Source organism: Oryx dammah, unplaced genomic scaffold (assembly GCF_014754425.2).
Source record: "Oryx dammah isolate SB20612 unplaced genomic scaffold, SCBI_Odam_1.1 HiC_scaffold_25, whole genome shotgun sequence".
NCBI lineage: Eukaryota > Metazoa > Chordata > Mammalia > Artiodactyla > Bovidae > Oryx > Oryx dammah.
Genome location: NW_024070209.1, coordinates 20,923,800 through 21,067,978, shown reverse-complemented (window position 1 = coordinate 21,067,978; position 144,179 = coordinate 20,923,800). Strand labels below are relative to the sequence as shown.

Genomic DNA, 144,179 nt, shown 5'->3' with positions numbered 1-144,179 from the left:
CTGTTTAAAGTTTCAAAATCCTTTCATGTTTAAGATTTTTAACTTGCTTTTACAGTACTCCTTTTTCTGCCATTTTTCTCATTTCTCTTCTTTCTGGAATGCTAGTTACAATGTGTGTAGAACTACTTTATGTTGTCCTGTACATCTCTGAGATTATTCATCTTTCTTAAAACACTTTTTTGTTGTTCTTCAAAGTGGTAATTTCTATTGCTCTGTCAATAGAATTATTAGTTATTATACTTACTCTAGAATTTCCGTTTGGATTTTGTTTTATAGTTTCCAGAGGCTCCCTATCTGAGCACTCAAGAAGACCATGTTTTCCTTTAATTCTTTGAATATGGTCACATAAACTACTTTGAAGTCTTTCCTAAACCCAACACCTGGGCCACATGGAGCCAGTTTCTAACTAAGTGGGTTTTTCCCTCAAATATGGGTCACATTTTCCCAGAATTTTTGCTGGCTAACGTCTCTGGATTTCGTTGTGTTGAGGACTGTTGGGGTTCCCTTTGTGGATCTGTCTTCTGCTTTGTTTTGGATTGTTGGGTTTTTACTCTAGTGGGCAGTTCACTTTTCTGATTTGTGTGTGTGCCTGCTCAGTCGTGTCCGACTCTACAGCCCCATGGATGGTAGCCCGCTAGGCTCCATTGTCCATGGAATTTTCCTGTCAAGAATACTGGAGTGGGTTGCCATTTCCTACTCCATGGATATTCCCGACCCAGGGATTGAATCCGCATCTCCTTCATTGATAGGTGGGTTCTTTACCACTGTGCCACCTAGGACTCAACTCAAATTTGTCTCTTCTGTGTTGTGTAGCAGCTGATATCTCTGTTCACTTTTTAGGATTTCCATATGCTGCTCTTTTAGCCTAATTCTTTCCCGTCTGCCCTACATGTGAATGGCTTGACAGACTAAATGTTTGGGCAGAGATGATGTTGAGATTTGGGGGTACAGTCTCTGGTTCCCTTACACCTAGAGATTCCCCCTTAATTTCCATGCACTCTACCAGACTCAGGCTCTGTTTCCTAACACCTTAAACGAGTAAAACTTTAGCTTTCTGATGTCTGAGCTATGTACATTTGAGGAGTAAACTCAGTTTAAGAAAAGCAGAACTTTATCCATTATAGCACTGTCTTTCAAAAGTAGATTCTCTCTCATCTCTGCCACATTACTTCACTGGAGTCTTTTCATGCATTCAGAGTTTAGCAGTCAGCCAGATGTTTGAGTAGAATTCTCAGATTTTGTGTCTCAACCTTCTGTAGTTCATTCACTTCCAGATTTCCCCCTTCATTTCCTCTTATATTCTGCTAACTTTCATCTCTAGCCTGTAACTCTTCCTTTCATTCTTCCTCACTGTCCTCATGGGAGGTTGGGGGAAAACCCTAATCCCACAACTGTACACTTTCTAGTTGTAACTTTTTAAGAGCAATAGTACTTCTGGCTTATGGTCTCTTTTAGAATAAAAGAATGTTTTCCAGTGTCTATAAATATTTTTAATTTTTTGTTTAGATAATTGTTATCTGCAGATGGTTCTCAAGACTACTGCACCACCATTACTGGAAGTTCTTGCATTTTTATAGCTCTGCTTCAGTATCTGTTGTGGCTTTGTTATCTGTGACAATAGGAGGGGATACAGTGAAGGGCTACAACTCAGATTCCACAGGTAGGCAAGAGAGCCGCTAACATTAGAAAATGTATTCTACTAAATTTAAAGATAAAAATAGCTAAATCTTGTTTAAAATACAATTTGAATATTGGGCATGTTTAAAAATCAGTTGCATTGGTTATTTGGGGGGCTTCCCTGGTAGCTTAGCTGGTAAGGAATCCGCCTGCAATGTAGGAAACCCCAGTTTGATTCCTGGGTCAGAAAGTTCCCCTGGAAAAGGGATAGGCTACCCACTCCAGTATTCTTGGGCTTCCCTCGTGGCTCAGATGGTAAACAATCCACTTGCAATGTGGGAGACCTGGGTTCGATCCCTGAGTTGGGAAGATCCCCTGGAAGAGGGCATGGCAACCCACTCCAGTATTCTGGCCTGGAGAATCCCCATGGACAGAGGAGCCTGGCAGGCTACAGTCCATGGGGTCACAAAGAATTGGACACAACTGAGCAACTAAGCATAAGCACAGTTCTTAAATCATCCTTTTTCCTCACCTAGATAACATGCTTGAGCTTAAAATATTCCCATACAAAAACATTACACAAATTTTATCTGATTAGTAGGAATTCTAAAAAATTTTTTAAGTTACCTAGGATTACTTCCAGAGAAGGCAGTGGCAACCCACTCCAATACTGTTGCCTGGAAAATCCCATGGATGGAGGAGCCTGGAAGGCTGCAGTCCGTGGGGTCTGCTAGGAGTCGGACACGACTGAACGACTTCACTTTCACTTTCCACTTTCATCCATTGGAGAAGGAAATGGCAACCCACTCCAGTATTCTTGCCTGGGGGATCCCAGGGACGGGGGAGCCTGGTGGGCTGCCATCTATGGGGTCACACAGAGTCGGACACGACTGAAGTGACTTAGCAGCAGGAGGATTACTTCAGTCTGAAAGCGTAGTACTTGGAAACAGCTATCCTTGTTTTTCTTTTTTTGCTGTTGTATTATGACTTCTTCATCAAATAAACACTGTATTCAGTTTTATCCCACTTTTTTAGCAGGAAATTCACCAAATTCTCTCCTTTTCTTTAAGCTAAAAATAAAAATAAATTTGGCCTTATTACAAAAAATTGGTTTTAAGTCACAATGAAAGGAGCTTGGTAACAGTATTCACCAGCATTTTGGCCTTTCAGTTATATTTCAGTTTCTTTCTTTTTCTTTTTTTAAGTTGTAAGATCTTTTCTTTCATTAAGTGCTTTGCTGTTTTAAAAAGTTTTCAGAATTTCTAATACTATAATATTTAACTGGTAATTATTTTACTAATAGATAATAATACTTTTATCATTATCTGTCTCTATCATTCTTTTGTTCAGAAGTACTTACAAACTTTTTCATAGAAAGTTTTAATTCTTATTATATACTTAATGTTTGTATTAATTGTCATTTTCCATTTTTCTGGACAGCAAAGAAAAACAAAAGGGGATGAATAAAACCAATTTAGCAAAATCTTAAGAACTGCTGTAGATATTTTAATGAATCCATTTACTATTTTTTTGGAACCAATGCATACAGATGTATAGTCACTTTCATTTTTAAATTTTTTAATTAAAATTATTTTTTTACATTTTAAGGTTCTTTTAATTATATTTTATTTTTTATTTTAAAATTAATTTTATTGGAGTGTAATTGCTTTTCAGTGTTGTGTTAGTATCTGCTGTACAGCAAAGTAAATCAGCTATACATATGCTCATATCCCCTCTTTTTTAGATTCCCTTCTCATTTAGGTTACCACAGAGCATTAAGCAGAGTTGCCAGTTACTTTTTTAAAACCATAAAATCTTGCCATGTCTCTCTTTGATAATTGTGTGTTTCAGACTGTAAACTGAACTTACCATCAGTCTGATGGCTAAGGCCATTTAAAACCCATTTTAATAGGTATATGGGCTTCCTGGTGGCTCAGACGGTAAAGAATCTGCCTGCAGTGGGGGAGATTGGGATTCGATCCCTCAGTTGGGAAAATTCCCTGGAGAAGGGAATGGCTACACACTCTAGTATTCTTGCCTGGAGAATTCCATGGACAGAGGAGCCTGGCTGGCTACAGGCTGTGGGGTCACAAAAAGTCAGACATGACTAAGTGACTAACACTTTCACTTTAATAGATATACAGAAAATTGAAGAGCATATAGTTAGCTAAAAGTATTAAATTATTACTTTTTAAAGAAACACCTTTATTGAGGTACAATTAACAAGCTGTACTGTTCATTACAATATGCTTTTTTATTTTTCCAGATTATTTCCTTTCCCAAGCACCTGTAGGGGAGGACAGTTTTTTCCTCAACCCTTTTAGAGTCTCTGGCTGGGTTTGAAAAGGAAACTGACAAAAAGTTAACAGGAGAAAAGCATACAGGTTTATTTAATGTAAGTTTTACATGACACAGGAACCTTACATATTGAGTATTTTAAATTGAAGGAACTTGAGAAAATAGAACCAGGAAGGTCACTGACCTTCTCTTTCCCTTATGCTATTTTCTCAAACTTCTTCAACTTTTAAAGTATTCAGTTATACCAAGGTGCCAGATTGGGGAATAGTATGTCCTGAACCCTGTCACACCCTCCCCCTCCCCCACTCCCATCTCATCATTTACTCATGAAGTTTACCTAGAAAAAGCAGTGACCACTTCCCTGTCAGATAATAAATGTATCAATCCAAAGGTTACTTTTAGTAGCATGAAGAAGATCAGGAATTTATGGGCACCACTGAAGTGACTTAGCAGCAGCAGCAGCATGCTGATTTCAGTAAGATTAAAGAGATTAAATGAAGAGCGGGGTACGAAAGAGGAAATGGGGCAGTGTAGGCTGTTTATTGTCCACCCATCTTTTGAACAGCTGTGCTTATTTATTGTGTAAGCAGATCAAATTCACTTTCTTGAAAACTCATCTTTCCCAGCAAAACCACTCTTTCTGTGTTCATTCACTCAGTGAAGTGGTCCCACTCTCCATTTGGTTACTCAGAACAGAGACCTGGAAGTCCTCAACTCTTCTCTGTCATTTTCCACATTACATCCACGTGGGTGTGTGTGTGTTAGTTGCTCAGTCGTATCCAGCTCTTTGCGACCCCATGGACTATAGCCCATCAGGCTTCTCTCTCCATAGGGTTTTCCAAGCAAGAATACTGGGGTGGGTTGCCATTGCCGCCTCCAAGGGATATTCAAGATCCAGGGATTGAACTGGTGTCTCCTGTGTCTCCTGCATTGCAAGCAGATTCTTTACTCGCTGGGCCATCAGAAAAGCCCCCTACTGACCAAATAAGTCCTTTTCATTCTTGAAAAGGATCTTTTGATTTCATCTTCTGTTCATTTCTTCTCAGTACTCTGAGAGCCGTGATCATCTCAACTGGGTTATCACAAATCTCCATTTAGTCTCATCCCCACCCCATCCCCCAATTTGGTGTTGACTGGGTAACCAAACCGAAGTCATCTTTCTAAAATGCAGATTTGATAGCATTGTGAAGTGAAGTCGCTCAGTCGTGTCCGACTCTTTGCGACCCCATGACTGTAGCCTACTAGGCTCCTCCGTCTGTGGGATTTTCGAGGCAAGAATGCTGGAGTGGGTTGGCATTTGCTTAAAATCCTTAATGGCTCCCCATTGACCCGGGTTAATGTTCAAGTTCCTAATAAGGATTACAAGTCATGGCTTGGTTATTGTTGACTTCTCCAGCATCTTGACCCATCACTTCTGTCCACCCCTAACCCCTTCCCACTCACCAAGTTCTACTCTTCAGCCTCATTTCTCTCAACGTTGGCCCTAAATAACTCTTTGAATTAACAAGCTATTTCCTCTGCCTGATACATTTTTTTGTACCTCTGTTGCCCCATGGCTAAACCATTTTTATCCTTCAAACCTTATAGTCATTTCTTTCTGGCAGACTTCTTTGCTATATTCTTCTGTCCCTTTATTAGGTTAGAGATTCTTGCTGTATATTTCCAGAGTGCCCTATGTTTCCCCATTATATCATTTTGTTATTCATTTGTCTTCTCTTTAACACTCTAAGCTCTAACAGCAGTGACCAGATTTTGCTTGCTCACTCTCATATTTTTATTACTTATGAATGATAGGGGCTTCCCTGGTAGCTCAGCTGGTAAAGAATCCTCCTGCAGTGCAGGAGACCCTGGTTCGATTCCTGGGTAGGGAAGATCACCTGGAGAAGGGAAAGGCTGCCCACTGCAGTCTTCCTGCCTGGAGAATCTCCGAGAGGAGCCCGGCAGGCTACAGTCCATGGGGTCGAAAAGAGTCAGACACAACTGAGTGACTTTCACTTTCTTTCATGAATGATAGATGGTTAATTAAATATTTGTTAAATTAATTCTGATTAGAACTTTACTGGAAGTCTTCTGTAGACTGCCCTTTTGAGTCTTTTTCCAGTCAGCTACTGTTAATATTCTAAATAGTTTCTAAAAATGTACAAAAGACCGTTTAATTATCTTAATAAGACTTGTGACTTTCCTCAACAACTTTGAACATTTTGCTTTTATTTCCTAATAGTGAACTATGTCATAGTTTATATTTTAAGATTTCCTTTTTGTATATCCAACCATTGACTAATTTAATAAAGATACTATTTCATTTAAATTACAATTGAAGAATTATACTATTTTATTGTTATACTATTTATTTCATGTAATATATACCATATTGAAAATGGTCATCATCTCACTTGTCTGGGGGGAAAATGAGGGTTAAGTAAAAAAGAAGATCAAATTTTGTTAATATCATGAAAATCATATATTGGTTGAAATTTTATGTATTGTAGAATTATCTGCGTATATGAAATTACGCAGCAATTAACTTGGGGGGAAAGGAAGGAATTTCCTGTTAACGAAATTTACTTCATCATTCCCATCTTTGCTTTTGTTCTCACATTTTGTGATGAAATCTTACACGTATATATAATATTTAAGACAAAGATAAATCTTTATTTTCCAAATCTTAATTATATTAGTATGTATTTTTAAAAAACTATAAATGTACAGTTGGTTTATAATAGTATGTAAGTTTCAGGTGTACAGCACAACAATTTAGTTATACTACAGTGTTTATTCCTTGATGATATATTTTGTCATCCTTATGCATTGCAATTTACCATTTGAATGGAATAAGTTTTATTTGATTAATATTTTTTAAACAGGTATTTACAGTCTTTTCCATTCTCTGGATAGTATATTGAAAAAGACTGAGAGTTAAGACTCCTGGGTTCTGGTCCTGCCTCTCTCCACCATCAAGTAATTGGCAGTTCCTTCAGTTTATATTATTTCGTGTTGGAGAAAACTAGTTTCTAGAAATAAAAGCATATAGATTCAAGTTTGTTTTTTTAAAAGAGAAGGCATTGATTGTGAATTGGACAATTTGTTTGTGAGTTGGACTCATAAAATTGTGTCAGGGTCAACACTTCACTTTTTTTATGTATACACCAATTGTTAATTTTATTCATCTACTGAATACTATTGTGAATTATCTTTTTCCAGTGTATAGCCTCTTAGTTCAGTTCAGTTCAGTTCAGTTGCTCAGTTGTGTCCGACTCTTTGCGACCCCACGGACTGCAGCACGCCAGGCTTCCCTGTCCATTCCCCACTCCCGGAGTTCACTCAAACTCAAGTCCATAGAGTTGGTGATGCCATCCAACCATCTCATTCTCTGTCACCCCCTTCTCCCACCTTCAATCTTTTCCAGCATCAGGGTCTTTTCCAATGAGTCAGTTCTTCACATCAGGTGGCCAGAGTATTAGAGTTTCAGCTTTAGCATCAGTCCTTCCAATGAATATTCAGGACTGATTTCCTTTAGGATTGACTGGTTTGATCTTGCAGTCCAAGAGACTCTCAAGAGCCATCTCCAGGACCACAGTTCAAAAGCATCAGTTCTTCAGTGTTCAGTTTCTCAGGGTTTCCTTTGGGCACGCAATATGCCATGTTGACTACTGCTCCTTCTACTTATTTCTGAAGGATTCCTCTCCACCCCAAATCACTGGTGAAAGTGACTCCTTTCTTTTGAAAATGTAAATTTAATCATCTCTGTAGATCATTATGAGTTACCATTGTGCTTTAGAATATGATTCTCTGGATAAGGTTAAGTGTATTTTCATATATGGCAATATATCATCAGGATATGCAATTTTTAGTGAACAGCATTTGTAAAATTAAATTGTTGCTGAAGAGCATGGATATCACTTTGGTAACAAGAAGATGCTGCTTTGTCAAGTTTCATTTACATACTAATTGCCCTTGCTTTATTTCTGTAGCAACAATAAGCTACCCCTTTGGTGATAGTTAACTTGAATTATTCTTCACCAATGCCCAGTTTAAATCAGCTATGTTAAGTAAAAGAAGCAAAGAATGCTTATAAGAAAAGTCATTTATTACATTGAAATTTGTTTTAGATGCTTGACTAATGCTATAAATGTATAAATGCTGTAAAGGTAAATATTACATTTTAAAATTATTTCATCAGTAAAGTTTCATGTTTTTTCAAAGACTTTGCATTTGTGCTTTTAAAATACATTTAAAACATTCTTGATATACCAGTATATTCTGTATGTGAAATACTGTGCTGTGCTTAGTAGCTCAGTCATGTCTGACTCTTTGCAACCCGATGGACTATAGCCTGTCAGGCTCCTCTGTCCATGGGATTCTCCAGGCAAGAATACTTGAGTAGACCGCCATGCCTTCCTCCAGAGGATCTTCCTAACGAGGGATCAAACGCAGGTCTCCTGCATTGCAGGCAGATGCTTTACCATCCGAGCCACCAGAAAAGCCCCGTGAAGTGCTATAGTTAATGGTAGATAACATGACTCAGAAATTTAAAACATTTTTTAGAATAGAAAATCAAATGCATGTCTAAATGGATCTATTACTTTGAAAGTTCTTTTTATGTGTGTTAGAATTGTGTGTCTTATATGACTTCCGATATTTTTGCCTGAATTAATGATATTAAAAAATCAAAGGATAGAATATAAAGGACTCTAATATTCTGTTGTGTGCTAAGTTGCTTCAGTAGTGTCTCACTGCGGCCCTGTGGGCTGTAGCCCACCAGACTCCTCTGTCCATGGGCTTCTCCAGGCAAGAATTCTGGAACGGGTTGCCATTTTCTTCTCCAGGGGATCTTCCCAACCCAGGGATTGAACCCAGGTCTCCCGCATTGCAGGCAGATTCTTTACCAGCTGAGTCAAAAGGGAAGCCCAATAGAGATGGAAGATACTTTGAAATATTACCCAGAATCCAGCTTTCAGCCTACCCTTCAGTAAAAACCTAGTTATCTTCATGAAAACTTGGCCATTGGCTTTCTTTAATATAGATATAGCTGACCATAGTGAAGAGGAACACTATGAATAAAAAGTATTTGCATTTTTTAATTTATCTATTTTTAAGTCTCTTATCCTTTAAAAACTGTCTCCTCTGCAGCCCTTTTTATGTTGGAAATTTTGTGACTAGATTTTTGTTTTATTTAACACAAATGAGACTAAATTTCCAGAAAGGGTGGATTATGCCTCAGTGAATTTTAAATAATGGATATAAGAAATTTGAATAATAAGACCTAATGTTTTATATTTGTTACTTCTAAAATATTTGAGCAGTAAGATATTTTAAGTAAATTATTTTTATAAAAATGGTTTGGAGCATTGAATATGTTTACTTTTCATAGGTCATTAGTAGACACACACACACGTGTGTGTGTAACCTTTATCAGTTGAAACAAAAAGGAATGTATTATTAATCTTTAAGAAACGCCTCTGGAACATAAGGCTCTCAAAGTGTTGAGTTGGCAAAAATGTTTGGGTTTTTCTGTAACATCTTACAAACCCAAATGAACTTTTTGGCCAACCCAATGATAAAGGATAATAAAGCTCATTGAAAAGTAAGCCTTTGTAAATTACTTTGAATTTTTTATGGTTTTATTTCTCAAGTCTTTTTCACTTATGATAGAGACTAAGTGTTCTCAAATGTTGCATGAAAACTCTGTTAATATATGTTATTTCTTAACTTCTCCTCTTTGGTAGCCACAGATTTATAAGGTTACTGAATTATTGTCACTTATACCTCAGTTAATTGCTTGCTTGAATTATCACCACCTTGTCATATTGATTATCAGTAATTATTAATGACTCAATCTCTGTTAAGTACAGCCTTTCTCTCTGGCACATGTAGTATCTTTAGCTAGTATTTGAAAATGTGCTTGAGTTCCACTAACATACATTCCTAGTTTTACTCAAAATCTTCACATGTGAATACTGACAAAGTTCTTCATGATACTAATGTTAATTCTGTAAATTATAAAGGAAAGCAGTTTACAACAATGTTGTACATTACTGTTTTGCAAAGCACTTTGATTTTTTTTCAGAGTGCTTTGACTTTTAATAGCAACCCCATAAAATAAGCAAAGTAGGCATTTTATAACCTCATTTGACAGGAAAAGTGGGACTCAATGAAATAACTTGCCCCAAGTCCACACAGAAAGTAAGAGTCAAATTTTGATCTTAGGCCTTGTATCTTCAACTGCCTTTATACTATATTGCATCCTTCTCTGTATATTTAAGCATCTTTCTTAAGCATTCCATTGCTGAGAACAGTAATGTGGCAATCAGAAATCTAAGACCAAATTATACAACTTAAAAAAAAAATTCTCACCTATGTGTCTACTGCTGTTCCAAGACCTGTGATAGTTAAAAATATAATTTATATTCCTCATTTCTTTTCAGTAATATTTGTCTGAAAAAATGCACATTGCTGCCTGTCAGAAGGTGTGACATCTTTTAACACTGTTTCTACTTTACTTTTTCTGCTGGCACATGTAGTATCTTTAGCCAGTAATTGAAAGTGTGCTTGAGTTCCACTAACATATATTTTACTAGTTTTACTCAAAATCTAGGAAAACTAGGTTCCATATTCATATGGATAGTAATACATATTAGAAGAAAGAGACTTTTAAAAAGAATAATATATTTTATGACACAATAAAATTTTAATTGCAGCAGTTATCTTTATCAATAAAATGGGTTTTATTTTTATCCACAACTGTTCTGTTAATTCAGATTTGTCTTTTTTTAACTTTGCAGCAGTTAGAAGAAAAGAGTGAGGATCAAGAAGACAAAGAATGTTTGAAACAAGCAATAACAGCTTTGCTTAATGTTCAGAGTGGTATGGAAAAAATATGTTCTAAAAGTCTTGCAAAACGAAGACTGAGGTGAATATTTTCACTTTTTTAAAAATAATCCTCCTTTTCACCCTCAATACTGTGGTATAAATTCAGGGATCCCTGGTCCCTCCTCAAGTAAACAATGAAGAAAATACTTTTAGTGACAAGCTTGGTCTTTCAGAGGAAGTGACATCAAAGCCAAGAGAATTTGTTATTGTTTGAAAAACCTTTCATATTTGTGCATTTTCCTTGCATACTCCCAGACAAGACCTCCTGAGAGTCAACTGGTAAGCTAAAGGAGAGATAGAGCAAATGTATTGGGTAGATTTATGTCAACAACATTGTTCTGTCAGAGTAAAATTAGTATTGGCCTTTATTTTGGGGATTATGTAACTCGAGGCATTAATTCAGATAATACGCTTCCAGTTTGCTAATTATAGTAAGTGCATGGTTTTTAGCTTTAGGTATTGTCTACTTAAGCATTGCTAGATAAATTTTTTAATCTCTTACTTTTTTTTTCACTGTATGGGGCTACTTTGTAATACTTGTCATTCTAAATATTTAGTAGCCATGGTAGAAATAATCATTCTGTAGCTAAATATATAGGGTAGATTTTTGTCAATAGTCAGTTGTTCTTTTTAGAGCACTAAAAAAATGTCTCTAATGTGTTGCTTTAGTTTCCAAAATTGTGCAACTTTGTAACACTAATATATTTGGAGAATCAGTGAAAACCTTCACAGTGCAACTTTTAAAAATATACTTTAGCACTGTTGTTTATATTCATGAATTATAGATTCCCTGTCATCTTTGTACTAACAGTGTTTTTTTCCTTTATCCCAGTGAATCTGCATGTCGGTTTTATAGTCAGCAAATGAAGGGGAAACAACTAGCAATCAAGAAAATGAACGAGATTCAGAAGAATATTGATGGTTGGGAGGGAAAAGACATTGGACAGTGTTGCAATGAGTTTATAATGGAAGGAACTCTTACACGTGTAGGAGCCAAACATGAGAGACACATATTTCTCTTTGATGGCTTAATGATTTGCTGTAAATCAAATCATGGGCAGCCAAGACTACCTGGTGCTAGCAATGCAGAATATCGTCTTAAAGAAAAGTTTTTTATGAGAAAGGTACAAATTAATGACAAAGATGACACCAGTGAGTACAAGCATGCTTTTGAAATAATTTTAAAAGATGAAAATAGTGTTATATTTTCTGCCAAGTCAGCTGAAGAGAAGAACAATTGGATGGCAGCATTGATATCTTTACAGTACCGGAGCACCCTGGAAAGAATGCTCGATGTGACGATGCTGCAGGAAGAAAAGGAGGAGCAGATGAGGCTCCCTAGTGCTGACGTGTATAGATTTGCAGAGCCTGACTCTGAGGAAAACATCATATTTGAAGAAAACGTGCAGCCCAAAGCTGGAATTCCAATTATCAAGGCAGGAACCGTTATTAAACTTATAGAGAGGCTCACATACCACATGTATGCAGGTAAGAAGTATGAACTTGCCTGTCACTTTTACTCTCCTCCTTCAGGCTGATATTTCTTTGCTGCACAGGTCATTGTGCCTAAAATAGAAAGCAAACTGACAACAAAAGACCTCCGCATTATCAGAGTTCATTTTCCTTTGACTAAAAATACTGCCACTTTATAATTCTATGAAGTTCTATAATTTTTCTGCCACATTTACATATGTTATTTTTAACTTTACAATCAGAGTTATAAATAAAGTTACTGGGCTAAATTTACCCAGTTAGCCAGTGGCAAAAATAAGACTGAGACTAGTGATAAATCAGTCATCATTAGGATCTAAAAATTGTTTTACTCCTTTATGTCTTTTTTTCTCTTTCATTACTGGGATTATAAAATAAGTAAAAATTCTAATATGTTATGTATCCATTACCAAAACTGTACCAGTAGTACAAATATACACAGCATTGCTTTTTCTTAATTTCCATTCCTAAAATTTATTAAATTTAGCAATCCTGGGGTCTTTTAATTTTCAGGATTTTTTTACAACTGATATTATTTAGAAAACAATGTACCTTATTATGGCAATTTTTAGAGGTAAATATAGGGGTTTGGAGGTTTCCTAGAGTATTGAGACATGTTTGTCTCTAAGTGGGCTGAATCAAATATAATGTTTGGGAGGTAAGGAACAAATGTAATGGTCGATTCTTTAATTTTATTTCTTCTAATAAGGTAACAGATGATACTCTGGTTTTCTTCAGCTTCCCTACATAGTAGGAATTTTGAGGATTATAAAATACTGTGGAAAGAGCACTATAGATTCACACCCTCACTCTATCACAGTTCCTTAAGGTTTCAGAAGTAGCATAGTTTTCATCTCAAAAATCAACATCACAACAGCTATCTTAGAATATTGTTGGAAAGAATAAATGAAATACTGTAGGTGAAAGCTCTTTATAAACTTATATTCAAAGAGGGCTTTTATTACAAAGATATATAAAATCAAACATAACTCTTACAAGTGCTGGTCTTAAAATAGTTGAATGTATAAGTTAACCTCCATCTCCAGACTTTTTGCTTAAATATATTTCTATCTCTAGGATACGTGTGTTTCTGGGGAAATTTCTCCAGCTTTTAAAGTTCTTCAAATGGGCTCTTAGTTCTCTCTTGAAACTATTCTGGGACCAGTTCAATTAAACTTTTAAGAATATCCGTTAACTGTAATCCACTGTAATAAAGATGAATGGTATTCAACACTGTTAATCTGTTTAATTTATTAAATATCTGGTCAGAACTACTCATATGGCCTGGAAACTATCAGGGCCACCTTGCAAAAAAGTAAAATTATAATTTTGTTTCTGTGATCTCAAAACATGTTATAAATATGATCTCTCTCATTATCTCCACATGTCTGGGATAAATAAGCCCATGTTTTGTTTTTAGTTTTTATTTGGCCTCAATTTGGTAGTTCTTTTCTAATATTTTCTGTTGTAAAATAATAGTGGTTTTTTTTCCCCCATAGGTAATTTTAAAAGCAGTTTAGGCTCTTTAAGCATATGCCATTTGGTAGTAAGCAGGCAGTAACTGAAACATGTTGACTATAACAAAAAAAGACTCTGGGATTTTTACTCTGATTTTATTAATTAATCAATTTTACTATTGATTTTTCACTTAAAAACTTATGTAGTCAATGTATTCATTTTGCTGACAAAAAAATAAAAAATTCAGGTATAGAAAATTGAAATAAGCTGCCTAGGATTTTGCATGAAAAATACATTATTCTGTCATCTTTTTTACTTGTGAAACTAATTTTGATAGGTGCAATTTCAGTAGTAAATATGACCCATCTATTTAGCTGATCACCATCAACTTCTTTAAGATCTAGAATACAGCTTAAAAACTATTTTATTCAATTACCAGAAATTTATGGTTGCAAAACAGTTATTTCTTTGGTCCTTCTTAAGGGATTTTTAAGGATATGAAAGTTCAAATTGTTCTTCTTGCCACATTATTCTGATTTTTGTATCTTAGAAGATTCACAGAAATTTTTAGCCTAAACATTCTAAAGTATTCATCATTTTATTTTAAATACCTTTGTTTTGGGTTCTTAGGCTATTGAGAGTGTAATTAATCCTTAGCTTCTTATCTGTGTTTGTGAGACAGAAGCTCTACTCTTCTTTCTTCTGTAGAGTAGTACAAGTGGCAGGTGCTAAAGAAGATTTACTAGTGTTTCCTATCAAGTCAAGTGGTATTTGATTTAGAAAATATTTTCAAATTTCAAATTTTTTAATATAATTGTTTTCCTTAAAGCGCTACTGTTAGTGATAAAAATATTCTTTACTGCTTGCTTTATTTCACAGAACTAACATGATTATTAATAAGTAGTTATAATGCTACAATTAAATATTTCTTTTCTAGAGACCTATTCTTCTATTTATTTTTTGAATGAGGATACTTTAAAACAAACAAAACTTAACAAGCATAGCTGATAGTTTTTCTTTAGTCTTGGCAATCTTCTTAATAAACATAGTGCTCACCAAATCTATAGACATAGTACATTTGCTATGGTGTTTTATTAGTTATTTTTGATAGTCACCCTCATTTATATTAATCTTTAGCTTTTGAATAGAATAACTTAAATAACTTTACTTCTAATTAATATGCACTCAGCTTTCTAGATTTATAGAACTTCGTAAAGTTAAGTGTATCCAAATTTAAATTGACAAGATCTTTTTACTTTTTTAAAATGTTAAAGTTTTTTAAAAATTCCTTTCATTAATTTTCTTGAGGAATAAAAAACCAGTGTTGTGTTTAAAGTATTATAGCTAAGTTGTTTTTGACATTTTTCTTTTCTATTTTATTTTGAAGATTAATAGAATATTTTAACTTATGTCATAAATATATTACTAGTGTAACTAAAATCACAAGCAGCTTTCATGAACTGTGATTTACCATATATACCATATAAACATTCAAGCAGCTATTTTTTAAGACCTTTTCCAGCTTAATTGGACTCTGAGTCCTCACACAGTAATAATGGATTAACCATTTGTTTTAAGAACTGTTGGTCTGCTCTATTTAATTTTGGTTTGGTAGTTTGATAGGTACTTTTTATCCAAACATACAGTGTAAGTTGTGGCTTGCACTGAAACAAAAGCTAAAAGTTAGATTGCATATTTTTATTATGTTGTATAGAATTGTAATAAAAGACATTGGCTGTAATACATGAGAAAAATCCAGTGACTAATAAGCACTACTTACAGACATTTTTTAGATTATAGCTTGGTCAGACATTGTCGTCAAAAAACAGAAAAGTTGTTTAACCTTCCTTAATTCAGACTTCACTGTGGCCTCAGTCAACTGGATCACTCAGGTGTTTTATACTAATTTATAAAACAGAGCTATAGATCTCAAATGCTCAGTCGTTCACTTTATAGACCCAAACCCAAGGCCTTGAAGGTTATGTGACTTGCCAGAAATCATATCAGTTAACTGCAGGAAAGAGTATGAGAAATCAGGTTTCTTGACTCTTTAAATATAGAGTTTATTTTCTGCCATGTTACACTGACTCATACAAGGTGAATTTTTTTTCATTTTTAGATTATAGTATAATTTTTATTATGTGTATTGAACAGTAAAAATAGAATTACTTGCTTGGTTTGAATTACCAGGAATATAAATGGCTCTTCACCTCTGGGCAAACACGGGTTTACTATGAAGATATAGTCAGAGTACAGTTTTTTTCTTATTGAAATAGGTAATAAATTCTAAGTATGGATAACTTCTATTTTAATGCATAGGTTTTAGTTTATAGTTAGATGTTGGTCATTATAATTTTAGTTTTTAACAAAATCCAATCTCTTGGTGTTACTTGCTGTGTAAATTTAGGTGAATTGGAAAGTGCTTAATTGTTGTTCAAAAGATTACAACAGAGTCTTATGTAGAATTTAATATATGGTGCTGCAGATCCAGTGTTTCTGGGCATAGCAGTAATTTGCTAACTACATCAGAACTTCAGAATTCATCCGAAATGGTGTGGGGGGCAATTGTCTTGTTAGATGTATCATTCTGGATCTGGCAAGGATATGAAGAGACCTTTATTTACAGTAAGAAAACACAAAGCAATGTGCATAAAAAGGAGGAGATGAAAGTAGGAATTTCAGTTCTATTCAAGAATTACAGGAAATAATTTAGTATAAATTCATTATTGAGACTTTGAAACAACATGTGTAAAGAAACGTTTGGAGATGGTGTGTCTGGTTTTGATAGTCTTTTTTAGAGAAATGAGATGACTTTGAGGTAGGGGGTCTCTATTAGATCTGACATTATATAAAAAGAACTTTTCAGTTTAAAGTGTGGGAAAAAGGGGTTTCCCATGCATGGTGAACTTCGGTTTTAAAGAAAATGGTATTAAAAAAACTTAAGCCAGTTCATATTTTTCTTTAAAATATTTACTGCTATTTTAGGCCCTCATATAGAAAATTTGCAAAAAAAAAAAAACTGCATTAGATTTCTTTGAAGTTTGTGTTCTCTATAAGCTCTGTTTGGGTGTTTTAGCTCTTAAAAAAAACTTTTGAACAATTTTTGATCTATAGGGCAGTGCTGTACTATTTTTAAACTCTGATTTTTTTTTTAAGTGTTTGTGCGTCAGCATAGCGTCTGTTTCCTTTTTTAAGGAATTCAAGAGTGATTGTTTATAAATCCTTGTTGAGGAGCTTATTGTTTCTTGTGGCATTTTAAATGGCTATATTAAAGGGAGAATTATCACATGAACAGACATCCTGATTAACAGTGTTTCACTATGGTGGTTGGGGGAGGGGTGTTTACATAAATAACTCTATGTAACAGATATTTCATAAATGAATTGACCTTGCCAATAAAAATGTATTGACCTTGCCAATAAAAATGTGTTGGAAAAAAAGGATTAAGTTTTTCACCTCAAATGTAATATGCTGTATTCTGAACATTATAGTAATTATATTCTGATTTCCTAAGATTTTCAAGAAATGTACAATAAAATATTATGAAAGAATACCTTTAGAGTGAGAGAGACAGGCAGCTAAAGACTAGCAGAAAATAGGAGATATCTTATTTGAAATAACCTGGACCTAGACAAGGGACACGATGGTAAACTTGGAAGATAATTTGTACATACAGAGAGGTTGGGTAGACAGAGGGAAGGGAAGCAGAGCAGGATAGAAATCTTAGCGGAGGGCTTTGAGAGTCAAGTAGAAAAGAGTGTTAGCTAAAATGAAGAAAAACCACAGAGGACATTTCTACCATTGCTCATGTTGAAATACACTAGGATTTATGTTTGAGAAAGAAGTTTGTGGAATTAAATCCACTAGCAAGAAACAAAAAGAGGAGAATATCAAAATAGTTGATTTTCATTTTCTCCACAAATATTTGTGCTTATGTGTCAAAACCGAATCAGCATAGCATGGCTTATGTATTTTTAATGCATTTGCCTTCCATCTGTCTCTGAAATATCACTTTGTAATATAGGGAGATAGCTGTTGCTCTGCAACCATGAGGCAGTGCAAAACTTCGCTTCCACCATTGTCTGATAAATGTTAAGTAGGTACTTTGTTTGTCTACAAGATTACGTAACCTGTCCTTATCGATGGCTGTTTTTTAAGTATCTAATTATCTTGGGCTTTCCTATCATCAGTAAGATAAAGGTCTCCAGTGGTTAGTGTAGCATTATATGTGTTACTATCACTGAAACAGGGAAATCAACAGAAATAAAAACAGCATCTGGAATGTGATACTTTGTGTTAAAATTTCAAGTATAGATGTTATGTCCTTCCTTAATATAAGTTTTTCATTCATTAGCAGTTTTCTATGGCTTTCGACTAAAAATAGAGCCGGAATTAATTCAAGCCTGGGAATATATGCAGCCTTTAAGATGTTTTTTGAAAGTATTTAAAGTTTTGCCAGATTTTCTTGGTTTATTTTTAGCGTCTGCTGGTTTTTCCTTTTGGCAAGTCTGCTCTAATTTCTAATCAGGCTAAAAACAACTTAAACTTGAGTCACTTCAGAAGTTAATACAACAGTGATGCTTGTGGGAGTGTTTATTTCACCGCCAGCTCGAAAAACTCCTCTTCTGAGTACAGTGTACAGGAAGGTACAGCTGCTCCTTCCTAAAATCTGGAAGAAGGCTTAACAAGAATTACAGAATCACAATTAGACTGCTAATTTTTCAATGACTTCAGTGCCTTTAACCAAGATTAGCAGTTTACAGCTTTATTCTGAATTAATAATTTATGTAAATTTCTATAGTGACTATATAACTTGTGGATTCACTCGTAGATCTCACAGCTTTGGAAACCTTAACAAAATCCTTTAATACAGGGAGGTTACGTGATATGGGAGAAGAAAGCAATAAATCAGAAAACACAGCATCCAGATTCCAATTCCATTTCTGTCACTCCACTGTGTGACTTTAGATAATTCGCAGTTACTTCTCTCCTATGTAGAAAGGGACAGACAGCAGCAACCCTGCTCACTTAACAGAAATGATATGGAATGAATGGTGTGAATGCTCTTTGAATTCATTACGTAACAGACACCAGGAATTGATGTGGTCCCTTTTGACTGATGCGGCAGTGGGACACACCATGCCTGTCCCAGCATTTTCATTAGTTAGTAAAGTACTGAAATGGCCAGAAGCTTTGGTATAAGCTGAAAAGGCTGTTTTAAAATAGTTTACCTTTAAAATTAGCCAACTTTGTTAAAATATACTTTAATTTACTTAGAGCTTCCTTTTTTTGTTTTTCAACTTAAAAGTAGCTTTGATATCCCACAAATTTTTAGCCTGACCTTAGGTGGAATTTGAGAAAAAATGGACCTGGATATTGATTTTAGACTTTTAGACTAAACTTTTGTTTTAAAAAAGGGAGAAAGTGAAAGTGAAATCGCTCAGTCGTGTCCGACTCTTTGCGACCCCATGGACTTTATAGCCTACCAAGCTCCTCTCTCCATGGGATTCTCCAGGCAAGAGTACTGGAGTGGGTTGCCCTAAAGGGAGAGGTCACCCTTAATTTTGACTGCTCAGGGATATTTGGAGCACTCTGTACTAAGGTCTGGCTCAGTATCTCTACAGTGGCCACTACTTTTGCTTCCTAAATATATGATGTTTTGAGTAGCCTCACCTTACATATAGATTTGCAGAACAGGAAGAAGATTCTTGGAAGGGAGGATTGTGATGAAACCGATATAAATCTCTGTTTTAAAATCTTGTACAGCCTTCTGTTTTAAAATCTTTTCTTCTGGTTGAGACATTAGTCTTTAACGTTTGAGGAACTCTGTAACTGAAGACAAACAATAAAATACCAACAGAGAGGAAATTACTAAAGGATTGTATCTGTTGAAATTACTTTTATCAGTAACCCACACTAGCCTCAGAAGGTATGAAGCTAAAGGAGAAGAGGGGATTTAAAATGAATATATTTTATTATGTAAGTTTTTCTTTAACTTAAAGTATTATATAATCTTAAATTCAAGGTTGTCTGATATTTAAATTAGTTCATTAGTTCCACATATACCAGTATATTGGAAATAGAGTTTTATGATAAATCCATGAATTTTATTTTGGGAGGTGGGAAATTAGTTATTTTACTTTCAAGCTAAATTTAGGGTGATTCTTAATCAGACAAAAATCAGACTAAATAGAGGTTTTCCATGCAAATAAATTCTGATTCTTGCTACATTCTATGCTAATAAAAGACATAGTATTTCTTATAAAGAACCCATAGTATGTAGTCTAACAAAAATTAATTTAGTTGCTACTCTTAATAAATTTATCATTAAATTAGAGCTTACCATTCCATACTGATGTGAAATAGGAAAAGGATACTCCCAATAAAAAACGCACTCCTTAAAGACTCTCAACACCTAAACGTGGGCCTTGATGAAATTCGAGTTACAATGACTTGTGAGTGGCTTTTTCCCCGTTATGAGAAGCTGTCCCCCAGCCACCTGGTCTCTTGTGCTGGCGACAGCAGCCTTTCTCCATAGGTTGGGAGAATACTGTCAGAGATTGGAATAGGCACGTCACACAGTCAGCTGCCTACTTTACGGTGAATGAGATGAGAAGCAGGTCCTTTCATGGACGTATGAATGAAAAGCAAGTCCTTTTCGTGGAAGCAGTTGAAGACTCATGCTCTTGTGGTGAAACTCTGATTGTGTCTGTGTGTATGCTCACTCAGTCTTGTCCAACCTTTATCCACCAGGAAAGCCCCCTCTTGTGTCTATTTGCAGTGCAAGTAATTAAAAGTTGTAAACAGAGCCAAATCAACATATTCTCATACATTTAATAGTTTTAATAACTTACAGGTGTTTATTTATAAGCATCTTTTAGTGGTTTTAATTAAGACCTCTAGCAAACTAAACAATTTAGAAACTGAATCTAACGTAATCAACGACATTATAAGATCTAATCTCCAGTTGAATGCTCTGTTGACATGATTTAAAGAAATCTAGATAACTAATCCTAGATAAATTAGTCTGGATGGCAGGAAAAAGTAATGGGTTATTGCTGTGGCCTTTGTGTTTTTGAGAGAGAGAGAGACCACCTGATGATGCTCTGAGATCCAGGTGGCACGTAGAAACTTGCTTCTGTGCTCTGCCTTTCTCCCTTTGCATTTCTGCGGTCAGTAATGAGCTTTAATATCAGCTAGTCAGAGTGTGCAGAGGTCAAGAAACAAGTTGATGTAAAATTTTAGTGTCGACGATATTTCCACTAATTTAGGAAGAATCTAAAGCTAGCAACTGATTACAAAGTCCAAAGCACCCTGTGTGGTCAGAACACTTTGGGACTTTAAAAGTTGACTACTTGATCTCTTTTGGAAATGTGAATAATAGTTTTAATCATTCTTCATGAAAGATTGTAATAAGGCATTTTTCCTTTTTCTTCATAGATCCCAATTTTGTTCGGACATTCCTTACGACATATAGATCCTTTTGTAAACCTCAAGAACTACTGAGTCTTATAATAGAAAGGTCTGTCATTTAAATGTTTAAGTTCTTTGTTCTTTTTTTTGATGAGATTGAGCTGAGATATAGAAATATTTTGAATGAGCTTTACATTTTAGTGCAAGAATACTTTAAGAAGAAAATACCTTGGAAGACCATTTGTTTTATATTACTATGTTAGCTTTGATTATTTAAATATAAAAATAGGCATATTTTTACATGGAAACTCAGTATGTGAAATTTCAAATTGATAGAATTAACCAGGTTAAAGAACTATAAAAATGTAGAATTTAGGCTCTGGAAATTGAATTTTTAATGATTTAAATGTTCTAAATAGAATTTTTTTAATATACCACATGTTGAGGAGAATGGAATGAACAAGCACTATAATCAAGAGAAGTGTTTCTAACAAAAGAGCACTCAACTTTTTAAAACTTACCATTAAAAAAGTTTATGTTGGATTACTTAGAGTAATTACACAAGCCCAAAATTAATATCATTCCCTTAACTTTATAATCATACCTATTTTTTAGACATTGCATATATTCTTTATTCCTTATTACATTTCTAGTTAGTTTTATTTATCTTGGCAAGTATTCATTTCTTTTTTAAAAATTAGTCTTTACACTATAGATACCTCACTTGTTTTCACTGTTGTGTATATCCTTGGTAATTTTTACAGTACTTTCTTAATTGTGCTGCCTAGTGAAAAGATTTGTAGTTTTGTGTTGGCATAATTTGATATAATTGATCTTTTCATTTGTTTGTTCTGTTTTATGTTAGGTTTGAAATTCCAGAGCCTGAGCCAACAGAAGCTGATCGCATTGCTATAGAGAATGGAGATCAACCCTTGAGTGCAGAACTAAAAAGATTTAGAAAAGAATATATACAGCCTGTACAGCTGCGGTAAGCATTAAAATAAATAAGTAAATAAGTCTTTGTTGAACTTTTGTTTCATAGTTAAAGTAAATAAGATCTTTCCTAAGCAAGGAGGAAGTAACATGTAAAATGAGTGAAGTAAAGAGAAATTATCAGAAATTACTGTATAAGTGTTAATTAAAATAGAATTTTGAAGGTGGTAAGCCACTTAGAAGATTAAAATTGACCCTGGAACACCCTGGGGGTTAGGGACACTGACCCTCAGCCGAGTAGAAAATCCAGTTTTACAATCAGCCCTAAATCCACAGACTGAACCACCTGCCTAGGGTGTAGTACTGTGGTATAGATTTAGTGGGGGGAAAAAAGTTATAAATGGAGCCATGCAGTTCAAACCCTGTTATTCAAGGGTCATCTGCATTCAGTTTGTTGAGTCACTGTGTCTTCATTCACGCCTCTCCTTGTGGTAAATGTCTATGCCTGAGTCCCATGTAATTCAGTGCTGCTTCTGTGTGACTGCCAGAGTATTGAATGTATGTCGGCACTGGGTAGAGCACCACTTCTATGACTTTGAAAGAGATGCAGACCTTCTGCAGCGAATGGAGGAATTTATTGGAACCGTAAGAGGTATGTTCCTTTTTTAAGTGCCTTAGTTTTATATGTGATAAAAGGGTGGTGACTGTCAGCTAACATCACTACTCACTGTAGTTTAGAGGTATTTATAATAATGCCAGCATAACCAACTGGAAAAGTTAAAATTTTTTCATCCAATCTTTTTGACCTACAAATTGTTTAATAATGATCCTGTTGATCCAGTGAATTTTCATTTAGCAAATCAACTTACTGATTATTTTGGAATTGGATAGAAAGAAACTCAATTTCTGCTGTTTTTACACATCTGAAAGGATGTGTACCAGAGGACAATTAGGAACTGTTGTAGTAACACCACAATGGAGGTTGACTGGGAAACAGGTAAACAGTGCGTAATATATCAGAGAATCAGCAGAGTATATTGAACTGAGACCTGAGGAACAAGAGTTCTCTTCTGAACACTGCCACTTGTTAGATAAATGACTGGGTGAAATAATTTTGATTCTTCAGACTTCAGTAACACGACGAGCTAGAACTGATGATCCCCAGGTCCCCTTTTAGTTCTAAAGCTGTCCTTGACAAACTTGTTTCTATTTCCACTGTACACTTTAAATGAGAATCAAAAAATAAAGGATTAAATAATAGTACTTTCATGCCTAGTACAAAACAAAGCTGCATGAAAAACACACAAAAGGAAGGAATCAGTCCTATGGCACTGTTTGATTTATAAAATGCAGTTTGTTAGGTTAATGGCTAATGTCGTATGGTCTATCATTATAAATCTTATTTGTGTAAGATAGCGTTTTTGGAGAGGATTATAAAATAATATTTTGAACTAAAGTTTAGAACAATAGAAATGAAAAATTTCTGCAAATAAATTACTTTCTCATTTTATTTAAAAAGGATGTGGAAGAATATATACCAAACTATTAACAAATGGTTAGCCACATGAAGAAAAATGAGACTGGGATAGGAAACCGGGAAATGGTAAAGGGGAACTTCATTTTTAAATTTTGGTTATATGAACTTTTTATAACAAAGATATATTCAGGTATCATTTATATGATTTTAAACTTTTTAAATAAAATATTGAGTAAAATATTTAAACATTAACTTTTCATATAATGTTATTTCAGGTAAAGCAATGAAAAAATGGGTTGAATCCATCACTAAAATAATCCAAAGGAAAAAAATTGCAAGAGACAACGGACCAGGTCATAATATTACATTTCAGAGTTCACCTCCTACCGTTGAGTGGCACATAAGCAGACCTGGGCACATTGAGACTTTTGACCTGCTCACCTTACACCCAATAGAAATTGCTCGACAACTCACTTTACTTGAATCAGATCTATATCGGTATGTAATTTGATGTTCAAGCTGAAAAATCCTTTTAAATAAGTTAACTTTCAAAATGAAATCTGATTTCTGGCTTGTAAGATTATTATAAGACATAATGAGATCGTACACCAAGTGTCTTGTAATAAGGCCTTTTGTATAGAAGACGCCTCTTCTTTTACTCCTTGATCGCCTTTGCCCTATCTGGGCTTATAACTTCTCTTTATGCAGTCACCCCTAGTCAGTGAATCTACTAAGTTCATTTGCTGTCTATCCTCTCGGGCAACTTTAATCTTCTTATGTGACTGACTCCTCTGCTGCTTAGTTTCCTCAAGAGGAAACGGAGTTAACGATGGCACCTACTCCTAGAGCTGTTGTGCAAGGTTTAGAATAGTCCGTATATTTATAGCGTTTAGCTATGAATACACTGCCCCACACAGAGTAAGGGCTCGGTGAGTTAGATAGCACCATTGTCATTATGAACTTAAGTCATGGCCATTTAACCTTTTTTAGTTTTTATACATTGAGACAGCTGCTAATCTCAAAAAACATGCCTGTTCCTAGTTTTAAATTTAGACTTTTTAGATTTCAAGCTGTTTATTTTTTAAATAACTAAATGGAAAAGGAAACTAAATGTATAGCTTTCCCATCAAAGATCATCACTATTCCCAAAATCAGTGTTAGAACCTTTTGTTTTTCTTTCCCAAGACTCTTCCTAAGAGAGTTTTTCCCCTTCCTTGAAGTGGAGGTGGGGGGTGAGATTTATGAATTGCGGCAATTACTATACCCTCAATTATTATATCATTATTTAAAAGAATTATCCCAAACTACTTTCTTACCCTCATTTGTTAGATAATATTTATAAGTGCTGGGAAAGACACTGTGAAGAAATCCCACCCATGCCCAAAGCAAAATACTGCTCTAAAGCAATAAAAAGAGTACACAGGTACATGCATACAAAATTTTTTTAAATCAATTGAAAAAATGCAAAATTATAATGCTTTTGTTTTACCTTGTTTTCATAAACCTTTTATCTCACTTACTTGATAAAACAGTATACTAGAGGGAAAAGTATCACGTAGAATTATGTCTTGATGATTTTAGAGCTGTACAGCCATCAGAATTGGTTGGAAGTGTGTGGACAAAAGAAGACAAAGAAATTAATTCTCCTAATCTCCTGAAAATGATCCGGCATACCACTAATCTCACTCTGTGGTTTGAGAAGTAAGTCTTACCGGTCTTCTTAATTTCGCAACAGTCAGTTATGTTATAAACTTCACTGCAGCTCTCTTTCCGTGTCTCATGTGTTTGCTGCTGTTCCTCTGCTCTGCCTTTCTTTGACAGTTAGTGAATAGTTTTCTAAAACAGCATTTCAAGTGCTTTTGTTGTTGTTGTTGTTAATGATTGCCTTTTAGGTTTGCCACATTCATCATAACAGAATTAGTTTCAGATTATACCCGAAACCAGTGAAACATAACAAAGTTACTCCTCTGTAGCTCTATTCACTACCCCCTTTTGTGGTATTGTAACATGCATTACCTATAATTAACCATGCAGATCTAGCAGTGCATTGTTACAATTGTTCTTTTTACTACCACTTGGTATTATTTTCTTGGCCCTTCCCAGCTTCGCTCTCTTATTGGCAATGTATTTCACATACGTTACATTTCTGTGTGTTATAGACCCAACAATACATTACATACATATAATTTTATGCAGTTGCTTTTTAAAATCAGTTTAAAAAAACAATGAGGAAAAAATAGGCATTTACAGTGTTTTTTATAATTAAATAATTACCTTTACCACTGTTCTTTGTGTGAATTCACACTGCTATCTGGGGTCACTTGTTTTTAGCTTGAAGGACTTAAGTTAGCACTTCTTATATGGTGGGTCTGTTAGGAACAATTCTCTTTGTTTTTGTTTATATGGGAAAAATCTTTACTTTGTCTTCATTTTTGAAAAACAATACCTCTATAAGTTTAACTGTTTATTTCTTCTGCCAGTTCAAACTGACTATTGAGTCCCTCTAGTAAAATTTTTATTTTAATTATCATATTTTTCAAATCCAGAGTTTCTGTTTGGTTTCTTCTACAATTCCTGTGTTTTTTTAGGACACTCCTGTTGATGCACACTGTCATCAGCACCCCACCCCACCACTTTGCTTTTTAAATCATACTTCCCTTTAGTTCTGTGAATAAATTCAGAATGACTACTTTGAAATCTTTTTTGTTGTTGTTGTTAAGTCTGACCTGTCAGATCTTACAGGCAGTTTACCATTCCCTGTTTTTTCTCCCCCAGTGAATCTTGACATTTTAGATGTCAAAGGAGATGGGAGCCCTGTGTTTTGGGCTGTCTAATTGTGTCCCCCAACCCCCCCCACCCCGGCCTCTGCAAGGTTCTCTGAGGAAGCAGATTCTTGCCTCTCTTACTGAATTGTAAATTTCCTGAATAGATGTTTCTTTACTTGCTGTTTACTCTTAGGGCCATTTCTAGAGACTGCCTAGAACTTACATAATTTTCACCAGTGTCCCTGAGGAGTAAGGAAGCATAACTTCTTGTCATATCAGAAGTCCGGAATCTCAATACAGTTTTTTAATTGGAACTGGAAATAAGGGTTTTATGTATTGGCCATATTTTTTATGATCTTGACCTACATTTTATAAGGGTGATGTGAAATTTGCACAGATCATGTAGGCATTATCAGAACAGGACACCAGTGACATAAGGGAATGACTGGAGCTTTAGTGTGGATAAAGACCAGAAAGCAATTCCTAAAGAGAAATAACTCCTCTGAAAGTTAGGACTTCCTTTTATTTATATTATTACTTCTTAGCCTCTAAAAAGTAAAACTTTGGAGTTTGCCCTCTAAGTGTTGCTTCCTGATTTCTTCTTTATCAACTCAAATAACTATACTTCAATTACAGAGGCTCTTTTCCATCATAATAGTTAAAAGTTATGTCTGTAAAGAGGAAACATAACTCATAAGACCTACAGACAATTTCCATCTCTCCTATTTTTAATAGATTGCTAAGAAGGCAGCCATTTCTTTTTCTTTTCTCTTTGTTTTTTTAATTGTGGAAAGATTTTTTTCAGTGTATAAATACAATATTGTTATCTATAGGCATAATGTTGTACAGCAGATCTCTAGAACTTCTTTATCTTGTGTAAATAAGTGCTAATCAGCATGAAAATTTATACATTGATAAGCAACTCCCCATTTTCCTGGTCCCCCTGGGAACCATCATTTTATTCTTTGCTTCTATAAGTTTTTTTTTTTAGATACCTCATATACGTAGAATCATGCAATAGTTGTCCTTCTGCCACTCGCTTATTTCACGTAGCATAATGTCCTCGGTGTTCATTTTTGGGTTTCCTTTTTAAGACTGAATGATACTCCATTGTACATCTATTTCTTGTTTTGTATTTGGCTACTGTGAACAGTGTTGGGATGAATATGGGAGTGCTAATATCTCTTTGACTTATTGATTGCAGTAGTTTTGGATAAATGCCTAGAAGCAGGGTTGCTGATCATAGGAAAGTTCTATTTTTGAATTTTTTTTGTTGTTGAAGAACTGCCATACTGTTTTCAATAGCAACTACATCATTTTGCATTCTCACCGTTAACATTGTATAAGGGTTCCAGTTTCTGCCTTTTCAGTGGAAGAGGTTCTTGTTCACTTGCCACAGTAGTTTTTGGCCATAGACGTGCATTAGAATTGAAATCGCTTCTCAATAAATCACCCCAGACTTACCTGGTGTTTACAAAAGCTCCACAGGTGATCTCATTTTGTATACCTAGTTAATATCAACTAAAATTGTTTTTTAAAAGATGTAAATATATTATACTTGTATCATACCTTTTAAAATGTCCAGATAACTAGTTAGCCAATAGATGATATATTTATAGACATCTAGCTAATGTTTTAATGCATAAACATATTTAATTTGATAATGCAAGTTTATTTTGATAATTTTGCAGTGTTTTTTTTTTTCATAGTGTTAGATCAGCCTCATCAGAGAATAGTGTAATCTGCAACTTTACATTTTTGTTAATATTTAATATTGGTTTATATTTATTTTTTCCATATGTGTATTTTATTTTTTCTTAGATTGATTTGTTTAATATTACATTATTGAAAACCTCTGGAGAAGGGAATGGCTACTCACTCCAGTATTCTTGCCTGGAGAACTCCATGGACAGAGGAGCCCAGCAGGCTGTAGTATATGGGGTTGCAAAAAGTCAGACAGGACAGAACAGCCATTGAAAACCAAGTTTAAAATATTATTTTCTTCACTGATAAGTGAGTAGTAGATAAAAAATTCTCTCAAATATTAGAAATAGAGAATAAATGCTCACTGAGGAATTCTTTTTTTGAGCATAGCTTCTTTTTACTTGGATATATACACTTTCCAAGGATTCTTGGTATTTAAATATTAAGAGCTTTTGTTTTCTTTGACTTCTTTATTCTTTCTGATTTTAAAAATTTTATGCTTAATTGTAAAAGTCACTTTTTAACATTATAGTGCTAATCTCAAGAGCTGTTCTTAGAAATGTAGCTAATTATGCCTACATATCAAAGAAATTGAGCATTAATCACTAAAATCTTACGATTAGATGAAGAATAAGAGTCAGAGAATTACAAAATTTGAGAATAAATTTCCCTAGAACACACCCACATCCTGAAGACCAGCATCCTTTCAACAAAATGATAGACTGTGCCCGTACTTACTCCTGTCTGACTCTTTGCGGCCCCGTGGACTGTAGCCCACCAGGCTCCTCTGTCCATGGGATTTTCCTAGCAAGAATACTGTCGTGAGTTGCTATTTCCTACTCCAGGGGATCTTCCCCATTCAGGGATCAAACCCGGGTCTCCCACATCTCCTGTGTTGGGAGGCAGATTCTTTACCTGCTGAGCCACCTAGGAGAACTCCAATGCTGAGAGCAAACACACCAAATATAGTAGGAAAAATGATTGACCGATTTGGTCTGGAAAACAAGAAGAGCACCATGCCTGACTGAAAGCTTTTCTGTCTCTTCTATTCACCCGCTATTTACCTGCCACCCTGAATACATACTCTCTATTGTTACACTATAGCTGCCCTCCAGTCCATTTTATTTGGTAAATTCTTTAAATCATACCTTTGTTGGGAAAACTACAATATTTTAATTCACTTTTTGTCTTTGATTCCCAGATGTATTGTAGAAACTGAAAACTTAGAAGAAAGAGTAGCTGTGGTGAGTCGAATAATTGAGATTCTACAAGTGTTCCAAGAGCTCAACAACTTCAATGGTGTCCTTGAGGTTGTCAGTGCTATGAACTCATCCCCTGTTTACAGACTAGACCACACGTTCGAGGTAGGTTTGCATAGGTGTTTTTTTAAATGAACTTTCATTCCCCATTCTAAGGGTCAGGATTTTAACAATTATGATCTTTAATTTTTGAGAGACGTATCTATCTTTTCAATAACAGCCAAAATGATGTAATTATATAAATTTTTTATTGAATTGGTGTGCTCCTTTTAAATTAGGCCACCTCATTAAAATACATTCACAGGTCCTAGCCTAAGTTAGAAGAAAAAGATTTCAGCATCTGATTTGTAATATAATGTATAATAAAATGCTCAGATAATTGAGGAATGGCAAGATAAACCAGATTTCTCTCACATACACACACATTTTCTTTAAGATTTTACTAGAGTCTATGAAGATAGTCTCTTTGAAGCAGTGTTATCATTCTTAGAGTCAAACTGATACTGTTGTGTTTGAGCTTTTTTACTGTAAGCCTGGCATTTTGGGGCAAAATCTGTGATTCCTTTTCTAAATTTATATTCCCTAAATTTTTTTTTTTTCTTGTAGCAAATACCAAGTCGCCAAAAGAAAATTTTAGAAGAAGCTCATGAACTAAGTGAAGATCACTATAAGAAATATTTGGCAAAACTCAGGTCTATTAATCCACCATGTGTGCCTTTCTTTGGTGAGCATTTCTTCTTAAATTTTTATCATGTTTCTAAGACAGTTTTTCATTAAGTGACTGAGTATACACATGTCTAATATACCAGCTGAAAATACTTAACAAATATTTAGCACCTGAATCCCCTTAGAATTTTTCTCTATGAGGACTTTAAGATCAACCAAATATGTACATTCTACTTTTTACTTCCATAATGGGCAACCATTCAGTATTGTATAATGCTTACTTCGGTTTTAATATTCATAAAGTTGCTCAGTCGTGGCCAACTCTTTGCGACCCCATGGCCTGTAGCCTACCAGGCTTCTCAGTCCATGGGATTTTCCAGGCAAGAATACTGGAGTGGGTTACCATTTCCTTCTCCAGGAGATCTTCCCGACCCAGGGATTGAACCCGAGTCTCCTGAATTGTAGGCAGACGCTTTACCGTCTGAGCCACCAGGGAAGTCTTTAATATTCATAGAAATCTTTTTTCTTGACTTTTACCCATATGTATAACCATGCTTCTTACCTACAGTTTTTTTTCACATGGCTAACCATCACGTGCCTTAGGGCCCACACGTTCTACACATCAAAATTTTACCTGCTCTTTTCCCCTCCCTCTCTTCTGCACAAGAGCAAAGTAGTGCCTTTTCTTTCTGTTAAGACTGAAATCTACCAACCATCTAAGTCTTCTCTCTTCTGATAGGTTTCTCTGTCTTATTCCATCATTTATTTCCTGTATTTTGTATCTTCAGTATCTCTTTCACACTGGTTTCTTTTCTGTGCTGGGATGTATGCTCTGGTGATTCTTCCTCTAAATACTTACAAAAATTATGACCTCAATTACATATGTGGTGTTTAATCTTTTTAATATATGGTATATTTTCTTCTAGCCTTTCCCTTATCTCTATTTGTATATTTCCTATATAGTTTTAAGTTATACTGCATGTAACATTGTTATGTCCTGGTATTTTTTCAGTTAACATCTTTGTCCAGGCTTTCTAATAACCATTTTTGTATTTGCTTTTAATCTTTGTCCTATACATACTGTATATAGTTGTAATTGTGTGACATGTATACATGGTTTTCTTTTTTCACTTACCATGTCCCAAATGTATGGTGTTTTATTAGTCTTCATAGTTACCATCTCTCATGGCTACATGACGTTCTTTAAAGTTGTTATGACAGTTTATTTAACCATTACCCTGACGCGGCCGCGTGTGCTGTGTCTATCTTTTTTGCTTTCCTAAATAATGTTATAATGAATATCTTCCAATTTATGCCTATTTTATGGATTTGAGAATATTTTCTGGAGCTGTAAAGCCAATCTAGCTAGATAATTTATATCTAGCTGGATATTTCTTGAACTAGATATTTTTACCAATCTGCCTTTTGGTTTTTATTCTTTGAAGTACAGTATTTTTTAAATTCTATAATCTGTTCATTTTCCCCATTATGATTTCTATTGTTTCTAACCTTAGAAGTTCTTCCAGTTTAGAAATTTAATATTCAGTCATATTTTCTCCTAGCTTTATGACTTGACCTATAAAATTATATTTAACTGTTTAATCAAGTTAAAATCTCTTTTAGATATCATGAAATACTCAAATTTATTTCTCCACCAATTCTTTGTTGACCCTAGTTTATTGAATAAGTTTTCATTATTCCCATTTACATATTGTACCCCCTTCTTTAAAAAAAAATTCCCCATTAAATTCTCTTTATATTATTTTAATTTTATTGAAGTAGAGCTGATTTACAGTGCCATGTTAGTTTCAGGTATACAGCAAAGTGATTCAGTTATATACATACACATATATTCATTCTTTTCTAGATCCTTTTCTCACATAGGTTTTCACAGAATATTAAGTAGAGTTCCCTGTGCTATACAGTAGGTCCTTGTTGCTTATCTATCATATATAGTAATGTGTACATGTTCATCCCAAGCTCTTGATTTATCCCTCCCTCCAGCATTTCCCCTTTGATAACCCATAAGTTTGTTTTCAATATCTGTATGTCTGTTTCTTTTTTGTCAATAAGTTCATTTGTATCTTTTTAAAAATTAGGTTCCACATATGAATGATATCATATGATACTTGTTATTCTCTGTCCGACTTACTTCACTTAGTACGATAATCTCTAGGTCCATCCCATTAACTTCTTATCCTTGTGCCCCAGTCTTAATGACTGGCACTTTATAATCAATGATTCTCAGCCAGGGCAGTTTTTGCCCTCCAGGGAACATTTAGCAGTGTCTAGAGACATTTTTTTTCATTGTTCAATATAGACAGGAATATTGCTAACATTCTTCAGTGCACAGGACAGCCCTCCAAAACAAAGAAATAGCCAGTTTAAAAGGTCAGTAGTACCAAGGATAAGAAATCCTGCTTTAGGGAATTCCTTGGCAAACCAGTGGTTAGGGTTGGAGCTCTCACTGCCAGGGCCCCAGGGTTCAATCCCTGGTGGAAGGACTAAGATCTCAGAAGCCAAAGTAGCAGGGCCAAAAAACCCCCAAAATTCTGCTTTATATTTAAAATATTGTCATATATGATAAAGTTGGCTTGTCTTTGTTTCTTCTTCAGTATTTTCTTTGCCAATTTTGTCTCTTTATTTTTTCAAATGAACTTGGGAATGAGGGGGTGATTCCCCAAAATACAGGTGGAATGATCTATCAATTAATTTGGAAAGGATGTACATATATAATATTTAGTTTTTTCCTTAGGTATTTTTATTGTGAATGATATTTATTTTTTAATAGTCAATTTCCCTTAATTCCAGGAATTATTCATTTCAGGGGATTTTCTAAATATTTAATCATATCTAGAATAATAATAGTGGCTCTTCTTTTGATCTTATTTCTGTGTTAAGCCTTATAGCATTAATAACTTTCCAAACAAAGGTTAAATGATAATAAAAATAAGGAGTTCTGTTTTAATCTCCATTTCAGCAGGGATAGGTGTAATTTTGCTGTTTGCTTGATTCGATGCTGTTTACTGTGTTTAGAAAATTCTCTTTATAGTTTTCTACTGTGTTTTTATTGGCAATATACATTTACTGTTTTAAGTAATTTTCTATCTGAGAGCAAATGATTTTTCTTGTTTAACAAATTAAAATTACAAGTTTGCTAATACTGAAACTTTCTGTTTACTAACCTGTTAAATATACAAATGAATTCTATGCATTATCATTTTATTTAGAATTTTTGCATCCATCTTTGTAAATGAGATTGCTCTGTGGTTTCTCTTCTTGTACTATATTTATCAGCTTGTGTTATTATGGTTATATTTACTTTGTAACAAAAGTTTAGTTGCTTTCCATATTATTTTATTCCAGGATGTCATAAAATGATCTAGCCTTTAAATTTTGAAATATTCCAACAGAAAAACCATCTGGGCCTAGAATCTTTTGTATCATGTAATTCTATAATAACATTTTCATTTCTTCCCTAATTTTCTCTCTGTTTCAGTTCTGTTGTTGTTGTTGTTTTTTGCTACACAGTTGTCTCATTTAGGTATTTTAAAGTACTAGCATTCTGTCTATTAAAAAGAAACATTTGAATTTGCTCCTATTTGCAAGATATTTTTCCATTTCTATTTTTACTGTTTGTTTTACATGCTGAGTTTTTCTTCAAAACAAAGCTGAAACATAATTATTCTCCCTGATTTTATAGTTTTCGGTCATTTATGACTTTTTATCATTATTAATTTATTCTGTCCTCTGAGGATTTTTCCCCATAAATTCTTGATAAAATTATTGAGTTCATTTATTTTCTCTTCCTGATAAAACAATGAAGTCTATGCATTTACTTTTAAGTGTGGTAACTGGTGCCAGTTCATAAGCAAAGGAACCTAAGAAGGACCTTAGGTCTGATGTTCATTTCATTCAACCTGTCTACAGATGTTTCTTGAGTATCTAAGTATCAAGAACTATGTCAGATGCTTAGAAAAGAATGAAATATACGTAGTCATTCAGTACACTTGCTGAACTTACAGTCATGCTACTTGTGATATCCTGTGGTCCCTGTTATTAGATTTTTCCCTTCTATTAAGAGGGTCAAGGGTAGTATCTACCTGACACTTGCTTTCTTTACCATCTTATCAGAATTGTTACTCAGGTTTTTTTTGGCTAGCACTGCACTATTTACAGAATGATAAAAATCAGGCAGTTTCTCCTTCCAAGGTTACGCCAGGCTACGGGTCTACATCCCGGTTTCTTCATACACTAAAAGGATCTACTCACAGACAGAATGCATGTATGTGGGCAGCCTAACATTTCCTATCAGGTAATAGGATGTGCGGTAGACTCCTACCTCAACCAGGTCTCACCTCTCTAAACAGAACTCCAAGCCCACAGCCTCGGCTCTGCTCTCTCCTTTTACACAGCCTTCATTTTGTGTCCTACCCCTGTTTCTGGTCAGTTTTCTTCATCTCCACTCTTGCTTTCCTGCCATTTTAGAATTGACTATATGTCTCTTGTGTCCTGCTCTAGTTTGCAAATGCTTTCATTTCTGTTCTGAAATAATATGCGGCTTTTATTCATTCAGAAACATCAGTTGAATGCCTATATGTGCCAGAAACAGGACTAGGTGTTGAGAATAGAAGGACAAGTGAAATGTAGTCCTATCCTCAATAAGCTCCCGTGAAAGAGCAGGAAAATAAGTTACAGTGCTCTGTAGTAAATATACCACTGTATTGAGGAAACATGTAAGTCAGAGCATCAACAAAGTGTTATGAGAACCCTCAGCAGCCAGTTTTTCCCCAGAAACCTCACCCCTCTTCATTATTTGTCATAATGCTCTGCTTTTCCTCTCCCTACAACAGCTGACTTCAGAGCAGTTATGTAAAATGATGGTTTTTTTAAAAAATTAAGCCTTAACAGTTTATAATATTCAGGTCATATATATATGTGCAGTACATTTTCTATCATATATATATGTGTGTGTATATATATATTATAAACAAACATGCATGCTTAAACATGTTTTACTGATAGTTTATGATCAACAAAATTTGAACACCATATCTTTAATCATTTGTTCTCCTTTTAACTAGCAGTTTATTCGTCGTAAAATAATTTCCAAATTTTATTCTGAATTCTCTCAAAATGCTACTTGTAAGCATTTTCACAACTTAATTCAAGTATACTTTTAACACCTACAGTATCCCATAACTTGTTATCCGCATGTTCCCCAGGTCATTCATTATACCATCACCCAGTCAGGCCCTCAAACACAAAGTTGAGAGTCTTCGTTCTCACTGTGCCAACCTCTGCCCAAACCAGTTACCCAGTTCTTGTGGACTCTACCTCTTAAATATTTATGCGCTCCATTCTATGCCTGTGGACCCTCATCATCTCACTGAGGACTACTGAGCTTCCTGCTTCTAGTCTTAACTCCTTCTTAACTCCAGAGAAATCGTTCGAATATAAAGATGCTATAATCTCCTAATTACCTAGTGGATAAAGTCTAAGCTCTTTAATTAAAAAAAAAGGGGGGAAGCTCTTCCTGACCCACACACTTCACAATTGGACCGTCAATTTGTGGCCGATGTGGAATACGGAAAGGTGATTTTGGCTGTCATTAATCATGTGTACTGTCATGGGCGTTTGTCAGACTGAACAGTGAGCTAGTGGATCATGCAACTTAGTGCAGTACGTGCTAACTCACTTCAGTCGTGTCCAGCTCTTTGTGACCCCATGGACTGTAGCCCGCCAGGCTCCTCTGTTCCTGGGATTCTCCAGGCAAGAATACTAGAGTGACTTAGCGTAAAGGAGAATATAACTGACTGCAAGTAAAGGAGTCAGTGTAAGGAGATATGAAAAATAAAAGAGCCTGGACTTATTAGAACACATGGTTGTGCTGAGAAATAACCAAGTAACCAATACACTTAATAACTGAATACTTTGTAGAACCAGACAGGCACTGATATCTATCATATTTCATTATTGCTAACTTGTTCACTATTGGTTTTGAGTCATCTAATCTTTTGAAGAAGATAGCCAAAAATTCTAGTATTTAAAAGTTTTGCTTCAGGAATTCACTGGTGGTCTAGTGGTTAGGACTCTGCTGCACTCACAGCAAAGGACGTGGGTTCTAACCCTGGTCAGGGAACTAGAATCCCACAAGCCATGCAGTTCCTCTACCACAAACTCATTTAGAACCACTAATCTCTGATTAGAAGGAAAGTGCCTGTTACTTTGTTCATTCTCATCCAGTACATAACATATAGCTGCGGAGAAGGGATTAGAACTACTAACCTCTTGTCTGTGGCCTGTCCTCATTTCCGGCCCCTCTTCCTCCACCCCACACACCAAACTCCTAAACTCTAGCCAATTCTAAGTATGCCAGCTTCACTACAGACCAATGTTTTCAAACATATGGCTGCTTTGCTTAGAATACCCCACTATCTTACTCTACATATTAAGCTTCTTTTCATTTGTTGAGACTTACTTTAAACATATTTTAATCCGTGATGCCTTTTTCTCTCCCAAAAGCTCAAGGCAGAGTTAGGCACACCTTGTTTGTGCTCCCATAGCATCTTATGCATTAGTACTAATTAGTGTAGCACTTACCAAATTGTACTGTAGTAGCCCACATTCAAAGCTGTGAACTCCTTGAGGGAGGAACTGTGTATCTTGTTCATCTTTGTATCTGCAGTACCTAAAGCAGTGCTTGGCATACAGCAGAGACTCAGTACATGTGTACTGAGTGAATGAACTCATATTCACACAATTTTTTCCCCCCATGCATCATAGTCAGTACTTGAGAGGAAAAGGCAGACATAAGAGGATAGGGTAAGAATAACAACAACAGCATCAACAATCACAACCATAGATAATTAAGCATCTACTTTTTGTCAGGCCCTATTCTAAGTCTATAGATAAATTAACTCATAATGTTTCATACAGCAACCCTGCTATCCTCATTTTCCAGATGAGTAAACCAAGGCACACAGAGGTTAAGCAACTTGTACAAGATCACAAAAATAGAAAGCAGCAGAGCTGGCTCCAGAACCTTTATGCTGGAACAGAAAGGAACTAAAAAGCCTGCTTTTCTGTTCATTCTCCTCCTCATCCATTGCACAGCCTGCAGTGATACAGAAACAAGAACTCTACCTGGTTACCATAATTCTAGAAATACTGAAGACCAGAATATAAATTATATGCAGTCCTGTACTTGATAGGATTGCAGATCATTTCACATTTTCATGAGTAAGCCTATCCAAACAGTACCACCTCAGAATTACAAATCCTAATAACCTCTTGAGGTCCCCAAGAGATAATTATGCAGAAAATATGATCCTCTGAATTTAATATTTTCCTCTTTTGCCAAAAATATGTGTCAAATGATGGCTTTTTCTTAAAGTTCCATTAACAAAACCATGACATGTGTCAAATAACATTATGGTTGGGAGACGGAAAATTGATTATTATTCTTATAAATCTATTAATTTTCTTAAACTTGGTCTCCCTTTCTCTTGATATTTACTTAGCCTGTTGTTTTTCATAGAGTGGAAATTTGTGCTTTAATTCTTCGGTTATGATGATTGAGATAGTACAGTGTAATATAGTTACTGAAAAAGAAAAAAACTAGCCTTTTCCATTTTTATCCTTGAAATAATTTCATTATATCTTCCAGGAATTTATCTCACTAATATCTTGAAAACAGAAGAAGGCAACCCTGAGGTCCTAAAACGGCATGGAAAAGAGCTTATAAACTTTAGCAAAAGGAGGAAAGTAGCAGAAATAACAGGCGAGATCCAGCAGTACCAAAATCAGCCTTACTGTTTACGAGTAGAGTCAGATATCAAAGTAAGTGGAATTCTTTGAGGATACATATTTCTGATTAAGTTTATAACCACCTGATAGTCAGGTATATTTCATAGAAGAGAAAAAGGAAAATAAAACTTTAAATAATTCCAGTTTTCTTGTGTTAAAATGTTTTAAGTTATTTTCATGACTTTTAAACTGAATTTAAATTATTTAACATTAATAATAATTCTTTGCATTTTTTTAGAGGTTTTTTGAAAACTTGAATCCAATGGGAAATAGCATGGAAAAAGAATTTACGGATTATCTTTTCAACAAATCCCTAGAAATAGAACCACGAAACCCTAAGCCTCTTCCAAGATTTGTAAGCATTCATATTATTTCCTTTACATTTAAATTTTTTTTGCAGTTGTTACCTACATCTATCTGGTGGTTTATAGTTTTCTATAAAGGCATTCAGGGATGAAGTACACGTGTAATGGATAAAAATAATGAATAAGTCCTTAATAAATACATTCAGGATTAGTCCACTTAGTTCCAAGTAAATGAACACTAACATTAATGTGAATAAAATCCTAATACAGTAGATGAAGAAGTTGGGCAAACGTACAAGTTTTTGTTTTGTTTTGAAAAGAAAAATGTTATTATTTATTTTAAGGGCAGGAAATTTGACTGATTTATATTGATTCACTTATAGTAAATATATGTACTTACAACTTTTTTGAAAGTAATGACATGAGAATTTTAACTTTAAATCATTAGCTATAAAAATAACAGGTTTGGCAAAAGATACTTTTTGGAGGGGAAAACAAAATTTCCATTCTTTCCTACTACTTGTAAGTGCCTGACCAAATTTATGTCCATTATCATCATTTCACTGTTCTGAATATAATCTCTCTTATTCATAAGAAAGTCAAGAATCAAGAAGTAAACATAAATGGCTCCTAAGTAACCAAGATAAATCTCATACTGTCTGTGAACTAAAGCTTAATGAAGTTACTCTATAAGAAAATTTCTCAAGGACTAAAACAATTTCAAAAGACAGATTAAAAACAGAAAATTGAAAATAGCTATATAGTCTTCTCCAGTGAAATACACTGACATCATTGAGAAACAATCACTCTGTAAGAAAAAAATGTCATAAAACTAGCATAAACAGGTGAGAACTCAAGCAATTTAATGCATTTGTAAATAGTATTTACAAAATGCATTTGTAAATAATCCTGATGGCATCAGTGTATTACCACATAGTAAGGTATCTGAATGCAGAGTTCCAAAGAATAGCAAGGAGAGGTAAGAAAGCTTTCCTTAGTGATTAGTGCAAAGAAATAGAGGAAAACAACAAAATGGGAAAGACTAGAGATCTCTTCAACAAAATTAGAGATACCAAGGGAACATTTCACGCAAAGATGGACTCGATAAAGGACAGAAACGGTATGGACCTGACAGAAGCAGAAGATATTAGGAAGAGCTGGCAAGGATACACAGAAGAACTGTACAAAAAAGATCTTCATGACCCAGATAATCACGATGGTGTGATCACCCACCTAGAGCCAGACATCCTGGAATGTGAAGTCAAGTGGGCCTTAGAAAGCATCACTATGAACAAAGCTAATGGAGGTGATGGAACTCCATTTGAGCTGTTTCAAATCCTGAAAGATATTGCTGTGAAACTGCTGCACTCAATATGCCAGCAAATCTGGGAAACTCAGCAGTGGCCACAGGACTGGAAAAGGTCAGTTTTCATTCCAATCCCAAAGAAAGGCAATGCCAAAGAATGCTCAAACTACCGCACAGTAGCACTCATCTCACATTCTAGTAAAATAATGCTCAAAATTCTCCAAGCCAGGCTTCAGCAGTACGTGAACCACGAAATTCCAAATGTTCAAGCTGGTTTTAGAAAAGGCAGAGGAACCAGAGATCAAATTGCCAACATCCGTTGGATCATCAAAAAAGCAAGAGTTCCAGAAAAACATCTTTTTCTGCTTTACTGACTATGCCAAAGCCTTTGACTGTGTGGATCACAATAAACTGTGGAAAATTCTGAAATAGATGGGCATACCAGACCACCTGACCTGCCTCTTGAGAAACCTGTATGCAGGTCAGGAAGCAACACTTAGAAGTGGACATGGAACAACAGCCTGGTTGCAAATCATGAGAAATGCTGGGCTAGAAGAAGCACAAGCTGGAATCAAGATTGCCAAGGAAAATATCAATAACCTCAGATATGCAGATGACACCACCTTTATGGCAGAAAGTGAAGAGGAACTAAAAAGCCTCTTGATGAAAGTGAAAGAAGAGAGTGAAAAACTTGGCTTAAAGCTCAACATTCAGAAAACTAAGATCATGGCATCTGGTCCCATCACTTCATGGCAAATAGATAGGGCAACAGTGGAAACAATGTCAGACTTTATTTTGGGGGGCTCCAAAATCACTGCAGATGGTGATTGCAGCCATGAAATTTAAAGACGCGTACTCTTTGGAAGGAAAGTTATGACCAACCTAGATAGCATATTGAAAAGTAGAGATATTACTTTGCCCACAAAGGTCCGTCTAGTCAAGGCTATGGTTTTTCCTGTGGTCATGTATGGATGTAAGAGTTGGACTGTGAAGAAAGCTGAGCGCCGAAGAATTGATGCTTTTGAACTGTGGTGTTGGAGAAGACTCTTGAGAGTCCCTTGGACTGCAGGGAGATCCAACCAGTCCATCCTAAAGGAGATCAGTCCTGGGTGTTCGTTGGAAAGACTGATGTTGAAGCTGAAACTCCAATACTTTGGCCACCTCATGCGAAGAGTTGACTGATTGGAAAAGACCCTGATGCTGGGAAGGATTGGGGGCAGGAAGAGAAGGGGACGACAGAGGATAAGATGGGTGGATGGCATCACCAACTCGATGGACATGAGTTTGAGTGAACTCTGGGAGTTGGTGATGGAGAGGGAAGCCTGGCATGCTGTGATTCATGGGGTCGCAAAGAGTCGGACACGACTGAGTGACTGAACTGAACTGAACTGAAGGTATCGTAGTTCAAAACAATGGTCTTGGCTTTCCTCCCAAGATTAAATTAGTTTTGCACAGTCCATTTTAAAAGCCAGAGAAATGTTCACTGTATCTTAGAAAGATTTCCATCAGAAATATTGAAATAAAAATACTCTGGTATTTATAGGATTAAAATTCAGTTATTTAAAGAAATTCATTCCCTACTAATTTAGATAGCCATGGCTTTATGGAAATGGGGTGTTAACTCTTTAACTTGGATACTTTAATTTGAATCAGTATTAGTGGTTTATGGTTTTCTGGGATATTAATCAAATTCTACCAGGCATTTATAGAAAAACCTTTTCCATTAACGGTGTTATAAGTATTGTGTTTCTTTTGATATGTCTACAGCCAAAAAAATACAACTATCCCCTGAAATCTCCTGGTGTTCGTCCATCAAACCCAAGACCAGGTACTATGAGACATCCCACACCTCTGCAGCAAGAGCCAAGGAAAATTAGTTATAGCAGGATCCCTGAAAGTGAAACAGAAAGTACAGCATCTGCACCAAATTCTCCAAGAACACCGTTAACACCTCCTCCTGCTTCTGGTGCTTCTAGTACCACAGATGTTTGCAGCGTGTTTGATTCTGATCATTCAAGCCCTTTTCACTCAAGTAGGTGTTCAAGTTTTAAGTGCTTTAAGTAACTGTTCGTGTTATATGTACTACAGGTAAAAAAGAATCTGTGTGTGTATATATATATATATATTTTTTTTTTTTTTTGGTAAATTTGTAGATAAACCACATATCATTTCCAAATATATTATTATAAAAGTATAAAATAAATTAGAACAGCCCTCTTTAAATGTATTACACTTTACTGTTAGGCCTGGTGATTAAATTGGTAATTGAAATTTCATTTGAGCATTTGTTTTCAACTGGCGAATTTTAAAATGCCTCTCTGACTTCTAGAGGAAAGGAAGATAACTGCTAAAACTGCATGGACTAATCAATCTGATGCTTTAAATGTTTTCCTCCAAAATTATATTTGAAACTGCTCACTACTTGATTTCTTTCTCACCAAATCCTGTACTTTCTAATTTTACAATGTATCAAATTCACACTTCTACTTAACCCTTGTTCAGTCAACAGCATCCTAATAAACTCCTGTGCTTTCGAGCCCAGCCATACAACTCTCACAGATTGCACACTGTCGCTCATCCTTTCCTATTTATAAATCAGTGCTGTCCAATAGAAATATTTATAATATGAGCCCCATATGTGACTTTTAAATGTTCTTTCTACATTTTTAAAATGCAAAAATTAAGTGCAATTAATTTCAATAATATATTTTATTTAACCCAGTATATACAAAATGTTGTCATTTAAACATGAAATCAGTATAAAAATTTACTGAGATATTTTACAATCTCAGTTTTTGTCCTAAATCTTCAAAATGCAATATGTATTTTATACTTACCGCAGATCTCAATTTGGACTAGCCACATTCAAGCACTTAATAACCACATGTGGCTAATGGGTACCAAACTGTACAGCCCAGCCTAGCCCTTTGAGAGGCTACCTTCACTGTTGCCATTAATTTTTAAAATCAATTTCATATTGAGCTTTAAAGCTCTACTAAGATCTCAGAACCTTTTTTCATTTATTCATTATTAAATCAGAATTTGAATGCAGTTGCTTTTAACCCTTTCGCAACCTCTTCACATGCTCTTTTCACTGGCTGTCTTAGCTCATTGTATAGTTCAAGTTTTCCCCTAATAGACGTAATAAAATCCAATATTGAGAGGCATCCTGACATTGTTGGGGAGGTAGGTAAGCACTGACATAGGAGTCCTGACTCCTAGTTTGTCATCTCAGTCTGCTAGTGAGCCTTCTGACTTTAGATAAAACAGTTTTTTGGTGCCTTCTGTGGATTAAACTAGATTTTTAAGATTTTTTCCTGAAAAATCTGTTTAAAAATAAATTACTCTGTGAAGTTCTATTATTTTGAGATTTGATCCAGAATACTACTTATTTATTCTTGTATTGAATATATATTTGTAGTTATCCATCAGTTTGTCTTATCTTTTCTACCACATAAACTGTGTTTGTTTTAAGAATTACTACATCTTGGCTTTATTTGGCTACTGAAGATTACAAAGTCATGTTATGTTACTAGTAGGCTATCGGATATTTTTTATAAGTTCAAGTAAAACCAGATAAAATATTACCATTTCCCCAACTCGCCAGCCTCCTAAATTAAGTAATAAAATAAAACCAGCACTTTTTACAGTATACCTGACTTAAAATTATTATTTATTATGACCCAATTAACTGTTTGAAGAGGTTTTTTCCTCGAGCAGATGGCTATGATCTGTGTTATAAAGATTCCCACGAGTGAATTATTGAAATCACCTGAAAGCCACCGACTGCAATTCTGTTTTTCTTATTTAAGTAGCTAAAAATGAAAGATGTGGAGAAACAGGAGATACATATTACATTCCCTACTAGTGCTGAATCTTTAAATGATTAGTCAAACGGGGGAAAAGAGTCATTTTGGAATGCAGTGCTCTGGATCATTGTTTTCTCATATGTGGCAGTGGAATAATATTAACTAAACTAGCTGGACAAGCAAAGAAACCACTGTAGCAGGAATTAGGCTTTGTAATCTTATCCCTGAGGATTTTTTCAGTTTCTCTTTCTTTGTGATAAAAGGAAACCCCTGTTAAAAATTGAAAATAACAGATTTGAAATTAAGAAAGCCAGTATAATACAAAACCATCTGTAAACTCAGTTAATCCCCTCCTTAAAGCTCACCTAAGGATATTAAAGTGCTTTTGACCCACTCTGCTTAACAGATCTGCTAGTGTTAATGGGGGGAGGGCCCAGTGGTCACCAGCGCATCCAACTTGGTACTCATTGTGTTGCCACTACACCAAATACCTACTTCCTTGCTGTCCTCAGGGCCTGGCAGGAAAGAGCTGCTGTACCTACATTTTTAAGTCATCTGGACATATTCCACTCAGTACGAAGAGGCAGAAAGGCACTGCAAAGCAAAGACATTGCTTAAGGTTTTCAAAAGGCGAGATTTGACTAGAATTTTTTGATCAGTTATACTAGTTGTTTTGCTTTTTTTTTAGTTTTTTTCCCCAAAATAATTTACTTTAAAAACAAAGATTAATTTCTTCAGCCAATATCTGTCAGTATCTCATTTCTTGCTAAATAAGCTTGGACACATCTTCTCTGGTAAGGCTTGCAATCTTACTGAGAGATTAAAAAAAATAATCATAATAAAATAAACTCATAGTTAAATGCTTAGGCAGGGTTAAATGCTTTGATTCTGTTTGTACTATGATTTTTTTTCATCTCTCAGTAAGATTGCAGGGACGATGTATAAGTTTTAGTTTACTGACAAAATGGTAAATGAGTGAAGATATAAGTGCAATAGAATTTCACACGAAGATGACCACAGAATGGGCAGGAATGGTCACAGAAAACTTTGTGGTGAAGACAGAGGGGGAAGGAAGCTGGCCTCCTACCTAGTGCTGCTACACATGTCCCCACATTCAGAGCCCTGCGCCACACCTTGCCCTTACCAGGTCCATCTCTCAGGCGATGATGACAGTGGCCAGGAAAAGGGAAAGACCACCAGCGTTGTATCTGTGGCTCTAGCATGGAGAGAGGAGGATGAAGTGCTCTTGATACATTGCTGTTGAAGGTTGCCTGATGATAAAAGGGAGCCATGGGTCTGGCCTGGTCTGTGTGCTAGAGATGAGCTTTACCCCATCCCTTAGTAGGGAAAGCTTTAACAAGAAAAGATACATTTTAAGCTGGAATGCAAAGCTTTGCTTTGTAGCAGATTGTTGTAGGTGACTAGTTTCTGATCTCATACATTTTCATTTAACAGGCTTTTGTGAATTTAAGAAATTATCCATGATTTATATAATTTTTTTCTATAGGAAAATGCTTATTTTTATTCTCAGAATGACTCAATTATAAATTGGAGGTTACCATCCAACAGTGGTTTCAACCCTGACTGAAAGTTATAATCCCCTGGAGAGCTTTAAAAAAATACCTATATGCTCAGTCCATGCTTGTATTAGACCAGCACTGGCATGTGGGCATCAGTATTTTTAAAAACCTTCCAGCAGGGCCTAACGTGCAGCCACAATGGAGAAACCACAGATCTGTTATCTGGGATTTATACTTAACCAGCTGATGCTACTTTTTGATTAACTGGATTTCAGCCCTAAGTCACTGTCAGTAAATTTGTTCAGTACCCAGCTGACAAGAATTCCTGGTATATATTTCTTGAGATATATAATGTATAATTCTCAAAGAATTTTTTATAGCATTTTCCAGTCAGTAAGACTAAGCAATTAGTTTGAAGTGACAAATCAATCAGAAAAGTGCCCCAAGTTTACACATAAATCTAAGCCTTTGCTGTATATACATTAGACCAAAGCCCAGCCTACAACTGTGTGCACAAGTATGTATGTGGAGGTGTAATCATTCTTTCTAAAAGCCTGCAGTTGGTAGCTACCAACTTAGCTTATGTTTTGATTTTACTCCTATATTGTACTAAGTATACAACCATGTTCTTGACACTTATCTCCAAAAAGCATACTTATTTCCTTCCCAAAAAAGTGGAAAATACATAAGTAGTAAGCACTGGAGCAGATACTCCCTGTAAACCCCTGTTATGTTAGTGAAGAGAATCTCATTTGTAGTGAAGAGAATCTTTGACACAGCAGCAGCATTATTTAATGTCAAAAGTATAAAAGTGAATTTTAATCTTCTGAGAGCTAACTTACTAGAATTCGCTGGATTGCTACCCTCAGTAACCGTAGCCTCCAAATAAATATCAGTACATATGGAAAGGAGGTACTAGGCTATGTTATTTGAAATCAGGGCTGTCTGGGAAACAAAAACACTGTATCTGTTTATAAGCAGTAAAATTAATGGTTCTGCCAGCTAAACCTAGGACGTAAAATTATACTTGTTCTGAACAAAGAAGCTAGAAAAAGCAACAGCCCTAATCGTTTGAGTGAGTGATTGTTGTGCAAAAATGAGAGAGAGAAACCTGAATTAATCAGCTCAGTCTCATGCTAGAGTTATGGCTTTAGCCTCTTAGTTATGATGTGTTCAGTATGTTGGTGATATGAGGCAGTGTAACCTAAACGACTGTATTGATTTAGAACCAGTATAGATCCTCTAGCTTTTGTCTCAGTTTTTCTACTTTAATGCTCTCAGGGCTTTGCATTTTATAATTTTCTATTTGTTTCTTAAAATAATTAGTACTGTTGAAATTAGATATTCAAAAATTATCAGTTTCCTGTATAAATAATGTGTCTAAGCACCAAAAATGTTTAATGATATTTTAAGTGTTTAAAAATAGGAGAAAAGCTATATCACTTCCAACTTGTTGTAATATCTAAAGCTATAGTTATTTTGTGATGAACACATGCCCTAAGAACATTTTCTAAGGTATATATATACTACTACTAATAATAATGGTATTTTTATAACATAAATTCATTATTTACTACTTATTTTCACAAGTTTGGGTTTTCAAAATAATCCTTAGTGAATGACATATTTCTGTATGTCCAACTGAATTCTTTGCTCAAATTGGGTTTATACATTTTTTGGAAGTCTTCCATTAAAATAGAAGGATATTGTAGTTTTCTCATGAATGCTTTTGCATTTAATTATTATGATATCAAATAGTGAATCTAAAATGAATTTTCAAAATTCCCAATGATATTAATGCAATTTAATTCTTTTTCTCAAAAGTAAGTAGTAATGAGCTTTTGCTAAACTGTTCTATCATTCTTTAAAACTAGAATGACAGAAATAACATTTCTATTATAAATAAATTTTTACAGATGAGTTAAATATATTTCTGAAAGAAAAAAATCTACTTTTTCTTGTTTCCTTTCACAGGCAGCGATACCGTCTTTATCCAAGTTACACTGCCCCATGGCCCAAGTTAGTATATTTGGTTTAAGACTCATAATTTTTGCTTTGGCTTTAAAAATTAAACCAAATGTAACCTTTCCTGCTAAAACTCGTCTTGGGTCTGGCAGCATTGGTGCCTTGCTTTGCAGCATCTTAGAAGTGAGGCCTTCACTTGTACTATCTTTTGATCATAAATGATTTGCTTAAACTTATATAATTCTCATGCTTTTTGTAAAACCTTTCTTCTCTTTTGAAACAACATTATTATATGGGTGGCTTCCACATCTAACTATTTCTCATTTCCAACTCTGGAGTTCTAATGCTCAACTTAAAAAAAAAAAAAGCAAGAGCATGCATGCGCATATGAGAATGTTGGCAGCTACATGCAGTGTCTTAAGTCACAAAATACACTTAGGCTGGGGACAGCACAGGCTGTAGGCAAATGACTTATTTGACTTTAGAACAGCTGTCTTATCACTGTGACTATCTGTATTATATAACCTAAATATTCATCACTGACAAGCAAAATAAAGTTCCAGTGTAGGTATTTGTTTTTAAAGTACTAACAGTTCACCAACTATCCCATAAATTTTAAGCCAATAGATTGTTTTTTGCTGTCCTTCATACAAATGATTTCAGAATGTATGCAATGGAAAATAGTGTTATAGGCTAACTTACAAAGTTTCATAAGAAGAAAGGTAGGTGATCAGAATGTTGCTCATTTAAATAATATCAATATACAAAGTATTCTAAGTTCTATCTTGTTATAACATTTAATTGACAAAATTTAAACTGTCAGTGTTTAAAGGAAAGAAAACCTGCCAAATACAATTTTGAATGATCATTTAAGTGTTTTTTCACATCTTTTTCATTGTGCTGATGTACAGATTAACTTACATTAATGTTTTTCAAAGTGTAGTTATTTATATGCCTAGCCCTTATCATAAATGTTTGTAAGATAGGTTACAATCAGAGGCTTTTACTTACCTTTTTAGTGCCAGTTCATCAGTTTACTCCTAAATCAGGTTCACTAGATTCTAGTGTAATTTCCATTTTTATTATCAGCATAGCCTCAGTCATTTTAAATGTGTTCATCACAATGAAAAATTTTGGATTAGAATGTGATGAACCTGACTTTGCTCCCCCACCAAGGAGAGCTGATACCTAAGCAAACCGAAGAGATCCCTCCCCAGGACAGGATGGCAGGGAGAGGCATTGGAGAGAGTGGTTAAGAACAGAAAGTATTCCCAAAGACTATCCAGTGAAGGCAAGGAAATTCCATACTAGTACCGTCGGGGTTGGGGGCGGGGTGGAAAATGAGCCCATCATAAAAGGTTAACAAAAATTACCCTTCCAAAAGTTTTTAATAGTTTGCTCTCTCCCAGAAAATTCCAGTAATAGATTAACAATGGAAATGTTACTTTCTTCAAGAAGTGTAACAACAGAATAACTTAGACAGCTTTTTCTCTGAAAACTCTGCTGAGAAATTTCTGCATGCTTTTATAGCAGTTTGCTTTAATAAAGGAAGTACTGTTGGGTGTTGCTTTATTGAACTGCTCTGATACTTCTGTACATTTCTTTTAATAAATATAAGCAGGATTGATGATATAAAATTCCTGTGAACTTTTCAAAATTGTGCCATCCTACAGGATCTGCTTCAGTATCATCTATAAGTTTAACCAAGAGCACTGATGAGGTGCCTGTCCCCCCTCCTGTTCCTCCGCGAAGACGGCCAGAGTCTGCCCCAGCAGAAGCTTCGCCATCCAAGGTAAAGTAGAACATCTGGTTATCTGGAGACTGGAATCACTGCAGTTCCATTATAATCAAGTGCTCATCTCTCATTGAGTTCTAACGGAATGAGGTTTAATACTCAGGGTATTGGGGCTTAAGAGAGTTTAAACCAGAATTAAGTATGGGTTTACCATTCAGTAATGTTTATTTCCTTTCTTCTGAAAGCAGTTTTCTGGTAGGTTTTCAAAATACTTATAAATCTAAATATGGGTACTGTCCAAAAAAACCCCTACAAGTTTAACCTATAATTTAAGAGTAATGTAGTCTCAAGCAGTTCTTTAAAAAGATAGGAAAAGATCTGAAGCTGTATATGAAGGCACAGTTTAAATGAAACTATATCTCAGTGCTAAATGTTACATATCTAAGCCTGTAACAGGTGAATCTGACAGGCTTTTAAGTGGGATTTTCATGAAAATTACAGGTCAGAAGAGACCTTAACAGCTCATAATAGCTATTTTTTTCCTACCTGTTTAAATTTCTTTCTTTGCCAACTGTTAACATGATTCAGTGGTATCAACGTGTCCAGAGAGCAGAGCACCTAGGCAGGGGAAAACTCTGCAGAATACCATGAAATGCTATTATAATAAATTTAACATTATAAAATTGATAGGTAACATGCTAAATTGAAATGATCTTATATTATATTGAGTGATAGGTAAGCAGCAGCAAACAAAATTTTGAGAAAAATAAAAACTTAACATTGAAGGAAAAATACTTTTTTTAATGGATGAACTTCCATAACTTCCAATTTAAAGCATATGGCAAAACTCCCTGATCCACACCTAGAGTTCTTCCAATAACGTATTTGAAAACCCAGCTTAATTCTTAGTATATTCATGGTGCTACATATGTTGTTAATAAATGTCTTTTTTTTTCCCATTTATGTTAGATGATGTCTAAGCATTTGGACAGCCCCCCAGCAATTCCTCCTAGGCAACCCACATCAAAAGCCTATTCACCACGGTATTCAATATCAGACCGGACCTCTATATCAGACCCTCCTGAGAGCCCTCCCTTATTACCTCCACGAGAACCCGTGAGGACACCTGATGTTTTCTCAAGTTCACCACTACATCTCCAACCTCCCCCTTTGGGCAAAAAAAGTGACCATAGTAATGCCTTCTTCCCAAACAGCCCCTCCCCCTTTACACCACCTCCTCCTCAAACACCTTCTCCTCATGGAACAAGAAGGCATCTGCCGTCACCACCATTGACACAAGAAGTGGACCTCCATTCCATTGCTGGGCCGCCTGTTCCTCCACGACAAAGCACTTCTCAGCATATCCCTAAACTCCCTCCAAAAACTTACAAAAGGGAGCACACCCACCCGTCCGTGCACAGAGATGGACCACCACTGTTGGAGAATGCCCATTCTTCCTGAGTTCCTCTGGATCAGGATGTACGTTTTCCTAGCCCCAGACCCATTGCTGGCGATGGATGCACTGAACGTGCCAGCACTGAGGAGTTAAAATGAAAACTCCAAACACTAACGACTCTACTTCAAGATGCAGTCATAAGACAATGAATTTTAACATGGACATAATTATAAAGTGAATATGGAAAGGTTGATCTAGAGGAAGTGGACAACTGATTTCACCAGAAAATCAAGTAAAGGAACCTTTTGCCAGCCAGTAAGCAGGAGTCCTCTTTTTGTGAAGTGATCTTTATCATTAAAGGGATGGAAAACAGTCTAGTATCCAGCAGGCCCGCATGATGACAGTTTTTGTAATTCAAAATATTATGCACTTTTTAAAAAGGAATCTTAAACAGGGATCTTCAAATCCTCCTTTGTTTTCCTTTGCTTTTACTCGTCCTACTTTAGAATATTTTCTTAAAAATCATTCAGAGGACTGTGAGGAAAGGCTGTGGTACCTGCCCTTGTTGGAATCAAGGCCCAGCACCATACTGCAGTCCTGTTTACAGATTATTACAGTGAATTGAATGGGTACCGAGGCTTCACCAAAGAGGTACTTTTTTTTTTTTTTAAGAATAATTATGCCAATTTTAAGAGCATCGCCCTACCCACCCTCCCTACACAAACAGAATGTGGTGGTGTTGCCTTCAAACGAAGTTTTGTGTCATTAACAATGACAGAAGAACTCTTCTAAAAATGTAACTGTCAAGCATATGATTTACATTTAGGAGACTGTTAATCTTTATGCTAGATTGTCATTTCCCCCTTTTCCCACAGAAGTTTACTGGTAATCCATGTCATGGCTTGTAGCTGTCCCTCTAACCATACTGTGGAAATGCAGTCACCCAGTGGGAAAGGAGCACTTGCTGGGCGTCGCTGACACCGGTCATGTTTGACTAATAGTTGAGTGATCAGCATATCTAGAATTACCTTGCATTGCCTAAATCATGTGTATATAGTGAATGTTATATAATATACCTGGCAGGTCTGTTTTAATTTAATTGAATAAAGATAACAAATACTTTGTTTGGCTGGCATATATTAAATTATTATATGGAGAAAATGGTTGATTCTTATTTCTTTCAGTTGAAACACACACAACACTAAGCATAAAAGCACGTATTGTGGTACGCCTTGGTTTCTAGTTCTGGATGTATGTATTCCTCTTAAAAGAATGATCTAAAGTTGCAGTGCAGCATGTAGGAAAATATTTGGTTAGAATAGGATGGGTATCTTTTAAGCAGAGCTTTGTAAGGTTTTTAATTTCCTAGGTAACATGTATTACAGTTTGTTAAAGTTTATATTAAACATTCTACCTTGCCTGAGGTCTTTGCTCTATCAGAACTATTTGTAATAGAACATCTACCTACATCATTAATAGCATAATATGGATTATTCATTAGACCTATGTACTGACCTTCTGAGTCTAACAATACTGTGACTGAAATGCATGCAACTTGTTGAAGAGAAAAAATGTTATTATCTCCACTATAATATCTGTGAAGTGTGCAGTATTCCACCCTTAGAGTCATCAGTTCATCTGCATCTGCATGTGTCCTCTGAATAATGAAGTAACATTTCAGCAGTTCTGTTAACCATGCCCGCTAGAGGCATTTTTAGAAGTGCTGCATCACGGTGGAAACCTAGTACTTTAATAATTTTCTGTGATATTTATTACAGCATTAAATGTACATCACAATAGTACAATATATAGTCCTTTAAGACCAGAATGTTGGTTGCATCATCATTAAGCAATCCATCCTGTCATATCCTTTCTTATTTATTTGTTAGAGTTGAATCTTTTGTTTTTAATATTTGTACCATTCCTATTAGGGTAGCCACTTTCATGAAATGTCGCCTTTCAAAAGTCTCCCCCAAAATTTATTTCAAATCCACTCTTGTTTGCAAAGCATCCATAAGACCATTCATTCAACAAGTATTTATCTACGCCTACTTACTAGTGCTGCTACAGTTAATCATAATACACATTCCAGAATTTCCATGATTTTTTATTAGACCAGCCTCATCATCCCTAGGATTTCCCTTTATGTGTCTTATGCACACTTCTCTTTAATTACCCCAACCCTAACTCCAAATGAGAACCTGAGAAAAGTCACATTGGAGCCCATTCACTATCCCTCTGGCCAGTGTGTTGGCCTTCTAATGAGGTAATGACCTCTTTTCAACCTTCCTGATTGCATAAAGAAGAAAAACTCAGATTTGAAGTTCTAATCATACTTTTTCCAAAGGGAAGTATTCTCTTACCCTGGTGGTTCTAGGCGACCGCTTCACTGTGCGTCAGCTGTATATGCATTGTGGATAGAGGATATTTGTACTCTGAAGTATAAAAGGGGGGTCAAAATATTTTCTGCAGTGGTAACTGATTAGAAAAATTTCAATTGGATGCCCTTAAACAGTGGTGAGAAAACTGTATCCTTGCTTTCTTCACATGTGAAGCATTAACTCACTGGCAGATTTACTCTTTGTAGTAACTGAAATCTACTTAATCCAGGGACAAAGAAGTGGCTGAGAAGATAAATGCATCACCACAAAATTCTGCTTTTGAATCCAGGACATTACAAGACAGTGCAGCATGACTTTCCTAAACCACATTCCAAAACATGGAACATTTCTTTTAGAAATGGAAATGCTCTTACTTGTTTCATTATCTTTGGATCAACAAAATGAACATATTTCAAGGCTGAATTTACCTACATGGGCCAATAACCAATATAATAGAAAGGGAGGCTTTTCACATCTCAGTACTTTTTAAAACAGGAACAAATAAAGTATATGTTTCTAAATTTATTGAAAGACAGGTTATTTACTCTTTCCACATCTCCAAATGTATTTTAAGACTACCAATGATCAGGAAATGTATAAACATCAAAAGTTTGCTTAATTAAAGGTGGTTGGATATCAGATTATGTGTTCAGTAGGTTACTACGCTCTAACAACTCAAGAATGTTTTAATGATTCTAAATTTAGCGAAGAGCATGCCATCCTAATTATACTACAGTTAACAGAACAATGTAGTGAACTGTACTTTTTCAGTTGGAGGCTACATTGTGGTTCCAAATTCCTTAATGTGTTTTTCCCTACATTAAAAATTAAACCAAAAATTAGCTGGTATCTATGATCACTATCTTGTCTTAATTCTCAAATTTAGCTCACTTTAATCATGTACCTCATCATTTGTCTTTTAATGACAGCTTAAATTGAGAGTTTTAAGTGGCTCAGCAAAACAATGCAAATGGAGGGGGGGATAATTCCAATTTATTAAGTGTTATACATATTGAGGAAAACCTATTTTTTTCCCCTCCAGATTCAGAAAGAAAAAAACCATTTATTTCTTGGTATTCTGCTGCTATAGGTAGGTTCACTTATCTTTTAACCTATATTGTATGACTGTTGTACAAGTGTAGGTCCTATGGAGTTGCACATCTTTACCAATAAAATAAGCATCACAGGGTTAAAACCAGTTTGGCTGAAAGAATTATGCAGTAAAATTATTTATAAGGGAAAGTGGTGACTTAGTTTATTTATTCAATATTTTTCTTTTGAAGCATCTCATTACTTTTAAAATCATTTCATAATCCTTTATACATGAGCCAATGAAATATTTTGAGCTCTAGTTAAAGCATGAAGTCTATATGATAAATCTGAACAAAAGCACTTGTAACTTGTTTTGTAAATTTCATGCCTTATTTTCCATTTTTGACACCGTAAAGTGCATTTTCTGTCAACTGTGAGCAAATTTCCCTTTTGCCTTTAATGAAAATAGTGCATTAAGTAGCCAATTGCTGCAGAATTACAGAGCAAGTTAGCTAAAGGTGGATCACATTGGACTACCACTCAAAGAAACAAGATGCATAGCAGATGGAAGTCACACGTGTGGCTTTAGGGAGAGCGCACCTGTGCCAGATGCATGCCACTTTTCAGTAGCTGCCAAATGTGCCTTTAATTAAGAACATCTCTAATTTTTTTCTTCAGATCAAGTCAGCATTTGGGGGCGGGATCAGGGCAGGGGTCTCTGGGGTGCAAATATCTGGTGAAACCCACCAGAGAAGAAGCCTTCGTTTGTCAAAGTGACACGAATAACTTTAGTTGAAACATGTTTGTGTATATATATGTGTATTTGCCTTTGTTTAGTAGCACGGTTATTTGCTAAAATAATTGTCAAAAAAATTGCTCTGTCAGTCTTACTTTGATGTAAAAACAAAGTGCAGTCTACACATCTAATACGGCCTTTGTACCTAACCATGTTCGTAGGTAATCTTTGTACTCTGTGTGCAGCAGTATTTGGTTTGCATTTAAAGTGAAAATAATGGCTGTTATTTTTCTGGCATTACTAAGATAAACCGAAAAATAATAAAGAAAAATGCCTTACATAGCCCACACGTGTATTATTCTTGCATGTGTTTATTTTAGAGAGCAACATTTTCATGTCATCAGTGACTCATTTTAGCTCATACTCTGTGGAAATAGTTGCTCTTAATCATGCTTTTGCTTTGAGGTGCTTTTTTCTGTATCACAGTATTATAAAAGCAGTTGAATACTTCCTCTTGTTGCACACACTATGAATAGAGTGAGTGGGAGGACATTGGGATGAAAATCAGTGCTTTAGTGACCTTGGGTGTTACTTGAATAAGTTGCAGAGGGAGGGCTGAGGCATTTGTATTCCCTAAAAGAAGTTTTAAGATAGCACAGTTCCTCGAAAGGCAGGTTTTGCTGAGACCTGCTGGAACATAGCAGACTGACATTCAGCAATTCTTTGTAGGCTTGGCAGGAAAAGATACAGCTGCACACTGCAAAGAATTATGCAAATGTGAGGTCATTCACGGTGAACTACAGAATGTGAAAACTCATGATCCTGAGAGATGTAATGCCCTTATTTAAAAATTAACTGATTCCTGGTATTTGGAGGACTGCTTTCCAAAACAGTTAAAATTCACTGGGTTTTTTTGTTTGTTTGTTTTTAACCCCTGGTTTAAAGACCCAAAATCATTAATTTGTACAAATTCCATTTGTAGTCCACTGTGAAATCCAAATATGTATTATTGGGTATATTCTAGGTAATCAATTTAATAGCTATAAGAAGATAACGTTAATATTGATTAGTCAGACCTGATTTCAACTTTCCTTTTGAAACACCACTTTTGAATTTTAACCAGGTGGTTTGCCTTTTTACTTAGTCACTAGCTCATCACAGATTCAGGGCACTTGAGCCTCTAGGGTTCAGCAGAGACTACATTTTTGCAGATAGATGCAGATGGTAGGGAGGACTTTGCCTTATAGCTATTCTACTATTTTAGGACTCTTGACTGTCATTGGAGACAAGAAAGAAAGCTACAGCCCATTTTTAGAGGCTGGTTTCTCTACCATCATGACTCATCTAGAAAAGGATAAATCACTGTTGGTGGAGTACAGGCAGGTGCTTTGGAGTCATATTTCTGTGTTCACCTTCTGGTTCCACGACCCATTAGATGTGTGACTTTGGAGGAGGTATATAAGTAATCTGAGTCTCTGTTTCTCAGTATACAAGGTTAATAGATCTACCTGGGACTCTTGGGGGCTTTAAAGGTAAGATGTGTAAAACCCAATGCCTTTCACAGAGTGAGTGTTTAATAGTAACTAAAGTTATGAGGGATATATCTTCAGAGTTTGCCTGTTTTCAGATATCTGTTAAAGAGTTTGATTTCATCCTGAAGTTCCCATAATTTGATTATGTACCATACAGCTTCTTTGATGTTCATTGTCATTTAAATTGGTTTTGAGTGACCTTAGTTATAAACATTTGATAAGGGCCCATCTGACTATTCAACATTCAACAAAATATTTATTGTATCTGGTACAGTTTTGATGTTAGGAATACAGCAATGAACAAAACAGACAAAAATCCTTATCATCTTGGGACTAGTAATCTAGTGAGGAAACGTAGACAAGAAGTAGTAAGAACAGATACATGTAAGAATATTGTAACTGCTATCAACAAAGGCAGGGGAAGTGAAACTTGACCAGTGTGGGGAGAGTCAGCCTTGTGCAGGAGGGGGCACTGAGTAAAGCTTTGAAGGATGTACAGGAATGAGACATGCAAGTATCTAGGAAAAGAATACACCAAATCACAAGGAACAGCCGATTCAAAAGTGTGGAGACAGGAGCATGCTTAATATATCTGAGGAATGGCGAGGCTACTTGTGTCTGGAAGAGATGAATGTGAGTGAACAGGAGATGCCATCAGAGGTTTAAGGGGCTCCAGACCCTTTGTAATGGCTTTCGTTTCTGTTTGAGAGAAATAGAGCCCTTAGAGGGCTTGATGTGATCAGATTTACATACTAACATCACCTGGGCTGTCATTCTGGCTGCAGTGTTGAGAACAGTTCGAGGTTCTGAGTGGGGATAGGGCAGATAGCCCAGCAGACAGCAGATTGGCCAGGGTGATGGCAGAGGAGGTAGTGAGAGGTCAGAGCCCTACTATATGGCTGACGACAGCTAAGTAGCTGAGAGACAATGTTGGGTTTAGGAAACAGAATTGTCAAGGAAGACTTCCAGATTTGGGGCCTGAGCAATTGAAAGGACAAAGTTATCAATAACTGAAGTGGGGAAGATTCAGCTGAAACAGGCTTGGGCTTCAATAAATACAGAAGACATCTGAGAAGTGCCCAGGAGACAGGTGGAAATGTTGAGTCTGGAGTCTGAGACAGAGTTCACTGTTGAAGATATAAAATTGGGAGTCACTCTCATAAACGTTATATATTAAAGGCAACAAACCAGATAGAATCACCAAAGGAGAGTACAGACTGGAAAAAGAAGAAATTTAAGCAAAGAGCCCTCGGGCATTGTAACATTAAACGAAAGGAGAGAGGAGGAACCAACACATAGACCAGGAAGGAACAGAGGTGAAAATAGGGAGCCTCTTGTGTCCTTGAGGCCTAGTACGGAAATAATTTCTGAAGAAGGAAGTGACCAGCATGCCCAGTGCTATTTGATACGGGGAGTAAAATGACAGAATTCGTTTGGCAAGGGTGAAATCACCAGCGCCCCTGACAGAAGCAGTCAGGGGAGTGCTGTGGAATGGGAAGAAAGAAAGAGCTTACTCTTTCAGGTTTTACATCAAAGGAAGCTGAGAACTGAGACAGAGCTAGAGCAATCAGGTTTCTTTTGCTTAAAATGGGAGGAAAAAAAGCGTGTTTGTATGCTAAAGAGTTTGCCCCAGTTGTAAAGGAAAATATGATAATGAGAAGAGGGGATGGGCTCTCGCGCTAAGTGGAAACAGTCCACAGAGAAACACAGATGGGACCCACACCAGCCCTGTACAGTAGACACCACAATCTTCAGATGAACAGGTTTATATACGTGAGGAAGAAACACACATTCAGTCTTCCTGCTAAGGATTAGAGCACTGAACGCTACTCTCTCTGAAAGGAATGAAACAAGAAGAATAAAAATACCTCTACAAAGATATTTAACACATTTGATAACTTATTACAGATTATGCACTAAGCTCTTTGAAAGCAATAATAAATTTTGGGAGCAAGTTATTTGGCCTAAGTACAAAAATACTATTTCAAATGTCTGATAATTTCCCAAAACAGTATTTTCAGCACCGCTTACAGCACATTCTTACATTCTTAGGTGTTTAAAATTTAGTGTCAGACATCAATTTCTAAACTTTTCCCTTAAAATATAGAAATGTCTCATCAGTTTTCTCAACCTTCTTTTAATCTATTTCCTTTTTGAAAAACTGTCTCACCCTTTTTTCCCTCAACCCCTCCCTACCATGTGAGACTCACTGGCCTCTGCACAGATATTAAGATGCTCCCAGGCTGAGCAGGGAATGTAAAAGAGTCAAATTAGCTCGCAGGTTATGAGAATCCCTAGTTTTCCCAGAGCATCCCTGTTTTAGCCTCAGGAAGGAAGTTTAGTATGGTGATATTTCAAGAGAAAATCTAGACTGAAAACTAGACTTAATTTTACTATACGACTTAATTTTACTCTACAACTTAATGTAAGACATTCATTTTATCATGTTTCTAAGTGCATGTAATTGATTATTCAGAATATACAGTCAATTTTACCAGTTTCTTATAAAGAACACTGATCATGTATATATTTTTCATCAAATGATAGTAGAGGACACAGATGGTAAATAATTCAAAAAGATTCATTTGGGTTTTCATGAACTATCAGTTTTCTGTAACTCAAGGTAAGTAGTAATCCTTTATTCTGTCCTAAAAGTCAATCTGTGTTTAGAAACTGAGTTTTGTGGTTTATATACTGACTCATTCAACTTACTGAATTGAAGTAGTGGCTCTCAAATTTCAGTGGGCCAAAGAATCACCTGAGTGCATTTAAAATGCAGACTCATGGGCCCCACTCTGAAATATTACAATAGAGTGGAACTGAAATGTTACCCAGGAATCTTCAATTTTCTAAGTGCCCTCATAGGGAAGATAATATATTCGTACAGACTTGAAGGAGGTGAGTGATTATGACAGGAGGTGCTATAGAAACACTTTTCGAAGGGTTTTCCTTGAGCAAGCAAGAGTAATTTCAAGAAGTTTAAACTATGATGAAATAACCCACCACATGGATCCCCAGAAAGTTGGTCCATAAACTCCTGGTTCTATGAGGTTCCATTTCTGGAATCAGAAAAGCAGAACAATCCTTGCCTGGGGTTGCCTATACAGACCTCACAAGAAAGCAGAAGGAACCAGTAGCCACTCCCAGCCTGGGCAGAAACACTTCATTTTCGGTGGAGTGCTTCTTTCTGCTAATCCACTCAAACACTTCCAGAAGCTGGCAGTGGTCTCCTTTGTAAACCATGCTTCTCCAGAGGACTGGAGGCAACAAGTTTTAGCAGTTCCCAAGTCTTCCACACTCTGACCTCATCCCTAGTGTGACATCAGTTAAATATCATTAATCAATATCATTAAAGATCCTGTCTCCTCCCTCAGTTTACAGTGCTACCTATAAAGATTATGAAATCAGCCGGTACAACCTGGAAGAGTAGCAGCCTGTTCTCTTTAATGGAGAGATGTTCTCTAATGCACATGCTGTGACAGCGATAGTGGTGTCTTTACCTGTTTCTGATGACAACTGTATTTTATTTCCTTTGTGATTGATTTTTTTAAAAAAGACAGGAAAGTAAAGTGACAACCCTGAAACTCTTTGACAAATTCTGAGTAGAAATTAATTTCTGTGGTCTCTATCTTTTAGAGCACCCTCATTAATGTTGATATCAGCCATTTACTGAGCACCTACTATTCTAGAGGTGGAAAGAATTTCAAAAGCTCTGGTATGGTTCCTGCCCTTGCAGAGTCTTACATTCTTGTTGGGAAGACAAGACACATCCATCAAAAGATAGACAAGTTACACCACAAGAGGCCACAGAAAGATGAGGCTTAGATTTGGGTTTTAAAGATTAGCAGAGAAGGAGGCCAGAGTAAAGACATGAAGCAGTAGTGAAACTGAGCAAGGTGCATGGCTTGCCAGGAAATAAGAGCTCAGCTTAGCTGAGGCACAGTAGTTCACCCAGACTGCAAATAGGGAGAGTGGAGCCAGAGAAAAACTTGGAGCTGAACTGGAGGGAGAGAGATTGAATGTCAAGTCAAGGAGTTTGGAATTTGTAGATTAAGAACAGTCAAAGTTTCACACAGGCAATATTTGGGAATGAGATGTTAGAGACCTGTAGGATTGATGGGAGCAGGAGGAAAGCTACCAGGAAAAAATCCAGATATCAGGTGATTGAGACCCAGAGAGCAGCAACATTATGATTAGTTTTTATCGGGTACGTTCCTAAAATACAACTAAATGGGGTTGTGCTACAAACGTAGCATTAAGATTTTTCAAAGGCTGTTATCAAAACGAAAGTTTGGGAGGCGTGTGATATTTTTGAAACCTTCCCAGTAATTGATTATTTCTATAATAATATGAAGGGGAAAGAAATTTTGTTTTTAATATTTTATTTACGAGCTTATGTCTCCTGTTTCACTTTTTGTGTCCAGTCGATTTCACACTTTGCTTTTAAGCACTGACCCCCAAAACATCTGTGGCCCTATAATAGAAATCTAATTTCAAAGGAGTTCATTAATTTCAGAAAAATGAAAAGCTTGGCTTCAAATTAAATATCAGAAACTCCAAAAACCTGGCAGTTATCCTGTGACTGTTCCAGACTCCTTTTGTTCAAGATGCTAATAGATGGGTTCCTGATTAGTCATCAGAGAAGGGAAGAAAACTTGTAAGACTTACAAGTGAAACTTCCCCTATTTTATCAAACAGTACATCACTATAGGAACAGCCCTCTGGAGAAGTCAGCTGCAGTACCAAGATTCTCAATGAATAGTAGTAACCTATGCCCCAAATTACAGAGAACTGCCTAGAAATAGAGATGGATTGTTTAAACCTAATTGTTTTCTATTATGATTCCAAAGTCTAGGCATGTCAAGGACATGGACCATCTGGGCCATATCTGTGTGGAAACAGAGCACATTTTATTTCCCCATAGCCAGGCAAGCCTCATTGCAATAATTCTTCTGCCTGTACTGTAAGAACTTTCTTTTCAACTTACTTCTGAAAAACAGAATAAGGTAATGCTAGCCCTAAGCTTTCATTCTGACTTGGTGTTTGTAGCAACCACTGTGTGTGAGCCAGTAAAGTATAGACGTTGTTGCTACCTCCTTTACAGACTGAAGAACGTCTTTTAAGACAATGTGGCTACATCAATGCTTTCTTCTCAGTCCACTGTGAGTGACACTCAGGATCACTGGTGGATCTTTGAATCCTGAGTATTTAATAAAACATAGACTCTGGACTTTTTCCCATCCGCAGCACAACCCACAACCCACGTGAAGGAAGGTGTTTCTTTGACCTCCCAGTTTCTAGAGGAATTACTGTTCCCTGCGCTGATTTTCATAACCATAGAACAAGAGGAAAACTACTCTTAAGGTTCTTTTCCTATTTGCATATCAACATGTCTTTAAGCTTTGAACCTTTTGTGTCATGGTTTAAGCACAAATTTTCCACAACTCATATTTGCAACACGTAATACAATTGTGTTAACTGATGCTTTGCCTTAAGGGATGTTAGGTGTTGCCTTGGGGTTTTTGGAAGATATATGGCATGACAGAACTGGCCCCTAGCATGGTGTATACTAGTCTAAGATGAAATGAATAAGCTAAATACCTCGGAAGCATAAATTTCACATCCACGTTAAATATGAACATGCTCAATATTATACTGGGGGAATGACTTCAAGGTGGAAGTTTTCTTACAAGCATTTATTTTCCTCCAGATTTATTGTGTTTTTGTAATGCTGTGCAAAGTCTTCATTTCCCTTGTCCCAAGTGTTGTTCAAAGAGCCAGCTCTCAACCACAGACTAATCTTCATCTCTTCAGTGTCCTGTATGTTGGTTTAGTTTCATATGTAAGTATTTATATTAGTTTTCCTCAGGGATTTATACATCAATATATATATATATATTCCTACACAGATATATACAAGCTTTTTATCCTCATCTTACCACTTGACAATACAACTTTAAGTATGTTTTACACAGCTGTTCCTTGGTCAAGCTCATTTGCAAGAGCAAGTCGGTTTCTGAAGAAATCTTGTTTGGTGGGTGAAGGATCCATTGAGGGATTCTCATTAGTTTTTTCCCTGTATTCTGATCCACTGGACCTAAAATCTCAGCACACAGATAAAGTACAGGTTGATTTGGTTTTAATTGTTTTCAAATATTTTATCTAACCAAATTGTTTTGCATTTGTAAAACAGTTGCCTCCTAGATCCGGAATAATTTTTACTTCCCTTGAATTTCATGACTCTGGACATGTGTAACTAATAGTTGCAGTGCACATAAAGAGTTTACCTTTCTAGTGCTTTATGGGGACACTTATGACAATTGTGTATGACAGTGTAAGAAATCATGTAATAGCATTGTCAATGGGGGAGAAAGGATTAGAAAATTCAATAAATCCTATTTTCAATTCAATCAAGGAACTACTACACAAATTAAGAAGGCCCTTAGATTTTAAGGGATAGAATTCATTGCTCTCAACCAAGGTTATCAAGGGCCTTTACTTAATCTGGGCATTACATTACAAACTCTTGCTTTTGCTTGTTTTCATTTTTAAATGAAAAAATTTATTGAAGCCAACCACACATATATGCTACATTTGGCAGAATGCAGAAATCAGTACAGTAATCAGATTAAGGAGATTCTATTATCTCAACCACCACATAGGAGACCAAGCCCAATCAAGAAACAACAACTCAAAACAGTCCAATTGAGTCCCCAGTCGAGGGTGTATTCTTCCTTTCTCTTGGTTAAGCCAGTTGGGTAATCCATTCCAGCTCTGCACCTTCTCCAGTTTGTTCATGTCAGAAGTCCCTAGAGGGAGGAGGCTTTCTGGAAATAACCTCTGATAAGCTAGGCTGGGGCCCTTTGGCTAGCTTCAGCTCTGAGCTAGAATGGGTAAAAACTAGCCCAGTGACTAAGAAGCAATATCAAAAGACCTCATGCAAGGTGTATGACAGTGACGTTAGACATGAAGTTCTTTGTCCAAAGCTCCTACACAACTGAGCAAGTTCTCCATATGCCGAGGCAGAGTCAGGCATGCTTCCACTATCCACAAAAGAAGGATACATTCTTTCACTATCGTAGATACACTGTGAACGTCCTCACTGTTGCTATTAGATAAGTTAATTATGACTCTATCATTTACTGAAATCATTGGGCAGAATACAAACATTCCTTTACCTTATTTAAGGAAAGAATCTAGATCCACGCAAAGACTAAAATTCTGATGTCTAGAAACCTGATGATTGATTGGATTTTTTATTTTTAACTCTGACCCTGTTATTTGGTTTCACAAATGAAGGCCTTAGCTGTCTACCACACTTCCTCCATCTGGTCAGTAAGGAACCCTTTTCCACTATATCCCAGTACATAGAGGAAGAAATTTCTCTCCTCAACCCCAGTACATCTGGGTGTTCATTAAGTAAGATGATGGCTGGCTGGGCTGAAAGTCTCTTTCCTTTTCAGAAGCCGCCTGCAATTCTCCCCTGAAACCACCTCCTCAGGCCCCACCCTAAAGCTCTAGGCTTTCTCTCAGAACTCCCCGCTACCTCCAGTTCAAATCATCCCTGATTGGTGCACTTGTGCCCCAACTATTTGGAAGATAGATTTTTGACCATGTCATTCTTTCCCCGTATCTTCTGTTATCCAGAAGACTAAGAATGCCTAAAGCATTGCAGGGCGAGGGGGCAGGAAGTAGGAAGCAAGATTTGAATCTGGCTACTGTTTCTTCTAAATTGTTTCCCCACATGATAGTTTCTCATCAGAAAACATTCATCAGAACTTAATATCTTTGCCTTCCATTTCCCCTCTTAGCTACATCTGATCTCTCCAAAACCCACCATGTCATACTTTGATGGTTCCAACATGCAACTGTTTCATGTTTACCTGGAAATGGGAAAGCTCTGATGTCACCACCAGCCCCAAGGACCACAGAAATCTTCACCAGTTGAGTTCCCATTTCTGAAACAAATGCCAAAATCGCCCTGTCTAGTTTCCAAAGTCCACAAACTCAGCTTAGTATTTTTCTTTTTTAACTGCTCTTCTCACAAACCACCTTTCTGTCTGCAGGTGTGTGAATGGCTCCTCATTTCTTGATATTAACTAACAATTAACTAAATGGTCGGAGAAGGCAATGGCACCCCACTCCAGTACTCTTGCCTGGAAAATCCCATGGATGGAGGAGCCTGGTAGGCTGCAGTCCATGCTAAGGGTCAGACATGACTGAGTGACTTCCCTTTCACTTTTCACTTTCATGCATTGGAGAAGGAAATGGCAACCCACTCCAATGTTCTTGCCTGGAGAATCCCAGGGACGAGGGAGCCTGGTGGGCTGCCATCTATGGGGTTGCACAGAGTCAGACATGACTGAAGTGACTTAGCAGCAACTAAATGGTAACTTGCTAATCATTTTCAAGATCTAGTATTCTATTGTAGCCATAATTTTCACCCTTTTAAATATATTTTTAGCTGATTTCTTTCTAATGCTTACATGGTATATGAACACCTCAACTTTTGGACCCTTGTGAATGTGTGGTTGTCAGGTTCTAGAGTAATGCATACCTAAATTACTGAAAAATAACCTGTGGAGTCTAGGTGAAAAGCTAGTGGATTTGCTTTTTATCCCCTTTCTCTATAATATAGAAATGGCTTTTGAGTTGCTGGGGCCATTCTGGCTGACTGCAAAGGAACACACATAAGGGCCAGGCAGGCAAACACTTGCTGGGCAAGATTAGGATGGCTGCCAGTACATTCTGACACAGCCATCTAAATGTTTGATGGGAGGGGAACACACCTGTCCCTAACTTTCCTTCCACTCAACTGACAGAGACAAAAAAAATCACAAGTTGGGTAGGTCATGCAAGTATCAATTTGCTACAATAAGCCATAAAGTTTATTTGGAGCTGGGGAAAACAGGAGGGCTGGAATCAGTGGTGCAGGAGACTCTGACCTAAGAAGGGTTGCTTTTCTGACTGGAAAGACTGTCTGCCTTGCAAGCTTGAGGAACATGCAGATGGAGAAGAAAGGGAGCAGCGGAGCACCCATCCTGTCGGCCACGTCAGTTGGTCCTGACAATCAACAGGGCCACAAACATGCACTCATCTGATGTAGATTTGTAAAGGGGTTACTGTGTTCCAGGCACTAAACCTTGTAGCTGGGTCACTCTTACATCTGGATCTTAAGCTTCTGCTGACAGAACCTGGAACACTGAAGACCCTTAACTTAGTGATTGATCTCAAATGACCCTCTGAGTAACATCCATAATCAGGTTTAAGTCAATGTTTTCTCTTCAGCCATCTCCTTCCATTTTCAACTTATATTGGGAATTAAAATGGGAAATGAGAGAGAATCCCAAAGTGGGTAAGAACGGAGGAAGAACTTGAGACAGGCTCTGAGGAGGCAGAGAAGAACGTGAGGGTGCAGTTATCAATGGATTCTTTAATAGTTGTGCTTTCTATGACATGGTCTGCTCCACAGTCCAGGCTGGGCAGATGGCAAAGGCAGGACATCATAAAAGCGGACTCACTTGACACTCAGTCATATGGGGCCCGGTGGAAGTACTCTCTCTGCAGTACGTGATTAAAGAAAGAAGAGATTTCCATGGGACTGGTAGAGGGAGGGTGCTGACTGGGAAAGAGACCCTCTGAGGCATGTAAATTACAAAGTGCTAAAGAGGAAGAAACGGGTGAGGAAGTAGAATTAATCATTAGGATGCCATATGCTTTGTCTTCCACTCCCACGAGAGTTGAGGATAAAAAGAGCATGTACATCCCTGCCCCTAAGCTGTCTTACAGAACCCTCTTCCGCTATGCACACCCCCAACCAAGACTATGTATTGGCCTAAGTGTAAGATTCACACATAGGGATGAAGTAGCATCGGTCTCGGACTTCAGGACAGTCTAGATTTAAGTTTTTGAAAGCTTCCAGGTCAATGCTTGTACAATGGGATGGTCTACCTTCCATCCTGCTCAAAGGCAGGGGGACAAGGATTCAGTCCACCATCAACCTATCACATGAGGTCTGTTCTGTTCCTGGCTTCTAAGAATCCTCATTTAAAATTTTTTAAATCACTTAACGTTTTCCAACTTTAAGATATGTCGTCTTTATTTTGACCAATTCTGGGCAGCTCTCAAGGACATGTGACCTGGTATCTACCCAGGACGAATGTGCCTGAGATAGAAACGGTCAGAGCATCATCCTCTCCCCCAGATATCTTGGGCGTTTTTCATGACTTTTTTTTTATGATGTCAACTTGACTCTCCCTTTTGAATCCTTGTGGGTATGAGCATTCGGCCCTCCCAGCCTCAGAGGGAAGAGAACCCTTTCTCAGGTTTTCTGTTGCATCTGGCTCCATGCCTAGCTTCATCCCGAAGCAGCATTCTGGGTGTGTGGGGCCACCAGCCAAACAAGCCCCTATGGATACAAAAAGTGTGTCAGTGTAGACAGGAACGAGCCTCCAGAGGGCTGTGGGGAGGCAGGCAGTGAGCCCCGGGTGTGACACAGAGCTGTTCTGGCTCTGATCCGTTTTGGACCTCTGAGGCCAGCCTCTAGCCTGACTTCAGTACCCAGGATGAACCACGTCTTGAAGTCACAGGGCTTGCTGCCAGCCTGACCTCCCAACACATGGGAGGAGGATGGGCAGAGTGTCTCTTTCTGGTTCCTCCCTGTACCTGTCCATATGCCTGGCTTCAGTCTGCGAGTTCCTACCTAACAGCTGGGACCAACCAAGTCACTCACGATTCTTAGACAAGCATCTCACACAGCACATATGTATAACAAAGAATGCTTCATTCATGAGAAGAGTCAAGTGTTCTCATCTGAGTTGAGAGCCGCTGACCTCTCTGTGCTATGCTGGGGCCTCCCTGCCCTTTGACTCTACTTTAGCAAAATGGAACAAACTTTCCAAGGTTCTTGGATGAAAATACTCAGGAGAAGCTACTCAAGCTGCTTCTTTGCCCCAACCCAAGTCTCCAGAGGGCCTACCACAGCACCCCAGATACAAGGTGACAAGCAGGTATCACACAGCAGCGTTCACAGTCCTACACAAGATGTAAAAAGCCAGGAAAGCTGACCAGAGGGAGCAACAACTGTATGGCACCAACTTTACTTCCATCCATATAACACTTCAGATTTTAAATACAAAGGCAGTGCCAGAAGTGGTGGCAGCAATTGGATTGAGGCAGCAGGGACTTGTCTATGATAAAAGTAGGAGAGGACTAAGGGGATCCATTTGACCCTCCAGAAAGGATCCCCCAAATCTGCCAGAGGGCTGAAAGTAATTATCCAACATGAAAATTTGGAGAGTCCACAGCAAGTCCTTGGCACTGAACCAAGGGCTATGGGAGGCTATGGAAAGATAAAATCTGGCCTTCTATGTGGTCATTAAAATGATGGGTCCCAGGCCACACTGATTTCTTGATTCAAGCATTAAAAAGATGTGATCTCCCAGACTGATCTACAACAAAGTCAAATCTCAAGCAAATCTCAAGCTAGAAAGCACTCGGGTGGCAGTGATCTCCCCACCCACTGTGGGTGTCCCTTTCACAGCCTCCCTGAGCAGGGTCATCCAGATACTCCTTAGGAGAATCCACTGCTTCATGGTGCAGCCAGCCCCAGTTCCAGGCAGCTGCGTTTTAAGAAAGTTCCTCTCTTATCCACTGTTCCTGGTCCTGGAACGGGAATGTGCAAAGGAACCAGTGACAGATCCATGACTGGGTGCTTTCCAACAGGCAGCACACAGTCATTATAAATGGCAAAAAGTGGTTGTTTTCTTGGGAAACACTGTGGTTTAAAAATAAGTAAAAATAAAAGGCTCAAGCAGTGGTCTTAGGAGTCTGGAGTTCTTAGCAGGATTCAGAAGCCTGCATTCCAAAGTCAGGCTGGAGAACTGTCTCCAGGTCTCTCCACTGTCACACTTGACAGGAGGGGCTGGGTCAGGAAAGATCTAAATCTATGGTCCTAGAAAGGGATTCAATTCTCAGCTCATTACCCCCAAATCAAGGGGCTCCAGCAGTTATGCACGCCCGGGCTACTCTAGCAAAACTGAATGGGCTAGAATAGGAATAGGGCTATCTCTGCAGGATTGCTGCTCCCCCTTGCCTCTTCTTGCAGTAACAGTGGGTGGGACCAACTATCAGAGAGACCTACTACTCTCAGTACTACCCTCCCTCTAGGAGAGGAATTAGACAAACCGACCACAAAAGTCCTCAGTCCAGGCCTGCCCCAATTCTTCCATCAAGACCACTATCTAAATTGGGAGAAAGTGATTTCCCTGTGTTTCCTCACACAGGAACTCCAAACTATGAAGTCAGCAACAGTGCCTGTAACTTTTCCATCCACTAAAATAGGAACACTTGCTGTTTAAGGCTCACTGTGAGAACCTCCTCTAACAAAGGAAACAAAGCACCAGGCAACAACTCTAAGAGGGAGACAACAGGCCTGAGGACGGTAGAGAAAGAGACAGCAGTCTCCCCACGGATGATGGCTGGACTGGAGATCACCCCGCTGCCAAACGCTAACACTCAGTGCTTTCGTCTTACGTTTCATGCTAGCATTTGGCCAGTGCCTCCCAGTCTGTGAAACAGTGCTCGTAAGTGCTGACCAAAATGACAGGTGGGTGATACCACACAGCAAGGGCTGAGAATCTTAGAAGGATCACAGGAAAGAAATGCCTTGCTTTTGCCTCCTATGGAGTACGGAGATTTTTTAAGTAGGACCCAAGCCAAATCCATCCAATCATTTCTCCTAGGGAAAACACGGGCAGATATCCCCCAGATATGCACTAGTAACCAGGATAACTACAGGTCCCTACAGGCGGAAGAGCTGCGATGCCTGAGAAAACCTTCCACAGGCGGGGAGGTTCTGATGATGCACCCATTACACCCAACCCCACTCCTCCCGCCCATGGGGATTTCCCAGGAGACCTCCTCTGCCCACTCCTCCCAGGACACAGGACTTTGGGAACAAGGAGGCAGGGCTAAAAGACAGAGGCGGCAGAGGACAGAGCCGAGTGTGCTTTTACTCTAGGAGATCACAATGAGAAACATTTTCACCTGGCAGGAATTGTGGCTACTGGGTACAGGCACTGAGCTTGAAGCAGTTGTGTAAAACCAGGCTACTTGTTACTGTTAAAACCTCAAGACTTAGCCCACAGGGAAATGAGTTACAATGCTGTCTTGTCTAAGGGCTACTCACTTCTTTTTAAAGAGCTTGCGGAAGGAGCTGCGAAAGCCCCCTTTCTGGTCTTGCCTGGGGTTTTGATCGCTGAAAGATGTTTGCTCGCTTTCTCTTTCTTCCTTTGGACAGAATCTGGTGGCATCTTCTAAATGCATCTCCTGAAAACACAAAAGAGGGGTGTATTTTTACTCTTTTCCAAAGTTAACATTGATCCTGACTATGGGACAATTTTTTTAACCTCTCACTTTCCTCTACCACCCCAAAAGACTAATGACGGGCACCTATTCCAACTAAAGCAAACCTGGGCTAATTAAGAAACTAGATCTAGGCATTCTTTGGGATTCTACTAAGATTCATAACTAAATAATGGAGATCAACATTTTGATGGCTGAGTATAGCATTTTTTAAAGTGTGGTCCTAGGGCTACAGGATCAACTGGGGCTTTCATTCAAATGTAGGCTCCTGAGCCCTAAGCCAGACTATCTGAATCAGAATCTCTGAAATTAGGCCTAGCTAATCTTTTTGCACACAGATTAGGAAAACAGCAGTTTAAGGTATGTTCTTGCCCACCTGCACTTAATGTTTATATGAATCACCTTGGAATCTTGCTAAAATGCAGATTTTGATTCAGTTGGTCACAGGTGGAGCCCAAATTCTGCATCTATAACAAGCTCCCAGGTAAAGCATTTACTACTTGTGCAAGGACCATATCTTAAGAAGTGGGCTTTTTAGGGACTTTTTAGGAAGTAAATCTACTAATAGTTGAAGGAAAATCTTTCTGTGGAATCATGATCTTGATAAGATCTTGCATTTTGTAGCATTTCATACTTTACGAAGCATATTCACAAACTTTATCTTATTTGGCCTTATCCTCACAACAACCCTGTGAGGTAGGTAAAGTATGGATTGTCTTATTTCATAGAGGAGAAAACTGGAGGCAGAGAAGCCAAATGAATTGTCCAGAAGCACGCAGCTATTTGGCAGCAGAGTCAGGATTAGAACACGGATCTCCTGACTCCCAGTCAGGTGCTCTTGCCACTAAAGCATATTGTCTTCTTTTTTTATTCTTAAGAGACAGAACACTAAAGACTAGGGTTTGGCTGGCTCTGAGGGCAAGGATCTTGCCTAGAGAATCCCATGGACAGAGGAGACTGGTGGGCTACAGTCCATGGGGTCGCAAAGAGTCGGACACGACTGAGCGACTTCACTTTCATTTTTCACTTTCATGCATTGGAGAAGGAAATGGCAACCCACTCCAGTATTCTTGCCTGGAGAATCCCAGGGACGGGGGAGCCTGGTGGGCTGCTGTCTATGGGGTCACACAGAGTTGGCCACAACTGAAGCGACTTAGTAGCAGCAGCAGCAGCAGCAGCAGAGGGCAAGGATGGCAGATACCCAGTACATCTGAGGAGATGGAACCCTAGGAGATTTGCACACCTCATCAGGAAAGAGCCAATATCTTTACAGATGGGGCTTTTGAAGGGCTCATCTTTTGCAGCTAAAACCCCATCTCATTCTGATTAATGGTTTTTGCCTGGCAAAACCATTTGTTGAGCTCCCAATTTTTCACATATCAACTAGGGGAAAAAAGACATTTGTATGAGCATATGAAATAAAAGCATTCTTTGCAGTTTATACTATAGGAGTTTGTATGTATACTATAGGATTTGTATGCATATCTCTGCCCATTCCAAGTCACTTTGAGTTGGCACTATTATTTTCTACTTCCCTTGTTAATGAACTTTAAAATATATATGTATATATATCTTTCATTTTTGCATCCACTTTTTTTTTTTTTTTTGGCCATGCTGTGCAACATGTGAGATCCTAGTTTCCTGACCAGGGATCAAACTCATCAAACTCATGCCGTCTCCACCCTTCCCCTGCATTGGAAGCACAGAGTCTCAACTATGACTGCCAGGCAAGTGCCTATACTTTTAAACTTTGACACATGCCTAACTTTGATTTATCTAAGAAATTTTACCTAATAGAACTGTATGAAGTTCAGAGTTAAAATCAGAGACAGAAGGAAATCTAAGAATCCCGGGGCCCTTCAGCAACCTTAGCTGGGCACACTAAGGTATTTCTGCCTTTCAGGAGCCAGACACAGACTTTGATTTCTGGAGTCCAGATGGGCTGGAAGCTCCAAGGTTCTTCATGTTCCTCTGGCCTAATGTTCACCACTCCCACCTAGGGAAGTATTCAAAAGAAGACTCACTCCTGCTTTTTTTTTTTTTTTTAAGGCCCATGAGCTTTCTTTTTTATATTTCCCTACACCATTCTTCACTTAGCCAATAGCTAAGCAGCTTTTAAAATTGAATTCAGACATTCAAACTATCTAAGACTTCTCTGAGGGTTTAAATAGAGACCCTCCCATGTGCTCCCATGGTTTATTATAATTCTGTTTATGTGTCTCCTTCAGGGCTAAGCCAGTGGCCTTGGAGGGCAGAGACTGGATGTCATTTATTTCTGAACCCTCAATGTTTAGCACAGAGCCTGGGGTGAGGCAGGCAGTCAGGGTTTGCTGAAAAATGAATGAAGGGAGTCAGTGATCTTCAATCTCTTCCCACTCCTTTAGAAATAGGAACAGGCGGAACGTAGGGCCCTCACACCTGTGGAAAATCATTTCTCCTGGAGGCAAAGGATCCCTAGTGCTGGATGTAAGGGACACTTAGTGAAGGACAGTCCTGGACTGTCACTTTCAAGGTGTTTCAATCAATACAGTGCTGCCCTGTAAATCCTAACCCTGCTTCTAAAATGTTAAACAGGAAGAATGAGGGCACAGCTCAGAGCCACTCTGTTACTCTCTACTTAATCAGAAACTGCCTTTGTTCCAATAACTTGCGGAGACATTGTTTATTCAGGAACTATTAGTCCTTTCAGGAATATGTTTTAAACACTTCTTTAAATGTCCCAAGGCTTGCAGATGTCAAGATCAAACATCAAAATACTAAACATCCATACAGAGGCCAAAGAAGGTGTTTGTGAGTCAATGCTTTCTGGACAGTTTGGTGCTGTCTTCGTCCAGCTGGAGTCTGCAAAGTACCAACCATGACACCCTTTTCCAGGCAAAAGGAAAGCAAGTGGAAATGAACATTTTTCAAGAGTCCTCAGGGAGAGAGGGCAACTTGCCTCCTCCCTAGCTATAAACAAGGGTGCAGGTCAGGAAGTACAGTGCTAGCACCTAGGGTTCGATATTTTGAACAATAAGGGGTGGGTTTAATAGGCAAAGAAGACACAGCCCCTGGGACTTCTGTGAAGTGTTTTGCATATGAACTGCAGCTGGGAGGTGCCACAGCTTAAGCAGGAAAGCAGAGAACACCTGTAACTCTTTTAACTTGGTGGTGGTGGGCGGGGGGTGTTTTAAGCAGGTCTAAGAGGAGTCCTAGTCTTTTTGTCATCATACGCATGCATAGGTGTGGCATGCTCCTGCGTCCTGGCCCTGAAAAATGAGAGCTAACACCTTCCTCCGAGGACCACTGACGGACAAGCCAGTAACACGGGCTCTCAGCATCTTCTGCTGCCCCCGCCTGGCCAGCCTGCGTTCCCCTCCACGCTAGGTGAGCCCAGGCTGCACCCCTGAAGATCTAGGCCCGGGGTTGCCAGCGCTGTGGGTTTGGGGTTGGTTTTACTTTACCCTCCTTACTTCCAAATAGGTCTGCTTTTCGCTTTGGGACCTCTGTTGGGGAAAGAAGGTCCGGGGCGCGCCGCGAGCGGAGGCGGCTGGGCCGTGCGCCTGCGCGGCGCGCTCGGCCTTGAGCGGCGCGCGGCCGCCGCTGCTGCTGCGCGTGCTGTAGAGGCGCGGGGCCACGCCCTCGGGCGGCGGCGCGCGCGGGAACTCCTTGAGCGAGCGGCTCAGCGGCTTGGCTTTGTGCGCCTGCGCGGCTGCCTCCAGCTTGTAGGCGCCGCTGCTGCCCGCCGGCGACGTGGCGCTCTTGGGCAGAGGCTGCAGCGGGTGCTCGGGCCTCTCGGCCTCCATGGCGAAGCTGACAGGCCGCAGGAAGCAGATGTCCAGGCTGGACTCGGAAGAGGCGGGCGAGCAGTTCTCGAAGAGGGCCGGAGCCTGGAAGGGCTCCTCGTCGTAGGGTGCGGGCAACGCGAAGATCTCGCCGCCATACTCAAACTCCTCGTAGGCCGCGGGCACGTAGCTGCGGGCGTCGGGCAGGAGCTCGGCCGGGGCGCGCAGGGAGCGCTCCACGTTGCCCAGCGGCTCCGCCGGCGACGGCTCGAAGTCCATCTCCGGGATGGCCTGCAGGGGCCCGGCGAGCGCCTTCACGTCCTGCTCAGCGGCACAGAACTGCGCCGGCGCCAGGAGGCTTTCGGGCCTCTCGTGCTTTCTGCCCTCCATCTCCCAGTCACTGGGCTTCCCGGGCTGCATGCTCTCCATCAAGCTTTGCTGCTGTTGGCTTTTCTTCACTGGGGGCATCAAATGTCTTTAAAGGGGAGACAATACAAAAGAAGTGTGCTTACGGTGTATTAGTGCGCGCCTGTCCCCGAGCAGCGCGAGGCTGGGAACCACACAGTGCCTACCAGATACCGCTTAGACGCAAACTGTCTGCTCCCTCTTCTCCGGCCCTCCCAGGCGACTCTGTGTGTTACCTACCAAGCGCCACAGGCTTGTCAAATTAAGGAGCCCCCAGGAGCCCTGGTCCCCCAAGTGGGAGAGTGAGAATAACCGTTTGTGAAGAGGATCCCGGAAGTACCCGTCTGAGCCCGGAGGCACTGTGTAGAGATGGCTGGTAGGCCAAGGATGCTCAGCGCTGACCCTCTCCACCATGTGTCAAGGCCCCAAGGCACATCTTTTTCTCTCTTCTCTCCCTTTTTTGTCCTAGCAGAGTCATAGAAGATCATGGAAACAACTTTGGTTCAACTCAAGGATCTTCCTGCTTAAGAACAATTCCCAGATGAAGTAAACAGTAAAAAAAAAAAAAATCTGGATGAAGTAAAAAGACATCTGGATGATGGTATGCGGGGTTCACTGTACATTTTGCTTTTGTATGTATATGATATTTTCATAATAATAAACTAAAAAAATTCTCTGTGGCTATAAAGCATGCTATGTAAGTCGTCTCAAACTTTCATCCACAAGAACATTACCAAAACGAAAAGTCTGTCTCTCTGAATATGCCCGATTTCATGGAGAGTTATTTTGTTTTGTTTTGTCGTGGATAAAGAATAATTCACACTGCATACTTGGATAGCATACGCATCAGATTGGATGTGACTTGCCAGTTTGGCTGGAATTTAATTGCCAGACAGATGAGAGTGGACTACTGCACACTGACCCAAACTAGTTATTGTGTTAGTTTATTTATTCATACTAAATTTTGCCACAAAAAAGCATAAAGAATGCAGAAGTAAACTGTAACACTATTTTGTCTGATGGTCTTAAGATAAAAATTAGGTGTCACATTTACAAAGGTGAAAATATAGTAATATGGATGTTGACTTGAATTTTCTTCTAACTTGGAAGACTTGGGTTTCTTTTCTGGTTATTTTCCCAACAGAGTGCCATGGCAGCCATGTTCTTCCTCTGGGTGTAATCTCTAGGGATTTCATTTTGGGGCAGTATAAGTCTTTAAAGAAGGTAGTTTCATCATTGTCTTAAGAATTGAAGTGAAAAAAAAGCTGAAGTGATCCACAAAAAAATTCCATCTCCTGTCTCTCTCCCCTCCCAGGAAAGGTATTTTTTTCTGTGTGGTATACTCTCCCTACAGGTATTCTAGGATTTTCTCTATAGTAGGGAAATCATCCTGGACTTTATGTCTAGAAAGATTAATGTCTCAGATTTTCAGAATGATTATGAAATTTCACCATCCTGACTGCACATTTGCACTTGCGTCTCTCACTGATTTGCTATGCTGTGCTAAGCCACTTCAGTTGTATCCAACTCTGCAACTGCATGGACTGTAGCCTACCAGGCTCCTCTGTCCATGGGATTCTCCAGGCAGAAATACTGGTGTGAGTTGCCATTTCCTTCTCCACCATCTCTTACTGCTAAGTGTTCTCAGTTTAAGACGTGAAGGCAAAAAGCAAACAGCATTTGAGTTATTGATCACTTGCTCCTTCCATGATTGTAATTTGCATTCTAAAAACTAGTGATTAAAAATAGAAATAAGCTCAACTGCTTCTCATGTCATTATAATATTAGAAAAGTAGCTTTTTGCATGATTTCTAATTTTTCCTTAATAAAATCTAAAGCAGAAATTATAGTCTGAGGAATTAGTTTGGGGAGAATTGTCTATATTTGTTAAAGTGGGAATTTGAAATTTTGAGTTTTGGTTTCCCTGATCCTTCCAGAAGTCCTAGTTTCAGAGGTGGCCCAAGTCCACTTATCTTTCAGAGGTAAAATGATTTCCAGATCATCCTTACTCTAAAGATCATCAAGAAGTTTGCTAAATGAAAAAACCAGTTTAGTGTTTGACAAGGTTGTGTGCAGAGACTTTAACGATGATCACATCCATTCACAACCCGGAACAGCTTTCAGAGAAGCTGAAGAACAGAGGTTATGAAGTCTATTTCTGAAGAAGCTTCACGGAGAATTGGGAGATGCTAATCAACATTCTGCATCATCTCAGACCACTGTCTCATCCTCAGAGCCCGGACTTCCTCTCATCCCTGACTGGGATAGCTTTTTTCCCCCACTGTATCTCTTGGAGACATTAAAGCCCCACTCTTCTGAGAGCTGTAAAATGCCTTCCTGTCATCTTATGGCACTCCCTTCCACTCTGTCATCGTCCAAACCCTGAGAGACTCATGCTGTAGATGGGGGATGGTTATGTGTGGTAACCGTGCTGGGAGTAACCTCCAGCCTCTAGGTCTGCTCCTTAACATGAGTGCCTTCCTCTGGGATCCAGACATTGGGTCGGCTGTTTGCCTGCCACATATAGACCTGATGGGAGAGGGAGGAAAGAGCCCTGTAAGTCATACTCCTAATCCAAGCTGGTTTGCTAACCCACACAGACTGGCCTGCTACCCTATACAGACCACCTGGGACGCGAGGGCATTGTCATTAATCTTTCCACAGCAACAGGTGCTTACGTGACAGCAGGTCCAGAACTGGGAGCAGAAGGGTAGGGTTGCAGCATCTCTTCTGAGTGGATCCCACTGTCACGAACAGCCTCGGGGCCTGCAGTGGGAGAAGCATCTTGCCCGGCGTTTGCACACTGGGAAGCCAGCCCTTTGTACAGCTTCGCCATGGATGACCTAACAGAATGGAGGTAATAATTCTCAGTGGAAAATCAACTCTCTCAATATATAGATTATACCAAGAAAAGCAGCATTTCTCAGATGAATCTCAGCTGTGAGGTTCTTGCTCTCCCCAGGCTCTCTACAAACTAGGTTGCTGATATATTAGAGTGCAAGCTGATTGCTGGTTGGGGGTGGGGATGCTGATCAATTGGCTGAACTGAGTTTGGGGGTAGAGGGAGTACAGGGAGATGTCATCCATTAGAGGAGCCCTGACTTGGGGGATAGCATCTTCTAATGTGAAGCACCCATAGAAATGATTCTGTTTTCCTCATTGGATTGGGATGAGGTTGGAAAAAATCCAGGTTATTAGGAAGCTTTGTTATGAGTTGCTTCTGTTCCCTTTGAAGACCAGATTTTCCTTAGTCCTCCCTGTTTCTTCTTAGTGTGAAATCTGTTCAACCACCACCTTCTCCTTTATTTGTTTTATTTTTATCCATAGCACTTGAGACCGTCTATCTTATTTATTACCTGGCTATCCAGGTCTAAAAAGTAAGCTCCATGTGGCAGAAATTTTTGACTGTTTTGTTCTTTGCAGCGTATACAGTTTGCAGAACAGTACTTGGTATACCATAGGTGCTCAATAAATACTTCTTGAGTTAATGAAAGAAATCAGATTTGGGCCTTTAAACTGTAATTTTAAACCAGGCAAGTTTAGCGAAATAACTGTTTTTGAGGTGGTTAGCAACATGAGATAATAGAAGGTCCCCATAAACATTACAGCAAACTTGCTTATTTTTCTAAAGGAATTTCCACCAGCTAGTGAGTACCTCCCTCCTGTAGCCAGCCTGGCCACCTCTCTTCCATTCCCTTCTCTCTTCTCTTCTGCCTCCACCACTGCATTTCAGCTACTTTACATACAATGTATTTACTTGCAACAGACACTCACATTGACCATGTATATCCCTGTTCTCAGAAACCTCTGGTCAACCCTCTAAACTTCACCAGAACCTTACTTCTTGAGCTTTTTCCGTTTCTGAATAAGCAAATCCTCATTGCACTGAAAAAGCAGGGTGTAGTGTGAGATAAATACTCGCAGGCGCTGAACACACACCAGAAGTAGGTAATAGTCAGGGTGTTCCTGCTCTGTGAACTTCAGGACATTCTGGATGGAAGAAAAAAGGAAGCAGCATTGCAGAGTTAGAATAAAAAGTTGTTTTGTCTCTTCTGTACCTTGCCTTGATATGCTGTGAGAGTTTGGTAGCCACTTACTCAAAATACCAATGGCCAATTTAATTACAAACTGAAAAGTCAAACTTGTTCCCTTTGTCCATCGCACCTCAGGAAAATAACAGTCATTTTTGCTCCTGTTTGAGTTGAATTTGAACATGTGGAAAATTAGAAGGATCTACTAATTAGATCTCTGAAGTAATGGAGCCATTCTAACAATTATTGTCTCTAACCAATTGTGGGAATGTCAGGCATCAGGGCTGGAAGTAGGGGGACGTTATGATCAAGCCTGGCCTAGCACCCCCTCCCATTACAATGCCTGCTGTGCTGTAGTGGAACATGCATGCTGATTGGGTTTGGGAAAGCTAACCGTTACTGAAGAACTATATAAAAATGATCTTCATGACCCAGATAATCACCATGGTATGATTACTCACCTAGAGCCAGACATCCTGGAATGTGAAGTCAAGTGGGGCTTAGGAAGCATCACTACGAACAAAGCTAGTGGAGGTGATGGAATTACAGTTGAGCTATTTCAAATCCTAAAAGATGATGTTGTGAAAGTCCTGCACTCAATATGCCAGCAAATTTGGAAAACTCAGCAGTGGCCACAGGACTGGAAAAGGTCAGTTTTCATTCCAATCGCAAAGAAAGGCAATGACAAAGAATGCTCAGACTACCACACAATTGCACTCATCTCACATGCTAGTAAACTAATGCCCAAAGTTCTCCAAGCCAGGGTTCAACAGTACATGAACCGTGAACTTCCAGATGTTCAAGCTGGATTTAGAAAAGGCAGAGGAACCAGAGATCAAATTGCCAACATCCGTTGGATCATGGAAAAAGCAAGAGAGTTCCAGAAAAACATCTATTTCTGCTTTATTGACTATGCCAAAGCCTTTGACTGTGTGGATCACAATCAACTGTGGAAAATTCTGAAAGAGATGGGAATACCAGACCACCTGACCTGCCTCTTGAGAAATCTGTATGCAGGTCAGGAAGCAACAGTTAGAACTGGACATGGAACAACAGACTGGTTCCAAATAGGAAAAGGAGTGCGTCAAGGCTGTATATTGTCACTCTGCTTATTTAACTTATATGCAGAATACATCATGAGAAACACTGGGCTGGATGAAACACAAGCTGGAATCAAGATTGCCAGGAGAAATATCAATAACCTCAGATATGCAGATGACACCACTCTTATGACAGAAAGTGAAGAAGAACTAAAGAGCCTCTTGAATGAAAGTGAAAGTGGAGAGTAAAAAATTTGACTTAAAGTTCAACATTCAGAAAACTAAGGTCATGGCATCTGGTCCCATCACTTCATGGGAAAAGATGGGGAAACAGTGACAGACTTTATTTTGGGGGGCTCCAAAATCACTGCAGATGGTGACTGCAGCCATGAAATAAAAAGATGTTTACTCCTTAGAAGAAACATTATGACCAACTTAGACAGCATATTAAAAAGCCAGAGACATTACTTTGCAAGCAAAGTCCATCTAGTCAACTCTATGGTTTTTCCAGTAGTCATGTGTGGATTTGAGAGTTGGACTATAAAGATGAGCACTAGAGAACTGATGCCTTTGAACTGTGGTGTTGGAAGACTCCTGAGTCCCTTGGACTGCAAGAAGATCCAACCAGTCCATCCTAAAGGAGATCAATCCTTAGTGTTCATTGAAGGACTGATGCTGAAGCTGAAACTCCAATACTTTGGCCACCCGATGCAAAGAACTGACTCATTTGAAAAGACCCTGATGCTGGGAAAGATTGAAGGTAGGAAGAGAAGGGGACAAGAGAGGATGAGATGGTTGGATGGCATCACCGACTCAATGGACATGAGTTTGAGTAAACTCTGGAAGTTGGTGATGGACAGGGAGGCCTGGCGTGCTGCAGTCCATGGGGTTGCAAAGAGTTGGACATGACTGAGCGAATTTGGAAAACTCAGCAGTGGCCACAGGACTGGAAAAGGTCAGTTTTCATTCCAATCCCAAAGAAAGGCAATGCCAAAGAATGCTCAAACTACCGCATAGTTGCACTCATCTCACATGCTAGTAAAGTAATGCTCAAAATTCTCCAAGCCAGGCTTCAGCAGTACGTGAACCGTGAACTCCCAGATGTTCAAGCTGGTTTTAGAAAAGGCAGAGGAACCAGAGATCAAGTTGCCAACATCTGCTGGATCATGGAAAAAGCAAGAGAGTTCCAGAAAAACATCTGTTTCTGCTTTCTTGAGATCAAATTGCCAACATCCGCTGGATCATGGAAAAAGCAAGAGAGTTCCAGAAAAACATTTATTTCTGCTTTATTGACTATGCCAAAGCCTTTGACTGTGTGGATCACAATAAACTGTGGAAAATTCTGAAAGAGATGGGAATACCAGACCACCTGACCTGCCTCTTGAGAAACCTATATGCAGGTCAGGAAGCAACAGTTAGAACTGGACATGGAACAACAGACTGGTTCCAAATAGGAAAAGGAGTGCGTTAAGGCTGTATATTGTCACCCTGCTTATTTAACTTCTATGCAGAGTACATCATGAGAAATGCTGGACTGGAAGAAGCACAAACTGGAATCAAGATTGCTGGGAGAAATATCAATAACCTCAGATATGCAGATGACACCACCCTTATGGCAGAAAGTGAAGAGGAGCTAAAAAGCCTCTTGATGAAAGTAAAAGAGGAGAGTAAAAAAGTTGGCTTAAAGCTCAACATTCAGAAAATGAAGATCATGGGATCCGGTCCCATCACTTCATGGGAAATAGATGGGGAAACAGTAGAAACAGTGTCAGACTTTATTTTGGGGGGTTCCAAAATCACTGCAGATGGTGACTGCAGCCATGAAATTAAAAGACGCTTATTCCTTGGAAGAAAAGTTATGACCAACCTAGATAGCATATTCAAAAGCAGAGACATTACTTTGCCAACTAAGGTCCATCTAGTCAAGGCTATGGTTTTTCCTGTGGTCACGTATGGATGTGAAGAAGGCTGAGCGCCGAAGAATTGATGCTTTTGAACTGTGGTGTTGGAGAAGACTCTTGAGAGTCCCTTGGACTGCAGGGAGATCCAATCAGTCCATTCTGAAGGGGATCAACCCTGGGATTTCTTTGGAAGGAATGATGCTAAAGCTGAAGCTCCAGTACTTTGGCCACCTCATGAGAAGAGTTGACTCATTGGAAAAGACTCTGATGCTGGGAGGGATTGGGGGCAGGAGAAGAAGGGGAGGACCAAGGTAGAGATTGCTGGATGGCATCACGGACTCGATGGACGTGAGTCTGAGTGAACTCCGGGAGATGGTGATGGACAGGGAGGCCTGGCGTGCTGCAATTCATGGGGTCGCAAAGAATTGGACATGACTGAGTGACTGAACTGAACTGAGATACTGAACTGAATTGAACTGAACAGTTACTGAGTGCTTCCCATTGCCAAGCACTAAGTCTTTTATATTATTTTCTCATTTAACTTTTACCCCAACCCAGTTAGATAGGTACCATTCTTACCTCCATTTAACAAAGAAGGAAATCAAGGCACAGTGAAGTTAAATAATCTTCACTGGTCACACATCTAGTGAAGATCAAAGCCAGGATTTGAACTCAAGCCAGAAAGTAGAGTCTAGGTTCTTGTTTGCTTACTTACACACTGCTTACAGGAACTGGGTTTCAAGCCTATATTTTTTCCACTGACGAAAATCTTAACTTGGGCAAATTACTTCTTTGTCTCTCCATTATCTAAAGTGTTAATAATGATACAGATTTCATGGGATAGTTGAAGATTAAATTAGATAATTATTATGAAAGAATGGTTTCAAGATATAACGCCACATACAATTGAAAGTCTTTAATACTGGGCTACTTCTACCTGGGACAAATTCCAAGCAATTCTGAGATACTTTCATTGAATTCCTTAGAAAAATCAGTCATCAATTAAACCAGAACAGGTGGGTAGTGGGAAGAAGAGGGACTGGTAGTGGTGTTGATGAGTCTCTCTCAACTCAACTCCCTCTAAGATGTTACAAGCCTATAGGAAAGTGGTGTGAAGATGTCAGCTCATCAGCTTCTCCATGCTTCTTTCGTGACACAAGACATAAGCAAGGTATGGTAGACCCTTGGACACAAGTCAAAAGAAAGTAGTCAGAATAGCAGGTAAGTGGGGAGCTTGTATAGATATTTCTTAGATACCCAAGGGGCAGGGCTGGGAGTGGAGGTGAATTTAGATGGCTGTGGAACCAAGATGGAAAGAACTGAATAGGTTCCTAGGATCTGGCAGGAGCTGCCCTAGAAAGATCCTGGATCAGCATAGGTGTGGATTGCTGGTAAATAAAGATAGAATTTCCTTTTTGGCATCATGAGCCAAAAACTTCGGAGAAGGCAATGGCATCCCACTCTAGTACTCTTGCCTGGAAAATCCCATGGACAGAGGAACCTGGTGGGCTGCAGTCCATGGGGTTGCGAAGAGTCAGACACAACTGAGTGACTTCACTTTCACTTTTCACTTTCCTGCATTGGAGAAGGAAATGGCAACCCACTCCATTGTTCTTGCCTGGAGAATCCCAGGGACGGCAGAGCCTGGTGGGCTGCCGTCTATGGGGTCGCACAGAGTCGGTCACGACTGAAGCAACTTAGCAGCAGCAGCCAAAAACGTTTGAGGATGAGATTTTTAGCTCATACCACAAGGTGGAGATAGGGTAATCATAAAAATCTAAATCATTCAAACACTTTTTAGAAATGTTAATGATTCCTTGACCCTTTATGGTATCTTTTCATTGGAAGCCCAAAACAACTGTTTAGCATGAAAATCAGCTTGGTGGCTTGACCAGCCATGCCTACCTGTAGATGTATCAGATATTCAGGGATGCGCTGGACTATATGGAAAAACAATGTGTAGATGTCAGACTTAATCTCTTCATCACCCTGAATGAAAGAAAGTTGGAGTCAGTCTTCAGTGTGCCTCCAGTTCTGGCTGCAAACGGAGGTCAGTTCCACTAGAGGAGCAAGGGTTTACTAGAGCATGTTCTTCATCGAGAGTGTCATGAAACATTGATCTGTCATTGGAGAGGCTACTTATTCAGGGACATGCTCAAGAAGACACCTCTTTGCTAACAAGGAGTGTGTCATATTCTTCTTTAGAATCTACCCACGTGTCCAAACCACCCCCTCCTCCTCCCCACCCTCCAACACCATCTTAGCAAAGTGAACACTCAATAAATTAGACTTGAGTTGACTAAATTTGTTAAGGTTCTTCAGCAAGTAATCTGTACAGTGTTTTTACCAACAGGTACTAAAGGTGCTTTGAACCTCCTGAGAATGAAGAAGGGAGAGACCAGTTGGCAACAGGAAACATGCTGGACTTTCTTCATGTCTCTTCCCTTCCTTTCTCCTTTCTCAAATATCAGGGTGGTCAAAAAGTTCATTTGGGCTTTTCTGTAACACCTTAGGGAAAAACCCCCGTGAACTTTTAGGCTGACTCAATATTTGCTGAGTCCAGTACTTTGGCCACCTCATGCGAAGAGTTGACTCATTGGAAAAGACTCTGATGCTGGGAGGGATTAGGGGCAGGAGGAGAAGGGGACGACAGAGGATGAGATGGCTGGATGGCATCACCGACCCGATGGACGCGAGTCTGAGTGAACTCCAGGAGTTGGTGATGGACAGGGAGGCCTGGCGTGCTGCGATTCATGGGGTCACAAAGAGTCGGACATGACTAAGCGACTGAACTGAACTGAACTGAACTGAATATATGGTAGGTATTATACTGGGTTGAGAACAGTCAGAGGTTGAAGTAGAAAGTTAAGAGAGCCTCTCACCTCTTGTGAAACTTAATTAACTCTTAGCTTTAGAGCTTCTGATATAGTTCTTTTCTATTGACCTAAAATAACTAGAATTGCTTTATGTGTACATGTGCTTATTGAGCATCTAATATATCACTGCAGTAGCAATACTTAAAGCAACATGACTAGAGCCATTTTATAATCTTGTAAAATGACAGACACACTATGACATGAATTTAATATTCAGATTAATATGTCTAAGTCTATAAAGCCCAAAACCCGTTAAGGTTGCAAACTGCAGCCTGAGGATCTCTGGTTAGAATATTTGTTTACTTTGTCTGTATTTCCAGTGGAATGGAACAGAAGTTCAGTAAGGAAGGGCAAAGACCAAAGCAATGGCACTGATCCTTGAGTGGCTCCTTGAGCCCCAGGGAGGAGAGTCAGTGGCTTTGTTCAAGCCATTCCCCAGCCTGGAGAACAAGCTCAGAGTGCATGTGCTGTGTTTTCTGGAAAGGTGAGCCACATAATGTAGTCACACATGTAACCAAAGAAGAATGGAAAGATAGTGTTAACTTACCTCCTTCAGAACAACCACATGAACCAAAGAGATGCATTCGGGCAAGTCCCTCAGGTAAGCAACATAATAATCTAAAAAATTATTCTTGAAAACAAACAGAAAAAGTCATGGTAAGAACTTGGAGACAGGAATGATAATAATTAATATGTACGCTTGTGTGTGCTCAGTTTCTCAGTCATGTTCAGTTCTTTGGGACCCCAGGCACTATAGACCACCAGGCTCCTCTGTCCATGGGATTTCCCTGGCAAGAGTATTGGAGTGGGTTGCCATTTCCTACATCAGGGGATCTTCCTGTCCCAGGGATCAAACTCACATCTCTTGCGTCTCCTGCATTGGCAGGTGGACTCATGCATATCTAAAGGAGTACTTTGCAGAGATTATTTTAATCATTCATTAGATGTGTTTAGTAATATTTGTTTTGTTTTTTTATTCATCTTTTAAAAAATCTTTTTGGTTTTAAGGAAAATAGTCCTATGGACTTGTAAACCAAAACTCAGTATCGCTGCTTTAATGAAAGTGAAATGATAAACCAAAGCAGAAAGAAGGTGCCATGTAAGTTGAAAAAAATATTTTAAACAGTTAAATGATAAAAATGCAAATTTTGTTTTTTAATTACTCTCTGCTTCAATCATCTACATCCAAATGAACTTTTTCCAACTCACCTCAGGGGTCTAGATCTGGAATTCTCGACTTTTTCCACTAATTTCTTATTCACCTACAAAATATCCCCTCAGGAAAACAGTTTTCATCTCTCAAAGTTATTTTCCCATAAATATAACAATTCTCAGCCCAGGAAAGCACGTTAAATACAAATGAGTAAAAGTGAGTTTAGAGGGATGGCATTACATCCACTCTATACAAGTAAATAATCTGTAAACTTGTATTATGAATCATTCATATACAGAGGTCAACTGAAGGTAAAATCTGACTTGCAGACCAATTTCAATTAATCCATGCAATATTTTATTTATTTTTATTTTTTTAATTAATTTATTTTAATTGGAGGCTAATTACTTCTCAATATTGTATTGGTTTTGCCATAGATCAACATGAATCTGCCACAGGTGTACATGTGTTCCCAATCCTGAACCCCTCTCCCACCTCCCTCCCCATACCATCCCTCTGGGTCATTCCAGTGCACCAGCCCCAAGCATCCTGTATCCTGCATTGAACCTGGACTGGCAATTCATTTCTTATATGATATTATACATGTTTCAGTGCCATTCTCCCAAATCATCCCACTCTCTTCCCCTCCCACAGAGTCCAAAAGCCTGTTCTATACATCTGTGTCTCTTTTGCTGTCTTGCATACAGGGTTATTGTTACCATCTTTCTAAATTCCATATATATGTGTTAGTATACTGTATTGGTGTTTTTCTTTCATGCAATATTTTAAAAATAAAATTTCACACAAAATTCTGGACTTTCCACTTCTCTTAAAATACCAGATCTGGCAACTCTAGTCCTTTTTTCCTGCATAATAATTGGATAAAGCTGAGCAGCTATTCCTTATAGAAAAGCATATGTGCTCCACTTAAGCTCACTTCCCAGTAGTATTCCCACATTGTATTACATTCAGCTCATTTCTACTTACTAATGTCATCTGCTGGCCCTGTAGGCATTTGAGTTTGAAGCTTGTGACCTAAATCCTATATATATTTTTTGAAGAACATTACAGAGATTTAAAAACTTAGCATCATTTCTCCAAGAAAGTGAAAACAAAAAACATTCTAGACAAATAGCTACCCATCACATTTTTAAAAATCTTTAAGAAATGAAATTGTGTGTGAAAGCATATACATATATACAAATGTTCATATGTGTATTTTATATGTATGTATGGATATATATGTGCACATATATATATATACACACACACACATATACATCATATTCATTGGGGGCAGTTATAGTTCAGCAGAAAAATGATGAACTGGAAGTTAAAAGACTTGGGTTCTAGCCACAGATCTACAAGTATCTAGATAGCTGGGTAATTTCAACCATGATTTTTTCTCTGAACTTTATTTCATTATCTGTAGAACAAGGAAGTTAGACTAGATCTCCTCGGACTCTGAAATTCACTGATTCTAGATTCTCCATTAAGAGAAATAGACATGGAAGACACAGATGCAGGTAATTCACGTTTATAAAGGATTAAGAAAAAAAAACTTACCTCATCATTTGTTAACTTAAGGAATAAATCTCCAAGGACTCCTTGGCGTGGCCACTTCAAGACCCTTTCCTGCAGAGCGTGAAGCAAATCCAGGTGCTGCTGGACAATGTAACGTAAAGAGCCAGGGAAGAGGCTTGAAACAGAATAGAGACAGGATCACACAAACCAGGTGTCGAGAAGAAAAGGCTCCTCAAGAACATACAGAACAAGTCCAATTTTCCCAGTCATTCAAAATACTCTGAGTCACAGGTCGGCCTTTAGTATTCAAAAAACAGTTTGTCACTGTCAGCCTCACAGCAGGTAACCTCCGACCACAGGAAGACCCCTTTACTGATGACCCCTGTTCAAATGTGTATTGACCTAGTTAAGAGCACTTCACTTGAGTGGCCTTTTCAAAGCAAAATGGTACACTCTTATTTAGGTGACAGTAAAATTTTAAGGGAGATCTTTTTCAATGTTTTAAAGTTCTTCCCACTTGATGTGCAAATCATCTACTCTAATGCTGCAGATGGCAGCACTAAGGTGGCACTTGGTCATTCGTTGCTACCAACTGTACTTAGTTAGAGAAGGAGGAAGTTTCGTTTACAGCTGGCAACTGAAAGTTCAGGGGATAAGGGCATAAAAGTGTTACTTTTCCCCTTTCCTTCAATTTCTAAGAGGAATCTGGGAATGGATGGAGTCTTGCCAGAGGAGGCTACAGCGTAGGTCTGGCCTGCTAGTCCCAGTTTTGCTGAGCCCCCCTCCTGCTCTCCCACCCTCTGCCTTCTCTCTCAGTGTGTCTCATTTATTTCAGAGGAAATGAAGGAAAGAAGAGAGAAGTCAGAGGAGGGTGGGATGGAGAGGAGAGTCAGAGAATCATGGGAGGAAGGAGAAGGTGGATTGGATGGGGAAGCGTGGTGAGCAGAGGCCTGAAGGACTGAGGAAGGAAGAAACAGGAGTAGAGCCCTGCTGGACGACAGCAAGGATGTCAGCTCCAGCTTGGTAATTTGAGGGAACTGAAAGTAAGTTCCCCTGTGCTTCCAAGACCACAAGGTTTTTCATGCTAGTTTGGTTGGTTTTCTTGATTCTTTTGTTTTAGGTAAAAAGTAGATTTATTAATATCCTTTGTGAAGAGGTTGTAGGACAATGAGGCAGGAGAGAATGGTCATGTCCCAGGTCTCAGGCAGGTTCCTGGGACAGGCCACCAAGTAAGAGTTCTTGGCTTTATGCAGAAAAGAACTCAAGGGTGAGCCGTAGTAAGGTAAAAGCAGAGAACACATTCCATAGGCAGAATGTGGGTCTGTCTCAAAAGGCGAGAGCAGCCAGGACTACAAGTGTAATAGAGAGGAAAGTGTTGGCCTGCTTGTCACTTGCTGAGAGTCTGACTTATTTGGATATTTCCCCAAGGGTCTACCAAGAGTAAATGAGTTGGGATACTTTGGACAGTTGGGGTACTTTGCCACCCCAAAACAAGCAGACCTCTGTTGAGAACAGTAGGAAGAACACCAGTTTGGAAGGAGGTGTTTTCAGCCCATTTCCAAGCAAAGAAAATTCCCCTGTGGTTGCAGCTCAGAGTAGACACACAAAGGCCAGCCTCCCATAAAAAGGGACAAGGATTCCTTCTACTCCAGTCTGCCAACCCCTCCAGTCGCTGTGCCTTGAGTCTCCATGTATGTGAAGCCCACTGATCCCTAAGCAGGAGGAGAGGCCTCCAGGGCTGATATAATAGGCTCGGAAGACCTAAGGCTAAGGAATGCCTGTCCACATCAGAGGGAATTTGGAGGTGTGGCTAGGAGACAGTCCAACTGGGAGAAACCATAAAGCTGATGGAGGAAAGCAGACCTGATCACACTGAAAGAGTGAAACACTGCACCCGCAAAAGACCTGGACAGGAAAGACTTCTCCCCACCCAGAGGCTGACCATGACCGCAGGTAACATCCCTGGTGTGACACCGCGAGATGTTAGGGCACAGTGGTGAGATCTGAGATTGTGACGGGTGGTCAGTGTAGGTTGTATAAAATGTCTTGATTTATCTCTTTCCCTCCTTCCTTCCTGTCCTTTTTCCCTTCCTTTCCTGTCCTATCCTGTACTTTGTTTACCTTTCTTTCAAGAAAGCTGTCTTCTGTTACACTATGACCAGTGTACTTGCAGAATTCGACAGTTGGTAACTCGGTTGGAGTCCAGGTGCCTCCTGGATAGTCCACTGGAGTGACAGTGTGAGGTTTTAGGATGGGAATCACAAAAGCTAATACTCTCATTAAGTTTCACAGAAGCATGTAAGTTACATGAAGAGCAATGATTTAAGGTGGATTCCGTGCCAAATGGCTTCCCTCATAGCTCAGTTGATAAAGAATCTGCCTGCAATGCAGGAGACCCTGGTTGGATTCCTGGGTCGGGAAGATCTGCTGGAGAACGGATAGGCTACCCACTCCAGTATTCTTGGGCTTCCCTTGTGGCTCAGCTCGTAAAGAATCTGCCTGCAATGCAGAAGACCTGGGTTTGATCCCAGGGTTGGGAAGATCCCTTGGAGAAGGGAAAGGCTACCCACTCTGGTATTCTGGCCTGGAGAATCCCATGGACTATATAGTCCGTGGGATCACAAAAAGTTGGACATGACTGAGTGACTCACTTTCACTTTTCACTTTCTGTGAAATATTTTCACATAAATATTTTCAGTATTTTCAAATATTGAAAACAGGCTTAAAATTTTTTTTAATTTAATAAGGATAATATTTGAAATTAGGGTAGAGTGTAGAGGAGGTGAGCCAGGAAATGAGGAGCAGAGGGAGAAAGAGGCAAGAAGTATAGACACACTTAACCTATTTCACTATTTTGCCTGGAGCCTGACCTGACTCCCAGAAGCAACTTTTTCATTAGGACAAAAATGTTAAGTGCTCAATTTATTTTCTGTTCCTTACCAGGGGTGAGATTATGGCACCATGAGAAGTTTATTCTTTCTAAAGTCTTCAAAGTAATTTCAACTCTGGCAGGACAGTACTTAAGCAACAAGGGAAATAAACTAAAAGCAATCAGTGAACATCCAGTTATAAATTAGTAACTTAGGTCAAAACAACTCCTGAGCTGCAGCTGCAAGATGAGGCATTGATAATAACACCATGTGCCACCTAGTGGTGATCTGAAGCATACAGTTCGTTGAGCTCTTGGAGGATGTGGCCCTGGGGTTCAGTTTTTAAGGCTAACTGGCAAATCCTGTGGGGCTGACTTTGCCCTTCCTGACAAAGGTTCATGCAGGACTATTCAAGCCTGAGGTAGTGGCTCTGTGTGGGTGAAACGTACCAGAAAAAAACAAGAACTCCAACATCTGAGATCCTCCTACCAGTGGACAGCAGCCCGCACTTTCCCCTCAGGCTTCCACTGGCAGCCTTTGCTCCTGCAGCGTCCGGCGATTGCAGCCAGGGGCAGGGCTGGCTGAAAGCAGCCGGCAGAGACTTCTGACCACTTCATGTTTTTCTAGGGAAAACCTGAAGTTTTATTTTATAGGTTTGAGAAGACGTGGCAGGTTTGAGCATCAGGTATGTGCTTGTGGGTGTTGTTTTCACCCCCAGGTGACTTTTCAATGAGGGCAGAAAATGCAGAAGGCTTGTGATTTGTGATGGGAAAGGTAAATGTTCATAAGGTAATTTTCATCTTTGCATGGGAGGAAAAACGCCAATAGAGAAGAGGAATAATCTCATTCTGTTCTGTATTTCATTCCGCTGATCTATTTAACTAAAGAGGCTACACGTGGAGGCTTCAGAAAGCTTAGGAAAAAAGAAACCGTGAATTAAGGAGGAGGATGAAGCTCTAACCTCAGGTAGGAAAAGAGTAGGGCTTCCCTGGTGGCTTAGTGGTAAAGAATCCATCTGCCAGTGCAGAAGACGCAAGAGACTTGGCTTTGATCCCTAGGTCTGGAAGAGCCCCTAAAGAAGGAAATGGCAACCAGTATTCTTGCCTGGGAGGTCCCATGGACAGAGGAGCCTGGTGGGCTACAGTCCATGGTGTCGCAGAGTCAGACATGACTTAGCAACTCAACAACAATAGGAAAAGGGTGACATTGCAAGCTCAGAGGCGCTTCCCTGGTGGCTCAGGCGGTAAAGAACCACCTGCAATGCAGGAGACCTGGGTTTGATCCCTGGGTGGGGGAAGAGCCCCTGGAGGAGGGCATGGCAACCCACTCCAGTATTCTTGCCTGGAGAATCCCCATGAACAGAGAAGCCTGGCAGGCTACAGTCCATGGAGTCGCAAAGAATCATGACTAAGTACAGCAAGGCTCAGAACTAGAGATTTCATATTAGCACTAAGAATACTGAGTTGAAGCTTTTCTCTTGTTGGGCAATGAAAACGGAAAAGAGGATTAGCTTAGCAGATAACTAACATAAATAGCATCATCATGGATATGAGAAATAACCATTATTTTACTTTCTTGGGGAAAGTATGATAGTTTTAATTATTTTTTAGTCTCAGGAGTTGGGGGAAGGCCCACCTCTTTGTTAGTAATGGGTCATGAGAAGTAGAAGAGAGGGCAAGTAGAAAAGAGCTTCTGTGAACTAAAAACATTCTCCTATTTGACGGGTCACCTGATATCTGAAGTCAGGACAAATGGGCAGCTAATCGAAAAGCCTGATTTATGAAACAGGAAGAGACAAAGTCAGCTTCTGGTTGAGGCAGCTGGCATATCGCGGTCAGTCAAGGTGGTATCTTTGAAATCACATGGTCCTTAGAGAAGCAGTGCCGTGTTGAAAGGGCATTAGACAGGCCTGGGTTTGAGCTTTGGCTTCAGCTGATTATATGACTTCAAACCTCACTGGACCTGAATTTCTTCATCTATCAGGTAGGATTCACAGTTTCTTGTGAAGATTTCATGAAGTAAATGAAGTACCCAAGCACGGAGCCTGATTACTGTATGCTGAAGCAAACAATCCTCTCTTTCACTCTCCTTACCCCATCCCCACATTTTCAGAGACTAGAAAGAGATGCTGCTGGCTTAGACTCATAGATGTGGAGGCAAAGCCACATCTCAAGGTAGACTGGGTTTTAGTTGGGTTTTAATGTGAACTGAGCAAATCTTCCGGCACCAGCAAGATAGCAAGAGACCAGAGAGACTTCACGGAGGGCTGAAGGGGTAATCTGGGAGGTTCAGACAAGCTGGATGGGGTGAAGAAGGGGGAATCAAGTGGCCGGAAAGGGAAGGAAGAGCCAGCAAGGATCTAGGTGGCCACAGAAAGTAAAGCCCAGTCCCGAGCTTCTACTGTTCACAGCTTTCAGTGTTATGTTACCCTCTTCTGCTCCTTACAGCTTTCTATTTTATCTCGGTTTTGCAGTGAACTAATTCTTGCAAATAGTGAAGCAATTGTGGGTTTATCATGGAACGTTTTCTCATATCAGTTGCTTCGATGGAGGTACATTGTGTTTTGGTGATTGAGTTTATTGCTGGCAGCTGCAAAGCCAAGTAAAATTGGGGGGTGGCGGTGATAAGGATCTGGAAAATATAGTTCAGGCTTCCCACAACTTCCTGAACCACCAGTGCATATGACCTGGTAGAATGCTTAAAGTGGTAATGCTGTGTTTGTCTCTAGTCATCCATCATCCAGACTTCTCATTTATTTGGCTTGGCCTTTTCCTCAGTTGATCTGGATTATTACATCTTTATGTCAGTAGTCTTTCCCCACCAAATCGTAAGTTTCTCCTTCCTGCTTTCTCTCAGCAGAGAGGGAAGCAGAGAAAATCTGAAGTTTTGGAACAGATATAGAGGGAGGGGTGTGGTAACCTGGGGACTAGCAAGTTGCTGTAACACATCAGAGGCCCGATGGAAGCTCTGCCCTCACAACATGACTACACTCACATGCGGCTCATACCTTAACAAGGATTTCCTGAACAAATAATAAGAAAGGTCCAAGTTCACAGCTATGTAAGCCCTGTATCATTTATCTAATGGCCACTTCAGATCTCCATTCCCATCCATTCCCTGTGCTCCCATAAGAAGTGGTTCTAGGGGTTCTTCTAGGATTTCCAGTGGAATATGCAGATGGCAACAGACAGGAATACCTTCCTCACTGTTGCACTTTTTCCCTTTAGGCTCTTAACAGACATGCCAGGGCCACTGAAAGCCCCAGAGACTCCACTCATTTTCTTATCTGCTAGAAGTCAAAAGTTGAGACTTGCCAGGGGTTACCTGCAGTCACTGACTATTCTCTTTTCCAAGTCTGTGTCTGGAGCTCTTGATAAGTACCAGAATTCCCAAAGTGGAAACAATAAACAACTTACCTTAAATTTTAATCAATCTGAAAAAGCAAAGGCAATGAATACATGGGTACCTTCTCTCTTTAGAATTCCTCTTTCCATCTGACCCCTGGAATGTTGCCTTGATCTTCAGGATCAGAGAGATGTTAATGACATATTTTCTTTCTGATTCAAGCAGTTCTAGAGCCACAGTCTGTCTTTTAGCTTTAAAAACAAACCAAGGAGGGAATTTTTGTTAACCACTGTCCCCTGAGACCCTGTTAAATGATAGAAAACAATAAAAAGGTATTGAAAGCAATAGAGACACCAGCAAGTTTCTGGAAGATGGAAAACAGAGTGGAGGCATGGTCATTAATTCAGCAGAGCAAAGGGCACCAAACCATTTACTTTGGTGTTTTCATCTGTGGATGGGAAATCGGCTGAGAAGCAGAAAGGCTCAAGGATTGGAGACACCAAGGCATCACAGAGAGTACAAGAAGAGGCAATGCTGTAAACAGGAGAAACAGTCTACATTCAGTGAAGCTGAACCTTCAGTTCCCCATACCCATGCTGGATGACTTCCTCAATTCCACCCCAGGGGAAATGAGAAAAGCTAGAGAAGCCGGGATCTCTGGTATCTGAACTAACAACATCAGACATAGCAGAGAGAAGAGTTGAAATGCTAAAATGCAAACAAAGGGACTCAAAGAAGGCTCACATACAAAACAGTGAGACTCCTCTCAGCCTCTTTGCCTTCAGGTCCCAGAGTGCCAGCAGCCAGACTTACACTGTCCAGACTGGAGACCAGAGGACCTTCCACTGGAGGAATGAGCTGCCCAAGTGAAAAAGGTCTACAAACACTGACAGACAGAGGTCACCTATCAAAATGGAAATTTGCCACCTGATTAGCAGATAAGAAGCCCACTTATTGATCAGCTTGACCAACACAGGATTTTTAGGTTTCTTTTTATTTAGGGCCTTTTTCCTGGATATGAATAATTAGCTAAGAATCCTCAGATACTTGAATCAATCTTACATCATAAAAGAAAGAGAAGAAAAAAGTATATACACATTTTTAAAAGGAGGAACCATAAATAGAGACAATGCAGGAACAAAAAGAAACCTTTTAAAAAATCTTATAATTAATATCCTCAAAGAGTTACCAAAAATGTTCTGCCCATTTAATAATTACAGGATCCTATTTTTTAAAAACAATCCAGGAAAAAAGAAACTTTTTGGCTTTTTTTAAAAGAGCAGAAGACAAAGTCAAGGAAATCTGTGCACCTGCCTCCATTTCCCTCCCCACCAAGAAAGGCGGTAATAGAAAAAATTAGTCCAGGAGATCCAATATCAAACTAATAGAAGTTCCAGAGAAAAGAAAGAAAATGAATGAGAAGATATTATCAAATTAATAATACAAAAAATACCAGGACATGTATTTCCAGAGGAAAGGGCCCATTTGCATTCAGTATAATTAATGAAAAAAAAAACTCTCACATCACTGTAAAATATACCACATCACTGTGAAAATTTAGCACACCAAAGATAAAGGGAAGATCCTAAAAGTTACCAGAGAGAAAAATCAGGTAACATACAAAGGACTGGGGATTAGATGATATTGGATTTTTCACTGGCAACATTAGAATTTAGAAGACAGTGGAACAATTGCTTCAAAATGATAATGGAAAATGACTTTATATTCATCTAAATAGCCAATGAATTATGTGGAACCTAACAGGCTATGTGTTCCATCAAAACAAGTAGTAAACCAAGAAACTGAGAAGGATAAGCAAAAAAAAAAAAACAAACAACAACAACAATAACCCCACACCTCCACAAAACCCTGAATAGGAATCTAACATATGAGAAATTTTAAGGGAATTCACAGGAAGACTGAGAAGTCCCAGGAGGGCAGCAGTGCAGTGAGTCAGAATGGAGTAGGATGACAGAGGTCTCTAGGGCAAATGCTGTTTTAAAAAAATGTCAGCGATAGACTTTGTTACATTGCTAAGAAAAATTAAAGAAAACCCATGTAAAAGGAGTCATACCATGTTCTTCAACTGGAATATCAGTACTGTCAAGATGTCAATTCTCTCCTAACCAGAATAAAAGAATATAGAGTAGAATTTGTTGTTTAGTCCCTAAGTCATGGCCAGCTCTTTTGCAACCCCATAGACTGTAGCACACCAAGCTCCTCTGTCCATGCAATTTCCCAGGCAAGAATACTGGAGTGGATTGCCATTATCCTCTCCAAGGGATCTTTCAGACTCAGGGAGCAAACCCATGTCTCCAGCATCTGCTGCATTGGCAGGCAGATGCTTTACCACTGAACTACGTGGGAAGCCTTAGAGTCTAGAGTTAGACCCACATATATGTGATGACTTGGCTTTTCCTACTCATTTCAATGAGAATAGGAAGGCATTTTCAATAAATGGAGCCGAAGCAACTGGATAGCCATATGGGAAAAAAATGAATCTGGATTCATACCACACAACAAAATTTATTCAAGATGAGTCATAGACCTAAATGTGAATGCTAAAACTATAAAGATTTTTATAAGAAAATATAGTAGAATATCTTGATAACCTTAGAACTGGCAAAAATATTTTGCAAGGACACATAAGTCACAAACTATTTTAAACATTTAGAATTGATAAATTGAACTTCATTAAAATTTAAAATATCTGTTATCAAAGACTACCAAGAAAGTGAAAAACCAGGGCAGAGAATAGAATAAAATATTCTCAACATGTATATCTTACAGAGAACTCACATTCAAAATATATTAAGAAACCTTACTAATAGAGAATAAAAAGATAACCCAATTTAAACACTGGACAAAGGACTTAAATAGGTACTTCATAAAAGAAATACAGATAGTCAACAAGCAAATGAAAAGATGCTCAGCGTCATTAGTCCTCAGGGAAGTGCAAATTAAAACTGCAATATGACACAGGGAGGCCTGGCATGCTGCAATTCATGGGGTCGCAAAGAGTCAGACACGACTGAGTGACTGAACTGAACTGAACTGAACTGATGACACAGGACACACCCACAGAATGGTTCAAATTTAAAAGGCTGATCATACTAAATACTGAGAAAAATGTAAAAAAAACTGGAAAGTTTCATACATTGCTGGTAAGAGTACAAAATGTTCCAGCCACTTTGGTAAACTGCTGGTGTTTTACAGTTAAACATAATCCTATCCCATAATCCAAAGATTCCACTCCTAGGTGTACACTCAAGAGAAATGAGGGCATACATTTAAAAAAAAAAAGAGTTGTGCAAGAATATTCATAGCAGTTTTATTCATAGTAGCCCTAAGCTGGAAACAATCCAATTTCTAGCAACAAGAGAATGGACAAATTATGGTAAATTCATTCAATATGATTAATAAAAAGGAATAAATTACTGAATGAATTACATGCAACACTATGTTGAGAGAAAGAGGCCAGACATGAAAAAACTACATATTGTAATATTCCATTTTTATGGAGTCAAGAACAGACACAACTAATTTACAGTGACAGAAGTCAGAGTAGTGGTTCGGTGGGTGGATATTGCCTGAAAAGGTGTATGAGAGAACTTTATGAGATAATATTTCTATATTAGAAATATTAATGTCGGGTTGGCCAAGAAGTTCGTTTGAGTTTTTCTGTAAGACATTATGGAAAAACCCAGAAGAACTTTTTGGACAATCCAATGTATTTCTCATATTATACAGGTCTGTGTATCCCCAGGTGGTGCTAGTGGTAAAAACCCAACCGGCCAATGCAGGAGACATATGAGATGCAGGTTCAATCTCTGGGTTGGAAAGATCCCCTGGAGGAGGCACAGAAACCCACTCCAGTATTCTTGCCTGGAGAATCCCATGGACAGAGGAGCCTGGCGGGCTACAGTCCATAGGTTCACAAAGAGTTGGATACGACTAAAGCAACTTAGCATGCATGCAATGTACCAATAGAAAAAAAAATAGCAGCATAAACTCTTTTTAAAACATGGAAGCAAGCACCAGAAAAAAATAGGTCAAAAGAATTTAAAGTGGGTGCTACTGATTTTCACAATAAACCTTTTAGTGTTATTCAGTTTTCATGTATTTGATAATAAAAAATTAAAAATTACCTCCTATAAAACAGTTGGAGGAGTGCTCACTTCGGCAGCACATATACTAAAAACAGTTGGAGGGAACCTAAAGAAACACAAGACCTATATATAGAAAACTATAAAACACTGATGAAAGAAATCGAAGATGACACAAATAGATGGAGAAATATACCATGTTCATGGATTGGAAGAATCAATATAGTGAAAGTGAGTATACAACCCAAAGCAATATACAGATTCAATGCAATCCCTGTCAAGCTACCAATGGTATTTTTCACAGAACTAGAACAAATAATTTCACAATTTGTATGGAAATACAAAAATCCTCAAATAGCCAAAGCAATCTTAAGAAAGAAGAATTCAACTAGAGGAATCAACCTGCCTGACTTCAGACTATACTACAAAGCTACAGTCATCGAGACAGTATGGTACGGACACAAAGACAGAAACATAGATCAATGGAACAAAATAGAAGACCCAGAGATAAATCCACACACCTATGGACACCTTTGACAAAGGAGGCAAGAATATACAATGGAGAAAAGACAATCTTTTTAACAAGTGGTGCTGGGAAAGCTGGTCACCTGTAAAGGAATGAAACTAGAACACTTTCTAATACCATACACAAAAATAAACTCAAAACAGATTAAAGATCTAAATGTAATACCAGAAACTATAAAACTCCTACAGGAAAACATAGGCAAAACACTTTCTGATGTAAATCATAGCAGGATCCTCTATGACCCACCTCCCAGAGTAATGGAAATAAAAGCAAATATAAATAAATGGGAGCTAATTAAACTTAAAAGCTTTTGTACAACAAAGGAAACTATAAACAAGGTGAAAAGACAGCCTTCAGAATGGAAGAAAATAATAGCAAACAAAGCAACTGACAAAGAATTAATATCAAAAATATACAAGCAGCTCATGCAGCTGAATTCCAGAAAAATAAATGACCCAATCAAAAAATGGGCCAAAAAAGTAAACAGACATTTCTCCAAAGAAGACATACAGATGGCTAACAAACACATGAAAAGATGCTCAACATCACTCATTATCAGAGAAATGCAAATCAAAACCACAATGAGGTAACATCTCATGCCGGTCATAATGGCTGCTATCAAAAAGTCTACAAACAATAAATGCTGGAGAGGGTGTGGAGAAAGGGGAACCTCTTACACTGTTGGTGGGAATGCAAACTAATACAGCCACTATGGTGAACAGTGTGGAGATTCCTTAAAAAAGTGGAAATAGAACTGCCATATGACCCAGCAATGCCACTGCTGGGTATACACACCGAGGAAACCAGAATTGAAAGAGACACATGTACCCCAATGTTCATCGCAGCACTGTTTACAATAGCCTAGATGTCCATTGGCAGATGAATGGATAAGAAAGCTATGGTACATATACACAATGGAATATTACTCAGCTATTAAAAAGAACATGTTTGAATCAGTTCTAATGAGGTGGATGAAACTGGAGCCTATTATACAGAGTGAAGTAAGTCAGAAAGAAAAACACCACTACAGTATATTAAAGCATATATATGGAATTTAGAAAGATGGTGATGATGACCCTGGGATTTCTTTGAAGGGAATGATGCTGAAGCTGAAACTCCAGTACTTTGGCCACCTCATGCAGAGTTGAGTCATTGGAAAAGACTCTGATGCTGGGAGGAATTGGGGGCAAGAGGAGAAGGGGACGACAGAGGATGAGATGGCTGGATGGCATCACTGACTCAATGGACGTGAGTCTGAGTGAACTCTGGGAGTTGGTGATGGACAGGGAGGCCTGGTGTGCTGTGATTCATGGGGTCGCAAAGAGTCGGACACGACTGAGTGACTGAACTGAACTGAACTGAATGATGACCCTATATGCGAGACAGCAAAAGAGACACAGATGTAAAGAACAGACTTTTGGACTCTGTGGGAGAAGGTGGGGGTGGGATGATTTGAGAGAATAGCATTGAAATGTGTATATTACCATATGTGAAATAGATTGCCAGTCCAGGTTCAATGCATGAGACAGGACACTCAGGGCTGGTGCACTGGGATGACCCTGGGGGATGGGATGGGGAGGGAGTTGGGAGGGGGCTTCAGGATGGGGGACACATGTACACCCATGGCTGATTCAGGTCAATGTATGGCAAAAACCACTACAATATTGTAAAATAATTAGCCTCCAATTAAAATTAATTAATTAAAAATGACAGTTGAGGGAAATGCCATTGTCAGACATATGCTAAGTGCTCAGTGATGATTTATCATTTGAAGAAAGAAAGGAAAGAGGGAAAAAAGGAGGAAAGGAAATACAGACCTCACTGCAGTATTTGACAGGTGGTGAACCCCTGATACAAGATTCATATGTTGAATATTCCATATCACTGAATAAATCCATCACAAAATTCTGCCTTCTTCTCCACTAACCTTATGCCTTTTTTTCCCAGAGCAGTACAATACTAAGGGTCATGGATACCCAGAATCAAGGTGGTAGTCCCAGTTGGCTGTGTGACCTCAGGTGAGTCCCTTTACCACTAAAGACTTCGGTTTGTTCATCTCAAAAGGAAACCAGAGGCTCAATTGTCCCATAGGTCCACTGCATCTAAATTGCAAGGATTCCAGCCCTTAGGTTTCTTGTTCTTTACATTTTCAGCCTACATTGCCCCTTGGGACTTACCAGCTAAAGAAGTTTCACATAAAACGTTTTCCAAGGAGCTATGTCTGCCCTGGCCCACTTCCTTGAGTTTATCTGGGTGGTCTTTTGTGACGTATTCTTCACCCCAGTCTTTAGCATCCTTAGGCTGCCTCCACACACCAGGTGGAAGATGACTCTTGGGTTGGATATCAGCTGAGAGGCAAGGCTTAAGGTTTTCTTCTGCTTCAGGAGTTGTTGGGGTCATTCCTGAAAAATAACATCTGCCATCAAGTTCTGATTTTTTAAAATTATATTTGTTACTAACTCAAAAATATTATGCCTTTGCTTGGGTACAACTGTCCTTTGAGGATTAAACATATCAATTAAGAATTAACAGTCTCCACAGTTACAAAGGATCACCTTTCTCTGTTTCTGGTGTATGTACTTAACTGTTGGCACACAGACTCTACTGAATGACTTTTAAAAAATAAATTTTATAAAATAAAATATAAATTTGTTAATTTATAATTATTTATTTTATAAAATATAATAACAAAACTAATTTATAGTCATATGTATTGATTCTTCATTTTTCTTCCTTTCAGGTGAGCACACCTGGGGAGAAAATACAGAAAGAGCAGGAAGAAGGGTACCAAAGACAGAGTCGTATTTTGGAATTTGTCCTCCTTGGCCCTGATGATGGTATATTTCCAAAAGGCAGGAGGAAGGGATGGAGGGGAGATGAAATAATTTATAAAATTCTGGTGAATTATCTCCTAGATAACTTTTATTTTATTTTTTTTTGATAACTTTTAAATTACATAAACTATAAGATGTGTGGTCCACAGAAAACTTAAATGTCATTCCACCTGCACTTGTGAGTTCTCAGCAAGTGTTAGTTCAGTGGTAACTGAAACAAGCCTGAAGGAACTAAGAAGACCGGTTTTGTCTTCAACTTCCCTTCCCCTTCTCTCTGGGATTAACTAATCTCTGGGATTAACTCCAGCATGCGTCTTGGAATCTTAGTAAACATAGTGCTTTATCTTGCCTGAGTTCTTTCATTCCTGGTTTGGGACTGAGGGCATAGAAGCAGGAAAGGTAGAAGAAGGGAAAGGGTGAGATTGTTAGAAGAAAAGAGAACTTGAAGAGCCACTTACCAGGACCCATTATTCCCTTCACATTGCTGTCTCCTACATGCATGGATCTGGTCTCTTGTGCTGCAGGTGAAGGAAAGCTTTCAATCAATATTCATCCCACTAACACAGACTGGTGCCTTCTACGGACTAAGAACTGGGATAGTCTCACAGAGCTTACCTTCTACTGGGGAAGCCAGAGCAGTAAAAAAAAAATTACAATAGAGTGTGGCAAGTATTAGTCTCTCATTTCTAAAAAGATATAACTGTAAGAATTAAATAAGATAACATTTCTAAACTGCACACAGCAAGAGCTAAATGATTATGTAACTATGATGGTGAGGATGGTAATGCTAAACAGAGCCAGAAGGATGATTTTAAAATGTAAGTCAGACCCTGTCAAGCCTCTGCTTAGCCCTCCAACAGCTCCCCGTTTCGTGCAAAGACCAAAGATCTTAGAATGATCTTAAGGCCCTGAAGTATCTGCCCCCCTCCTCTGCCTGCTGTTTTTTTTCTTTTTTAAAAAAACCCATCTCCTATTGTTTCCCTGTTTATTCTGCTTTTAGCCCCACTCAGTTTAGTTCAGTTGCTCAGTCGTGTCTGACTCTTTGCGACCCCATGAGTCGCAGCACGCCAGGCCTCCCTGTCCATCACCAACTCCTGGAGTTCACTCAGACTCACGTCCATCGAGTCAGTGATGCCATCCAGCCATCTCATCCTCTGTTGTCCCCTTCTCCTCTTGCCCCTAATCCTTCCGAGCATCAGAGTCTTTTCCAATGAGTCAACTCTTCGCATGAGGTGGCCAAAGTACTGGAGTTTCAGCTTTAGCATCATTCCTTCCAAAGAAATCCCAGGGTTGATCTCCTTCAGAATGGACTGGTTGGATCTCCCTGCAGTTCAAGGGACTCTCAAGAGTCTTCTCCAACACCACAGTTCAAAAGCATCATTTCTTCGGTGCTCTGCCTTCTTCACAGTCCAACTCTCACATCCATACATGACCACACTGGTCTTACGCAATTTCTTGAGCATGTCAGTGATGTTCCTCCTAGTACCTTGGGGCTGGTCCCTTTCCCCACTCTGATATCCATAAACCTACTTTCTCACTTCCTTCAGGTCTTTACCTGGAACCCTCTCTAAAATTATACCCATGTTTCCTTATTTGTCTTCTGATCACTATCTAATACATATTTTGTCTTGTTCATTGTCTGCTTCCTTCAGAACAACAGCTCCTTGAGGGCTGGAAATTCTTGTTGTTCATTATGACATCCCACCACCTAAATCAATGCCTGAGGTGAATGGATGGATGAAAGTGTAGATGAATGGATGATAGAAGGAAGGGTAGCGGGTGCCCAACACCTTGACTGCAACCTCATGAGAGACCTTGAGCCAGAGGCACTCAGCTAGGCTGTGCAAAGATTCCCAACTCAGAGAAACTGTGATATAATGAATGTTTGCTATTTTAAGATACTGAATTTTGGGTCAATGGATAACAATAGCACCATTTTATAATTAACAATCGGTAAGCCAACCCCTTCTGAAAGTTTGGTCCTTTGACCTCAAGTTTTAACATAAACTACCACCAATCATATCCAGAATGTCTTAATATGGCATATTATCCCAAAATTTGTATAGCAACTTGGTAGAATAAACTATATTATATAAGCCATGCCTATATAATAACAAAAGAAGGAGAATTTGCCATGCATCTGGGCACTTTGCAAATATAACTTTTAATTTTTTATCTTATGCATGTGGTCGGCTGTCCCAGCCTTAACTCTGATCTGACTTCTACCTTCCAAGCCCATTCTACATTCTTCCCTAACAACATCTTCATTTTATGCTGTGTTCTTTATGCCGTGGAGCAAAAAACACAGAGCCACCTGTGATGAACCCATTCCCTAGATGGAGCAAGTGAGTTTTCCCAGGCTGCACCTATTCAATCTCTAAAATAAATACTCAAATGGATAAAAAATAAAAAAGCAAATCCGTACTTTGAAGTTAATACCACTTAAAAGCCACTTGATTAAGATTTTTATATTATCAAAACAGATTTATTATCTTTGAATATATGAGTTACATTGTTTCTTAAGCCATAAGGGTGGAAAACCACCAGTCCTGCTCTTGAGGAGATTACAGTTGGTCTAGAAGTTATTCAGCCTCTTTTGGAGACTTTCAATATGAGACCTAAAAAACATAGGAAAATTTATCCAAACAGTGTTAGTATCTCCATTCATGCTCCTGCATATAAGCTGCTTGCCAGACATTGCTGAGGATACAAAGGCGTAGCAAACATGTAAGTGAACATGCTTAGCAACATCTATTGGAAAGCCATTTTCTTCAGGACTGCTACATACAGATATTTTCTAATTATTTTCAGTGATATGGCTGTGGCTGTTTCAGCCCACAAACACCACCAGATCAGTTTTCCAGAGAAAGGAGAGTACAGAATTAGGTTATCACTGACATCAATGCTTGCCTGTTAGAGCAGATATAACTTTCTCATATCTGTGAAACCTTTGCTGAAAAAAAAAGAACATAATTTGCCATCTGTGCAGAGAGGTAAGGATTGAGAAGTAATGTAGAAAATAAAACAATTTATTAGAATGAATAATTAAAAATTTTTTTCTACTACAGCTTGTATAGTATTATTGTATAATAGGTTATTTCCAACCCGTTTGAAACTTAGAATACCCAGATTAGTATTTTCCCTCAAAAGAAAATCTTTTAAATTTGGGCAGGCTCTCTCTATCTCTTAGATCCTCTGAATTCTTCTACATTCCAGTTACAAAAACAAAAATCCTGAGCAATACACCATTTTCATCTAATAAAGATGGAGGCTGTAAGCCTATTCTCAATGTTCTCCCTAGGAACCAAGGGAGAACTACTTGGCTAATTCAATATGATGTGTGAACTGTACCTTTTTCATAGGCCTGAGAAGGCAAAAGGTTTGTAAAGTCTTCACTTGGAAGAACAGGCTCCGGGATGTTGATGGAACGGAAAGGACTTCCTTGTGCTTGAGCAGGTCCAGCCTGTGATCCATGTTCTTCTTTCTGAGTTTTCCTAAAAAAAGAAAAGAAAAAAGGCTCTTACTACGTGATGGGGTAAGAAAAGAGTCAGTTCAGAATAGGTCAAGAAAATTTCTGAGCCATACAAAGTTGCAATTTTTGTAAATTAAACACAGTTGAATACTAGCAATTCATATGATTCAATGCAACTCATCACCAAATACCTACAATTCACCTTCTAATTATAATATCTGCATTCTTATTTTTCTGTTACTAGCTTCCCTGTTACAGAGTTTACAGTGGGAACAATTTCTTGGGATAATTTACATTCTCTTCACAAAGCAACACAAAGGGAGCAGGAAGGAGCAGGTACTCGACTGAAAATACTGAACCATTCTCCAGGGTCACACAAATATTAGTTATATTTTAAATCTGATTGTATTAAAACATGTAACAATGAAGATTGTATCTACTTAGTGGTGAAGCTTTACTTAATTCAGCCTGGTTGGGCTATTGTTTAACATAAGTTTATTTTCAATGGTCAAAGTAAAACAATAATAGTATTAGAGAAATTTCAGAAATCTAATAAAATCACTGGTGACCCCATTATCTTAGCACAAAAATCATAATTTAAATATATATTTCTAGTTGTTATTTTCCTCATGGCTCAGCTGGTAAAGAGTCTGCCTGCAATGCAGGAGACCTAGATTCAATCCCTGGGTCGGGAAGATCCCCTGGAGAAGGAACTAGCAACCCACTCCAGTATTCTTGCCTAGAGGATTCTATGGACAGAGGGCCCTGGTGGGCTACAGTCCAGGGGGTCAAAAAGAGTCGGATATGACTGAGCGACTTTCACTTTCTAGTTGTTATTTTACATTTTTACAGTTAAATTCTGCATGCCACTTCATGTCATTTTCGTTTAACTTCCAGTTATATTAAGTGTGTTTTCTGCTACTGTTCTTATATCTCCCCACCAGGAACTGAACCTTTGCACCCTGCATTGTAAACATGGAGTCTTAAGTACTGGACTGCCAGAGAAGTCCCACCATTCATTTTTGTGCTGCATAACCTCTATCACATGCTGGTCCATGGAGCCCAGTGGCCAGCTGTCCACCAATAGAGGGAAAGGTATTTCTGGTGCCTGTCTATGAGCCATTGCTTATACATTTGCCTTTGGTCAGTTTTTTGGTCAGACACTCACTTGGCTTTAACTTTTCGAGATTCTCTTCGCTTCTCCTGTTGAAGCTGTTCAATTTTCTGCTGCATTTCTTCTTGTTTGGAAGTGATGGCCTGGATCATTGACATGGCATTGCTCAGCTCTTCCTAAAAAATAAGAATTTATATGTATTTAATCTGGTAAATGAAGTTAAAGTATATAACAAAAGGAGAAAAGGAAAGATACAAGCATCTGAATGCAGTGTTCCAAAGAATAGCAAGAAGAGATAAGAAAGCCTTCTTCAGCGATCAATGCAAAGAAATAGAGGAAAACAACAGAATGGGAAAGACTAGAGATCTCTTCAACAAAATTAGAGATACCAAGGGAACATTTCATGCAAAGATGAGCTCAATAAAGGACAGAAATGGTATGGACCTAACAGAAGCAGAAGATAGTAAGAAGAGGTGGCAAGAATACACAGAAGAACTGTACAAAAAAGATCTTCACGACCTGGATAATCACAATGGTGTGATCACTCACCTAGAGCCAGACATCCTGGAATGTGAAGTCAAGTGGGCCTTAGAAAGCATCACTACGAAAAAAGCTGCTGGAGGTGATGGAATTCCAGTTGAGCTATTTCAAATCCTGAAAGATGATGCTGTGAAAGTGCTGCCCTCAATATGCCAGCAAATTTGGAAAACTCAGCAGTGGCCACAGGACTGGAAAAGGTCAGTTTTTATTCCAATCCCAAAGAAAGGCAATGCCAAAGAATGCTCAAACTACCGCACAATTGCACTCATCTCACATTCTAGTAATGCTCAAAATTCTCCAAGCCAGGCTTCAGCAATACGTGAACCATGAACTTCCAGATGTTCAAGCTGGTTTTAGAAAAGGCAGAGGAACCAGAGATCAAATTGCCAACATTCACTGGATCATGGAAAAAGCAAGAGAGTTCCAGAAAAACATCTATTTCTGCTTTATTGACTATGCCAAAGCCTTTGACTGTGTGGATCACAATAAACTGTGGAAAATTCTGAGAGAGATGGGAACACCAGACCACCTGACCTGCCTCTTGAGAAACCTATATGCAGGTCAGGAAGCAACAGTTAGAACTGGACATGGAACAATAGACTGGTTTCAAATAGGAAAAGGAGTACGTCAAGGCTGTATATTGTCACCCTGCTTATTTAACTTCTATGCAGAGTACATCATGAGAAATGCTGGATTGGAAGAAGCACAATTGGAATCAAGATTGCCGGGAGAAATATCAATAACCTCAGATATGCAGATGACACCACCCTTATGGCAGAAAGTGAAGAGGAACTAAAAAGCCTCTTGATGAAAGTGAAAGAGGAGAGTGAAAAAGTTGGCTTAAAGCTCAACATTCAGAAAACGAAGATCATGGCATCCGGTCCCATCACTTCATGGGAAATAGATGAGGAAACAGTGGAAACAGTGTCAGACTTTATTTTGGGGGGCTCCAAAATCACTGCAGATGGTTGACTGCAGCCATGAAATTAAAAGACGCTTACTCCTTGGAAGAAAAGTTATGACCAACCTAGATAGCATATTCAAAAGCAGAGACATTAGTTTGCCAACTAAGGTCTGTCTAGTCAAGGCTATGGTTTTTCCAGTAGTCATGTATGGATGTGAGAGTTGGACTGTGAAGAAGGCTGAGCGCCAAAGAATTGATGCTTTTGAACTGTGGTGTTGGAGAAGACTCTTGAGAGTCCCTTGGACTGCAAGGAGATCCAACCAGCCCATTCTGAAGGAGATCAGCCCTGGGATTTCTTTGGAAGGAATGATGCTAAAGCTGAAACTCCAGTACTTTGGCCACTTCATGCAAAGAGTTGACTCATTGGAAAAGACTGATGTTGGGAGGGATTGGGGGCAGGAGGAGAAGGGGATGACAGAGGATGAGATGGCTGGATGGTATCACCGACTCGATGGATGTGAGTCTGTGTGAACTCCGAGAGTTGGTGATGGACAGGGAGGCCTGGCATGCTGCATGGGGTCGCAAACAGTTGGACATGACTGAGAGACTGAACTGAACACAGAAAACTTTTAATACATATTAAATGAATGAATGAGAGATGAAAACTTTACTTCTATTGTAGCTTCTAATTTTAACATAGAGATCCAACCAGGTAAAACATGATATTTTTCCATGAAAGTTAGTGAACGGGCCAGAGGAAAATTCTTGTATTTTGTTGCTAGGCAAAAAGGCAAGTTTTTTTTGTTGTTGTTGTTTTGTTTGGTTGTTTGTTTACTTCTGTTAAGATGACCAGAAATCTCTAGGAGGGAAATAGAAGAAGGACCTACCTTAAAATAGTTCAATGAATTCTTCATCTCAGTAACTTTCTCTTCCATGGAACATCTGCAGCTCTTAACCTTCTCTTCCAAAGCATATTCTCCATGTTGAATTCTTGACAGTTCTTGCATTGCTTCTGTGAAGCCAGTTTTGAGTTCAGAGGCTAGAGCCTGCAACTAAATAATACAGAAAGAGTGAATTCAATTTGCTATAAATTATTACGAATAGTATCTCCGATCCCTTGGATGTTTCTTTTGTTTCCAAAACCAGGCTCTTGAACATGTGCAGAACTCATTTACTAGAATACTATTGTGTACACAACTCAAGGCAACCTTGGCCCCATTTGTCTAGGGAAAAGTGGGTCTTCTTTATATCACTCATGCTGAAGCATGATAGTGATAAAAAAAAGCAACCAATTTATTGTTTGCAAGTGTTCCTGCAACTTACTATTTATTTGAACACCTTTGATTAAAAAGAGATTTACTTTAAAAGCAAGCTATGCATGTGAAAGACTGTGTTGATCAGTAACTCTTTGAATTCCATGTGAGAAAGGATGTTGAAGAAATTCAGTTATTTTTTTCCTTAAAAAATGTAATGATAAAAAGAGTAATTAAGCATATCTGAATATTTCTTTGAAAGGGAAGAAGTTTTTTGTTTTGTTTTTTTTTAATATTCTTGGATGATATAATGAAAAAGGAGATTATGGTGTTTCCAGGGGCAGGAAAACCTACAATGGTAGAAACTCAGCACACTGATAGTGATGAGAATCATCTTCAGCCATCAAGCTTGGTCTTGTAGGAATGCACACTTGGATTTTTGTTGTCAACTTCCAACCATGAAAAGGGTGTCAATTTTGGAGTCAGGTAGGGTATAAATCCTAGCAACACTCCTACAAGTACTAAAACCTCAGGAAAGTTGGTTAGCCTCTTTGTAGCAATTTCCTCATCCATAATATAGCTAGGATAATATTTCACAGGACTGTCTTGATAATTAAATGAATAAATGTAGGTAAGGTACCTACCACAGCGTATGCTTGGTATGTAAAAAGTATTCAAGAAATTTTAATTCTTTTCCCCCTTGAAGTGGCAAATCAGAAAGCTAAGCACAAATAGAAATGTGGAGAAAATGGAGCACTTCTAAAGTTCAGTTTTATTTATTGAGTCAATGAAAAAAGCATTTTCAACAAACAAAGGTTAAGATAATAACAATAAGGTAATAATAACATTACTTACATGATTTTTATGATCTTACATTCTGCTAAGTATAGAAATGCTTACTCCAGATTGCTTTTTAAAACAGAACTTTTTAGGAGCCTTAAACACCCTTTCCAAATGGTTCCAACTTGTGTGATATCTCAAAGTATAAAATGAATTACTCTTTTGCACCATATTTTCAAAATATAGGGCTTGTGGGTCTCTGTGCTTCACAGAGGGCTTGGAGGAGGGGGAAATAAGAGGAATCAAAGAGATCATTCCGAGGAAAAAGAAGCATGACATCTCCGGTGTTTGGAGCTGAAAGATTGGGAAACAACATGAGCAATCTGTATTTCACTCCAGTCATTTTTAATTTTGATATGTCTGTGATGGGTTTCAGCACATGTCCTAATTCAGTTGTCATGTTAGGTTAAATCACCAGATCAACTACATTTGATTTGGTAATTTTCATTATACAAATTCACCTTCTGTGAGGAAAATGAAGTCGATGGCCATGTGATATCAAAGCAAAATGTAGGCACGTTTTAAAATTGAAGGAAGGAAACCTAACGTTCACTCCTGTTTCCTGCTTGGAAAAAAAAAGGGAACCACTTTCCAACAGAAATAGGTTTCATTTTCACTACTCCCCTAGGTGGATGTGTGGCGTTTTGCCCAGGAGGCAAAAGGAAGCAGCAGGTCTCTTCACCTATAGAACCCCAGTTCTCAAATATTAAGAGCTATCAATACATTTCACTAACAGCAGGTTATATAGGGACTTTGGGAATTCTGAAACCATTTTGAGCTAGGAGTGCCCATTTTCTTTCCATATGTTACTTTGAGCTCCTTTGATACCTGCCACTGAAGTAACACTACTGCTTTATAAACAGCTTCACAACCACTGATCAGGCAGGGGGATGCCATATATAGTGAGTACAAGCACACACCTGAGACTACAGGTCACTTTTAAGTTGCTTGGAAGATTTTGAAAACCTTTAGCTACTGCAGACTGGTTTTCTGGTACCAACTGGCCATTCCTTTGTAAGCAAAAAAAATACTCTGAAGACGTGGACTTATTTGCTCTGCTCTGTCTCCAGCTTCCTTGTTTAACAGCCCACAGCCCACCCCCAGGATTAGAAATGGGTGTCTACCTTGTTCTCCAGCGAGTTGAACACGTTCCTCATCTCGTTGATTTTTTCGTGAAGCTGCTCTAGAGAGGTTATGATCCCTCCATCCTGCCGCTGGAGGCGGGCTCCCACTGGAGGCAGGTTCAGGGAACTCTTGTACTTGGAAGCCTACGGTACCACAGAGGGCTTCTTAGGCTCAAAGAAATAGGGGAGGGGCGTCTGAATTCTTCCTATTTCCTGCTCTTAAATGAATTTCTGTTTCTCAATTTCCTTTACTTTCTTGGCTCTTAACTCATCTCAAGATGAATTTTAATCATTGTCTTCCAATTTTTTTTTTCACCAAAGATCCCTTAAATTAAATTTTCACAAATTAAGTTATTCCAACTTGTCTTTTATACAAACTTCTCCTTCCCTTCTGTCTCATTATTAAGGTCAGAAAAGTAGGGAATGGGCCTGTGCTTTGAGAACTCTGCAAAGTTTTAAATATCAAGATTTGAGAAATCTCCACAAGGTATGCCAAATTCCTGTGACACCTGACTAAAAGCTCTACAGGAGCAAAAGCTCAGGTATTTTGAAGTAGCCCATAATGACAAGAATGCCAGGGTAATTACTTTGGCTTCCCCCTAAATCAGGGTTGCTACAGAAGAAATGGGGTCTTTCTGCAAGCTGCCACTCCCTAATTTTTAGCCTCTGTTAATCCAATGCAATGGATTAACCCATTGCAGTTAATTTAATGCAGATTTAAAACACAAAGTGAGTCATTTGAACAGTCAAGAGTAAATTTCCCAAATCTAGTCCTCTACACTTCCTGCAGAAGTTGATCCTTAAAGTCATTCTTACCAGGCAACACTGAGGCTGATAGGAAGCCTGGTGTGGTGGAAACATCTTATCTATCCCTGGATGCAACACAGGTCTAACAGAGATAGCTTCTCTGGAGTTAGAAGAACATGCCTCAATGGTAAAAAGAGACTGAGGCTTAAACAGGGCTTACAAATCCTAGAAAACATTCGATGGAAATTTTGGTGATGAAACCTATTACTGTAGGACTGGTTCCCATAGTTTTACAGTTAGAGTTTCTTTGGGCATATAACCCATTTTCTTAAATTATTAATATTTTTATTACAGAGAAAAAGAGAGTCACCCAAAATCTCATTACTTTAATATAACCATTAACATTTTGGTATATTTCCTTCTATTTTGTACTATGAATATAAATGCAAGTATTAATAGCATTGGCTTTGGCTTCCTGGGTGGCATGTGGTAAAGAATTAACCTTCCAATGCAGGAGATGTAAGAGAAATGGATTTGATCCCTGGGTTGGGAAGATCCCTTGGAGTAGGAAATGGCAACCCGCTCCAGTATCCTTACCTGTAAAATTCCATGAACAGAGGAGTCTGGTGGGCTATGGTCCATCATGTCTCAAAGAGTCAGACATGACTAAGCACACACACATGCCTTTAATAGTGTCAAAATCACATAAAAGATATATTTTGATTCTGCCCTCTTTTTTCTTTCCTTTTGCATAACATTCTTATAAGCCCTTCCCCTCAGTCTTCAAATGTTTGTCTAAGTGTACATTTTTAATGGCTATATAATATTCTATCCTACAAGTGTGCCAGAGTTTACCTACTCATTCACCCTTGTTGTAAATTTGTTATTTATAATTTTTCAATATAAGATAATGCATTGAAATATAATGCTTTTTACTTAAAGATTTATATATATTTCAGTTATTTCCTTTGGATAATTCTTAAATATGAAATTACTGAGTCAAAGGATGTTAGGTAGTATTGACCCAAAGGAAAATATACCATGTTGGAATATATTCAATTAATTAATAATTATACAAAATATATTTGACCAGAGGGCTTGAAAAGTTATAATATTATGGTTTATATATTCTTGGAAACATACTGTATGACATGCAATGTCCTAAATTAGTGTATTTGGAAAACCATGTTTTAGATAAGACATATGAAACATAAGTAATATAAATGGTAGAAGTTAAAGTGTCTACATTCATGAGGTTACATATGAGCCAAAAACATGGCTGGAGTTCAAGTCATTAGTGTGAGGGTTGCACCAGAACTAAATTGTGCTGTTACCACATCTGTTGCCTTAACTGGGGGACCCTCAACCCTCATTTCTCATGTTAATGAAATCATAATTTTAAAGTATATATTCCAAATGAAGTAATCAAGGCTAAATCAACACAGTGTGACTTTGGAAAAGAGATTGGGGTGGACTTTGAGAGGGTTATGGACAGTGGACAATAGACAAAAAGGAGAAGGATAGATTTGGATTCAAATAAAAGGGGGTGTACTAAGCTAAGTTAAGGAGTAGTCAGTGCGTCTACTGATTCACCTGGTCCACAGCAATTTTACCTGGAGTGAACTGAGAGATGAGAGTGCTCATTCAACTATTGACTTCTGTGACCTGATTTAGGTCACAGTACAATATTCTTACCAAACAGGTTACGTTCATCCAAAGAACAGGAAGCCAATTAGGGGTATGAACATTTACTGCATTTGAATTAAATTAGTCAAAAAATAATACTCCTTGTTTTAATCATTGTTTCTTTGAGCTTCAACATTTTCTTCTATTTATTAGCCATCTGCAATTTTGTTTTGGTAAATTGTGTTCTTCACCCATATTCTATCAGGGTTTCAGACTTTTCCCTTTATTGATTCTATGAACTATTTATATATCATTAAAGCTCTGTAATATTTTTATAGGAAATTTTCCAGTTTTTTTTATTTGTCTCTGAATTTGTTGAAAATATTTTTACATTGGGAAAATTTTTAATTGGGATGTGATGTAGTCACTAACCTTTCCCTTTGTGATTTTTTTCCAGTGCTTTTTTTCTTAAAAAGACATCCAGAGACAAAATAAATATTCACTAACTCTAAACTTCTATGGTTTTTAAAAATATTTAATCCTTTAATTCACTTTTGAGTTTATTTTGATTAGAGTATGAAGCAAAGATCTCTTCTTTTTTTTGCAAAGAACCAGTTTCCCAAACACCATTTAGCACCAGACTAAAATGACTACATCAGACCCCTTGGCTTAAAGCAATATACACATCTCATGATATCCATTCATTCATTCAACTAATATTTATTGAATATGTATTATATTCCAGGCATTATACTTTGTTCTGAGAGTATAACAAAGAGCAAAATGTACTAATCCCTGCCATTGGAGCTTACATTCTAGAGAAGGAGACAGACAATTGAAAAATAATAAACAAGTTAATATTTACTATAATGTTAGGTAGGGATTGAGAGGTCTGTTGAGAAAATAAGGAGATAGGAAATGTCTGAAATGTCACATTTTCCTTCACCTTTCATATTCTGCTCTCCCTTTTAAGTAAAGATGGTATCTATTCTAGTTAATCTCTCCCTGTATCCCTCCTTCCTTGTCCTCTTCTTTATTTCTCCTCCTTCATCTTCTTTTGGTTAAATGTTGCTTGGAGTAAACAGACTGGGGCTTAGGAGACATTCTTTTAAAACAAGGACGGGGTTATAATCACAGCATCACAGAGGTCACATGGGGCAAGTTCACTTCCACTGCTTCATTTGTTCCTTCGTGAACAGATGTACTTGGATGTATACAATAAGAGAATGAGCCCATCCCCACTGCAGCTATATTTAGCCAACATTCAGGGAGTGACCTACATAAAATCTGTAATAGACTTTAAATCATACCTGAGTTTAAAGAGATAGTCACACTCATTCAAATGCCATACACACGTCAGGCGTTAACAGAGGGGAAGTGGTCGGGGAGGTCTTAGACAGACAAGTGAAGCATCAGGTCAGCACTGAAGGAAGATTCACTTCCTGTTTCCAGACCATTGTTCAGGCTAGTCCCTCTGCCTAAAATTACCCTTCCCCACATCCATTTACCAAATGATTAACTCGTTCTTACAGGCCTGATCCAAATCCTTCAGTTAAAATTAATTCATCCCTTTTTCATATTCCACAGAATTTTCAAACTCTGTTGAAATTCTTCCAAACAGCCTACCTTGTATTTATGGTATGTTTTTCAGGACACTTAAAAATCAGTAAGAATATCTGTTTCATCTCCCATTAGGCCAAGCAGTAGACTTTGCACATAGTAACTGCTCAATAAATATGCATTAAGTTGAAATGAAGCTCTTTTCTTCAACTTCTCTCTTCGGTGGTCTGGTTCTAAGAGCAACATGATTACGATGTTTTCATAATCTTGTGCTGGTTTGCCCTAATTGGGTCCTCAGCAGTGATCTCTTACATGATATTTCTGGGGACTTGTTATTTTCATTTTACTGTTACTCAAAGTAAACAAATTTAAATTACATTTCCCCAAACTACCTGCTTCTCTGGATTCCTATATCTCTATTTGGGAGACCACTCTTTTTCATAGTTGTTGTTTCATCCCTCAGTCATGTCCAACTCTTTTGCAACCCCATAGACAATAGCCCACCAGACTCCTCCGTCTGTGGGATTTCGAAATGCAAGAATACTGGAGTGGGTTGCCATTTCTTTCTCCAGGGGATCTTCCTGATCCAGAAATAGAACCTGCATCTTCTGCACTGGCAGGCAGATTCTTTACCACTGAGCCACCATGGAAGCCCCCTTTTCCTAGCTGTTGTTCAGTCGCTAAGTCATGTCCGATTCTTTGCAACCCCATGGACTGCAGCACACCAGGCTTCTCCGTCCTTCATCATTTCCTGGAGTTTGCTCAAACTCATGACCATTGAGTCACAATGCCATCCCTCTTCTCCTCCTGCCCTCAATCTTTCCCAGCATCAGAACCTTTTCCAATGAGTCAGCTGTTTGTAGCAGGTGGCCAAAGTATTACAGCTTCAGCATCAGTCCTTCCAGTGAATATTCAGGGTTGATTTCCTTTATATCTATCTCCTTGCTGTCCAAGGGACTCTCAAGAGTCTTCTCCAGCACCACAATTTGAAAGCGTTGATTCTTTGGTGCTCAACCTTCTTTATGGTCTAACTAACACATCTGTACATGACTACGGGAAAAATCATAACTTTGACTATACAGACCTTTGTTGGCAAAGCCATGTCTCTGCTTTTTAATATGCTAAGTTTGTCATAGCTTCTCTTCCAAGGAGCAAGCATCTTTTAATTTCATGCTTGCAGTCACCATCCTCAGTGATTTTGGAGCCAAGAAAATAAAATCTGTCTCTCTTTCCACTTTTTCCCCATCTCTTTGCCATGAAATGATGGGACCAGATGCCGTGATCTTAGTTTTTTGAATGTTGTGTTTTAAACCAGCTTTTTCATTCTCCTCTTTCACCTGCACCAAGAGGCTCTTTAGTTCCTCTTCACTTTCTACATTAGAGTGGTATCATCTACGTATCTGAGGTTGTTGATATTTCTCCTGGCAATCTCGATTCTATCTGTGAGTCATCCAGACTAGCATTTTTCATGATGTACTCTACATATAAGTTAAATAAGCAGGGTGACAATAAACAGCCTTGATGTACTCTTTCCCCAATTTTGAACCAGTCCGTTGTTCCATGTCTGATTCTAAATGTTGCTTCTTGCCCGCATACAGATTTCTCAGGAGACCGGTAAGGTGGTCTGGTATACCAGGGCTTAAAACCTTAAGAGCCAACTTTGAAATCACCCTTTCTCCCAACCCCCACCTAACCCTGTCAGTTTTTTCTTCCTTCTCAAGTATTCCAAATAACAATGCCTTAAGTCTAGAGAGTAGCATGGGTTTCCCTAGCCCAAGCTGTTTTCACGTTACATATTATGTCAGAATGAACTCTATGATTTTTAAGGAAAGAAATTTACTTTAAATTACAGTTGGTAGATAGAAGCCAAAGAAATACTATGTAGAGGGCCAAAGTGACTGTCATTGCAAACATATTACATAAAAGTTAGCAGAAATTTATCTCCTTCATAAATCAAATTACTCCCATTGTTTGAAAAGAGCTTAACTTTTTTTTCTGTTATCATATAAGAACATTTGCAGTGTTAACCCCCTTTTATTCTCAATTCTCTCACTAAAAGAAGAGACTAAAAAAAGCAGCTCTTGTTCTCTCCTTCTGATGGAAATGTTATTACATAGGATAGTGGCCAGAATGATGGTAACAACAAAAAGAAAAGCATCACTGATGTGGGAGTGGTGGTGCTGTATTTCATAAACTGGGTAAGCTGTCCTTCAGTCATCAGTTTTCACCAAAGTACAATGTGAATGGTACTCTTGACCCTGCTTATCTCACAGTCTTAAGTGAACAAACACAATGATACATGTAGAAGCTTTTGTGAGTGCTAAAAACAATGCGTACATGAAGGACAGTCATCATTGTGATACGCAAAAGAGTTGAAGACAATCTATGTTTTTACCTGGTAAATCTGTGCGGAAGGATTATTCATTGGCTTATGTTCATTATCTCCTGTAGGGAAAAGAGCTCAGTTTAATCAACACAGTTCATTCTGTCCCTATTCTCTTCAGACATGCAGGGAACGAGGGGACTTACAGGACACTAAATCTGTACTTGCATGATAAGCCAATGATTCAACAGAAACAGAAGATCAATTGGCATAGGTTATTTTATCTTACATTCTAATGATCAAACCATATCTACCTGATATATCTCTTGTAGTAGAAAATCATGTGCTACCAAGGAGGGGAAGTTTCTCAATCAAACTGAATGATAAATGATCATTCACTAGCCAGAAGGGAATGCCCATGAAGGGTCTCTTTCAGACTTCCCTGGCAGTCCAGTGGTTAAGACTGAGCTTCCATTGCAGGGGACACAAGTTTGATCCCTGGTCAAGGAACTAAGATCCCACAAGCCACATGGCAAGGCCAAAAAAAAAAGGGTCTGTCTCATTCTTGGGGCTGAGTGAAGTTTATCTGAGGGGCTAGTTCCAGTTAGGAAGTCATTTATCCAGCGGTCACTCTATTGTTCTCAGGAGGCCTGTGTAAAATGTTATTTACTTCTCCTGCCTCTGATCCTTGCTAAACTTCAGAGCTCTGCCCTCTGTCATGCCCAGATCAGCTAAAGGAATTTTGCTGTCCTCCTGGGCAAGAGGGTTGATGGAAGGAAATTTCAATACAAAGGGTCTCCGAAGGATGCAGGCAGAAAGAAAACAGTATTGTCAACACTAGAGACAGGTCAAACACAAAGAAAGTAGTAGATTATGAAAACCATTTGCACTAGGGAGGAAAAAGATTAGCCTAGAATGTACCTGTCAGAACCTCAGCCCTGAGGATGAGGTAAATTGCATAAAATGTACACCTCACATGCAGCCCTTTGCTTATCCATTTCAGCCTCATCTCCTTTGTATCACATTGTATGAATCAAACAGTTTGTAGATAAAATCCCCAGCTGCAAATATTTGGATGTATAGATGTGTACATTGTTCTCCTAGGACATTCAGGTACAGGAAACCCTTCCTTAGAGGAACCAGCCTAGGGATGTTAAGTTTATAAACAATATATAACCTCAGCTCAGAGCTTCTACACACCAAGGACAGTCTCTATAAAATCCAGATGGTTTGAGATTACCAAAATCCCCCTCATGAGCTTGAGTGGATTTACTTAACCTATTTCATGCTATGTCCCAACAGCCTGGTATAATGGCAAGAACCAGAACCTGGGGACAGAGACAAGGGTCCCAGATCAAACTCTGACATTTTGGAGCTATAGCCTCACTTCTCTATGACTGTTTCTTTACCTATCAATTGAAGATGATAACAAATCCTACTTTTATATGGTTGATTCTGTGTGGTAAAGTTTAAAAGAGAAAGCCCTCATGTTTCTAGGTCAGCCTAGAAGGCGTTGGATGTCTGTTAGTTCAATATATATCTTGACCCTTTTCAGGAGGTCATTCTGAGGCAGTCCTAAAACTATTGCTAAGAAAAGTAAGAAACTACTCAAATTATAGATATACATGTAGCATTTCCCAGTTCCCCAGTACCACGTCTGCGCTCTTCCTGGTCATCCTGTTATGATAATAAAATAAGAATAGTCAAGTTAACATACTATTCATGTTGTGAGATAAGGGCAAGACAAGCCTACAACCTATATTTCTTAAATCCTGAGCCTTAAGCAAGACATAGGAAAAATCTAACCTTGCTTGGTTTTGGTCTTTTCCATGGTGCCTGTTGCTTCTCTCCTCCAGCTTATTCAACACTGCATCTTCATCGTCCCTGGATCAGGCCATCCCCTCGTCCCCAGACCTGTCAGTTGAAATCAAGAGTAAGGGAACAGGTGAAGTGACTGGACTTACTTTATGTGCTAACTTTAAAAAATCGAAACGAACACAGAAGCAACAGGTGTTATGTGCAGCTTCAGAAGAGTGAAAATATTAAGTTGAGCACATATTTAGCTTAAAACTCAAAGGTAAATATTTTGTCAACAAGTATGAATTTCATTACTTAAAATTATGGTAGTTTTTAATATACTGAATTCTGTTGGGGATCAAACCAATTAACTTAAACCCATTAATTTTATTAGCAGGGTATAGTTTGGGGAAATTAACTTGAGCAAGCATGAAGGCTAATATATCTCTTTCTATTTCATTTAATAGTAAGTTCCGTGATGGCCTTGTCCCCACTTTCACCATCTGTAGACTTCTTTACACCAGGAGATGCTACTCAAATGTGGCCTGGCTGTTGTGATCTTTTGACATGAAACTGCTGGTTCAGAATGCAATTTAACAAGTAAAAATAGTATTGTAGACACTGGCGCTCTTTTTTTTTTCCCATCTAGAATTTTAACCCTTTCCAATGATTGGGAAATTCCCTAACCTTATGCAGCTTGATCGGAGGCCTCCTCTTATGTGGAGGCTGAAAGGGCCAGGTTCTCCTAGCCTCCCTTGCAGCTAAGGCATGATGGACATGTGGTAACATTTTGATACACCCACCTCAATTGGCGCTGGCAGTTGCAGAAGGATTTTCTAAGGCAGATGTATTTGATATACTTTCTACTTTCTTAGAAATAGAAATGATTCTTAAGACGAGCAGCAGCAGCACCAACAAGGGTGGGAGTGTTGACCGTGATCTGGTATAGACAGTTTAGGTAACTCCAGCTGCTGCTTTCCTCACCAGAACAGCTCTGCCACTTGATTTGGGGCATTGCTGCTGGATGCATAATCCCAAACCTGGTTCTCCAGTTTCCCAGAGATTTTATGAGCTGTCCATATCCTTTTAACAATGTCCTTTGCTGCATAAATCAGCTAGTTATTTCCTATTGCTTTGCAATTAAGAAACATAATTGAAATAATAAAAATATATTAATACTATCCAAGATTGAGAAAGCATAAGTTACAACTCTGTTCATTGCTCTAGAAAAGACACATCTAATTTCTGGTGATAAAATGCAGATCAGTGTTTACCTAGGGCAGGAGGTGGGAGTTTAACTGGGAAGAAGCACAGGGAACTTTTTAGGTTGATAAAAATATTCTATTGCTTAATTGTGGTAGTGGTTATCCAGATGCATTAATTTGTCAAAACTCATCAAAATGTGTATTTTGACTGAGTGCCTTTTATCCTATATAATTTATACCTCAAAGTAGAAATTAGTGTTTCATGCATATATTGAGGTCTGTGAAGCAAAGTGATAAATTGACAGAGTCTGGAAGGCACACATGGATGAAAAAGCATTGGTTAATACCTGCACAATTATAGATGAGGGATCTCAAGAAAGGCCCAAAGTGAAGGCCATATGCTATTTGGAATCTTATACATTTTTCATGTGAGCATGGAACTTATGTCAAGGTAAGGCATCTTCCCTAGCTATCTGAATCTCTTTCACAGCTGATATAAACATTACTAAGATGAAAAGTTTCTGCTTCTTAGTAAACAATCATTTGATATTTAACGAATTCCATGATGAATATAATTAAATCACAGAAAGTTAGAGCCAAAAGACACTGAGAAAATTACTTGATTCAACTTCTTCATTTATTGGAGAAGCAGCTGAGGCATGGAGAGGAGAAGATAAGTCATCTGCTCAAAACCACATAGCTTTGAAAATAATGGTTAGAGGTGATTTCTGTTACTATTTAGGGGAAAAAGTGTTAAAATATGTGAAGCCATATTTTAATGGGATTTATGGATAATTAATTCCAGAGGATTGATTGATCTAATATGCAGCTAATTAAAAACAAACCCCCAAACTGCCATCTGTCATAGGTAAAATGTAAATTTATGCATTTTCAGAGGTAAGACATCATCAGGTTCACAAATGTACAAATAGTTACTGATTTCAAAAAGTAAGATAAGGTATGTGGTTACTAGAAAATACATTAGAAATTTTATTTATTTAATTATGAAAGCAACCAAACCAATTATAAATATTTAGAAAATACTGAGGGAAAAAAACCAACTATGATGCCTCTACTTATTGATCATTTGATTTTATTGCTAGTCAATCACTTTTCCCTTGAATATTTTACCTGATTGTTAATGGAGACTATAATTTTATATCTACTTTTTTACCTATATTAAGTATTTTTCTTTCTTTTACAAATTGGATCTTTATTATTCAAGTTGTTTTTATTGTGGTTATTTGGGTAGAGGTACAAGTGTCCCTGCTTAGACCCAGTCAGTGTTAACAATCTGCCGAAATTCTTCATTCCTTTCTCCATCCTCATAGAGCCACATTCAAATGTATTTACAAAATACACAGATAAGGCAGGGGTTGTCATTGTAGGTTCATTCTCTTCCTCTCTGCATCATCCCCTCTCACTTCATATATCATGGCAATCTTTCCAAGTTAATTGGTGTAAATCTAACAAATCACTGTTAGTGACTGAGTAACCTCCACAGTAGGAATAATCTGTTTTAATTGTTCCTTTATTGATGGGCATTCCCTTTATTTCCATTATTTTGTCACTGTAAACAATGTTACAGCAAACATCTCGGTACACAGAGCCGTATATATTGGTGCTTTTATATACTTAGGGGTTTAATAAGTAAGACTCATTTATTCCTAAGTATTGTATAGTTTTTATTGCTACTGAGAATGGCATTTTTCAATTTCCAATTCTCTCTAGCTGGTGTTTGTAGTCTCTCTCTTTTTTAAATATTTATTTTGTTCTCAGACATCTTACTAAATTCCTTTATTAATTATAGAAGATTTTAAAATAAATATTTCTGTATGATTTTTATTCTTGTTTTCAAATTTTATACTGATTATTTCACAGTTGATTGTATTTGCTAGAGCCTCTAGAATAATGTTTACTAATAACAGTGACAGTGGATATTATTATCCATCTTATTTTATAGAATCATATTTTCTACCTTTGGTAAATAATGTATATCACATTTAAGTAACTTTAGCCTTGTTTTACCAAAATTTCTTAAAAGGAATGGCTACTGTGTTTTATCCATCTTTTAGCAGCTACTGATAGACTTGCCTTTTTCTCCTTTTCATAATAAATTATACTGATTCTCTGATGCTGAATCATCCTCACATTCCTGGAATATTTGCTTGGTCATAGGAGATAGTTTTATTGACACTCTGCTGGATTCTATTTGTTAATATTTAGACATTTTTGCATCTATATTTTCATGAGTGATTTTGATCTGTGGAAGATTTATTGCTTTTTTATTTTTTATTCTATGGCAAAGGGACATTCACATTATCCTAGCTTCTTAAAATGAATTAGAAAGGTTTTTTATTTTGTCTTATAATCTAGAAATGTTTCAATTAAATTGGAATTGTCTGTTCATCAAAAGATAGTATAGCATAGCTATGAAAAGATTTGGTCTTAATGCCTTTTAAAAAAATAGACACATCCTTAAACCCAATTCAATTTCTTAAAAGGTAACTGGTCTACTCAACTTTTAAGCTTAATTTTATAATTTATGTTTTCTTAGGACATCATGTATTTCCTTAAGTTTATTAACAAATCTGTGGATAGAGGATAAGTATCTACATTTTTTGAACTGCTGCTGTGGTCGCAGCGCCATCTTCACGTTTTCTTTATACTGTCACATCTAATTGAATTCTCACATCGATCCTGTTCAGTGTGGGTCATTATCTTCATTTTACAGATGAGCATATTGAGGCTTGGGAAAATGAGGTAATGATGTACCGAGAATCATGGGTAAGATATGGCAGAGCGAGCCAGAATTGGAATAGGTCTCCGTAACTTCAGAACTGGTGGATTCAATTCCTAGATTTCTCCAAATACTTTTGCAGTCATTATATTTAACTACTGAAAAATAGTTGTTTGAGGAATTATGTCATTGTTGTCTTTTCCTTTCCAAATTATTGAATATTAGTATCATTTTCTATTTGTCAGTATAGTTAGTGGAAAATTATAGTTAATATAAAAAAGAATATAGATTTTTTTCCCTCTTAGTTAAGGCATTTTTAGGCTAGGTTTACAGAAGAAAATTGCTAGTTTGAAGAGTATGATCATATTAGCGAGTAACATATTTTGAAAGATACATCTTAAAAGGGAAAATAACAGTATTATGTGGGAAAGTAGTATGACTTTTTCTGGGAAGAGCTATACAACATTATGAAACTCCTTTGAGATCTTACTTGTAGTCTGCTTCATTGTCTGTGGGCATCCCTCACTCTCTGAGCCCAGTAATTCTTTACTTTGTCCTTCATAACCCTTGAATCACTGCCTGTGCTGTGCTGTGCTTAGTCATGTCCGACTCTTTGCGACCTCCTGGACTGTAGCCTGCCAGGCTCCTCTGTCCATGGGGATTACGCAGTCAAGAATACTGGAGTGTGTTGCCATGCCCTCCTCCAGGGGATCTTCCCAACTCAGGGATCGAACCCAGGTCTCCTGCATTGCAGGCAGATTCTTTACTGTCCGAGCCACCAGGGAAGCCCAAGAATACTGGAGTGGATTCTCCAGGCAAGAATACTGGAGTGGGTCGCCATGCCCTTCTCCAGAGGAACTTCCCAACCCAGGAATCAAAGAGGGTCTCCTGGATTGCAGGCAGATTCTTTACCAACTGAGCTATCAGGGAAGCCCAAATAGCAATGCTAGCCTCTAATAACATCCATCTGGGCCTCAGCAGACTCTTGAGAAAATACTGATAAGTTTTTAGAAAAAGCCTGTTTGTCTCTAAACCATGTCTGATCATTACATAGAACAATTGTTTTTAGTCTCTACTTTGAAGCCCTTGGGTTTTTTGAACCTGCCTTGGGAGCAAAGAGCTGGTGGAGTCCTGGGCCCCCTTTCCCTTCCCCTGAAGCAGAGTCTCTCTGTTCTCATCTAATTTACATACTATAACTATGGGGGAAGAAATTTCCTTTAAAATGGATTTCTGCTGCTTTAAAAAAGGTTCTAAAATGATCACAATAGAGATATAGGAACACTGAAACATTCATCTAAAAAGTTATAGCCAGATTTTTATGATATTAACTCAAGTAATAAGATTAGCAGCATTAATAAAGTTAATAGAAGCAGAAAGAATACCGGAAAATCTCCTGACCCTCCCCTAGAGTGACCTAGAATGTATACCCCACACACCAGTGCAGGTGTAAGACCACAAAAACCTAGGACCGTCTATTTCTTTCCAATTACTGCTGTGACAGAAAAGGAAAGTTTTGCACTTTGGGGAATTGAAATTAATTGAAAGCAGACTTGAGTTAATTTCCATTCCAGTGTCCTTTATTGAATGGGTCTTTAGTGCACATTTCTAATTTAGTAGAATGAGAACTCTTTATGTTGGGGGGAGGGTGATGAGGAAATATTTTCCCCTGAAACTAAAGTAATTCATCAGGACAAATCTTGCTAATGTTTTCAAAGAGGAAAGTCTATATGAACTTTGTGATATAGAAAAGTACTTTTAAAAAAATTACAAAAGGGGTTGTTCGTTTTTTCCATACAGCCTAAAAGCAACATAAGTTTCAGGAAATGACATATTTCATGACCTTTTTAGTACCTGCGTCTTAGTCTCCAAAACACTCTCACCTACATTATCTCACCAGATGATTGTAGCCATGCTGTGCAGTGGGCAGCACACTTTACCGTCCATTTTATACAAAGGGAAACTGAACGATTAGGGAAGTAGTTCCAATAGGACCATTATTTTTTCTATTACTTTCTATCTTTAAATAAACTGCTCATGTGACAGGATTCCAAACCACTATTGTATCAAAAACCACTTTTACTGTCATTAAAAGTATATCAGTTCTTACATGGGGTCTGATATCTATTTAAAAAAAAGATCGAATAAATTGTAAAATGAGAAAAGTTTTGATAAGTCTAATGAGAGATATGGAGATTGAGAGAAAGAGAAAGAATACAAAGTAGAACAAAAAATAGGATGTAACCACTGATTCAGAGGCTATAAAATATTATTAATAAAATTCTCAGAGAAGGCAATGGCACCCCACTCCAGTACTCTTGCCTGGAAAATCTCATGGATGGAGGAGCCTGGAAGGCTGCAGTCCATGGGGTCGCTGAGGGTGGGATACGACTGAAGCGACTTATAAAATTCTATGTGCATTTTATTATCAATAACTTGTAAAGTTAAATTAAATGGATAATTTTTAAGGAAAACATAGACCACTGAAATTTGCTTTATAAAATCAATTACAGCAACTATTTATAGAAGATATTGAAAGGGGGAGGTTGAATATCAACCCCCAAATAAGAAATCACCCAGGATAATATAATAGGAAATGTCTATAAATAACAATGACTGTGTCGTTTAATCCATACCCCAAAATAAGATATGTACAAGTCACTAAATCCATTCTATGAGGTTCTGATACCGAATCTACTCTAGGATAGCCTATATATAAAAATATTCTAAATAAAATATGAGAAGACAAAAATACAACAGTATGATTAGTGGTTTTAGGTTATAAAAATACCTTGATGCTTAGAAATCTATTGATGTAATTCATTAATCAATATAATGCAAAAAAAAAAAATCCAACCAAAAAACAAAGAGCACAGTGTGACCCTAAGAAGCAAAATAAAGAGATAATACAAATTTCAAAATGCGTAAGTGTATACGCACGTGTTTAAAATGAGGATGTTTTAGTCATAATGTAACTTTTTATACCCACTTCCATCAAATATATATAACTAAATCATCCTTGAAAGCATAGCAATTTATGCAAAGGCAATAAATTAAATAAAATGGGGATCTGTCAACAGACAACTCAAACAATAAGTAGTCTTATTTTGAAAAAGTTCTTGGTCCTCAAGTCAGCTTCTTACTTGACCTTTTCTCAAATATAGGTGTTGCTAGAAACTGGATGACCCCTGCTACTGAAAAAGGTCACAAGGTCATTGTCACATCCTTGGTTAACTGCCTGAATGTTAGTTCCCTCACCAGACCATAAGCAGAGAGTGTATTTTATTCATTTTTGTATCCGCAGCTCCTTGTCCCATTCAGAGCTTGTGGTCACCAAATATTTTGTGGAAGTGAGTTGAATTCTCATCTAATAGACTACAAGAGAAACATACTTTTTACCACATGTGCTTCACATAAAGTGAAAAATAATCAGTGATAAATATGGAAAGAGTTTAGCCTGGAGGTGATTTTTGTTAGAAAAAAAATTCCAATTTTATTTTATTGAGCCAAGTTTCACTGTATCCACCATTGGGCTTGAGGAACCAAAAGAGAGTAGATAGAATTTCCTAACAAATGGCCCTGCAATAAAACTAATTATAACTGATACTCTATTGTTGTCAGCAACCTCAGAGCGCTCAGAACCAGTGAGAAGAGGGACAAAGCACAGCAAGGGGGCACTTCTGTAGCTCATAAAGCACACAGAGGTTCTTTTCCCCTGAGTGTGGAAACCAGAGGTCCTCCCACCTCCACCCTACAGACACCTTAATTTGTTTTTGTTCTATCTACAAATATCAGTCAAGATAATTTGCTTGAGTTGCTATTTGTCAACTCAGAAAAAGAAATATTATCAGCATGTCATTACACACAAAAATATCCAATGGCCAGAGATAATTATTTTAAGACTGCTTCATTTAAGAGATCAAAACTTATCAAAAGCCCATAATACTTCTAGAAGCTCTTCTGACTCATTGATTGGCAAAAATAAAAAGGTGTTAGAATCTGATTTTGCAAACCTGGATGCTTCAGGGGCTCTGGGTCTGGAGTGGAAGATGTTTTCTTTTCCACACAGATGTTTTCTTTTCTTCCATCTCTTTTCTTATCCTGGTTTGACTCACTTTAATTTCAACCTTTTAAACTGGTTCTCTCCCTGGATTCATCTGAGTGGAAGTTAAGAGCCTCCCAGAGACACTCTGCAAGAGGCAGAGGGCATGGTGTTACCTGAATACAAGGTAAATACTTCCTTCAAAAGAAAATTGACTGTTGCTATATTTTTACTAGGTCAGTCCTGATTGGAAGAGAGGGAAGATAGTGGAGGGCAGGAGAGGCTCCTGGGAGACTTGAGCAGGGAAGGAGCCCTGAGCTCCAGCGAGAGCTCGCTCCAGCCCTAGGGATGGCCCTAAATTACAGAGGGTAAATCCTTAACTAGTCCTCAGAAGTATTCTTCCTTCCGAAGCAGAGGCAGTGGCAGCACTCACTAGACCTGAATCACAAACTGAGTTAGCAGTGCTTTGTAAAATAGAGCATCAGTTACCACTAACAACCTATTTTAGGTGAGAGTGGAAACCAGGTTACTGCTGATATTCCTGGGAGAATTCTTTTTCATAGTTCAGATGAAATGACATCTAATTTGGATCTGCCTTTGGCGCTTTCTGAACTGCTAAAAATGAGACTAGAGTAAAATCCAGTCTTCAGAAAGACTAACCTCTCACCACCTCCCAGGGAACCCCAGGACTTGGAAATCATAGACGAATCCTGCACACCTATGACCTCAGTAGAAGAGTTGCCCATAGCCCGAGCAGAGGGCAGAGCATGACTCATACTCTATAAGCCCGACTTGGCCATTCTCCTCAACTGTCAGCTATCCTGCCTAGGGCAAGGATCATCCAATAATCTGTTCTTATTAGAGTCCAAAGGCATAGTAACCTAGATATAATTGATAACAAATGCAATGCCATCATTAGTTGGATAATTTCTTTTTAAATTTTTGAAATGAATTTCTATTTCATACATGTCCTCCTCAGAGCTAAGGCATACTGAACCCAATCAATGGATAATTTCTTACCGCATTTGGTAAGTTTGGCACAAGGATAAAATCAGCCCTGGGGAATTCCCTGTTTAGGACTGTCTGCTTTTACTGCTGAGGGCACAGGTTCAATCCTTGAGCAGGGAGCTAAGATCCTGCAAGCCACTTGGTGGTGTGACCGAAAAAAAGAAGAAAAGAAAAATTAGGCCTAAAAACATTCCATAAAGGGACCAGAATAAGTGAGGCACACTGGGGCTGGTTTTGCTGAGATGCTGTATTTTGATTCCTAAACTTCATACAGCACTAATTCAGTTTCCTTTTTGGAAAAAGTTAGGACAGGAATAAGTAAATAAAATATAGCAATGCTCCTGCCTCCCAATTGAATTACATACTTCTCACATCCCAGGTAGCTGGATAGCAATCCAGTTCTTCAGAGCCTTTAAAAATAAGTATGGAAATATACTAAACAACCTCATTAGACTCTATCTAGGGCTCCTTAAGTGTACAATGGGAAATCATTTCCTGTGTAGATTATGTAGATTCGTCTTGTTCTGATGTCGTTTGAAAATGATTCCCTGAACTGAAGGTGAGTTGATCTAACAGGGCACATGCATGTCCCCTCCTCAGCCCGTCACTTCCTGCTTTCACTGCTATGTATTTAGCACTCTTCTTAAGGCATCCATTTTGCTATTTTTTAATTTGGTTGCACTGCACAGCCTGGGGGTTCTTAGTTCCCCAACTAGGGATTGAACCTGCACTCTACCCTACAACCCCTGCCCCACATTGGAAGCGCAAAGTTTTAACCACTGGACCACCAGGGAGTCCCCATTTTGCTTTTTGATGATATAATCTGTGAACATCTTCATCAGGCTTCCTACCATAGATCTATGTAAAAATGTTCCCTAAAGAGTTAGGAAGGGACACCCATTGACCAGCCGTGTTGGGGGAAGGAAGGAACACTGGACTGAGATCTGATCCTGACTTCTCATTCACTGTGCGGCCATGAAAAAGCCAGGAACCCTCTCTAGGCTTCCATTTCCTCACCTCTATTATTCAGAAGCTCTCAAAGTCCTTGCAGCTCTAAAATGCGAGGCTAAAATCTAGCAGGGCATCTCCAAATATTACTCAGCCACGTGATGATATGGCAACCAGGGGCCTTCCTTCCCAGCACCCAGTCCAGAGCCTTTCATAACTGTCCTTTTGTTCAATTTAAAAATCAAAAACCAAAAGATGCATTGTACCCAAACTAAAGTGATGCTAAACAGTTCACAATCTCCTAATTTCTAGTTCTTCCACTATGCAGTTTTAGCTGTATTCAGTATTCAGGTCTGTATTTTGAGAGAAGGAAACAAAACAGTCTTTCTGATCTTTTTTTCTGCTAAATGAATGTCCTTTTTATATATCTTGAACTTCTTTTCAATGAAAATTTCCACTTGACTGTTCCAAAGTTACCTCAAATTCAAGCTGGTTAAATCACATTGGTCATCTTCAGCCTATCCAGGTACCCCCTTCAGATTTCATTTCCCAGGCTCTGTCACAGTTGCCACTATTGACCCAGACTTAAGCCCTTGGAATGATTTTCCTCTCATCCTATGATCCACCACAGTGAAATTTTGAGTCTTCCTTTATATGGTTTCTTACATTTCCTCCTTTCTTTCTATGTCACTTCTTTGATTCAACCTGACTGCTTTGTTCCCAAACATCTATAGTAACATCCTCATTAGTTTATCAACACTCTATACTTGTACTAGATTATTTTTCTTTAAATATCTCTCTGATCATCTCTTGCCCTTGTTCATGCTCTTGAATAGCTCTCTCCTTGTTGAAATAGACAGTGAACCTCAAGGTCTTCCAATGTCCCAGACCTTCTTCTCCAACATTTTTTCTGATGTGTAGGAGGTATTCCAGCCTCCTAACTCTTACTCATCACTTGCATTCCTATCTTGTCTCTTCTCTTCTCTGTAGCCTGGTCTGCCCTCCTCACCCTACTCCAATTGTCAAATTCTTACTCGTTCCCCAAAGTCTAACTCAGGCCCAGTACCTTTCTGGGCTGTCACCTTCAGTCCAATAGGATATCATCCCTTTCTTGGAAAATCTGTAGAACTCAACTGGAACCAAAACCATGGTTTTCTGCTGTATATAATTTATGTATATAATCTCATCTTATAAACAAACTTCTTGAGTAAAGAGGCTAGTTTTTCCATCTCTTTGTGTTCTTGGTGCCTGTTTTATATTCTTACATAGAACAGCAGCTCAATAAAAGTTTGTTGAGACTAAGGTGATAAATCTGCTAAACATTGTCAACATAGTAAGTATTTAGCACACAATCCTCCTGTAATTAATTAGGTGTTATTAATTATTAATAATTACTTGTTAAGTGTTCTCTTACCTAACAATCTGGTAATCAATAGTCATGGACATAAAGGCTAAGAGAGAAAGAATTTGGTCACAGGAAACCCAGGCTGGGAGAGTAGAACGAGGGGATTTAATATTCTATCTTAGTCTTAATGGGCATTTTCAGTGTGATGGAGTTAAAACAAGGTGATCTGTAATGGCTTAGCCTTTGTTCCAGATATTAGATTCAAATGTTGGGATTTAGAGACCAAGTTAATCCTTTTCTTCCTCTACTCATTTTGAGGTGTACCTTAGAAACCTCACTTCCTGGGCTTTGTCTACCTCTTTCCTCTTAAAACTCAAGGACCTGCTGTTGGTCTGTAATGTCTACCACTCATCTTCTTGGGGATCTGTGCTCCAGGCCTCCAAAACAAATATGAGATGGGCAGTGAATGAGCCAGTAGGCAGAAAATGAATCCAGGGGAAAAAAAAAAAACAACTACACCCATCTCTTTGAAAGCAGTATTTCTAGCCTACTCCTTGAATCTTTAACTCCTCACATATCCTTAAGCTTAGGTTCTTCCTCTAAGCCTGTGGTTTATGAAGATGGCAAAAGAAATACTCTAAATCTAGATGCAAAGTTTACATGCAAATCAAATTCCTGCTTCTTAAAAATCTTGTAAATTCAGTTTTAACAGCCTTTTGAACTTACTGCTAATACTGTAACCCTCATTGGCAAAAATTATATGTATAAGTAGTATAAGTTTAATGACTTTTGAAAAGTCATTAAAATGTTACTATAGAATATTTAGAATCACAGAAGCAAGAGAAGCTCATTTGTGAAAATGCAGGGGCCCACAGGATGTGAGTGTAAAGGCGAGGTTGAAACTCAAACTCACACACCTCCACCAAGCCCATTTTGTTCCTATCAGAATTTTGACAACTTCAAGGTCTGGTCAAATTTACAATATCCCACAATCATCCATTAAGAATAAAAAAGTTCTAAGTCTTCTGGTTTCTGTTTAAATGTCAACTCCCTGACCACACATGTAAGAACAGGTCACATTTTCAAAGCCTGTATCCTTTCCATTGCTTCAGTTTTCTCCACAGCATTTACCATCAAACGGCAATGCTGCCTGTTTATTTCTTTGCTCTTTGATCTTCTTGGCCCATCACCTCCACTTCATGATGCCTTGGACATTTTTATTCACTCTGCATTCCCCAAGGTCTGAAATAGGGTCTAGCATGGCAACCCACTCCAGTGTTCTTGCCTGGAGAATCCCAGGGACGGTGGAGCCTAATGGGCTGCCGTCTATGGGGTCGCACAGAGTCGGACACGACTGAAGCGACTTAGCAGCAGCAGCAGGAATAATTTAGGAGAAGGCAGTGGCACCCCATTCCAGTACTCTTGCCTGGAAAATCCCATGGACGGAGGAGCCTGGTGGGCCGCAATCCATGGGGTCACTAAGAGTCTGACATGACAGAGCGACTTCACTTTCACTTTTCACTTTTCACTTTCATGCATTGAAGGAAATGGCAACCCACTCCAGTGTTTTTGCCTGGAGAATCCCAGGGACGGGGGAGCCTGGTGGCTACCGTCTATGGGGTCGCACAGAGTCGGACACGACTGAAGCGACTTAGCAGCAGCAACAGCATAGACCCCAAATACATAGGTGTGAAGTAAATAAATGAAGCAATATCATGGTTTAGAAAAATCAAACCAAACCATACCCAACCAGAACAACTTGCAGTATAAATTAAGGGTTCCGCATGTGTGGTAAAGAAGGTCAGAACTAAAAGATGGCCCAGAGATCATCCAGCCAAACCCTGTCACTTCACAAATAAAGTCAGGTCATGATTAAGTGACTTGACTAAGTCATAAGCTCTTGTTTTGACAGAAATAATAAAATGGTTCATTACAGAGTTCCAATTTCTTATGCAAATATGGTAATTATGTTATTTGATAATTTTTATCTCAGTGAGGTAGGCGTCATAAATAAGTGGAATAAAAAGACTGTCAGGTCAGGCCTTTCACCCAAATATACTAACCTTACTATCACCAAATTGTGACTTTACTCCTTTGGATCCTGAGAGATTTTTTAAAAAACATGCTTTATTTACTTTGTTGTCAGTTACCACTTTCACTAGCTGAGAGCAATACTGAGAGCCAAGCTAGGTGCCAGTAGGGAATGGAGATGGGGAATCTGAGCTTTGAAATATGGTGCTTCTGGACTCAAATCCTAGCTTGATGATTTAAATAGCTGATTGACCTTGAGAAAATTAGTTACCCTCTCTGAGAGTCTGATTAGGTCATCCTCTGGTATGATTATTTCTAGTAGTGATTATCACTATCCTTTGCAGTTTTGCCTAGGACAAAGCTGGAGGCTCTCACCTAAAACTGATAGAGATGAAAGAAGCAGCAAACTTGGATCCTTCCAAGGAGTCTAGATTCATTGGTCTTTAAAGGTAGGGACTGTATGTTAAGCTTTTTCTGCAGTCTGGAGCACCTAGCTCACACAGGTAAGCACTGTGCAGGCTCCGGTGACCACTTCATGAGCCACAGTTGAGAGCTTGATCCACAGCAGCAACCTGAGCCCAGCCATGGAGAAGAAGGGAGCCCCCAGCAATCAATTGGATGGGAACATTGGGCCTGAAAATGGGGTTAGAGCTTTTAGATTCAGGAGCTATGCATGCACTTATCTCTCAGAAGTGCTGAAAGAGCCTGGAAGTGTGAAAGGGAGAAAACCACATCTATCAGGAATTCTCTCAGGAAAAATACCTTGTGTGAGTGAAGGGATTGCTTCTGTCAGCACCCTGAGAATGTGTATGTATGTGTCTATGTTTGGGGTGGGGGCGACAGCTTGAGTAACAACAAGTGGTTGCTGAAAAGCCTTCTTAGAAGGGTGAGTCTGGTTTTCCTGTAGGATTTTGATTTTGCTAAGTGGTGTAGCCAATATGAAGCCAGAGCTGAACTGCTCTTCATCTTGGACAGGAGGCTGAGTACGGCCATTATACTCTACCTCCAGGGAGGAATCAGCCTCCTTTCCCTTCTGAAGTTGAATAATGAAAGAAAATCCGTTTGTCAGATTTTACGTTGGCCGAATGTCTCTGGATCCAACTTTGCCTATGGAACCTTAATTTTATGCCTGAGGGTTACTCCCAATATGTCTCTGTATCCAGTTAGACATTAGTTGATGTGATTTTACTACTTGTAACAGTTAATGACTGGACTGGCTGAACTTACTTGATTCATTTCTCTATTTCATAGTATTTCAAATAAAACTTTATAAAAGTTAGTATATATGACGCAGATGTATAGATGATCACAGTTCATGCATTTTATCAAACATTTTCCTGTGTGTCTTTGTTCCTCCCATCTTCTATGCCTCAAATATCTTTCCTTACCTAATGAAATGCTTCTCATCCTTCAAGGCTCACTTCAAGCCCCTCCTTTTCTGTGAGCCTGCCCTGGTCCTCCAAGCCATCATTAGTTATTCCCTTGTCTTCCCTGGTGGCTCAGATGGTAAAGCATCTGCCTGCAATGCAGGAGACCTGGGTTTGATCCCTGGATTGGGAAGATCCTCTGGAGAAGGAAATGGCAACCCACTTGAGTACTCTTGCCTGGAAAAATCCCATGGATGGAGGAGCGTGGTAGCTTACAGTCCATGGGGTCGCAAAGAGTTGGACGCAACTGAGCAACTTCACTTCTTTACTTTCTTTGTTTCACTGTATTCTCATATCCTGTTATTAGTGTCTCTTCCTGTTGGGATTTATAGGCAGTAGTCTCTGTTTCCACATGATACTATAAGCTCCGCCAGTGCAGGGGCTCTTTCTTATTCATAGCCATTGCACCTGGTGAGTATCCAGTTCCTACTGAACTAGAGTGCTAGACTGCAAGCCTCAGATAACATAGACAATCTCTTTACAGGGGTGATTTTTCTCAATGGTAAGTAATTTTTTAAATTATTATATATTTTGAAGTGTTCAGATGTTTCACAGAGAGGCATGCAAAATTAGCTTGAGTTTTAAAGATAGGATATTTATGTCATTTGTTCATATTCCTCTGATATGAAAATTTGAGAACTTTTTGCAGTGGACACTCAAGTCAAATTTGAGTTTAATTATTAAATTCCAGAGGATGTTTATATGGTGATTGACTTCTGGTTGGTAAAAGGGTACACACTCTCAGTTATAAGTAAAATAAGGTCTGAGGATTTAATGCGTAACATGGTGACTATAGTTGATAAGGGGATTCCCTGGTGGCATTAGTGGTGAAGAACCTGCCGGCCAATAGAGGAGACCCAGGAGACATGGGTTCAGTCCCTGGGTCGGGAAGATCCCCTGGAAGAGAGCATGGCAACCCACTCCAGTATCCTTGCTTGGAGAATCCCATGGACAGTGGAACCTGGCAGGCTATAGTCCATAGGGTCGCACAGAGTTGGACACGAATGAGGCGACCTAGCACACAGGCACACCGGTGTAGGAGACGCAAGAAATACGGGTTCAACCCCTGAGTCAGGAAAATTCCCTGGAGTAGGGAATGGCTACCCACTCCAGTACCCTTGCCTGGAAAATTCCTCGGACAGAGGAACCTGCCAGGCTACCGTCCATGGGGCTGCAAAGAGTTGGACACGGCTGAGCAACTAAGCACTCACACTCACAGTTGATAAGACTGGACTGTACAACTGAAATTTACTAAAAGGATATAACTTAAATGTCCCCACCAATAAAGGAGGGGAATCCTTTCCCAATGCATAAATATATCAAATCATCATATTGCACACTTTAAGTATCTTACCATTTTATTTATCACTTATACCTCAACTCAGCTGGGGAAAAGGAAAACAACACAGTAACTTATTTATTTTTATTAATAGCAAGGAGACATTAAAAAAAAATAATGAGCTAGAAAGGAAGACTGGGAAAATCAATTTTATATCTATATACAATATATACCTAAATTGTAAATTTTGTTTTAACAAAAGTTCACTACCTATACATGTAGACTGAGAAATCTTTCAGAGCACTACCCTTTGGCAAAGACCAAATGCCTCTTGTATTTTAAAATGTTCTTATGATACATTATACACACAAAATACCATATATAATACATGTACAAGTCTAGTCTTCAAAGCCTTTACATCTGATAAGTAATATTTTTTAATGAATAATAAATATTTATCAGGTGAAATATCTTTGAGACTTTAGATGCTTACTTCAATTATTAAGCCACTGCCAAAAAGCAGGAGATGAAATTAATATTGGATATTGAGGTAGGTACATCAGGTGAAGTTCAACCAAACAGAAACAAACGGACTATGTCACTGTTTGTAAGCCTGGCTTTCTACCACATTACTTTAAAACAAAATTACAGGGACTTCCTGTGTGGTCTAGTGGTTAAGAATCTGCCTTGCAATGCAGCAGACATTGGTTCAATCCCTGGTCTGGGAAGATCCCACATGCCTCAGAGTAACGAAGCCTGTGTACCACAACTAGAGAGTTCCTGCAACACAATGAAGACCTGTGCAGCTAAATAAATAAATAACAAAATTTTAAAAATAACTGTAAAAGTGATACATACTCAGGGTTAAAAGAAATTGAAAACCTGACCGATTGTACCCTCTTTCTCTTTCCTCCTCTTGGCAGTCAGTAGAAAACCAAATGGTCCATCAGGAGTCACTGGAGGCCAGTGGAGGACAGGAGGGTGTGACAGACCAGGAGTGGCACAGAACCCCGAGGGACTGACGCTTGGCTTGACTGTACATGGGATTCACTGCAGTGAGGGGGCAGGTGGACCGCCCAAATTTTGAGTTTTATCCCACAAATACAGTCTCAGAGTTGCAGTCTCCCAATCTCCTTTGTAAAAACAGTGACCTTCTACTCAATTCCATTTGATTTTTACAACATATCTTTTCAATAGCATATTATTTCATCAACAATCCCTCAATGAATCAACTTGTCTTATCTCTTTCTTATAGCTTATTCTATCGGCCACATGGGTATTCCCAGGATCATTTATTTAGTCGTGCATTAATTGTAGGCTTCTAACCTACAATGATGAAATTCTTGTTCAGAATCCTCCATTGACTCCTAATATTCAAACATCCTAATACAACAGACAAACCCCTTCATGATCTGACCTCTATCTAGCTCTGCAAACTCATCTTTCATCCCTTTCATATACAAACTGGGCTCCTGACACAAAAACAGTCTTGTGGTCCCCTGTCTTCTCTAGCTTGTAGGATCTGTAAGTGGTGTTTCCTCAGTGGACTTCCTTCCCCTACTCTGGGCTAGCTGTCAAACTCCTTGTGTTCTTTAAGATTCTGTACAAGTATCACTCTTCCCTTTGTTGACATGTCTTAGTAAAGTCCTTGCTTTTCTGTGCTGCCTTAGTGTCTTGTCCACACTTCTGCATAGTATTTATCTATCTTAAATTACTAATTTAAGAATCTTGCTTCTACAAGATCAGGGATCTGCATACTCTCAGAGTATCCATGAATCACCTGAATTATAAGCAAAATTTTATGCAGATCTATTTTCTTCTGGGGAGAAGGTTCAGAGCTCACATCAGACTCTCAAAAGAGTCCGTATTTACTCTCTCAAAATCAAATTAAGACGATGAGTCCCTAGAAAAGAGTGAGTTCTGTTCTTTGGGTCTGTTAGCTGAATGAGATTTTCAGTTATTATTTAAAGATAGATGTTCCTACTAGTAAAGATATATGGTAAATTCAACTTCCTCTATTCTTTGATGTTTTAAAGTAGACCAGAAGTGTGATACAATGAAAAGCACAAAGGATAAAAAGAAAGAGATGGAAGGGTTTATACCAAACTACTAACAGTGGTTACTCTTGAAAAGAGGGATGGGTTAGGGGTCAGATGGACTTACACCTTTTACTTATACTCTTCTATCTTGAACAAGTGTTTGTTTTATAATGTGCACTTTTTAGATTTTAAATTAAAAAATAATGCTTTGAACTATGGGACTTTAAGTGCATTAAACATCTTTAAGTGCATTAAATATTCAAATTCTAGCTCTGTTTCTTATTTAGCTTTGTGACCCTGGAACCTTACTAATATTTATAAACCTATGTTTCTTCAACTGTAAAACCAAGATAAGACTTACTAATCCCACATAGTTATCACATCACAAAGCCTAGTAGAAAGTAGACAGTAAATTTAGCTGAATGTAAAGTTAAGGTTTTTTTGCACTCTTCAAAAACATCTAAAATAGAACTCAAAACATAGCCATTATTATCTCAACACTGTGAGTAAACATTACAGTGTGCTTAGTCACTCAGTCATGTCCAACTCTGAGACACTATGGACTGTCGCCTGCCAGGCTCCTCTGAACATGGGGATTCTCTAGGCAAGAATACTGGAGTGGGTCGCCATGGCCTCCTCCAGGGAATCTTCCCAACCCAGGGATCAAACCCAGGTCTCCCACATTGCAGGCAGATTCTTTACCATCTGAGCCACCAGGGAAGCCCATATTATTATCTCAATACTGTGAGTAAACATTCATAAATGCAGTAAAAGTTTGATGTTATATGGCTGGTTTATGATGTGGCTATTAGCTGTGATTGCTGATTAATAAAGGAATCCTGTAATATATTCATTTGTTTTTAAATAAAGAAGGGTTACAAAATTTTTCAAAACAATTTGTAATATTTGTACTTCAAGAATGAAGTACAAGCACTGGTTTAAACTAAGTAAAGTACAAATATGTTTAAACTGGGTTCTCAGTTTATCCATGTTCTTACTAATAACAAATTCTTGGCAGTTTCACTCACCTTGTGGCCTGTCTCCACCTGTAGACATTACACCATATTTTGTGAAGCCTTCTTGATTTCTTTATAGGTTCTACAAAAGATAAAATGTCATTGATATGACAGGTACCTTGTAATTTCTACCATCTTTTATCCTATAATTTCATAACTAAAAGTTTTGTTATATATGCAATTGATTAAAATTTCTAATAGTTAAAAATACATAAATTAAATGCAAAAGTCCTTGTTCCCCTTAGTCTTTGAATTTTTAAGTCACTTGGTGTTAAGTAGGCACAATGACCTTGGTATTTGTCTCTGGAGTGACTAATAAGAATTAATTCTTATGTATTTAGAAATGTAGTTGGAATACTCTAACATGGCTTAGGGAGCTTTGCTGAATCAAAACAATTCAAACCAGCTCATCTGACCTGAAAATAATGAAAGCCAAAAATCTAGAGATTTGCATTAAGTATCCCACATTAAATGAAATCACCTGCATCAAGTGACAAGTGAAGTAGGTTTGTAATAGATTTTTCTGTAGGGGCTAAGTCAGGTGATCTACAGTCAAAAGTAGGTATAAATCCTTTTGGAGAACACTCTACGAATTATATAGTTTTGTGAGTAGGACAGCAGATTCCAAGCCAGCTGTGTGTTTTATTTATTTTTCATTATCTGAAGCCTCTTGGGCAGTTTGGCCAAGTCTCTGAATCTTTGGACCTTCAGCTTCTTAATTGGTATAATTGGCCCAGTAGTAATAGTAGTCATTTCACCGTTCAGAGGTGAAGATTAAGGTGAGCGAAGGCTGAGGGGCAGGGGCCAGGATATGGGAGTGGGCTTACCGGATCGCCTTTGTCATTTTGTCAAGGCCCCTGTCCTTTATCCTAAGTGAATCTGTTTATTTCCAGCTCGGCTTGCTCTTTCTTTCCCTGTAACTTCACAGAAAATTTTTCTTAAAAGATTCTTTTTTTGTACAAATGCTGTTCTTTGTCCTAAAGGAACATGAGAGGCAATGGATGGCCTTATCAGCTCTGTCAGTCACTGCTAATTGCCACCCAGTAACCATGTTCCCTGTTTTCTAAGAAACCTGTTAAAAAAACAACAAAACAAAACTGTATTCCCCATTTTCCTTCACAGGTAGTTGTAACCACGGGGATAGATTCTACTCATGAGTTACAAGTAGAAACAGTGTGAGTGACTTCTGGGAAGTCTCCTTAAAAGAGACAGCACATCTTTTTCTTCCCATTCCTCCTTCCTGCTGGCTGAACACACAAATGAGACAGGTGGACTCCTCGCAACCTTCTGTACCAAGAGGTGAGACACCAAGGATGGCAGAAGAGCAAGATGGAAGGAAATCTTGGTCTTTCACACAAAGGAATTGACTGAATAGCTCTGGATTGCCTATCTATGGACCTTCTTTTTTTTAATGTAAGAGAGAAATGAGTTTCTAGCTTATGTAAGCCACTATTATTTAGGTTTGAGCACAACCTTACTTATATGCTGATCCTTTAGGAAGTTGTCTTGAACCAAGAACCATTTTTAATTGTTAAAAGTGTCATTACATTTCCTTTGATCCTATGTGTGCTTTCCTCATATCAACAAATTTTCTACTATTCAAAAGCCTCCAGGGTATCCCTCCAGTTGTTTTTACCCTTTCTTTCTTGCATCACTCATATCTTGGATATTGTACACTCATTTGAGCTCCTTAGATAGGAACTTGGAAAATGGGACCACTCTAGTGGGGAAGGAAAAAGGAATTTTGGCTAAAATTAAATTTTAGCTTTTTGGCATATTGTAAGGAAAGCAGAGTTCATTTCAATGCAGAAAACATTTATTTAGCCCATACTATGTAAAAGGCATTGTGCCAGACCTTGGGAGGGAATATAAAGATGACATAGTTCCTCCTTCAGGGAGTTTACAGACTGGTAGGAAAGATAAGACATACATATAACTGACTATAGCATATGATGGATTGGAAAAATCTGTAAGAAGAGTATAAAGTACCTAAAACTTGCAGAGAAAAAAAAATGAATTCTGGTCATGGGGATTAAAGAAAGTGTCATAAAGAAGATAGGTTATGAGCTTGCCTGTGAGCAGTATGTAGATATGGTACAAAGGGGATCAGTGAAGGGTCAGAGGTGGACAGCTGCAATGCATCAGAGGATTTAGGGGTTCTAGGGAATATCATTGGTAGAGTAGAAGGTAAGGCTGGATTAGACACAGATAAAGGGCAGTGAATATCTTCTTGGGAGTCTCATCTGATGTGGAAAGAATAAGGAGTTACTGAAAGCCTCTGAGCAAGGGAATAACCAGATCACATGTCCTCAGTAAGAAGATGACAATTTTGACTGCAGAGGAAAGACTGGCTGCAGAGAGGCTAAGATGGGCACCTTTAATAATCCAAGTAAAAGGCAATGATGACCTGAATTAGGGAAGTGACTATTAGAGTGGAAAGGAGGGCACAGACAGAAGCAATATTTCAAAGGTTACTGCATGAGCTAAATGTATGCTTTGCCCAGGAAAAAAAAAAAAAAAAAGAGTTGGAAAAAGAGTAATTCCCTGATCCAGAAGCGGAAAGAATTTTTGAAATTACTCTACACTCTCTTAAACTAGGAAACTAAAAGGAGGCTGAATATGCTGTAATAATGAATTTATTGGTTCTACAATTTTGACAGAGACTTAACCTTTCTTTTTCCCCAGATGTCAACTGGGGGTACTCTGATTGACCCTCGAGGAGGTAAGGAAAGAATATTGAAGAGCATCTCAGGAAAGAATGCAACCAACCCTTCTATCCCATTGTTCATCCTTTGCCCAAGTGTAATAGTAAATAGCAGATGGAAGGTATTTTACAAGGTAAGGTTCTTCCACTCCTCCTCCGTTATCCCTTTGCCCGTCCTTATGCACCATCTCCACCCAGCCTACCCATGCACACACTCCATAAGAAATCCAGAGAAAATTTAAGAGGAGGAGGAGGTTTGCTAAACAGTATTAAGAATTTCCTACTATTTACCTCTTCGTTGCTCACTATAACCATGCCAGCATAGCTCCCTCAAAATGGAAAAGGCTAGCATAGACCCATATAAGGGCATTGTATTCTCTAATAGCTTTCAGATAAATAACACTCTCCCCCAAATCCTAAATAGCTACTTCTTCATTATCAGCAGATACATTTTAGAGATCTCCTCAAATGGACACATTTGAGCATTTAATCAGCTGCCATTTTCTCTTTTTATTTTCCTGATTATTGAGGAAGATTGAAATGGGTATTAAAACCTTGCAATCTTTCTTTTCTCAATCAGGGCAGGAGCAGACAACAAAATAACCATGAACCTACGAATCAGAAGCGTGTCCTGTGTAATCTTTTGTAATTTATGGCTTAGTTCATCTTATGTGGGGCACTGAGAGCAATAAATGAAATAAAATAATGAGGATTTTTTTCCTCCGTGATTCCCAGGGTGATTCCTAGCACTCTCGAAAGCAGAAGTGATTAATCAAGTCAGTGGGGACAAGCAGCAGTAATGTGATTGTCAAAACTATAGATATCTGTTAAACTGTGTTTCACTCTCATGTAAGGTGTTTGTGTATGTTTGCTTGCATGTGTGTGTGTGTGTGTGTGTGTGTTGGGAGCTAGTCAGTGGGAGAATCAACATCTTCAACATTGTCTCTGAAAGAAGATTAGCAGGAATTATTAATTTAAAAGATTCTTACATTTTATAAAAACCCAGAAGCTAAGAAAAATGTTGCTCAACTCATACTCTTGTCTTAAATTTCAAAATCAAAGGTCCTTAACTCCGGGTGTCCACAGATTGTATTTCAGGCCATCTATAAGGCTTCTGAAATTATATGCAAAATTTGATGTGATTTTACATTTCTTTGCAGAGAGGGTGGGCTGGTTTCTAAAAATTCTTAGAGTGATCCTTGACCCTCAAAAAGGTGAACTCCCTTCATTAAAGAAAAGAGGACAGAGGAGGAGAGAAGGAAAGAGAGAGAGGAAAGAGGGGAAATAAAGAGAATTCAGGAGTCTTATCAATTCTGTCCCAAACCAAATCAATCAAATGTATGTGAAATTTGAACAAGGCACTTACTATTAACCTTTATATTTGTATGAAAAGTTAGCAATAGTATGATCATCTTCCTTCCAGAAGCCTCTGAGGTTTCAGGCTGGTTTCGATTGCATTTTGGAGCCCATGGTATTAGCAAAAATTTAGATGTTAATTCAATTCTTGGAAACTATTTAGAAGAAAATGTGCTAAATCCTTCAGAAGTGCCTTTAAATGGCTACACCATTTGCAGCCAATAATTTTGTATTAAAAGGAGATATAAAAAAGACAAAATTTACACAAAGACAAATTTCTATATTTTTCAGAATATTATTGTTTCAGCATATAAAAAACTAATTATAGTGGATTCCTAGTCTCACTTAAGAAAAGAAAGCTTTCAGGTGAAACCTAATTCTTCTTATGCTCCCCAAGCCCCTGCAAAGGCTTTAGAATTTTCACTAATGTTCCTATGTAACTAATTAGCACATATTTTTCTGCACATAGAGGAGTAAACACTGATAGAATCCTCTATCCCTTTTCTATGTTACAAAAGCCATGAATTAACCTCCCTCCATTTCTAATCTTTTCCATTTTTCATTCATATTCCTAAAGAGGCATACACATATTGGATATATGTGCCTTGTAAAATAGGCAGTCAGTCATCCTTTCTTTAAGATTGCTCTCAAATTTTAAGTCAGCTTCAACTAAATATGTAAATAAGCAAACTCTTCAGCCCAAACATTTTTTAGTTGACAACCTGCAAAGGCAGACAATGACATCATATAAAAATAATTGTTATAACTTTGAATAAATAGTAATTTCTTTAAATGACTTCCTTAAAGAAAAGTTAGTATATTTTGAACCTACATTAGTAAAGATTTATGAGATTTCTTCTCTTATGAAAATATTTGCCCTCTCAATGCCTCTCAAAGCATATAAAAGCACTACTTACCCCATGTTGCTTGCCGTGGTTATATCATCATCAGATCAAGGCGTATCTGGATTCTGAATGAACTTAAAGGTTATAAAAAGAAGCAGTAGAGGTTTGACTTCCCCGGAAACGAGACTGTCATATGCTAACTAGGCTTTTAAATGAGGAAAACTAGTGTCTCTTCTAATTATATAAGCTCCAGGTCAAATTCTAGCATCAACTAATCAAATAACTGAACTGCATTTAGTTTCAAGGATTAAAAGAAAGAAAACTGTTTAAGATGAATGATTTTAGTATCTTTGAAAACTGTGGAGACTTGGGCATTGAAAGTTATTCTTATACCATTAAAAGTTAAATATTTTAAAAGCAATGTATATATCTTGCTACCTTAAATAATTTGAAGAAAAGTATTAGGGAAATTTTAGTTTGCAGTAAAACAGGTATTTTTCTGTATTTTCCAGAAGTTCTGAATTTGCATTGTATGTCTTGGTCCCTGAAAACATCCTATCAGGTTATCTTAACTTGTCCAGTATTCATCTCCTTACAAATTTTAATAGATAAAAATAAACTCTAAAATCATACCAAGTTAATGCTAAGCAACATATTCAAAATTGTCTAATTTTTAAATGTATCTTTTGAACACTTAAAAATAGTCTTTAAAATTAAATACAAAGTTATTGTGATTTCTATTTTAAAAATGCCATTTAATTTCAACATTTTAAAAGACATTTCAACCCAAATTTATAATAGTACAACTAAAAATAGAATTTGGCAATGATTTATTGAGGAAATACAAATTTTCACAAGAAGTTGATAAAAGAAGTATATTACAGAAGTTATCTGTTCCATAGACCATTTTGGAGGAGTTAGTTTTACAAAAATAGTTCCAGCAAAAATGCTAATCTTTTAAAAAATTTTTAGTGGAGTATAGTTGTTTTACAATGTTATGTTAGTTTCTGCTGTACAGCAAAGTGAATTAGCTATACTTATGCATATAGCCCCTCTTTTTCGGATATCCTCCCCATTTAGGTCACTACAGAACACTGCGTAGAGTTCCCTGTGCTATACAGTAGTAAAGTCTTTATTGTAATTTTTAATAAGTAGCTGTCATGTACTGCTTTGGCAATTTTTAAATTACTTTATCTAAAAGTAAAGGTGCTTTCTAGGCAAAGAATATGTGAGCCCACACTGATCTACTTTTTTAAAAAATGAGATATAATTCACCTATGTCAAGGAGAAATACATTTTCCTCTACCCTTCCAGATTCTTCTGGCTGGTCTAAGAATTACAGTAAATTTGACATGAGATAGATTAATAGGAGAAAATCAAAAGTTTAATAACATGGGAAAGAATCAGGAAAGTGAATTAGCTCACTAAAATGGTCAAAGCCCTGACCTTAAAAACCACTTTTAGCTAAAGACAAAGGAGGATGTTGAGGGTAATGGTTTGGGACTTCAAAGGAAGGAAATTCAAGTAAGTTGGAAAAGCAAATGTTTGGTAAACAACTGTTTGTTGGGCCAGGGACAGACAATGAGGCAGAGTGGACTCTAAATGTCTGGGCCTTGCTGAGTTTCCCCCATCACATCTAGCCTAAATTCTTTGCAAGCATCTCTGATGATACCTCTATTCTGGCAATAGATACTTTATTTAAATTCTTTAGGCAGTTAAGGGGCAGGTGAAAAGAAAGACTTTAGGACTTAAAGACTTTTAAGACTGTTTCTTAAAAATAAATCTCCCTAAATTAATACTCACGCCAAAGAGACACATTTTGGGGTGGCACATTTGGGGTGGCTTCCTTACGTACAACATACATAAAATTTGCCCTTTTAATATTAATATGAACAATTCAGGGGTTTTTTGCATTTGCAAGTTGTACAGCTACTAATTCTAGAACATTTGCATCACTCTAAAGAGAAACAACCAGTCCATTCTAAAGGAGATCAGTCCCGGGTGTTCATTGGAAGGACTGATGCTAAGCTGAAACTCCAATACTTTGGCCACCTCCTGTGAAGAGCTGACTCATTTGGAAAAGACTCTGATGCCGGGAGGGATTGGGGGCAGGAGGAGAAGGGGACGACAAAGGATGAGATGGCTGGATGGCATCACCGACTCGATGGACATGGGTTTGGGTGAACTCGGGAGTTGGTGATGGACAGGGAGGCCTGGCGTGCTGCAATTCATGGGGTCGCAAAGAGTTGGACACGACTGAGAGACTGAACTGAACTGAGAGAGAAACCCAATGCCTCCCAACTCCTCCCTCCTTTGCAACTACTAATTTACTTCCCGTCTCTATGAATTTGCCTATTCTGGATACTTCACATAAAACATAGTATTATATGTGGCCTTTTGTGACTGCCTTCTTTCACTCGTTAGCTTCCCTGGTGGCTCAGACAGTAAAGTGTCTGCCTACAATGCGGGAGACCTGGGTTCGATCCCTGGGTCAGGAAGATCCTCTGGAGAAGGCAATGGCAACCCACTCTAGTACTCTTGCCTGGAAAATCCCATGGACAGAAGAGCCTGGTAGGCTACAGTCTATGGGGTCGCACAGAGTTGGACACGACTGAGCAACTTCACTTTCACTTGGTACGATGTTTTGAAGGCTGGTTTATGCTATATCATATGTCAGTACTTCATTCCTTTTTGTGGCTGAAAAATATTCCACTGTAGAGATATATCACATTCATCCATTTATCAGTTGAGGGACATCTGGGTTTTCAGTATTGGGCTGATATGAATGATGCTGTTATAAACATTTGTATACAAGTCAATTCTCTTAACGTGCATACTCAGGAATTGCTGGAATATATGATAATTATATATCAACTTTTTGAGAAACTGTTTTCCACAGTGCTGTACTATTTTTCATTCCCACCAGACCAATCTTTATTATTATGTGTTTTTTAACATAGCCATCTTAGCAATTGAGAAATGGCATCTTATTTGGGGTTTGCTTTGTATTTCCCTAAAGAATAATGATGTTGAATATATTTTTGTTTGCTTATCAGACGTTTGTATATCTTCTTTGAAAAAATGTCCATTCAAATCCTTTGTCCATATTTAAATTGGGCTTTTTATTTATGTATATTTATATATGAATTCTGTATATATTCTGAAAACTAAACCTTTATCAGATATATGATTTTGCAAGTATTTTCTCCCATTCTGTGAACTGTCTTTTCATTTCCTTGATAGTTTCCTTTAAGACATAGATATACTTTTTAAAGATGACAAAATTCAGGTACAGGATTGGAAACTGACTTTGTCAAGATCTGCATAGTTTATATTAAAATGAACAAACAAACTCTCAATTGAATCATATAATGTCTTTTTTTTTTTTCTTTTCTTTTTTTTGTCATGTGCTAGTTTAGGTCCCTGACCAGGGATCAAACCTGCGCCCCCTACAGTAGAAGCACGGAGTTTTAACTACTGGACTACCAGGGAAGTCCCCACATAATTTATTTTAAATTAATTATAAGATGATCAAAAGAAAGTTCAAAAAGGTGTAAATGAGTGATGGCTTTATTGGCAAAAGTAAATAGATAGTGTATGAAGTTATTTCGGATGACAGATTTAGTTGTTTTCCTTACAAGTAAAAGCTGCAATTACCACATTAAAACTTTAATGCAGGC

The 144,179-nt window shown here is 38.3% G+C and overlaps 2 protein-coding genes across 6 annotated transcripts in view; one reads left to right on the top strand and one right to left on the bottom strand.

The window, feature by feature from the left end:
- SOS1 (SOS Ras/Rac guanine nucleotide exchange factor 1) overlaps positions 1-54,290 on the top strand; it is a 129,829-nt gene extending 75,539 nt beyond the window's left edge. Inside the window, exons 9-23 of one of the 2 annotated variants that reach the window (XM_040224680.1) lie at positions 10,698-10,825; positions 11,618-12,273; positions 21,175-21,256; positions 22,013-22,135; positions 22,629-22,732; positions 23,833-24,055; positions 25,139-25,258; positions 29,228-29,390; positions 29,892-30,009; positions 37,621-37,793; positions 37,999-38,115; positions 41,139-41,403; positions 46,675-46,719; positions 48,339-48,457; positions 49,370-54,290. In XM_040224680.1, coding sequence (XP_040080614.1) covers positions 10,698-10,825; positions 11,618-12,273; positions 21,175-21,256; positions 22,013-22,135; positions 22,629-22,732; positions 23,833-24,055; positions 25,139-25,258; positions 29,228-29,390; positions 29,892-30,009; positions 37,621-37,793; positions 37,999-38,115; positions 41,139-41,403; positions 46,675-46,719; positions 48,339-48,457; positions 49,370-49,861 — 2,928 coding nt within the window. In that variant the 3' untranslated portion in view covers positions 49,862-54,290. The remainder of the gene's footprint in view (positions 1-10,697; positions 10,826-11,617; positions 12,274-21,174; positions 21,257-22,012; positions 22,136-22,628; positions 22,733-23,832; positions 24,056-25,138; positions 25,259-29,227; positions 29,391-29,891; positions 30,010-37,620; positions 37,794-37,998; positions 38,116-41,138; positions 41,404-46,674; positions 46,720-48,338; positions 48,458-49,369) is intronic. The other variant, XM_040224681.1, reaches the window with a different exon arrangement.
- A 6,868-nt stretch (positions 54,291-61,158) lies between these two features.
- Positions 61,159-140,678, bottom strand: ARHGEF33 (Rho guanine nucleotide exchange factor 33). 4 transcript variants are annotated; one of them, XM_040224679.1, is made up of 19 exons: positions 140,572-140,678; positions 135,607-135,676; positions 116,527-116,634; positions 114,793-114,842; positions 106,135-106,299; positions 103,858-103,979; positions 102,569-102,711; positions 99,676-99,735; positions 98,561-98,785; positions 91,873-92,002; positions 85,579-85,711; positions 83,407-83,490; positions 81,889-81,972; positions 76,853-77,001; positions 75,690-75,854; positions 72,286-73,081; positions 68,667-68,806; positions 63,361-63,435; positions 61,487-61,574 (listed from the first exon to the last, which is right to left on the bottom strand). In XM_040224679.1, the coding sequence occupies exons 3-18, from the start codon at positions 116,549-116,551 to the stop codon at positions 63,384-63,386; spliced, it is 2,523 nt and encodes an 840-aa protein (XP_040080613.1). In that variant the 5' UTR covers positions 116,552-116,634; positions 135,607-135,676; positions 140,572-140,678; the 3' UTR covers positions 61,487-61,574; positions 63,361-63,383. The 4 variants fall into 4 exon arrangements, with proteins under 4 accessions (XP_040080610.1, XP_040080613.1, XP_040080612.1 ...); XM_040224678.1 differs by lacking the exon at positions 61,487-61,574 and adding an exon at positions 62,014-62,286; XM_040224676.1 differs by lacking the exon at positions 63,361-63,435 and having other exon boundaries at positions 61,159-61,574.
- Between the last annotated feature and the right edge of the window lie 3,501 nt (positions 140,679-144,179).

Excerpts from the sequence above, each read along its gene's own strand:
- ARHGEF33 (XM_040224676.1), bottom strand. The coding sequence starts at position 116,551 with ATGGAAAAGACCAAAACCAAGCAAG. Across the intron at positions 83,491-85,578 it reads TTAAGTTAACAAATGATGAG|AATAATTTTTTAGATTATTA; the intron begins GTAAGTTTTTTT and ends TTTGTTTTCAAG. Across the intron at positions 81,973-83,406 it reads ATGTGGTTGTTCTGAAGGAG|GGTGATGAAGAGATTAAGTC; the intron begins GTAAGTTAACAC and ends TCTTTCATTCAG.